The sequence below is a fragment of the Vanellus vanellus genome, assembly GCF_965231255.1.
Source record: "Vanellus vanellus genome assembly, chromosome: 2".
NCBI classification, from domain to species: Eukaryota; Metazoa; Chordata; class Aves; order Charadriiformes; family Charadriidae; genus Vanellus; species Vanellus vanellus.
The window spans coordinates 68,099,430-68,243,608 of NC_138906.1; the positions used below are offsets into that span (position 1 = coordinate 68,099,430).

Consider the following 144,179-nt stretch of genomic DNA (forward strand, 5'->3'; position numbering starts at 1 on the left):
GTAAAGCGATAGCAAGCAGCTGAATAAAGTCTTTAGAGGCCCAGCTATTAGCTATGTAAAGGTTAAATTATGGGAAAAATTCTGCATTGCAATTCTTCAAAGGATTCGTAATGTGCTCCCAGTTTTTGGACAAAGATTTTGCCCACCAGTTCTAGGCTGCTTTAAGTCTAGCAGTGCCCTGGTACGATTTAAGGGATATTTTATTGCAATACACAAAGTGATTGTAACTAGCGTGGCCGTAGGTAAAGACCAACAGTATTTTGGACTAGCACAAGTGTTGAAATGGGTGCATGAGTAAAATATTCAGTGACTTATTCCTATGCCATAGATGTTGCGTGATTGCAAATTAGGCCTAAAATCACCAAAACGGTAGAATCTGGCACAAAATAGCAGATAGCTGACATATCACTACTTGACTGCAGAATGTTGTGAAGGTCATCAGCATTTTTGGTTTTTACACATAAGCATATTTTTAATACAAATTTTCATTTCAGGTTGCAATAGATCAATGTTAACAGAATTAACTCGAGGATGGTAAATGCTTGGTTCTCTCCTTTATCAGTTAGAAGAAAACCAGCAGCAAGTAGAGAAATTTAACTGTTAACCAGTAACAGTGGCATATTTACTTCCCTCACCCGGAAATTGCTTTTTTTGTAATGGTTAACTGCCATGTTGTAACTCACAGCAGGGGGGTAATTTTCCCATCAAAGGAGTTAAGATAAAAGAAAAGAAAAATTCCTTCCATCACATGTGTTGAAATCCATTTGGAAGAACAATCATTGCTTTACACTAAACAATTCCAGGTAGGAAGGTGTAGACCAGTTTTAGTCTTTCGGCAATCAGTGGGGAAAAGGGGCTGTTAAAGGAATTCAATTTGAATTTAAGGCATTTTCTGATTCTCTCAGGTTTTATGGCTTTTTGTACCCAAGGTGTGGCAAAAATCCAGTGGAGTTAAAGCCTCTGTATTTTATTTTGCAGCTTCCTGGAAAGAGCAAAGCAGATAGCATTAAAAAGTATAGCCAAAAGTCATGTCCCAAGCATGCCTCAAGTGTTTTCAAGTAAAAAAAAAACAACTTATCTATTTGTTTGGATACATCAGAGACTCATCTGTTCATTGAATAAGCCCATAAGATGCGTGCTTGATTGATTTTTTACAGTATTTAATAATCTGAGGAGATGAAAAAAAATCTACTATTCTGATAATGCAATATCCAAAGTTACTTCCCAAACATTTGACAGTCTGGAGATGTTTGGCTGAGAATTAGCAAGGAATATGCAGCTTCAAGTTGATAATTTGTTTACAAAGTTTTTAAAATAGTTTAAGATGAAAATGGTATCAGGATGATTTAGTAATCTAATATATTTATCTGTGAAATCTAAGGGAGTCTTTTGATTATGGTAGAGGTTGGATCTGGTCCTTAATATGTATCTTGAATTTTTTTTTTATATATGCTATATCACATCTACTATGTAGAATTATAGAAATTGACTTAGGAAAGAGTGCAACATAAACCCAATTTGACCTTACATTATGTTCTTTGAACCACAAATGGATTATTTTACATTTTTTGTCTATTGTTTTTCTGTTTTAATCTTTTGATGTATGAAACAAAAATAAATTGTGCCCATGGATATTCTTCTGATTTGTGGTGTAATGTATGTTCATGGTGTATTTCGAATTTGAGCTTGGTTTAGTGGGGCAAGTCACCTCTGAGTCTGATTAACTGAAATTATCCAGACAGAATTGCAGGTTTGGGGCACCTCAGCAGAATTATTATTAGCTCTTGTGATAGATCCTGGATTCTTAAGAGAACAAATTATAACAGACTCACTCAACCAAAGAATGATATTGAAAAGCTTTTAAATATTTCAGGAATGCAAATAGCTATCAGACTTACCCAAATACTGGGGGAATGCAGTTTAATTTTGTGTTACTAGCAAATTTTGCCCATTCAGATTGGTAGGATGGGGGGAAAGCACCCAAACAGTGTCCGTAACATTTACGTATCATCTCAAAAGACATTCAGAGGGCATCATGTTAGTAGGCACATGAAAAAAAAACAACAACCAATTACCTGTACATATATGCAATTAATTTGTAAATTAATTAGTCCAAGAGACTAATTTCAACCCCTGTGATAATTTATTTTCCCTGCAAGATCACAGCCCAGCTTTCTTTCTGAATTGCAGCAAATGTAAACAGCAAATAGGCAACCTGGAGCAAAGATCCGTTTTTCAGGTGGGGTTTTTAATAACTGACAAGAAGGAAAGTAAGAACGGAATAAGTAACAGTAGATAGTGGTTTGTTTGTTTCGTACATGGACCATCCTGCAATGGTTAGATGTTAACAATGAACCAAAGGAAAAATCAGGCACCAAGCAACTAAATCTCCAGTGGAGAAAGCATATATCAGAATCAGCAAAGGAATATGGAAAAGAAGCCAGGGCAAAGAGCCTGAACCAGTCACTCATGTTGCAGAAGCTGCTTTTTGGTGACGGCTGTGGCTTGCCCTTGCCTCCACGCTGGGCCACTTGCCTAGCATTTTCGTGACCTTGATCTGGAATGTCTAGTGAAAGTCTGCTTTATTCTCGAGAGGGGAAAACCTGACCAATTTAGTACGAAATCCCAAGAACAGCTGGCCAGATGTGAACGAAATACAGTGTTGTTTCAGCCACCCTTCTCCTGCGCCCGCCCCGGCGGGTCCAGAGGCGGCACAGCGGCGGGGCAGGCGCCAGGCTGCAGCCTGCCACCGCCTCAGGCTCCTGGGCCTTGACGGCGGGGCCGGAGCCCGTCAGGGGACCGACTCGCGGGTGCTTCATCCCGTACTCACCGACGCGCCTGTGAAGGGCGGCCCCTCCGCGGGGGACCGTTACCGGCAGGTAACGGCCGCTCGCCGGCAACCCGCCTCGCGCGGAGCCGCCACGTCACGGCACCTCCACCTGGCCTGGCTTGGCCCGGCCCGGCCCAGCCCGACCGCTGCCTCCTGCCCGCACCGCCGCCCGTGCTCGCTGTGGGAGCGCTGAGCCGGCTCAACGTTTCCCCGCTGCCGCCGCTCCCCTCCTCAGGGCAGCTCAGCCGGCCGGCCCTGCCCTTGTGGCGGGAAGGCGGGGGGCGGGAGCCCTGGCGCGCTGCAAGGCAGAGGCGGCCGTAAGCAGCGCCGCGGCCGCCGGGGAGGAGGAGGCAGAGCGGGGACTTCCTTCCCTCGCTCAGGTGCGGGGCCCACGGTCCGGTTCCCTCTGCCCCCGTGGCCCCCGCGTCCCCCTCATCCTGCCTCTGGTCGCGACGCCTGCTTGTCTGCTTTCCCCCAGCCATCGCCCGGTGAATAACTCAGCCGTGTTCTGTGGTGGCTCTGGGTCTGGCGGGCGCTCGCCGGGCTGGGCAGGGGGGAGGACGAGCACATGCGGGGTAAAGTTCCCCGAGGAAACCAGGGTGGTCGCGGCAAGCCGCCTTCCGTCATGGCAGAGGCAGAGAGGATAAAGGCCTTGGGAGGCCACGGGTCCCCTGCAATCCCTTCTCCTGCTGTGTCGGATCTACTTCCATATAATGTTAGGGGGGTTTTGTTTTGGTTTGGTTTTCTGCCTGGGTTAGTGTGATCCCTGCTAGCCTCCCCAGGCGCCAGGCAGCAGCAAGAGCGGGTTGCCTAGGAGGAGCCGCTCTCGAAGGGCCGGGCAGAGCTGTGCCGCAAGACCCGGGGAGGCTGTAATCCCTCCCCGCGGCGCCGGGCTCCCTCCTCTGCCTCCCTGGAGGTGGGCCCTGGTGCCCAGGGCCCGGCGTGGGTGTGTGTGGGCGCTTCGCCCCTGGCAGGGAGTTGTCAGGGCTGACGAGAGAGGGTTGTGCTGGCAGGAACCTTCTCCTGAGTTAACAGGTGCAGGCAGTGCGTCGGGGTGGCTTGGGCTGCACAGGAGGTCCGAAGCCACTGACCATGACTAGTGCTGGGACGAAGGGGTCGTGGCTCTCGCAGCCGATGGTGAAGAGCGTGCTGGTGTATCGCAACGGGGACCCGTTCTTCCCGGGGCGCCGTATTGTCATCAATGAGAAGAAAGTGTCCAACTTTGAAGTGTTCCTGAAAGAGGTGACAGGCGGGGTGAAGGCACCCTTTGGAGCTGTGCGTAACATCTATACCCCCCGGGGTGGGCATCGTGTCCGGCATCTGGAGGAGCTTCAGAGTGGAGAGCAGTATGTGGCTGGTGGCAGGGAAGCCTTCAAGAAACTCAAGTGAGTGGCTAAAAAGTAACATAAGATTTATATGGAACTTGAATATCAGCATTTGGGGTTTAGCACTGTGGCAATACTTCAGAGGACCCCCCACTCCACACCCTTTATTAAGCATTGTGGAAAGAAGACTTAAAGGCAAAAAGAAAGGTACTACTAACAGATAAAACTGCTAAAGAGCTTTAGAGCCACAGAAAGGCTGCTGTTACCATCAGTCATATAGTGCCATCTCCCTGACATGACAGCAGGAGAGACAGCCCTTTAAGCCAAAGGACATGCAGCAATGGCATGTTGTTGTGATGCGTATGCTTAACTGAGGGGCAATTGTCAATATCCAGTGGTAACAGGGAGAAAGCTGTAGACACGTGGAGTGTTAGCAATCCTGCCGTGAAGTTGGTGAGCCTTGGAATTTAATTCCCAACACTTCCTTTCTTGCTTATTTTTAAAAAGTCTCAAATATTCTACCCAGCTGTCCACCTCTCCATCACTTCTGTTAATTTTGAGTAGGTATATAGCTATGACCAGAATAGCTAAGACCCTCCTATTATTTAAAAGATGACTGTTTGCTTTCATTTCCCTGCCTGGACTCTAAGAATTAAGCCGACAGTTTCTCTGTTTTCTAGGGAATGACTGGGAGAGTATCGTGGAGGAGATCTGGGCTTTTAGATGTGTTTCCCAAGTGGCTCTGCATGCGATCAGTAATGGTTCTTAATTCTGGCAGTGAATTTCATGGTCTCAATTGCCTAATTATATGTTTTGTTCTGACTTTGTGGGCATTTTTGCTACAGTTGAATTAAAAAAAAAAAATCTCAAAATTAACAATCCCTTTCTGGAGATGGTTGGGAATGTATATTCTAAACTACCAGCTTTATAGAACCTCGCTTATCTTGGTTTTGTAGAGTTGAGGACACTACATTTTTCAGGATAGCTCATGTTTCAGGACACAACTCTGTGTAAAGAACAGGATCTCTATCAGCACTCTTACTGTTTTTGTCACTGGCTGCTCTGAAGGTTTATTGAAGTTTCTTGCGCTTCAGTGGCAAAGCTAGAGAGAAAGACGTATGACAGGCTAAATATAAGCCCCTTTCCCTCTGTACTCTCTTCCATGTCAAATGCAATGCTCAACTCTCAAGAAAGATCTACCGCATCTTTTTGGTATTAAATCCTGCGATTCTGTGGACAGCTTAAAGTTGTTAGTTGTCAGCACATCATGTTTCACCTCCCTGAATGTGTTTTATGTTCAACAGACAGGCTAGAAGTAAGCAAGTGTTCGGCATTAGCATGCACTATGTAGAGAATTGGGCACTCCGGATTTATTTTGGGTGGGAAAAAACATTTCTTTTTGTCATTTCATGTGGTCAGAGTTTTATGGTGAGACCTTTTCAGACTTTTGTGGTTGCAAAATGCAACAAGATAGCTAAGAGAACACTTTTAGAAAAACTAACCCAAAGGACTTGGTAAAAGCAGGCTGTTTCATATATCTCTTGATAGTATGCTGTAGTCCTGTGCCATAGGGAGGATGAATGGGATGACTTGCTTTTCCATTTCTGCATTCAGAGTTGGAGTTCTTCACTATTAGTGTTTATTTATATAGTGCTGTAAATGTTGGGAGTGCTTTTACAAGCATTAAGACAGGCTGAAGGGCTTAATGCTGATCTTGGTCTTAACTGGGTTGTAGACAGAATGATAATTAGGGAGGCATCTTAGCCAGAAAAGTCAGAGGAGAGGAGGGGTTAATTGAAAGGCATAGCTTTCTGAAAAGAACTGAAGGAATTAAAGAAAAGAGTGTATGTTTGTGCATGTGTCACAGGCAAAGATAAAGCAGTTGCAGCTGTGGGAGACCAAAGCATCTGCCCTAAAGGATCTGAGACTGGTCTGATAGCAGCACGAAGGTTGTACATTTTTTACCATTTTTTTGCAGTGATGCTAGTTGGACACATTCGTTGCTGGGCCTGATGATGCAGGAATGAACTTCGAAATGGACCCTTGTGGCACTGATGTGTGGGAGCATAATGGAAAGGAGAGAGTATCCAAGGAGAAGCAGAAGCTGAAAGTGTCATTGCACCACTTCAAGCGGTTCATTTGTTTCTTCTCAGATGCCTTATACTGAGAACTGAATCTTTTCCTTCGCTGTCCACAGTGAATTCTAGACTAAACTGTGCTCACCTTTAGCACATGAACCTCTGTCATGCCAAGCCCTGAATCTTAACATCTTGAGATAGATGTTAAGGTATATAGTCGATATAAACTGCTGATATGTTTCATTTTGTAAATAAAAATAATCAGCATTTAAAAATTCTGCTTTTAGAAAAATTTGTAGAATTATTAGCCAATGTTGGGAATTTTCATAATATATGACAAGTTTCCCAGCTTGTTTTGTCATTTACATGTGTGCTAAGTGAAGACATGCTTTTTTTGTGTATATGCAGTGAGGTGTGTTGGTATATTGTAGCTGTTGCAGTGGTGAGTGAGAATACACTTTCAGGCCAGCATCTCTGTGGAGTTCTTCTGTGTCTGTCAGCTTCCTGAAAGAAAACTGTCTACGTTGAAGCTGTTTTCAATTCTTACCTTGTTTTCAGCATATTACTCTACCTTCTTCTTTCCTTTGCCCATTTACTTGTGTTTGTGCACGTTAATTAATGGTAGATTGTCCTCTCTGCAGCTGTGTCTCTTTAAACAACACTGTAGTTTCATCACTAGCTTGGGTAGTCATTGAGTAGAAGTATTTCCGCTTTCTTAGCAAGTGGAAATACTTCTGTGAAGTTTTTGGTCTGGGATTTTTTTGAGTGCCATTGTCCCAAGAAAAGCCTTTGGCCCTATTGAGACCTTTTCAGATTTGTAGATCCCTGAAATTTGAGAACTGAATGCCCAGACCTCTGCATAGTGAATTGAGGCCTTTGACTATATATTTGCTTTTCTTTGTCACTTTTCTTAGTTCTCTTTGGAGTAATTCACAAATGCCCAGAAAACAAGGACCACAGTCAGCAGCTCTTGCTATAGGCCGTTGGAACTATTTTGTCTGAGCAATTTATTTATTTTCAGTCTTGTAGGCTTTAAGACTTTGGCTTTTTGGTTTCAAGAGAGCTCATTCCTTTTTACAAGGATAAGTTTCCAACAGTTGTTTTTATTTGTTTTTAAACATGAGGCTTAGATGCTTTGTTTTTAAACATTGTCCTACATCACTACATTTACCTTCTCCAAAGCATTGGCATGTATTTTCAAGCATTGCCTAGAAGCCTTACTGTGTTTTACTGCCCCCGTGCACTGAAACCTTGAAATCCTTGTGATCGTTCTGTGGTATCTTGATAAACGATTGCCATTCCTTCAAAGAATGAACAATGCTTTTTCTTTCTCTCTCTTTTTTTTTCTTTTTTTTTTTTTTCTTTTTTCTTTCTTGCTTCTATACCTTCATTCAGGTCCCGTGAATTCTCAACTTTGGCCAGGCTGGAAAGTTTCCTCTGGCAAACAAATCTTATCCCAGTCATTAACTACAGAGCATGACATTACTGGAGGGCTGCAGATGCATTGTGAGCTCTGAGGTCTTTTGGTGAGCCTGCACTGATGCTTGCCATCAGGTATACCTGACATTCTCAGATAGGGTGTTCTAGACTTAAAAGCCTGGCAAAGCATCTGTGGTTTCCCAATGAAAGTGGGAATAGGGAGAACCTGTAACAAATGCCCACCATATAATTTGATGGTTTTGTGTTAATGAAATGTTTTTGTGGGAATATGTACTCTGGCTTGTATTTTGTGTATTTGTAAAATAGTTGTGAGGATGCTATTGGTTCATCACAATCGCAAGAAACCAGGATATACAGTGTTCAGATGTGTCCATGTCCCGTTGAAACAGAAGTGGTGTAGATCCTTTTAAACTTTAGCTGATGCCCTGGGTTAAGCTTGGCTATGGAGGAAAGCTTTAAATCTTTCAGAAGCTTACTGTGAGAAACTAAGAGGCAAGATGATGACTTTGAAAACGCTGGTAAGTTGATCCTGTGCTGAGGTTTATTGATCCACCTCACAGTAGTATGTGAGCTTCTTTCTGACAAGGGGTTTATATTGGTCTGTTCTAATCACCAATGACTGGAAGGTAGATGGTTGGTTCTGCCCTGCCTTTTGTATTAACCCAGAGGCCTAGCCTGCAGATTTATATTAACGCTTCTTCATTAAAATCTTGAATTAGTTACTTTTTATGTTATTTTGAAGCATGATAAATTTTAAAAGCTTCATGTATGAAAGAAGTGTAGAAGTATTTGTATTATAAAGTTAGGTGCTTCTGTAAGTAATCAAAAATGTTTTCCTTCCACAGCTATTTGGACATTGGAGAAACGAAGAAAAAAACTGCTGAAGTCAATAACGAGGTAGGATATCTGAAATATTTAAGAAGTAAACCTGCAGTTAGTGACATGCTTGCATTTATGCCTGATTTTTTATATACATTTATTATGTTTAATAATAATACTATTATCTACCATTCTGAACATATTATTTCAGTGATTATTACTTTGCTCTGAGCATGCTGTCTGAGGTGATGGTCTTCTGCTCAGCTTTCTGAATTGCCACATCCAGTTGAAAACTCAGTAAAGAAAATCTCTCATTGTCTTCATTAAATCTGGTCATAAACCTAAGGGAGCTGTTTTATCATGCAGAAAAAGATGGCGGCAATGAAAATTTTGGGAGTCTTGGACCAGCAAATTTTCTTCAAAACTTGGTATTTTCCCTGGAGAAGGGACAATTTTGTTTGAAAAAATCATGCTTAGTTGAAATGCTTTTCCCAGTCACTGCCAGTGTCAGTTGTAAACTTCTAACTAGTTCTAGTCCATAATTCTCCAAGCTCACCTGTTTCTTGTGAACAGTGCTATGCTATAGCCTGAGGAGATAACTGCAGGCTTCAAAAAACACTGTGAATTTTTGTGAGATGCGTGACTGTTTACTGTTTTATTGTATATGGAGATAGCAATGATTTCCAACAAACATTTGAACTGCATCTTCTGCCTGACAAGAAGCATCAGATTACTTGTTTTTCATATCTTTTACCTTGTGCTCTCATGCCACGTTTCCAGCAATTTAATGGCTTGTGTAGCAGGAGTCTTCAGTCAGTAGGACACCTGGTACTAGAAGACCCTCAAAATTGAGGCCTTAGTGCCCTAAAGACATTTACTGTGATACTTGGATACTTCCTATTCAGAGGCTCTGAAATGTGACACATGCATTTTATAATCAATTGTAATTTTGTAACCTGTATTCTTTTCTTTCAAATGTGTACAAGCAACAGGAAGATCAAATTTAAGTTGGAGATTTGATATACTGCTACATGTACCATATTAATTTACTCTGAGTTGTTTTTTTCCCCAGTTTGTTTATTTATGCAATTCACCAGAACATTGCAGAGATAGTTTTGTTGTTTTTGTGTAGCCATTTATGCCTCCCTGTTGTTTGGGTCTTTTTTACAAAGGAATGAGAACAATATTAAGAAATAGGAACAGTTAATTAGACACTGATGAGGCAGCAGAGTTATACTCTGTTGCTGACATATATAAAACTAAGCAATACACCTTCACATATGCACTATTTAAGCTTTCCCATGTCTTTTATTCATAAATTCCATTTTTGACCTCCAGCATTTTCTTATTCCAGTCCTGAGTCTCCTCTGATCAAGTTTTGTGAATCATGCTGAAACTAGTTACTTGCAGGATGCACAGACAGAGAATCAAATAATTCATAATTTTTAATTGTGATCTAAGTAAGAGATTATCATTTTGGGATGGAGTTAAAGTGTTTGTACAGTAGTAGCATTGCACTTGCCTGAACCATAAAACATAGTTCTGAACCAAAAATGCCACCTTTGGATTTATGACCAGTGTTTACAATTTTTTGTGAATGTGTGGATAGCACCATATTTTATGCTAAAACAGTATCTGGATGAAAAAGAAAACCATTCTTACTTATCCCAGACAATAAAAAGAACTTGAGGAAATGTCTTCTGATTATTTCTGAAAATGCAGGGGTTTGCATTTACTATTATGTGTGACTCCCATTACAGTGCGCGCAGTGTGAGTAATTCCATGTACCCTTTGCTGAGAAGGTAGTTGTCTTTGTGGAAGACTCTTAACCAAATCTCCTGATACTGCCAGTTATCAGGAGAACCACAGGCTTGCTACTTTAGGGGAGTTTTAAAGTTGGTAATTTTGATGCAAATCCTTAGAAGATTCTCAATTTAACAGAAATTCTGTGCAGTTGGAGATGTCGTAGAAGTTGTGGGTTTTTTACTTACAGTTGCATGTTTGGTAAGAGAGGCTTCTATTATTTCTTCTGGAATCAGTGCTCATTGTATATTATCTTAACACTTTGAGCCATCTCTCAGGGTTTTGAAGTAAAATGGTATAAACCAACCATTATCTCAGCTTTCTTTCTTCCTATTTGACTTATGTTTGCAATCTCCACAGTCTCTATTGAGAACTTATCTTGCCATGTTGAGTTTAGCTTTATGTGATTGATTTGTTTGAGGAGAGGAGTTGTAAAAATGTGATGAAACCTAGTAATAGTCTACAGATTTTCATCTGGGCTTATGAATACCATAATTGTTTTCATGCCCTAATCATTCAGTTCTAGGAATGCACTTTCAGGGGGCTAGTAACAGAAGTTTTAATGCCTAAATATGTTTATGTTAAAATGATGTGAAGAAGCAAGTTCTGATTTTACTTTTTTTCAAGCATTCACTTAGAAATCAAAATCTTAGATGTGTTCTAGGACCAGGAGGGGCATCAGTATTCTCTTTGATTCTGCAGGATTTGCATCAGCAAACAAAAAAAATCATGTTTTTCCATGGAGCCTTGTAGTAGTTTTTGATCCTAGCCCGCAAAGGTATTTTGCTTTCTTAAGGCATTATTTTATATTGAATCTCAGAATTAAAATCATAGAATCATAGAATCATCTAGGTTGGAAGGGACCTTTAAGACCATTGAGTCTAACCATTAACGCCAAAACCACCACTAAACCATGTCCCTAAGCACCACGTCTCCCCATCTTTTAAATACCTCCAGGGATGGTGATTCAACCACTTCCTTGGGCAGCCTGTTCCAGTGTTTGATAATCCTTTTTGTGAATAATTTTTTCCTAATATCCATCCTAAACCTCCTCTGGCACAACTTGAGGCCATTTCCCCTTGTCCTATCAGTTGTTACCTGGGAGAAGAGACTACCCCCCACCTCGCTACAACCTCCTTTCAAGAAGTTGGAGAGAGGGATAAGGTCTCCCCCAAGCCTTCTCTTTGCCAGGCTAAACAACCCCAGTTCCCTCAGCAGCTCCTCATAAGACCTGTGCTCTAGGCCCCTCACCAGTTTTGTTGCACTTCTCTGGACACGCTCCAGAACCTCAATGTCTTTCTCGTAGTGAAGGGCTCAAAACTGAATACAGTATTTGAGGTGCGGCCTTACCAGTGCTGAGTACAGCAGGACAATCACTTCCCTAGTCCTGCTGGCAACACTATTCCTAATACAGGTCAGGATGCTGTTGGCCGCCTTGGCCACCTGGGCACACTGCTAGCTCATATTCAGCCGGCTGTCGACCAACACCCCCAGGTCCTTTTCTGCCAGGCAGCTTTCCAGCCACTTTTCCCCAGGCCCGTAGCATTGCATGGGGTTGTTGTGGCCCAAGTACAGGACCTGGCACTTGGCCTTGTTGAACCTCATACTACTGGCCTCAGCCCATTGATCCAGCCTGTCCAGATCCCTCTTAAAGCCTTTCCCACCCTCAAGCAGATCAACACCCCTACCCAAGTTGGTGTCATCTGCAAACTGCTGAGGATGCACTCAAGCCCCTTGTCTGGATCATTGACAAAGATATTAAACAGAACAGGCCTGCAAGTGCAACAAGGTGCAATTTGTGAATTGTCTCAATGACTTCAACAGGAAGGTTACCATGGAGTTGTGCATGTACAGAGGAATTTGTGGGTCAGGTCTGTGTTTCTAGTGTTCTGGTAGTCTGTGGTGGGGACAGGAGGAAAGAAATGAATAAAATTATTTGGTTGATTATTTGGCTCGCTGCAGCAGATCAAGGAACAGCGTGCTAGATGTTGAATAAAAAGCTCACTGGTGGCCTCACAGACAACTCCAGGATAACATTAGGGTGTGTTTTCAGACTGATCTTTGTCAGGGCAATTCCTGCTCTCTTTGTCCTGGTGCTGAAATATTAACCTGCTCTCCTTCATTAGCTCCACCTCTTTTTTCTTTCCTTCCTTCCCTTCCTTTCTTTCTTCTCCTCCTCCAAACACCCAAATGTTTTTAGAACATGATTTGTCAAGACTCCTACATTAATGCTCTGAACACCTGCCCATTCTCATGAGCTCAGTAGTGCTGCTGTTAGCCGGAGTCTGGAGACAGCAAAGGACTGTTCTTCAAGCCTGCTCCTGGGAATTGCCTCCCACCTTTTTCACCTGGCAGCTGGCCTTGCTCTGACCACAGCCTTGAGGGTAAGCAATCACAGCAATAAAATGGCCCTGTGTTCCTGAGCGCTGGTGGTGTGTTAGGAATTGGTGCAGGATTTTTTGTTGCCCAAAGGAGATGGTCTTGGAGCTATTAGAACTGGTTTACCCTAGACCAAATTTTAGAAGGACATTGGTGCTGGCCTGGTGGTGATGACAGTTTTTCTGCAGCTGCATAGTACCATATATCAAGGATCTGAAAGCTTTAAAAAGGTAGCACAGAAACAGTGGTTGAGAAATTCGTGTTCAGTGATTAAGGATGATATCACCATGCCTAGGTATAAGGATATGTTGTGATTTTGCGTCAGCCAGCAACAAAGAACCACACAGCCGCTCACTCGACACCCACAGCGTGGGAAAAATCGGCAGAAAAAGGCAAAACTCGTGGGTTGAAACAGTGTAATTTAACAGAACAGCCAAAAGAGGAGAAGAAGAAAGAAAAATAATAACACCGATAAAGGACTATAAGGACGCGATTACAGTACCGCCGCACCGCGCCGCACCCGGACCCGAGCGGCGACTACCTCCGCCACCCCCGGCTAGCTCCTCTTATAGCTGGGCTTGGGTCACGTGGTATGGAATACCTGCCTCCCCTGACGGCTCCTTGGGGAAATTAACCCCATCCTTGCTGGAACCAGGACAGGATATCAATTCTGGTTGTATGAAGCACATTTAATTTGACATTTCCTACCTGATGAGTGTTTCTCGGTGCAGGTTTTTCTCCAGTAAAGCAATGACAAATATCTAGTTCCGATTCTGGTTAGTAAGGAGGGAGCCGAAAGGAAGAAAACTTTATACAGCAGCTGTACATTGTGTATTTGTATGCAGCTGTAGGTTTTCTTTTGTGTTAGTTAAATTGCCAAATGTTTGACATCTGCTTTTGGGAGTTCTTTAATGTTGTTCTTTGAAGGCAGCATCTCAATTACTTTAAATTTGCATGTAACTAGGAAATGCGTGTCAAACAAGAAAAAAATAATGTTCAAGATATGGCGTATGTACAGTGACCTATATTCAGAAAGAATAGATAGTAAGTATAAAGCATTAATTTCTTACTAAAATGTCTTCTCACTTTTGTCATGCAGTGACAAGACAGATTAAGTAGTCCATCAGAAATAGGCTTGTCTTCTTTAGTGAAATCTGTGAATCTGATTTTGTGAGGAAGGTGTTCCAGGGTGGGCATTTTTTTCTTTTTTAAATTAATTAAGGAAAATTGTCCATATCATGGATTCTGAGAATTCATCTAATGAAGTCCTTTAACATCTGTTCATGTAAGGTGCTGAGATTTAATGTTTGAGAGAAGTATTATTTCTCTCTGTTATGCCCTGGTTCAGTTTAACTGGAGCTTCTTAATTACCACAGTCCTGTTGGCCTGTAAGGTGCACCTTGCCTTGCCTGACATGTTTGGAGCTAACAAGGATTTACAGCTAGTAAGCGCCTGTATTTTCTTTGTCCTCTACAACTGACAACAGGAGCTCTGGGGAATGTTTGGTCAAGAAGGTCTTAATGTAGATGTGTTGTTACAATACAGCAATGAACCAGCTGTGTAATGTTGTGTAATTCATTAAGCACTGTCTGTCCATTTAATGTGAGAAGTGGAACAGGCAAATAGATGTGACTGTAAGATGGGTCAGTGTTGGAATAGCTTGGGAGGGTACATTTTCTCCTGTCTAAATAGATAGATCTATAGGTGAGGGTCTATACCACCAAATACCTTATTATAGTATCAGTAGCTGATTTCACCATAGGCTTTGGTGAAAGATGGATAAGATGGAAAGAGTGTATTACATGTTCCCCATCAGTAGTGTCAGCATCCAAAAGCACATAAGCAGAGCAATGCAAGAAAGCTTGTATTTCTACTTTTTTCTTGTGTAACAACTGCACATAGCAGTTTAATTTTAAGGGCTTTTCTTTAAAAAATAAACATTACTTTAAAAATAGTTGAAATATGATGGTAATAGTGATGCTTTTGAAATCTTGCAAAATAACTGTAGTCTTGGCCTGTGAGGTCCAACCATCAGTCAGTGTTGGGTCTTTAAAAAAAATTTATTTAAAAAGCCTATAGTCATTCTACTACTGATACAAATCAGGTTTCAAGGTGTTCTACAATGAAATAATCTCATTATCTGTTAATATTTCTGTTATCAATGATAGATTTCTTTAATCCAGTGTCTAGTTTCTTAAAATCTAGCTGTTTACCAGTCTAAGGCCTCCAAACAACTGAAATAAATGGGCCAAATGCCCAGCTGTTGGAAAACAGCAATTTTTTTTTTCCAATCTACCCCAGATATGGACTTGAACTTATAGCCCCGTTCCTCTGGGTGAAGTATTGTGTATAGACCAGTATCAGTATAGGGTGATGAACGAGGGAGGGTCACTGACATCTTGTTGCAGGATGATACAATTTATGATAGAAGTGCGTGAAAATGATACTGAACATTTATTAAATGTTTCTAAGCAGCAGGAGTTCCAATAGTGTCAGTTCATGTGATGCCTGTAGTTCAGTGATCATTGACTTCAGTAGACTTTGAGCCATACCCAGTGCCAGGAAGGAGATGGGATACTGTTGGTTATGCAAAAATATGAGTGGTAGTTGTGGTACTTTAATAGTCACTGGATTTCAAGGATAGTTAGATGCCTTGATACCATTTTTGCTTTTGGAAGTCCTCCTCAGACTGTCGTACTTATGCATGTGATGAAGGGAATAGTTTAAGAGAAAACTGATAACTGTGCAGAAGAAAGGAAGTTCATAATGGGAGAGGCCTGCAAGATCCTTTTCACTTCAGAACATCAGTCTGCAATTTGTTTAGTTTCACAGTAACATCCAATTTCAGTTCCCTGGTTTCTGATATAATCTTGATGCAGTAACATTTGAGCAATTATCAAGTACATCCTCACAAGTTATCCCCTGCTGCATGCTGCTAGAGCTGGTGGGATTTTAAAGCCACATCTCTGGCTCTTCTCACTTCTGCTGTTATGTGTATTGGGCATTTCCTTGCCTGTTTGTACTTTGCTGTCCTTAGCAATAGCAGCAGCGCAGCAGTTTAGGAAAGCCCCTTAGTTCTCATGCTGCTGTAACACCAGATTGGTGTGCCACTCAGCTGATTTTTCAGTGCTGCAAATTCACTTGACTAGAAGTGTCCATGCTGGTCAGAAGGGTGAACTGTAGGTTATGAAGAGGGAGAAAGAAAAGATCAAATCAGAACTAAAGGCAGTGAATAGCAGTGGTGAAGAGAAGGAGACTGCCTGTATGATCAAATTCGTGTCTGTCTCAGGCCTTTTACTGACATGGCAATATTCTTTCCTTTCTGTTTTGCTGTTTATCCCAGCAGTGTCTCTTGCACTGTAGCATTGTGGTAGTTGCTCTGCATGGAAGGCTGGAGCAAGTTTCCTAGGGAAGTCTGTTTTTTCAATTTCCATTTGATGGCCTCTGCAACAAGCTAATCCCCTATAATTGTAACGTCCCATCTTAGTTTAGACTTTTTGGGGAGAAAGCAGGGGTAGGGAGTAAGTTCAGACTTCTGCCTTCTCCCTCTCTCAACCAGGGACAGCAGTAAGGGTGAAAGAAGATGCTTGTCTCAGAAAGCATGGGAAAATTGTGTGTCAGTCTCAGGACATGGCAGCCAGGCTCTGTCTGAGCCCTCTGTCAGAGCCCTCATGCTATAATAATATGTCTCAAAACGTTTTACAATTATGTTACTGGTAGGGAAAGTAGTAAAAATTTCATCCTGACCCAAGCTAAAGCTTTGATGCAAACTATATCTCAGGTATGTTTCTATCCACTCTTCTCTGAGAGATCCTCTTTGTACTGAAGGTGATCTGCAAGTACAAATGCATTTTAAATGATGTGCTTGAGCAATCTAACAATTAGTCTCTTGAGGAAGTATGGACCAACAGAGTTACCATTTGTTTATTATAAGCTTAATTGTTTATAAAAGGTACTGAACGTTATTTTCCAATTATAATGTGTAAAGTATGGACAGTTATATTTCTCTAGGCACTATCTCTGAGCTAGATGGTCTCTCCCTGGGCACTCAAATAGATGAATTTTACTTGTCATTGGGGCTAGGTAAGCTGCTGAAGAATTAACTGAGATTTTGTATTTGCAAATCCTGTAGACAACTATTTGTTTTAAATTGTGTTACAAAAATGTGTTCAGCCGAAGCCTGCTTTCTTCTTATGGCCAACACGTTTTTGAACACGCTAAAGTAAACAGCCTTTGCAATGTGTTATTGTAAAAGCAAAGAATTGCAGGCACATGAGAAAACCAGATGTATTTTGATATTGAAGAACGAGTCTCTAGCAACTGAAAGTAAAAAAGGAAGGTTATAATGTCTGTATGAAACAGCATCTATCATCAAAAGTTTATACTAGGCCTGCATTAAGCTGCTTTACTGACCATATAGACTTTTCCCTTGGTTGATAGCAGACAGATTTTCTCAGGTTTTTTGTCTGAACTTCACTTTTTCTCCCGGACTTATAGGACAGAGTAACTGTGTTGCAATCTCTGACACAAGTATTGGAGGACTATTTTTAGAATGGAATAATCAATATTTTTACTAAAGATTTTTCAGAGTATTAGTGAAGATTCCTCAAACTTTTCATACATGTATGACCTGCATATTTGTATTGGCATGCAACCCCAGAACACATCTTTGTAGTGAAAACACTTGATAATTACAAGGATTTGAATGAGTGTTTGAACATTTTGAAATTTTTTAATTTATTTTTCTGATCCAGTGCCTGTCAGTCCTCACATTGGTCATATGCTGGATGACATAGACATGTGCTAGGATATGGAGTAGGGTGCTTGCTAAGGAACTTCACAGAGTGTGTCTGTTCTGTGATGAAGCGTGACTGCAGAATGAAACTGTGACTGGCAGAACGTGTCTTCTACTGGTGGTTTCCAGCTGCAGCACATCAGCTTAGTACCACTCCTGCTGTAGGGTCTTGTTGGCCAGACATAGTTAATTGGCAGATCACATCTTAAGTCAGTTGGCCACTGCATTTTTGGTGAGATCCTGGTCCAGGAAAGGTTGCCTAGTTGTCCAGTGCTGACAGAAGAGGTCGGAACCATGACAGGGTGATATGAGGTGGAAAATACAATGTTTGAGACTTGGTAGATCTGAACTTCCCATCAGAATTTTTCAAAAAAACATCTGAGGTGTTGCTGTAAAAGTATGTTGAGGAGCTGCCATTTCTGTTTCCCTCTGTTCCTCCATATTTTACAATTCAATTCTTTTAGTGTCATTTATGGTAATTGTTTCTTCTGCATCCTTTAAGGGCACCTTTGTTGCTGGACAGTGGAGTCACCACTCATCTGTTGGCAGCAGTATGATTGGATTAATGTGTAAAAATTGAATTTTGGAAGTTTATAATGTTGTCTTGATTTCAGAAATTATTTTGTTATATTTATGCTGGATATACCTTGTCCCTAACATACTTGCATATTTTTCCAACCAGAGTCTTATGAACAATCCCAGTATTTATAATTATTGTTTATTTCAAACCTAGCATTTATCATATCTGACAAATAATGTACATGTCTAATCATAAGAAAAAACTTGTCATTTTTCAATGAGTGGGTTCCTGATTCACTTTAACTTTTAACTGTAGATTAGAAATGGTTAATTGATGTTTAATCTGTACAGGAGATAGTTTTGTGAGGGTAAGAGAGTGTGTGAAGAGATATTAGAAATGATCCCAGCATGTGCAAATTACAGCCTTTTGATGTCAAAACAATCTGTCTTCACAGGATATTCTTTCCTAAGAATTAGAAAGAAACAAACATAATTTGTGCTACCCAAAGTTATTGCACACAAAATATTTCTATGTCTGGACATGAATTGTGTATAAAGGTCCACTTCATATTCCTGTGCCAACATGCAAAACTAAACCCTGTTGCTATGCCATATCTGACCAGTTTGATTTCTTCTACTTATGGTGTCACAGACTGAGTAAGGAATTTCTCATTTTCTGATGCTAAATTAATTAAGAATTCTACTGTAAGTGCGTTTTAGGGAATAAGACTATCAAAATGCAAAGAATAAAAAATGTGATATACATCTTTAATCTCCTGAGAAACATTTTTAATAGTTAAATTTTATATGTCATTGTTTGGTATTTAGTATCCTGGTAACGTAATTAGCACAACAAGACATACAAAACAGATACTCTTCCTGAGCATTCATAATCTAATACCAGGAGGAATCAGAGAAGAACTGAACAGACATCCAGTTAAAACATATTTTTTTCTAATTGGGCCTGTGAATTAATAAAATTTCTCTTTATATAGGTCTGTACACCTGAATTGTGTAATTCTGAGTATTTTAATTAACAGCTTGCTTACAAATGGATTTAGGAGCAACAGAAAGTCTTGTAGAGGCTTTGGTTCGTGCCACTGGAGATTTCATGGTCTGTATAGAGTTTGCTATGAAACTTGAAAGTTGGTCTCTTCCTTGATTAATGTGCCTGCCTTGTTCTGTAGGGTGACTGCTCTTTCTGTCTGTGAGGAAGCTAGGAGGAAGGGGAGAGATGCCAGTACTGAAGCTTTTAATGAGGCATGTTAGTCTCATTAAAAACTTGTTGCTGCATACTAAATGGACTTGCTGGAAACATTAACAACTTTTACCTTTGATTAAAAATGATGAAAAAAAAAAAAGATTTTTTGGGGGCTTGCTTTTTGTTCTTCAGCTGTCACTCTTCACAGGTTCAGGCCCTTCTGATCAGCCACAAAGGCCAGATACTACCTTTTTGTTGAAATAAGTCTAAGGAGTTTGGGGAAAATATACAAATTATGAGAGGCAAAAATGGTCAGAATTGGCAGCATTGTGTCAGTGACAGAAATGAGCATCAGGACCTATTTTACCTGAACAAAATCTATGTTATTGATCCTATCATTGTGTGTGTTGCAAGCAGTGTAGAGTATAACATCATGCAAAGAGAGAATAAATAGGAGCTATTCTTCGGATCCAGGAGCAACACAGCTGTGAACACAGGCTAAGTGCCTGGGCAGATAAGGCCATGACATTGTCTGATTTATCCCAGCTGAAGATCTGGCCCTTAATCCAGTGCCCCAAAACTATGACAGATCCCAAGTGAAACATTTTTCTTTCCAAAGCTTAGCTAGTTGGGGTGAGAATTACCCCCAGATGCACAGGAGATACGAACTCTATTTCACTTACTGTGGCTGAAAAGGGAGGTGATTTACCTTGCAGATGAACAGAGCGGCTTCAAATACTTTGGGAATTTTGTAGGAGCCTTGTGGTCTAGAAGGCTCCATGAATCAGTACATGATGGTTTGCTCTGGCATAGTTAATTTCCGGCTCATCTGTGCTTACTGTGGGTTGAGAAGTTTGTGTACTGCTGTGGTGTTGTGACCTATTTATGTAAGCTTGGAAATATGCTCAGTTAATAGCAGTTTGAGTGGTGCTTTGTATCCACACCAGGAGAAAGGCTAGTAGTCTCTCCCTCAAGGCTGTTTTGTACTATCCAGTGTACCATCTAGCAATGCAAAGTAGTCAGGGAAATGTAGATTATCCAGGTTAATTACTCTGTAGGATGACTGAAATAGTTTTGTACGGACCAAACACCTCAGTGAGTTTGACTCTGCATCTTTCGTCAAAGTGTATAAAAACACCCATTTAAAAAGAGTCGTGTTTCTATGAAATAGATAAGATAAGATGTTTCCTATGCTGTAATGGCTTTAGAAAAGTTATCGTTTTAATTTGCTTTTCATCACTGAACCTTGAACATTCCTTTCTTTCACATCAGAGGGTGGTGATGATGTGTATAAATGGGGTTTTGGTTCTTTTGACCCCCGCTCTACCCTTGGGGAATGCAAATATTTGTTCTCAATTTTCCTGGGCACATTGATTATCAAACAGGCCATTGTAACAAACTGGCAAAGCCATGGCTCATTGCATGAGCTGATAAATTTGGAATGTGACATTGTGTTGAAATATTTAAAACTTCAAAAGGTTAGTTATAAAGTGATGTGAGTAATGAGGGAGTCGTTCATAGCACCCAAGACTATATTAATACAGCAATGCAAAAGGCCAGCTCATAAACTTGTGTAAATCAAACCAGCACAGAGCATCTGGTTCAGGGAGGTTACATTTTTTGGTTGTTGTTTTGCTGCTGTTGAGTATGGCTTTATAAATACATGTAAACCTGTAAATCTTGCAGTTGTTCAGTTGCCCCCTTTGATAGGGGCACTTCTGGTAAGAAAAGGAAATAAATCAGGTAGTTGTACCATTTCTTAGCGAAGGATATGTAGCTTGTGTCTTTATGGCAGCCTGTGAAAGTCCTGCCAGACCTCTGTATTTAACATGTCTCTATTTAATGTACATTGGAGGGAAAAGAAAACCTAAGAATGGCATGTTTCCATTTGAAACTGTTCTCAAGTGCATAAAAGTCACCTTTTTAGAAACTAAATATGCAGCATGGTATGTTCAGAGGGCAATTAAAATGCCGTTTAATGAACTGTATACTTTTCTGATATACAAAGATTGATTCTCTGAAGTGTCACATGCCTCTTGCAAGTCCCAAGTAGACAAAAAGAGGTTGGGTAGTTTGCTGGATCTGTCGCACTTTCCAGTCTGTGTTTGAATAATAGGTGTGAAAAGTATAATGTACCATTCATAGGAGCAAAAAGTTTATGTATGGGGATCAGCAAATATGTTCACACCAAACAAAACAAGTACATGTGATTTTGCTACATCTCCATTTTAATGACTAAGTTTTTTACCTTTTACTGGTTAACACATTTCTGAAGAAAGAACTGAAAACTATTCTTTTTTGTCTGTGTATTTCAAACCAATGTGTGGGTTGATCAGAGTCCTTACATGAATAGCCATTCTCAATGATGATTTTGCTGTAATGCCATATCTGTAACATTCTTTTCCCAGTATAATGCTTCTTTGAGTTAGAAGCATTGCATGACCAAGCCCATCCATAGTGTTCTAAAAAGGAGTAACGTGTTTTCAGTTGATCTTCAGTCTTTCATGTGGTAAGCTGAACATAAACATAATAGAAATTGTTGTACAAAAATAAATTGGTGTATATATTTATGCATACACACATATTATATATATGTATACACATGTAGATATGCACACATTAATTCAAAATGGTTTTCTTACAAAAACTGATTTTCATATGTGTACATATGATAGTATACCTGAGGTAATGGTTTGGCTGCTTATCATTTTGTTTTGTTTTTTTTTTTTGCCAACAGTCAACAGTGGAAGATGTAAGTACCTAGAGTAGATTGTGCAATATGTTGTATGTGTTTGTTAAGTGTTTTGCCTGTTTCTTAAATTTTGTGAATATTTAATATATTTTTAGTAGAAGGGAAAAATGTTGTTATAAAGGAACATATAAGGGAATGTTGTTATAAAGCAGCTGTGAGGGTGTGGATTTTTTTACCATGTTTTAGTTAGATGCTGATCTGCATCTTGACTTTATATTTTCAAAGGGCTGTTAGGAGGCAGTCAGCTGCAGCTGACATTCAGCAACACAAATTCAACCACAGTGAATTACAACTGAAGATGAAAGCTGGGCTCTAAGAGACTCTCTGTAGAATGTATTCTGAAATTTGAGCATTTACAGAGATCTCAAACACTGCAGATTGATCCCCACTCCTAGAACCTAGCCTGTCTTGAGTTTAGCTGCTTTGTTTTTCCCAAACTCTGCGAGGTGCTTTGCAAAGTTATTGCACAGATGGTAACTCCTTTCTGAAGCAAGAAAGATCCACACCACTGTTGGTGTAAGAAGCACTGTGGGAAATAACAAATTCTTTGTAGAGTAGAAAAGTAAAAATTATGGTGGCTTTGAGTGTCTGTGATCTCATGGTGTATTTCCAACTGTATTTAGCTCTTGCAAATTGTCATTTGATTGATTGCTTCCAGCTTACTTCGAGTTCCCTCTGAGTTTCAATTGCGATAATGCTTTCTCTTTCCTCCCCTAAATACTTTGTGCTGCTGCTGTGTGTTGTCATGTAATACCTCAGATGAGATCTCATCACAAATTATGAAATGTTGGCCACATATGTCAGCTGCCCTTGAATGGGTATTTTCAAACAAACTGAAAATGTATGAAAAGTAGAGATAAAATCATAATAGGCCCAGACCATTGATTAGTGTCAATCTGCTTACAATTGCTGACGTAAATGGGAAAGTGTTGATTTACATCAGCTTGTGAATGCGGCTGGTGAAATTAAAGAAAAATAAACGGTTTAGGGGGCTAGTGATGCTGGTATCTTAATGTGAACACAAACTTTTCACCCAAGACCACATTGTTGTTAATAAGTAACTCTGCAGTGCCAGAGGGGTCAGGCTATTCTAGACACTGCAACGCTGTGGTACCTCCTACAAGCAAAATAGGAGCCGAACCATGTATTCTTTAATTAAACCTTGGATCAGGTCTTCCGGTGGGGTGGTTTAGCATAACTCCATATACTTAAAAGGAACTAGATTGATTTACAGTGGCTGAGCACTTGGGTCTTTTTTTAATGTATACTTCTGTATATTGAAATTATGTAGCTTGTTTTTCATAACTGTAAATAGTTTAACATTCATCAGACAGGAGTTGTTCTAAACTCTGTGAGGTAGTAGCTTGAAGACAGTACAGTCAGGTTAATTAGAAAAATGGTGTATAGGGTGGGCATTTCTTGGGGTGGTTTTTTTTTGGGGGTGGGTTTTTTTAAAAAGGTGGCTTCAGAGCAGGCTAGGGTTGCTTGTGCTGGATTTTGCACTACTGTACTTGGAGAGCTTGATACACTATGCTGTCACCAGAACATACATTGGGCGTCTGTAAGAGTTATCTCTTGCGCATTGTGGGATACTATGTTATACTATATTGTAGTTGCTTGCCAGTTTCAAAATTAGTGGTGTTGTACACAGCTCATTTGCAGCACCCCTGTGCAGGCACTTCCCTCTGTTTTTATAAATTTTCTTATCACTTATATATTTATTTTCTTCTTTCCTCTCTCTCATTTGCAGCATCAGAATTTCCCTGTGTTCTGGATGAATCTAAAGAGATTATCTTTCTGTTGGCCCCTGAAGCAGATCAGGTGTAAAATGTGCCTTCAGGAGGCAAGCAGTCCCAAAGATGTTAGTTATCCCTTCTTTTCCAGACAAACAACACTAGCCTAAACATCTGCCTAAGAGCATGTGGACCCCAAGAAAAGGTGCAGTCTGCTTGCCCCCGCTATTCATGTCGGGTGTGGCAAAACACTCTGCAGAGAGTCCTGTGCCACTGTGGTCCAATGTCTGATTAATTTAGGCTGGGCTACTCTGTTCCATGCCCTCAGAAACTGAGGTCTTGGTCTATGCACTGTGCTAAATACTTGTGGGTGTTTTAATAGTGTAATAGTTATCTTAGTGTTTCCATGCACTGATTGTTGTGGTGTTACATTAGCAAATGTAATATTGCACTAAGGTATTCTTTTCATCTTTTAATATAGGAGGTACATTTGGTTGAAACATGCTTAGTAAAACAATGCAAGATTGTATTTTGTTCTGGTTTAGGTCATGTTTAGGTAGAAAAGGCAGATATTAAGTCTCTGCCCAAGCTGGTCCCATCTTACAGTCCCCTGCAGCTTGCTTGTTTAAGAACAAGGCTGAGTTGTTACGCCACAGAAGGCTGCCAGAAATATTAACAACTCTGAGAGAGAGTAACTGAAAAGACAGACTTGCAGGCTGATGCCACAGTATCTGTTATTGGCAGAAATACAATCCTTCGAATAATAAATGAGCTCTTAACATCTGTCAGGTTGCTTGTTTTCTCAGGGGCCTGGTGATTGGGCCGCATGCAATAACATGATGGCCTTCTGAGAAGCCTACATCAAAATTAATGGTTTCATCAGCTTGCAAGAACAACTAAATAATTGGGCACACCTGGGACTATCCTAAAGGGCTCCTTTATGCTTAGCGAATGCTTTCTAACTAGTTCCAGTAAAGTGTGGATCACTGAAACCTGAATGTTGCAGACTGGATCAGAGAACTTAGTTTGATGGACTATTTGGAGTTTGTGAGAGCTTGAGTATAGGTATCAACAGCATAAGTGAGCCTCAGGAATGGATGAGGAATCAACTTTTAGAAAAAGCAATATAAGGCTTTACTAGTTATATATTGAATACTTTATAGGGGATTAACCTGGCCACCTAGCAGCCATGCAGAAAGGTGTAAGGGCAGCCAAAGTTAAGTCATTCCTGTTTTGGGTGCAACATATGTTTGGAGCCTAAATATTAGGATCTGATGCTATGGAAATAAGTCAGTATTGCCTTAGTCTTCAGTAGCATACTCTTTAGAAAGTTACCTTATTTTTTCCGTATGCTGAAGCTCTCTATTGGACTGCTTACATTGGGCAAATAACCCTTGCTGGCTGACAGCAGCAATAGAAATTTTTTCAGATGTTGCAGTTTAAGGTGTGGAGTTTTTTTCTTCCTAGAGACTCAGTAAATTTTCATTTCAAATTTTGGTGACATAAAGGACCAGTTAAGCTCTGAAAAATGTGCTTTAAATGTTTCTGCAACAATGGCAGACTCCAAAAATTTCTTTGCCTCTGCTAATGAGCTGTATGATAACAACCTCTTACTCTCTTTCCAAGCCTGTAGCAGTAGGTGTGAATGTTCCACCTGATTCAGAGTAGCTGGAATTAACAGCAAGTCTGTGAATTTCAATTACCTAGGCATTAATGCATAGTTTGTGTACAGTCTAGTACAAAATTTCTCATTGTATGAGGCCAAGACAAATATCTATCTAGAAACTGGATCTTAAGGAGTAAATATACTGCCTAGTAAATTGCTTGTGTAAAGGGAAGGTCCCCAGCCATTCCAGGAGCCTGCTTCCTAGTCTGGTCCACAAGCACTGCTGGCACAATGTGGCGGTAACATCTCTCTTGCTGTCTCTCCTCTTCTAGAAGTCTCGGGCAAAAATATCCCTTTGCACTGAGCTTCAGATCACCATGCCCCTACTGCTGCTGATTGCTTCTGTTTAGTCACTTTGCTAAGTGACTAATTAGCAAAGGCTAATTCTGCCTTCCTCTGTCCATGACCAGTGTAGGCTTTCATGTCCTCTTGAGTCCCAATGGAAGATTGGGAGGGCTGTGCTGCTCACAAGGGGCTTTGAAAAAGGCAAGAAGCTGGAGTGAGTTGAATTTAGAATAGATATGCTTCTTTTTTAGCAGACATTGAGAACAGATTTTGTTCAACAAGTTTACCTGTTGCTGTCTTTCACTTGAAGTGATTGCACATCAAGGAATGCCAGTTTTGCTTTTGTTTTGTTCGTTACTTTTTATCTAAGAGAGCTGTCTTACCTCCAGAATTTATGTGCTTGGTGCAGAACTTGCTGTGTGAAGTTCTTTGGTTTAAGTGGGAATTCAGATTTGATTTTTTTAATAATAACTTTTAGCCATTTTGGAATATCTGATAGGTTAAGCACCTCTCTTGCTTTTTTCATTATGTACAAGAGAAAGGTCTGGAGAGCAGTCCTGTCAGTACTAAATGAATTTGTGTAAAAATCCAAGCAAAGGCTTAAAGGACTGGATCCCAGACCATTTTCCATAAATTAAATGAGAAGTATTGGTTAAGTTAGCACAGAGTATGATAAAACTGCAACACATCACATCATTAGAGTGCCTTACATAGTGACTGGAACATTGCCAGTTTTAATAAGCTTTGTACATATATTTGAAAGCATGTCTCTCTGCCTGCTGGCTATTTAATACTTTAAGTGTTTATGGTCTTTTTTAGAAATGTAACCAACTTTTTAATGCATGTACTATGACTTTTGAATGTTTATTTGGGTTTGACACCTTATTTTGATTTACTAATTAGGGAGAATTAAAAAAAATCTTCCTAATGATTTTGGAGTTTGGGTTTATTCCTTTTTTTTTTTTTAAATTTGAAAGTGTGTTTATAAATGCAATAAGAGCACAGGGAATAATGCTGGGAATTAAGTAGCCTATGTTTTATTCTGAGAGCTAAAAATCTGCAGTTCACCTCACTTTTGAGTCATTGCCCTAAAATGAGCATAGTATTTGACAGCCTTTATAAATCACTGCTGGATTTGAATGTAAAGACTTGTACAAGAGCAGAAGTACTTATTAAATAATAGCAGAGAGACCTAGAAATGGCATTTATTGTAAAAAAGAGAAGATGGTTTAATTGCCTGGACCATGGTTATGAGCAGTAGAGACTAAGAAAGCAAGAGTGTTGGGAGTGTTGCTTTGGGTTTCTAGGAACAACAGCTCCATACTATTCTGACCTCTCAGCGGAAACCATACATTGTGCCATGCTGCACTGTGGTATACTATGCTGTGATTCTTATTCACATGTATATAAACCTACAGCGGTAATTATGCATTCTTTGTAGAATATGGGATAAAATGCATGTTTTAAAAACAGGAACTTCCTTCTGCAGATACACTGGCCCCCTTGCTGGTGGTGGTCAGGGCAAACTCTTTCCCAATATGAAGACTAAATAATTTCTAATTCTTTTTGTCCTTGCAGGTCAAGCCGGTTACTCACAGTAGAATCACTGTGTCGGCACGGTTTCGAAAACCACTCCAGGAGCCCTACACTATTTTGTAAGTAGAATTTTCAGTAAGTGAACTGCCATTTTGCGGGGGAGTGGTAGCGGTGTCTTAACTTCAGGTGAGTTTTGTTTAAAATGCTTCTCCAAATTATTTTACTTTGCTTTATTTCAGCCTGATTGCTAATGGAGACCTTATTAGCCCTGTAGTGCGCCTCCTCATTCCCAGGAGAACACTAAATCACTGGGATCAGATTCTCGAAATGGTTACAGGAAAAGTTACCCTCAGAAGTGGAGCTGTTCACAGGTATCAAGAAGCTGAATATTTGTAAGATACATTTGGTGTGCATAGACATGTTTTTAAAACTCCATAGGTAGATATAATGGATCATTCCTGCTTCATGGGAAATTCCACTATAAGAAAATTAAAATACATCAAAGAGACACAAAATGGAAATACATTGACTCCAAGTAACCTTCAGGTTTCATTTCAACTGCTATTTTAAAATAGAAAAACCTCGATTTGTTTCAACTGTTATTTCTTGATTAAATATTTAGTTACAATAATGCAATATATTTCGAATTAATAATTAAGTCACATGTCAGAATAAAATAAATGAGCACGGTAAAGTTGGTGAAGATGTTTGGAACATGCAATAATAGATGTGATCCACTCTACATTTTAATTTTGATAATTTTGTAAATTCATTGGGGCAAACAATTTCAAAGAAAATACAGGTTCTTTGGATTTTTAAGACCTGGGCTATGACTAGGAAGTGCTTTATACTCAGTCATCTCAGCTTCCTATGAAGGGCCAAGGCCAAAGTTGCAGTTGGGGGTTTGCCAGTTCCAGTGTCTCAGCTGGTCTGAGTTGCTCTGGTATCCCAGGAATAGGAGGTGACCTTCTGTATAGGTAAGTTTCAGTCCCTTAAGGCTTTTACAATGTAAAATAAGCTCTCTAAAATAAGATTTGGTAGTTGCAAGTTTTAGAGCAAAATAATATATGCAGTTTCCATGAGAAACATTGCAGTGTAAGCATGCCGCTGAGGTGCATACTGGCAAATTACTGACATTCCAGTGTTGCCCCATGCAGAGCACATTACAGAAATCTGTTCCTTACATGGGAAAGGGCCTTTTGTGGAAAATGATTCTTCACAGCTTATGCAATGTCTGAGGCTAAGCTTGCAAAATCTTTCTCAAATCAGTGAAGATAAAATAGTCTTTCAGTTACTCTGATTGCTTTCCCAGAGCTGATATAGACGATAAAAAATTAAGGTAATTCTTGTTGACGATTAGCTTTCATCTAATTTTTCCTCTCAGACCTGCATTTCTTTGCTCTTATTACCTGTCTACTTAACACTTCTACTTGTAGTAAAGTAAACTTACATGTGTTGCAACTTTCTGGGTCTGATTCTCAGCAAGTATAACTAGGAAGTGAGCGAAGTAACAGCCATTTACAATGTACCAATTCTTTCTGATCTCAGCTTGTTTAGCAATTTAAAAACCTTTCACATTTTATTCTCATTACTTGGTGTCAATCCTTGGTGAAACTGAATGATGTACATGAAAGCATAAATCATTCCGTACATAGCTAGGATTGCTTTTGAGAATCTCCTTCTAGTGCTTAGTTTTAATGCTTTAAAAATAAGATAATGTACATGACATTTTGAATTATTTAATGTTTTCCTTTTTCTGGTTTTCTATTAACCCAGTTTTCATTTTCCTTTCCTTAAAATGCTAGGAATACATATTAAATACGTTAGTAAAGTGGTCGTTGTTCTTTAATAAGTTACACATTAATTGCTAGGGTTTACTGAAACTGTGTTAGCATTAGGGGAGGTCCTGTAAGACCACTGATGCTGGGAAGATATAATTTCTCATTAAAGAAGTGGAATTATGAGAATCTGTATTATGTATATGGCTGTTTTTCTTTTCCATGTTATTAAAAGTCACACAAAGCTGCCAAGTCTTACGCAGTTTCACATGTGACTTTTTGAAAAGCAGTTATGATCATCCCCATCAGAACAGGGATCTAAGTAAGAAATATGAGAGAGGATACAATGAAAAATAAGCTTTTCTGCTTGCCAGGTTGTGCATGGCGATGGGGTACAGCGACCTGGTGGGCAGGTACCTGGTGCATTGGCAACCGGGAATTTGGGGATATTGGTCCCACAAGTTGTGTCATTGCTGTCTTCTTTGTCAGCCTGTATGCTTGCTTTGTTCTGGCTGCCGCTTTTTGGCTTGGATTCAGGAGGGAAATGGAAGTCCACTGATATCCCACAGGACAAGCCCTAGGTCATCTCCCAATGACAAGAAGAAGTGACAATGAGGACATCTTTGTTGCATAATACTAGCCAGAAAGAACCCGGCTGGTATTTGAATGGTTGTGGCCAGGTGGGTGGGTAGAAGGCTCCAGAAGTGTATGTCACAAAACTTGTGTGATACTTGTTAAGTCAATAGTTATTTATTTGCTTGACATTCCATTTTTTTAAAATGCATTTTTAATTTCACTTTGATCTTCAGTGACTGAATATGTTTGATCCAGTTATTATGGTTATCATTTTCAGGGTGAAAAATACAACCAGAGACTGCCAGATATTTGTCCATAACTTTTGGGCAGTTATATTAAGCTTTTGTGCATTAAATATGATATTAAAACACAAGCAAAGTGAAAGATTGGGAACAAAACCCCACAGTCATGTTTGTATGTACCCCTATATACTTGCAGCACCATAAAAATATATAAACAGTTCTTAAACCGTGGTACACTGATTTGCTGTTTTTTCCCTGAAGTTCCCCAAGCAAAATGTAATCTAGCAAAACACAGTGAAATTAATTCAGAAATAGACTTCTTGCTGATTTTTAGATTGCTTGTTTTCTTTTCATTATTTGTGTGTAACTGATGTCATCTGTGTGGTAGTGAAACATAAATTGATCTTTGAATTGCTGGCATGCCTGTGAAATATTTGCACTAAAAAGTAAATATGAGTAGTACAGAGGGGGTTCAGCATACCTCTTTGCAAGGAAGCAGCAATGTGATCAAGGTTTTAAAAAGCTGCAATTTCACCTTTAAGAATGTTTGGTCTTTGCATTTACAAAATCAAGATACTTCTATATGGCAGGACGCACCTAGAAAATCAAGGTACTTTCATGAGAGGAATATGAAGAAGACATAGACACACTGGATCAAGCGCAGCAAAGGGCCACAAAGTCAAAGAGCTTGAAGATATCAGTCACGTGGGGAGGGCTGGGACTCTGCAGCCTGAGGAAGAGAAGACTCGGGGATCTTCTTAGTGTATATTAATACCTGGTGGGAAGGAGTGAAGAAGTCAGAGCCTGGCTTTTCTCAGTGGTGCCCAGTGACAGAACAAGAGGCGATGGACACAAACTGAAATACAGGAAATTCCACTTGAACAGAACTTGGCTTTTTAGTTAAATATAAATATTGTTGAGTTTTGGAATATGTTTCATAGCAAAGACCTTATTTATTATTGAATGTTTCCTCCTTCCTCACTGTTTTGACCATCCTTAAATAAAATCACAAACTCAACAATGAAGCAATTGGGATAGCATAGAAATAATCACGGAATCACGGAATTTTCAGAGTTGGAAGGGACCTCTAGAGATCATCTAGTCCAACTCCCCTGCTAAAGCAGGATTGCCTAGAGCACATTACTCAGGACTGCATCCAGGCGGGTCTTGAAAATCTCCAGAGAAGGGGACTCCACAACCTCCCTGGGCAGCCTGCGCCAGTGCTCTGTCACCCTCACCGTAAAGAAGTTTTTCCGTGTATTTGAACGGAACTTCCTGTGTTCTAACTTGTGCCCATTACCCCTCGTCCCGTCAATGGGAACCATTGAAAAAAGCCTGGCTCCATCCTCCTTCAACCCACCCTTTAGATACTTGTACGCAATAATAAGGTCTCCCCTCAGCCTTCTCTTCTCCAGGCTAAAGAGTCCCAGCTCTCTCAGCCTTCCTCATAAGGGAGATGCTCCAATCCCTTAATCATCTTAGTTGCCCTTCGCTGGACTCTCTCCAGCAGTTCCCTGTCCCTCTTGAACTGGGGAGCCCAGAACTGGACACAGTATTCCAGTTGTGGCCTCACCAGTGCAGAGTAGAGGGGGAGAATGACCTCCCTCAACCTACTGGCCACACTCTTCCCTATGCAGCCCAGGATTCCATTGGCCTTTTTGGCAACAGGGGCACATTGCTGGGTCATGGATAACTTACTGTCTACTAGGACCCCCAGATCCTTCTCCTCAGAACTACTTCGCAGCAGGTCCGCCCCTAACCTATACTGGTGCTTTGCATTCTTCCTCCCCAGGTGCAGGACCTTGCACTTGCTTTTGTTGAACCTCATTAGGTTCTTCTCTGCCCAGCTCTCCAGCCTGTCCAGGTCACGCTGGATGGCAGCACGGCCCTCTGGGGTGTCAGCCACCCCACCCAGTTTGGTATCATCAGCGAACTTGCTGAGGATACACTCTGTCCCCTCATCCAGGTCATTAATGAATATATTAAACAAAATTGGACCGAGTATTGACCCCTGGGGGACACCACTGGTTACAGGCCTCCAACTAGACTCTGTGCCGCTTATCACAACCCTCTGAGTTCTGTCACACAGCCAGCTCTCAATCCACCTTGCTGTCACCTCATCTAGCCCATACTTCCTCAGCTTCCTAATGAGGATATTATGGGAGACAGTATCAATAGCCTTGCTAAAGTCAAGGTAGATGACATCTACATATATACATACATAATGTGTTGACCATCACCACTCCAACCCCCTCCTCCCCCCCCCAGTCCCTGATGCATTACTTCCTTCTCAGTAAAGTGTACAAATAGAAATTATTGTGGTAAAAATCTACCTGGTATTTTATATATATATATTTTGGTATTTTAATGGTGTTGTAGGTGTCTAAGATATACAGCTTCTTGTTATAATGTATTATTGTATTTCCTGCTACTTCCAACCTTATCCCACCAGGTACAGCCATGTTCCAACCTTCTGATCTATGCAATATAAGTGCATGTCATGGTTTAGGCCAAAATCCACTACTGGGGACCTGAGGGACCCCAGATGGAACTGACAGATGCTCCCCTCTACCCCTCTTCAAAGAGAGAGGCAGAGGAGGAAAAAGAGACTTATGAGTTTAGAAGAACTAAACTACTTTAATGAAATATTAATAATAAAATAAAAAGAAATAATGAAATATATACAAAACCGTATCAAGCTCCCGAGATGACAATCACGTCACCGGCTGGCACTGGGGCAGTCCCAGGCTGGACTCAGTGATGGACGGGAACTGGATTCCAGATCTGGATTCAGGATCGGGATCACAGGCAGACAAACAGAGTCCTCCTCAGACGTCGGCCACTGAAGGAAGAGAGAGTGACACTTTCATCCCTCAGCTTTTATACTGAGCATGAGGCAGATGGGATGGAATACCCTGTTGGTCAGTTTTGGGTCACCTGTCCTGTCCACTCCTCCCTGCAGGTGGGACCCCACTATGCTTTTCCGCTTCCGACCCTCCAACGTGGCAAACAACAAAGTTGGTTGGCCTTGGCTGTTATGGCAATAAGTATAAGCAGGAGCCTCTCTGCATACCATGCCTGGGCATCAGCTATAAACAATTGGCCTTATCACTCTGAGTGAACACTGTCTGCACAATATGCAGTTAATTTCAGTTGTTAGAAGAGGCCCAGCTAAGAATTGAAGTTACTGAACAAAATTGGTTCTGTTTTACCTCAAACCAGGACAGTGCAACATTATCAACTTGGCCTGTCTTAGGTGGACAGGTTCTGGGTTTTGAGTCGTGGGGCCATGAATGTGCTGTTCTTCACAGGTTACTGCATAGTGCCTAGAGCACAGATGGGAGGTAGAACTTGATATGAGAGGGGTCAGGTACTCACGAAATAGATCCCTTCCAAGGTATCAGGGGAAAGGTATTAAAGACCTTCTAAGTACAAATTAATTTGTTTCATATTAGACATTATAAGAGTATTTCATCTGTTATAACGCTTCATAATTCATTAGTTTTATATAAACTGTGATTTAGGTCATTATTTTGCTCTGTCTTTCCTTGTCTTTTTTTATGTAACAAATGATCATTGTGTGGCATGCACTGTACTTTGTTGGGTTTCATATCTGGAAATTCAACATGATTTCATAAGTTTAGATTAATGTAGCTTTCAATGCTCTTAATACACTAAACTGAATGTTAAGTTTTATTTATATTAAGCGTTTTCATATTTTTCAGACTTTACACTTTAGATGGAAAACTTGTTCAGAATGGGTCAGACTTGGAGAATGGGCAAATTTATGTTGCAGTGGGTAGAGAAAAGTTTAAGAAGTTGCCATATGGTGATCTGCTGTTTAGCAAATCTACAATGAGAAGACCACAGGGGTAAGTTCTATAGGTGTGTGATATACTTCTCATGTGCTTGTGTCTGTCAATTTGTTTACAAAGTGCCACCAGTAAAGTTCAAAATCATCATTACAAGAACAAGGGAAGGTGGAATGGATGAATGGATGGATGGGTTAATATGGATGCCAAACTTTATAGACAACTTCCAAGAAAGTAGAGATAACAAAAACAAGAGAAAATGAAAATTCAGCAAATTATTTCTCCTCATAAACATGCCATTGATCACGTATCACAAAATTAATGTCAGAGAAAAGATTATTTTGACTTGGCTTGATTTGGTTTTTTTTTTTGTTTTTTTGTTTTTTTTTCTTGGGATACAAACATGTACAACTGACTGAGCTTAGGTGCAGCTACACCAGTCTAGATCTACTCTTTTTTGGTAATGTTTCATGGAATATGTAGTCCCTTAAGAATGCTTTATGTTTGGGTTGATTTTTTACAGGCTGGAATTATCACATAATAGAGTCCTAAACCAGGTGCCTGTAAGGAGAAACTTGGGCTTTTAGAATCTTTGGAAAACATGAGAGTTGGGAGACATTTCATTGAAATAAATGGAAATAAATGGAAATTTGTCCCACAAATTGGTGTAATTTAGAGAATTTGTCCTATATTCTCCATATAAACTGAGGTGTAATTTATAATTTTTTTTAGTGAGCAATTGTAGACAATGTGAATAACTTGAAAGTATTTTGGGAAAAAACATTTGCAACAGATTAATTTAAGGACAGTGAAAAGCTGTGTTGATCAATTGATGTAAACAGAGTTTTATTGAAATTGCTGGAACCTTTCATTATAGTAGTTGTAAGGATCTTTCACGCAGTAATTCACTGAATACTGCTCTGCTAATTTTCTGTATGTAAAGTATGCATTGTGGGGAAATGTAATGCATTTGTTTGAATAAGTTAATGATTATGCATTTAAATATAGTCTAGTGAACAGAAATGTGTGATTCTTAGTAAAAAAATGTAATGAATAAAGCAATTAATTCTGTTTCCATAGCCAACTTGGGTGTTATATGACTTGGTTATAGATACGTAGTGTCTTTCATAGTGACAGTGTACACAATTCTAAGATATGGCTTATTTCTGCAGTTCCAAAACCTCTGTACTACCTCCGATTGTGGGATCTAGAAAGTCTAAAGGCAGTGTAAGTATCAATTGCCATAATAAAGTTTGTTTCTAATTTTGCTTAGTTCCAGCAGATGGAAAGTCCCTGTCCTTTGGGTTTTAATTAAATCTGAAGAGAAAAAATCCACAGCCACCTGGTGGTGTGCTTATTAAAGCTTGATGAATCTGCAGCTATTTGCAGTGTCAATTAGACAAAAGAAAAATGAGAAAATATTATTGTAATAATGGCTGCTCTATTTTTTATAAAACCTTCCATAGCAAAGATCTACTACTGCCTTGAGGTCTTTTGCATGAATCTTGTCAGCTGTCTTTGTGTGTTTGTTTATTTGTTTCAAATTATACACCTAAAAGAAAAACAGAACCTTTTACAAAGCATCTTGCAGAAAAAGGTTGTTTCTGCATGCTGAGTCTAAATAAACTGAAACAGTTTCCTATCTCGTGTGTTTTGTCCTAGCTAACAATTAAATACAGAGCTCAAGCCTCCACTGCTTTGTATCCTGTATAGCTATGTATATGTGTACTAAATGAGTCCACTGTGGATTTAAAACAGTGCCAAATCAGAATACAAGTATCTGTTTGCACTGATTCTGTATAAGTGCAGTTTACTGTACAAGTACAAGACAGTGGAGAGTCAGACTCACAGTCTGTCATTATAATTGTGGTAGTTGATCATGTCCATTCACTGTTTACAAAGCAAAAAATCCTGGAGCCACTAAACAAAATAAGCAATAAAACATACAAGTCTCTGTTCCATTCTGTTTAAATTCAGTAGAATATAAACCTCAGTAAAGAACATACTTTAAAGTGGTGTTTGTTTTTAAAACATGAGCTTTGCAATTCTAGAATTTGTAAAAATAATTCAGTAACAGTTTTAACTTTTTGCCTTTTCTACTATTACTGAACAACATGTACACAAAATTATTTGATATTCACTTTTATTCTATTGGGATTGTAACACATGCTGATGACAAGTGTCAAAACTTAAGGAGGCAGGAATGTGTACTACTGCTCTTAAATATCTATTGCAACACTTGAACTGATATAAATCATGCAATTGTTTGCTTCAATTTGATATTTATATTTTTTACCATTATTGCTTGGGAGTAACAGTCTCCAGTTTGAATTAGAAGAGACTGAAATATTGCCGTGCCCTCATTTCTCTTTATAGAGAAAGGATAAGTGGTAGATATGAGCGTATTGGTAGATAAATGGTAGAGTAGATGGTAAGAGCTAGACAGTATTTAAGTAAGATATTTTAAACAGAACTGATTTCTACTGATTATGTGAAAACTAGGAAAATCACATAAAAATGTAATAACGTGTGCGGGTTTTTTTAAAGACATGCAGGATTTTGTTCAGGACTTATTTTTCTGAAAGATGTTAGTGTTATATAGTATTACCTTTTAACTTTAGCAATGAAGTGAAGACAATTGTCCATGACCATTGCAGAATGAAAAGCCTTTCTGGTTGCCAAGTTCTAAAATGGCATGAATTGTTCATGCAGCTACACTAAGCAAAACAGTGAAGTAGAATATATTCATCCTCTGTGATTCATCTAAGACTGTGATAAGATGAACAGTTCCAGATACTGATAAGGTTTTCTGTCCTATCTGCTTGAGAGTTTTGTTGTTATATGGAGCGTTTTGACAGAACTGGACTAGGAAGAAACTACATGTGTTGCTAGATTGGCAAAAGTAGGAGGCTGACAGCCTCTAATGAAAGGCAAGAATGAGTGTGTTCATTTGATAAAGTCTTTATGTAGCCTAGAACGATATAAACAGCACCTTAAAGGGCTGCTATATACAGTTCCGGTTTTAACAATGTTGATTGTGAACAGATTTAGACTGAAGAAAAAAGTGTATAAATAATAAAATCTTTGGCTAGTACACCCAGGATCATACATACTTCAAAGCTGTAAAAATAAGGACCAGGTTTCTGGTTCTGTTTCTAGATACACCACAGAGGAACCAGAGGAAGGGGCTGATGTCCTTGGAAGTGATGAAGAGGTGATATGTGGGCAGACCCCTTTCTTAGTGTCCACTTGGCAGTCACAGTGTTACTGCCACATGAAGGCTGTCATCCTCTTCCAGTGTCTTTTGACACTTAGATTAATGCCCATGTCTCATTTACACAGGCAATGAATTATTCACAAGTTATATATGTTACATCTTATGACTTTTCATACATATGTATAGATGAGACATAGCTGTATATCATATGTGTGCATGTATATATTCACCTAGCCATTCTTTTCATTAAATGAAACATTATTTCCTTATAATAAATGTATTCTTTTTTTCTGGGAGTTATTGAGGAGCATTTAATCAGTTGGATCATATAGTAAGTTCATGAGACAGTTTTCTGGATAGTTTAAGATATCCAACCTAAACCATTCTATGATTCTATAATGTCATATAACTGTACTGATTGTAAATTAATATGCTTCTTTAACACCTGATACTAATCTTTAGTATTAAAAGGTTAAAATAATATTGAAATTTAAAAAATAAACTTTGTCATTTTCATCAGTGATAATTGCGTACGTGTGATAATTGCATATGTGTAATAATTGCGTACATGTAATAATTGTGTATGCTTCTCTGCAGGGAAACGATCGGCAATCTAAATCTACTGTTGGATCCAGTGACCCAGGAGAAAACAGTTCCTCACCTCAACTTCCCAAACGGAAAGACAAAAAAAGCCAGAATCCAGAGGATTCCGTGTCCAGACGACACTTTTCTAACAACTCTACAAAAGTAAAACAGGCAGTTGGAGTAACAGCTTCCACAGGAGTCCTTCAAGATAACGGTCAGTACTGAGATAAACACTCTCATAGCATAGTGGCTTTTGATCTTCAGTTAAAACGGTGAAATAGTGGAATAATATGCCTGTATAGTTCTTGTCCATTTACTCTGGCTAACTGTATTTACAAAAGTTCTTTTTGCTTAGGAAATATACCTACAGATAACCACTAAATTCCTGGCTTCATTTACATACCACAGGAGTCTGTATATAATTTTTAGCAAGCCTTGGAAGTTCAATTAATATGGTCCTATTTTTATGCTTTTGATAAAAGCATAATACAAAACATATTTTGACCATTTTTCCACTGTTCCGCCCTGCAAAAAAGTGAAGAAAAGGAGCTGTTCTACGCAAAGGACACCTCACTGTCCCTGATGATCCCTGGTTAGCTGCCTGGTTCTGTATAACAAAATGACTAGACCCTGGGGGAATAAAACAAACACGAACTCCAGTTAGCCAATAGCTGCTGAGACTAATTGTCACTGAGGCACTTTCAGAATTTCTCCCTCACTCTGCTGTGGCAGCAATTTAGAAATTTAGTCGTAAACATCCCCTTTGAGAAACTGTTTTTCGTATCCTATGGTGTAATATTCCCCCTCCCCCCATTTTTTTAATGGCTAGAATAACGTCCCCTCACTACAAATATTGCTCCCATGCTGGGATGGCTGTTTTTTCTCATTAGTAATAGTTCCAAAAGTCATGAATACAGGCCAATTAATATCTGCCAGGAGAAATAAATTATACTTTTCGTGCATTTGACATTTCTTCTCACTGCTGTTTAAGTGTTAATAATTAAGTGTGCAATAACAAATTGTGGTCTAAAACGTCAGTATATGTCATCCAGTTTTGTACCTCTGTCTACAGTCATGAGTTGTAAATTTTATTTGAGTCAGGAGTAGGTTTGTAAATTTGAGTTTTAAGAGGTAAATGAAATCATAGAATCATAGAATCATAGAATGGTTTAGGATGGAAGGGACCTTGAAGATCATCGAGTTCCAACCCCCCTGCCATAGGCAGGGACACCTCTCACTAGACCAGGTTGCCCAAGGCCACGTCCAGCCTGGCCTTGAACACCTGCAGGGATGGGGCCTCAACAACCTCTGGGCAACCTGTTCCAGTGCCTTACCACCCTTAAAGTGAAAACCTTCTTCCTAATGTTTAATCTAAACCTGCCTTCTTCCAGTTTAAAGCCATTCCCCCTCATCCTGTCACTACATGCCCCAGTCAAAAGTCCTTCCCCAGCTCTCCTGTAGGCCCCCTTTAGGTACTGGAAGGCCACAATAAGATCTCCCTGGAGCCTTCTCTTCTCCAGGCTGAACAGCCCCAACTCTTTCAGCCTCTCCTCATAGGAGAGGTGCTCTAGCCCTCAGATCATCTTCGTGGTTCTCCTCTGGACACGCTCCAGCAGGTCCATGTCCTTCTTATGTTGAGGACTCCAGAGCTGGATGCAGTACTCCACGTGGGGTCTCACGAGAGTGGAGTGGAGGGGCAGAATCACCTCCTTTGACCTGCTGGGCACACTTCTTTTGATGCAGCCCAGGATATGGTTGGCCTTCTGGGCTGCGATCGCACATTACTGGCTCATGTTGAGCTTCTCATCAATCAGCACCCCCAGGTCCTTCTCCTCAGGGCTGCTCTCCAGCCATTCCCCGCCGAGTCTGTATTTATGCTTGAGATTGCCCCGACCCAGATGTAAGACCTTGCACTTGGCCTTGTTGAACTTCATGAGGTTGGCTTGGGCCCACCTCTCCAGGCTGTCCAGGTAATACAATTGTCTTTATAAGAGTTAAGTTGTTTAATTTCAGGTTAATGTTAGTCTGGATTCAAATACCATTCTATCCTTTTGCTGGTAAGTGGACATAATTTTAGCCAACTCTTTTTCAGTCAAGTTTTTTTTCTTACTGAAGAACGATGATTGTATTATAATGACAGTGACTGGAAACATTTGTCCTTTATAGCTGATAAAATGACTGAATATATTCTTCTGCTTGAAATCATCATGGTGTATCCCCACTTTTTAGACATTGAGTGGTGCATGCTAAAAACATACGAGGGAGAGACTACCAGAGCTGTCTTCTCAGAGGGGACCTTGCATGCTTGGCTTACCATTTCTAAAGAGTCAGAAACATGTAAGATGCAAAAAATGCAGGGAAAGGCTTTTACATTTAGGCTGTTGTCCACCCTGGATATCTTCAGTAATTGATATGTTTTCTTTTTTTTTGGAAACAGATGCATTGTCTTCTGTTGGGAAAATCTGGTACAGATTTCTTTATACAGAGCTCAAAATCCACATGTTCTGGTCTAATCTACTATTCAGAGTACTGAACTGCTCTGAATGTCTACTTATAAATAAACAGACCTCTTACATTAAGAAGAGCCAAGCCACATTGCTTTTTCTGATCGATATAGTGCCATTATGGTGATTTTCTATATGCCATTTTTTCTGGCCTGCGGGTTTTTGTAAGTAAACTTTCTACAGATGTTTCCTGGAAGCAAACAGACCCCTGTTGCCAAGGTGAGAGAAATTTGTTCTTTGCCCTTGTCAGCCTTGCATTAGGTTATCGGAGGTTTCTTATTGCTTTCTTTCATTTCCCAGTGGAGGGAAGAGCAATAGTTTCTCTGTCCTTTCAGCAGGCACTGACTAAGAGACAAATCTTACTTTGGTAGATAGCAGACAAATGTAGGGAGATATTTATCTCTCCATATTTAGTGCTATTGCTTCTCCACCTGCTGACAGAAATGGTTGGAAATCCACTAAGTTTACTGAAGAAGTGACTGCTTGCCTCTCACTTCAGCTTTTCCATGCTTTGTGAGTCTTGTGTAACTAGGAGAAGCTGTTCAAGGCAACCAGTTCACTGGTTTGAGCAAAAGTGTATGTTGGGAGAAGCTCTCTGTTCTCTGTTTGTCCTCCATGTATGAAAACCTGCTAGCAGAAGTGGGAATGGGCAGTTCGGTGTGTGTGCTGTTCTGCAAGGCTAGATAAACCTAGCTGATCATGCAGGCAGTTACTAAAGGAGATGAATGAAGTCTCTCGGTTAAATTCAGACAACAATATGGGATGAGAAATCCAGAGCCATGTAATGGATTTCTGGTGGGGTGCAATCCCTGCTCTCAGTAGATCTCTGTTCAAGAGGAGATGTATACTAAGTCAGTGAGAACTGTTTTCTTTTGCCAAGCACAGAAAGCAAACTATCTCATACTCCTGTAAGTCTTTAGGCCAACCACAGTGACAACTGCAGACTTGTGAACGTCTACAGACTTACCTTTCCCCAGTTAAATTCCCTAATATTTGTTCAGCCAGATCAAATGAAAAATATTCCAGGAAGCAGTGGCCTTAAGTTTCTCATCACAAGGCTACTATTCAAAGTGATTTTCAGCCCTGCTTGCATTTTAACAAGAGGTGCATCCTTATTATTACATTATTCTAGTTCAGCTTAAATGTATTTCTTTGCCACATGATTCAAACTAAATTTAATGATGTTTTATTATTTATTTATTTTCTCTTTACTTTCTGGTTCCACTTTTTCTCTGGTACTTTTCAGTAAGTATGAATATTTTTTTTTTCTGTTATCAAGAGCAAAATCAGGATGTCCCGTTTCCTGCATTTTGCTTTACAAGCCCTCAATAATAGCACCTAATACCCTATAGTCACCATTTCACATGAGAAACCATGTTTTGAGTCTGTTAGCTCTTAGTGGGGCACTTTTTTGCTATTGCGTTTTTCCAAATAAGTGGTTTATCATTGTGTGGAAAACATTTGAACGGTGCATGGAGCACTGAAGAGAGATCCCACTTGTCCCTTTTCTTTCCCTTTAGTCATTTTGGCTGGAAATTTGTAAGGAAGTGCTCCAGGTCCCTTAAAATCCACAGAGGGCTTTTTTGTTGTGGGTTTTTTTTTTTTTCCTTTCTCTGGAAGAGGTACAGCTACACTTGCTGCAATAGTTTTTGTCATAGTAGCCAAGCAATATATCTGAACCATGTTCTGAAATAGGTTTGAATAGGTTTGTCTCATTGTAAGAAAGCATCTGTACCCAGTTTATTTTCTGAATTGTCTGAGGTCTAACAGACTGGTAGAGGCGCCCAACCTTTTGACAAGAGCTGATGCTGTTGGCAAAATATCTGAGGTTTCTTTTGACTCACTGAGGCAGGTGGCATGTGTCACTGTTTAAAGAGAAGCAGAAACATCCTTCTGGAAGTGGATGACATTTGAGGTGTAGTGTTGTAGAGGAGGCTGAGCAGGACTAAGGAAGAGTGCTAATAGCTGTTACTGCTTCTACTGCAGGAAGCAGGCAAGGCATTCATATCGAATGATATGTTTTTTCATAGTCACCCCGTTAACCCAGCCAAACTTGAAGACTTTACACAGAGTGCAGTTTCTGTTTGCTTTGTTCTGAAGCAAAGTGAATTGGATAACTTACGCATATAATGGCAAAATCTAAAAATTCACAATATTTAATCCAGTTATGACTGTATACAAAAATTTTTTAATGTGCCATTGCTGTGAATGTGGCATAAAAATATAGGAAATTATTTCATACTAAAATAATTAGTTGCCAGAAAAAAGTCATGTATTTCATCATCAACAATAAGCACTAAAATGCACTTATAAGATTGTTAGTTGTACCTAACACCGTTCAATTACTTTGAAATTGAGTGCTTCATTGTACTTAGTATACATTTCCCTAGGATGCAATAATGCCTTTCAGAGAGATAGGAGATGTCTTAATTGATAGCTACAATTGTTTAAATTTACCCTTATCTTTGAGAATCTTGGGAGACAGCATTTCTTTTCTAAAATTTTTTTTTAAATTATTAGTGTGATGATAGTTTTACAGCTGGAACTATTCTTGAGCACTATACTAATAGAAGGTTGTGTGTTATTCAGATAATAACTTTTCTAGGTTTTATACATACAGACAGATATTTTATTTTATTTGTTTTCTATTGGATCCTACAAATGTAAAAGAGGAGCTAACACACCAGGCCATGTTTGGTAACCAAAGTCTATCACTGTATGTTCCTTTTCATTGTTATTTCCCATGTAAATGAACAGCAGGCTTCTCTCTGGAGAGTCAAAAGCTCTAGGAAATAAATATCTCCATGTGGGGTGTGAAGGATTCTTAAATTGCTCTTGCACCTTTTTTACCCATATTTGTCTGCCTGTGAGAGACTGCAGCACTTGCAGGCAAATTTTGGGGAAGGAGGACAACTCTTGAAAAATCACAACAAAGGTCTTTTCGCTCAGGTGTGACCCTGTGTGGGAGCTCCACTGTAGTCAGAACTTAGGTAGCTTGTAGTGAACTTGTTAAAAAAAAATGTATTATACTGACTTCAAACTGTCATCTTCTATGCAGTAGTTGTCTCCTGAGTGTTTTTTCTGGTCCCACCTCAAGATGGAATGACCTGAAGCACAGGCCAGGCAGGCTGTAGGAGCTGCGAGCTGTTAGTGTGGAGTGCTGCAACTTCAGTAACCTCCTGCCAATCCAACCCTCCATGTCAAAGACTGGTCTTGACAGAAAGCCATTTGGACCATAAAAATATAGGGTTGCAGAGGTCAGCATTACACCATATTTCTGTCCTTTATTATTTGAAGGGACTGAACTGCTGCATGATTTGTGATGATGTTAAACTTACTGCCAAAGGGATATTATTTTGTGACTTGGTAGTCTGTTTTGCTAAGTTTGTTTATTTCTCATTAGCTGAATATTTTTCACCTGTGGGACGGTCTGTTGAGTTAAATATAGCACAGCAACTTGATTAAGTATTTCCACCAAATTATCTATCTGCAGGTGGGAAGTGGAAGTTCCTAGCTGGTTAAAGTACACTTTGGAACTGAGGTAGGTGGTGAAGTAGTCCCCTTCAAAAGCTTTCCCTAGAGAGCCTCATCAGTCAAATCAGCTTTATGAGCCCACTGTCTACAACTCTGTCAGTGGGGGATCTGAGAAACAAGTAGATGTGTAAAAGCAAAGCCCAAAACATTCTGCCCTCATCAGCATTGGCGTTGATTTTATGGCATGGCATAGGAGAGTTACCTGGCTCAGTTTTACCTGTGCAGCCCCTTCTCTACCAGAAAAAAAGCTCACGGTGGGGAAGTCTTACTACCGTGTTTCCTTGCTAATGAACGAAACAAACTAGTTTGCCTCTTTCAAGCAGACTAAGCTGCGGCTGGCTTCTCTGCCTGCTTCGTTTGACGTACTAAGGTGACCTTTAGCATACCAATGAAGCAGGGAAGAAAGAAATGTTAAAAATATGCAAACATTGAAAATATTTTCATCCTCATATGACCTAATGTATCTGTATCCTACAGCTTGTTCATGGCTCAGTAGGCTGCTTGGGTTTAACCTGCCTGCCCATCTCTTATTCCCATGGAGTACATCTGAATGTACTTACCACCTTCTTGAAATAAGAACAGAAAGCGTGAGGATCATCATTTGCAGTGTTCTTTGGAAAACATGTGTTCTGGTATGTCATCTGAGGCACCAGATTCATCAGGCAGCCCGTCTGGTGCTATTTCCAGCTTTCTGTATGTCAAGCAACATTGTTCTTGTCTTAGTGTTCCCAAACATAGCTGCTACTGAAGTTGGATTTCAGCCCACTGTTATAAACTTAATTTCTGCACTTTGCAGAAATCAGTATCCTGAGTGGGTGCGTCTTCAAGCAAATCTATAAGCTAAGCCCACTTTTTGTACCTGTGTCCTGCATTGGTCATGGTTTTGTTGCAGGGAAAACTTTCTCACCCAAGCCAGTCTGTCTTTGACAACCTTTCTTCTGATTAACCCCATTAACCTCCTAGTAGAGAAGATGACCTACAGGAAAGTTCCCAACTCCATTTCTACTTGTCTTTTTTTTGTCCCTAGGGGACATCTTGCAGGGAGTCACTGCTGTCTGCTGTTCTTTCCATACTGTTGAGATGGTGCATCAGGGAGAGGCTTACTTCATGCTGATGATTGAAACAGTTGAACTTCAGCAGCTTTCTAGTTTATATCGTAGGCTGCTGTGGCACTTTCATACTTGTGTCATTGCTGATTGCTCATCTGTGAAGCTGAAGCTGTTAATAGTGTATATATACATTTTTTATTTGTCTTTTTTAAAGGAAATTCATAGTGAATAATCTTTTTTTTTGGAGCCTTTCAGATTCTCTTGTTATTGTAGATTTCATTAAGCATGAGGGGAAAATAGGTAGAGAGCATCTAACTTCTTTCTAAGGAAATAAACCTATTTCTGAGGAAATAATTTTTTTTCTCATTGCTAGAATTGTTTGAATGTATCAATATGGCAAAGAAAAATAATAAAGTGCTGAATAAAAGGGTGCTTAGTGAGGGTGCAAGATTTACTGATGAAGAATTCGTTGTATATTCATAGTTTGTAAAAAAAGTCAAAGTTTCTATGCAGAAAGTGACCATCTAGATGATGTGGTATCAAGTTAATGTTGGTAAAACAAAAGCAGTGCAGAATGGTGGGTAAATGTTGAATTCTAATACTTTACAGGTTGCTACTTTAGTGATAAAGGTTTAGAAAAACATTAATGAAGCCAGTTTTGTGAAAATCTCTTCTGATGCTACAGCAGAGATGTTTAAAAAGTCAGAAAGGTGTTGTGATATTTAGAGATAAAGAATAGTGAATATACCATGGTATATAAAATCAATGGTTTGAGCTTATCTGTGATTCTTTGAAATAACATCTCAGAAAGGAGGATTGTAGTTTTAGGAAAACCTCATGAAAAGAAAAAAAAGTGGTTAGGGATCTGAAAAAATACACATGAAACAAAAGAATTTTTTATTGCATCAAAAAGGAAGTATTTTTGTTAAAAAATACTATGTTGGATAAGAATAATGCCCAGCATTATGGTAGATATTCCTAACAAACTGTGGATGTAATATAAAAATTCAAATATCAAATTCCAAACCAGTTGCTAATTAGAAGGACTATTTCAAATCATAACATAGATTAGCTGTCCTCTGGCTACTGTTGTTGGTTTTTTTTTTCTTTATTTATTTAAAAAAAATAGTAATGAGTGTAAATTTTATAAGTTTTGTTTAATCTGGACACAAATGTGAATATATTTATTTATATCATAAGACACATAGCCTTCTAAATTTCCAAATAAGTTGAGTAAATTTCTCCTGCAAGTGTATCTAAAGGGGTAGATGATACTGTGATGTGAGTCACTGCATCAAGATCTGTATTCCTTTGTTTGTCTTCACTTTATTTGGCTTGTGTTTTGAATTAATCCCTGAGTCCCACAGCATGGCTTTCTTCTGTTAACTCATGGCTCGGATAAAGGCTTTGTAACTATCATCAGGTCTGAATTTTGAGACTTCAGTGGTGAAGGATGCTCTGTATGAAAGGTTCTCTCAAGAAGAGGTGTGGGATTCTGCAGGAGATGACATAGAGTCTGAAGTCAAGATGAACCACTACCAAAACAGCCAAATTTCAGAATGTGTTTAAGCATGTATTTATATAGTTTTTTTCCCAATGCTAACATGCATGCTTAACCTTTTTAAGCATACAGTCTAAGTTTCATTTCTTTTAATGAGAATCTGGGACCTGCTTGCTTTAAAGTAAAAGAGCATGTTCCCGAAGAGATCCAGCCAGAAAGTCACATGCTTACTTACCTGTGTCTTTGTTACGGTCACTTATGTGCTTACATTTAAGCATGGACATGTGGATTTGGAAGCTTGAGCCTTTACACATATTTACTCTGAAAGAGGAGCTATTATCCTAAACCTAAAATATATAGATCACCACACAAATCATTGGGAAAACATAGGATTGCTATTATTTAGTATTTAATGGAGTTTTCACACACATGGTGTTCTCAGTATCATCATTAAACAATGTGAATAAAACAGTTCATATTTCATATGACACAATTTATAGTCTCTGTTGCAAGAACACAGCTAAAAGCTAATGATAGAAGCTCAGAGAAGTATATAATTCCTAACTATATGAATTACTAGCAGCTAATACATCTTTCACAGACATATTCCAGGCCAAAAAAATTATTCAGCATATACGCAATCATATGAGTGTATCTGCATTACTATATTAAGTGAAAGAATCTATTAATGTCAGTGATATTGATAAAAAAGATTTAAAAAATAATATATAAGCCAAGCCATATAAAAGCCTCTGATCTCTACAGTGGTCGAGTGTAAACATGTGCCCTTGCACCTTTGTGTTTTATTCTCTTTTTCATTTACCAAGTGATGTTGTTAAGGATGCTTCTGTCCATTGTAAACTGCACAGTTTAAAATATAAAATGTACACACAGTTCAAATGAAACTGCTGTGGAAATATTTGAATATCCTGTCCTTTTAGTGGGGTGGTGTAAGTGTTCCATCAGTTCAGTAGGAGGCTTATTGCATTTATTTTTTTCTTTTGATGGAAAGATTTTTAAGGGACTTTTGGTTAAAACATTGGCATTTAAATAGTTCCTAGCTAATGTTTGAGGACTCTCAGTCTGAATTAGATTTAACGGAGAGGATGGGATTAGTCCAGAGCCAGGATCCTGCTTTTTGTGGGAAGAGGAAAAACATATAATGTGTGTTAGTATGTAGCAGTACTTGTAGCATACTTCTATAATTAAAGTAAGGAATGTAACCAAGCTAGTTTAGGTCAATTTACTTCTTAATGGAACTATCAGTATTTTCCAGGTGCAGCAAAATTGTCAGGTGACCCCAAGTTCGTGACAGATGCATTTCACACCTGCAGTTTCCTCTGTTCCTGATACCATTATAGAAGAAAGCTTCCATAATACACAGCTGTGTCTGTGAAAATTTGTTTCTGTTTGTTTTAATTCCTCCTGTGGCACCCATGATAGCTGTGGCAAGCAAGCTTACCCTAACAATGCTTTCACTGCTTATCAGTCTGGTCCCCCTACACACTCTCCACCTCTTTTGCTTTGCACCCTTCCTCTTCCCCTCTCACCCCTCCCCATCTTTCACTGTTCCTCTCTCTGCTCTTTACACCTCTTTCTTTTCCACTTACTCTCTGATGCTTTTCCTTGGGTCTATGTGGCACTTTATTCATTTTATCTGATTTCATCTGTTTTCTTTCCATGCCATATGTTGGTCTTTCCCCAAGTGATCCTTTCTGTCTGGCACTGATTCACCAGGATCTGGAGGTCTGGGTTCAACCCCTGATTCTGTCTCAGTTTTTCTGTTCAACTTTGGGCAATTGCTTGGGCCTAGATACATTCTGAACTCAGTGAAGCATCTACATGGACAGAATGTGTGTAACAGGAGGCAGTTCAGCCCTCCTAAGCTGTTCCCACCTCTCTGAAACTTCCTCCGTGTGGCTCAAGGGGACGTCAGAGAGCAGCTGTGGAAATGCTTGGTTTGCCAAGGCTCTTGTGGAGTGGCTGCATAGGATCAGAGGTGGTGAATGGGAAGACAAAAACTGTCCTAGCTTCCTTCTCTGCCTGGTTATCACAAGCATTTTCCTTTAATCAGCTTGGGAGCAGAGCGGATGTGCCATTCTTGTTTGACTATTTTTCTCCTCCTTTTGTACACAGACCTGTGTAGCTTTGCAACAGGTGGTGACACGTGCTATTATTTTGAAGAGTAAAATATTAAGTATCTGTCCTGATGCTCTTTAAAATGTTCTTGTGTGTACTTTTGATGTCTGATTTATGGGCTATGACTTTTTAAAGCAAAAGTACTTTTCTGTGCAATTGCAATGTACTTTGTATTAAAATAATGGAAGCGTGATGAGAACTTAACAGAGCAAAGAATATCTTTTTTTGCATTTTAAGTATTCATTACAAGTTAATGTGAATGCTGTGCTACAACTGTGGAAGAAGAATCTTTAATTCAGTTAAAAGGAAAGAAAACCAACAGGCTAAGTCTGGACAAATTTGTTTAAAAACTACAGAACCGTTGTTTAATTTTTAACAAAAAAGGTTCATTGAAATTAACTTCTAAATACTGGGTCTCTGGGTTTCAGAGTACAAATAAGTGACCATGGCTTATACTGGCACCCAGACATGCTGTGTGCATATTTGTACTTATCCTGTGCTTATATGCTTTATTTACATGCATGCTGAGAACTCATCGTGCTCCCCTTTGGGTGTGAAATGAATTCATATTGCTGGGACAGCATGTTAGGATCCAGAGGGCAGATGAAGGGTACACGCCCTTTTCTAAGGGTACTGTTTTTCTTCACCTGTTGTTTTCAGTACTTTTTCATATACCGAAGACCTGCGTTAACATCCAGTCCAATTTGAAAGGGCAGAATATAGGCTGTTGCTCTGTGTATTGGTGCAAGCTCTTCCCCTTCTCCTAGCGTGTATGCTTCTAGTGCTCTGAAATAGCTCCCTGCCAATCGGATCCTTCCCTCACTCTGTCCTGGTTTGTCACCTTGTCTCTGGGTGAGATGGACTCCTGGAGCGGTTGTGACTAGTGCAACTGAAGTGGATGATGAACGTGCCTTAAAAGCTGGTAATAGGGGTGGTTTATTCTGTATTAAGGCACTTCTGTTTCACCTGGTGATGACTGCATGAGATACAGCTTCCCCCTTAGGCAAGCAGCTAGTACCATACAGTCAACTGGCTGTAGTATTTCAGGTAGATTCAGTTAGTTGAACGGAGTATTGCAGCTGTCTTCCCAGCTTGCTTGTGGCTTTTGAAGACTGCTTCAAACATATGTTTGAGGAACAGAAATTGAGAGGGAAGTATGCGAGTGGTGCTTTTGTTCTCTTCCTACCTTTGCCCACAAATGCCAAGCTGTAAGCTCTGCCCTTGCGGCGTGAAGAGGAAAAATAAGAGCAGGCACAAGCACACCAGACTTCTCAGCACATCTGTTGTCTGCATTACTGGCTGTTAGCCAAAGTGCTGCTCAGGCTAAGAGCATTCAAATTCTTCATTGCAAAAACTAGAAGAGGATTATTTGCAAAGACTCCAATTGTAGTGTACTTAGCCTCACCTTTGCCTTGTACAGTCAGAAGGCATGAACAGAAGTTCAGAAAAGGCTGTTTATTTGGAGAGGCTGTTTGTTTCAATCTGTTTCCTCATGGCAACAAGGAAGATGCAGTAAATCGTAAAGGTTTCTTGACTGGTACACTTTCAGATCCCAGTTGCTCCTGGAAACTCATTGAGGGCAGGATTCATCTTTCCTACCTACCATTATATGAGGGTTGAAGGATTAATTCAAGCTGGGCTTCTAGGCTCCACTCATCAAGGAGAGGCAAGTGTGTCTGGAGATGTCCATTCTCTCAGCTGACAGTGAAATTAGAAATCTAGCTTAGATCAGATGCTGAAGCACTGGATGTGTCATGGATGTAATTCCTGCCTTGAACTGTGACATTTTCAGTTTCATTTTAGGGTGAGGAGTCTTATTCTGAAATGGACATGTATTTTTGATGGAGACCTAGAAGCCAACTCCAGGAACACAGTGATAATGATTGCTCCCAAGTACTGTTTTGTTCAGTATAGCTCCACTGTCTACTCTGAAGGCTCATTGCAGTTCCTCAATTGGCTTTGTAGGTTTATTCCAAAGAATTCCTTCAAATTCAAAGGCTTTGGATTGGCTAAGGGAAGCACTTACCATCATCTTATGATTTTTATTTTATTTTTTCCTGATGCACAGTGAAAAAGACTCTTGGCATTTTAGTTGGCTGCATTTGGGTGTCACTGATGTGAGATTAATTTATTTTAACCTGAAACTAATAAACTGCACAGTGAGTTTACACATGAACATTTTGGAGGGTATGGAAATAGATAAAAAGAAAATATTCATAGTAAAAAACGTATCCCATATTCTTTGCTCTCCTTTTTCCTGCCAATTTAGCAGTTATGTGGAATCTTCTGTTTTTTCGTGTCAGACTGTTTTAAAGTGATTGTTTCCTAGGACTTAACATCTGAAGAATTATGCTTGTGTCTTATTTAAAGTTTAACCTAATGTTCCAACAGAGTTTAATTGGGCTAGCAGTGTATTTACTTTGAATTTTTTTTTAATACACTGAGAATTTCAACAGCATGCCATTCATATTACAACTGATCCGTGTCTTAATCCTCTCAAATCAATATGATTAAAGAATTTCTTAGTGTTGAGAGCTCTTTGTGCAAGATTTAAATTCACCACTTCTTAGAGCAAGTCCAGTAGACTGTGAGCTGGTTCATTGGTTTTTGTAAGTGATAAGGCATGCTATTAATGTTATGATTGGACTCTTGTTGCACTGGTAGAAACCTAAAAAATATTGAATATATTACATGTAACAGTAATTGCAACTGGAAATGTGAGGTTTAGAGCTTAGACTAGTGCAGCTGGTTCAGCAGAATTTGGGCTTATGAAAGTGACACCAAAGGCACATTTAATTATCAGCATCTTGTTTTAAGATTTAAAAAAAAACAAACCACAAACCAACCCCACTTATGTTTTGGTTTGCACCACATTCTGTAAAGAGTATACTATAGGAGGTTTAACAGGAAAGCAGCAAATTCAGAAGCGTAGTAGAAAATTCTTGTAAGGGAGCACCCTCATTTTAAAGCCTATTCCATTCAAATACAGTAGTTTAATTGTGGTTGTGTGGCTGCCAAAGTAACACCCCACCCAAGCTGTAAAACAAGTTCTAGAGATAATAGAATGTGATGTTTGAGTTCTTGCTAAGATTTGCAAAAGTACTGTACTGGAGATGGGCTGAGCCACTATACAGTTGTTCAGATCTAGTTTTGAGTATTATGGGGTCTTAGAAGTTAGCAAAAAAAAGGAAGAAAAAGGCCAACCCTTAATTAAAGGGAAAGCGGCACAGAACATTGGATATGGCAGCCACTCCTGCTATCATGCTCTGAATCGCTTTCAATAAAACTATGAACTTGCCAAGGAGCATAAACCTGGACTGATGAATATCAGCTGTGCATTGTGAGCTAAAACTGTTGTTGTCCATGTTTTCCTGCTGACAACTTCTAGGATTAAAAAACTCTCTGCAATTGAAACAAAGACCATGTCACTGCTGTGTTGTCAAAGCAGGCAAAAACTGTGCTGAAGAAAGAAAGATCATCTTGTTTCTTATTCATGGAGATTTTACAGGGCCTGTAGGTTTATTCCTCACATAATAGGACATATAATTGCAATCTATAGCAAAAAATGAGAACCCGTGTTGCTGTTAGTGTGTATTGTTACAGTGCTGAATCATGGTAGCCAGAATATAGCAATTCCAGTGGGGAACTAAGATGATGGTAAACCTTGCAGCCACTTTCTTTGAGCACATGGTGAGTTTCTTTGGGTTTGCTTTTAGTAAAATGAATATATTGCAAACCATGAAACTGGCAAATAGTACTTGGCAGCAGGAGTACCATGTTGCTTAACTCACTGCAGGATGGAGTGAAGGTGTACTGATGCCTATTTTGGAATGACTGGATGTTGTAAAAGGGTGTTCTAGATAGCTTAAAGAACCACTGTCAAAGGTGTTAGCAAAAGTGGCTTTACAAAGACATTGTAAAAGTGTGACTTAACGAAGTTTGATGGCAAGATTCACTCTATTAATCCCCTCTATTAATTACTGCATGGAAAAAACATACAAAGGAAAATTGAGTTACATTTGAGTTAGTATGATTTACAGACAGACTGAGGATGCAAAGAGTAAGGGAGGCCCTTCCATTGAGTCACAAGGTTCAGAATGGACTCCCTTGCTTTCTGAACTCCTTCTCAGGGAGGAGTGTAGGTGTGGCTGGATCCAGACTTAGTCCCAGACTTGGTCAACGGTTTTTTTCTAAAGGTTTATATACGCAAAGTTTATGCAATGTTTCATTAGCATCAAATCAGCATGCAATAAAAGTTACCAAGGCAAAATCAGAGTTATCGTACTACAGAGTTATATGCGATATCGGTCACTTACCAAAGATCTGCCGTTGGTAAACAGTCTCTCTGCCTCAAGGAGCAACCTTGAGAGGCATCCCAGCTCAAGGTGAGATCACCTCCATGCAGCCAGGCAGGCTGCCTAGCAGGGAGAGCTCAAAGAAGGCTCACTTAGGCTGTCATATTTGTGGAATAAAGTAGTTGGCTCGCAGTCAAATTACATGTGATGGAAAAGGTATGCATGAGACTCCTTGTACCCACAACTTTCTTTGTTCCTTGATAAGTGAGTCTTGTAAAAGCCAACCCCTATTCATGTATTAATTGGTGTTCCAAGCTCATATGCTTGGATAGTCACTATGTCACTCTGCTCCTTTGTGGGTTTTCAGGGAACAGATTGAAGCTAGAGGAGTTCATGGCCCAGCTATGGCTCAGGCCTTTACCTCCTTTGGAGCCTGTACCAAACTACTGCTAGTTCGATTAGGGGATCGAATACATCCATCACACTGGACCAGGACAGACATTTCAGGGCTTTTGCATTTGCTTTGTGACAGTTTAGCCCTCAGGACCCAGCTGTACCCAAGAGAAGGCTGAGTTTTGGAACAGGCATGGAATTAAAAAAGATGTGGCTGAACGGAAGCTACTTTATTAATTTCAAAATGCAAATGGCCTTAATGATCTGTCATTTAAATAAATGAATAAATTAGATGCTTAGAAACATGGAGAATAAATTAGGTGAATGACCAAAGTAAGGAGAAGGAAGTAAAAACCTTGTATTATGACACGCAGTCCTTTCTTTTTGTAGCTGTTTATATATAAAGAGGACTGAGCTATTGCAGCTGTATAAGGCAGCTTTTCCTTTGCTCTAGCATTACCACATTTCCTATCAATAGACTGCTGCATACAAGGTCAACGTCTAGAAGCACCTTTTGCAGTTTCTGTTGAGGTAGATGGATGTCAGGAATCTATAATGGTGTGAAATCTTATTAGAAATTCATTATTTTCTAATTGCTTAGAAGCTTGAGGCTGCAATAGTATCAGGTGAAGAAAAATATATATTTTTTAATATTCCCAACAGTTTCATATGTACTGCTGCCAGTTTCTCTTTAATTCCATTACTTTTTGATGACAGAAGTCACAGACACACACAGGCAAACCTGTCACCAAGTCAGTGGCCTTTTTGTTGAAAGTGGGTCTTGTACAACAGTGATACTTTAAAAATAAATAAATAAAAAAACACCCAACAAAAAAAAAAACAAACCAAAACAAAACAGAAATTATGTTGTAGACAGGCATAAATGCACATTCTCCCTATTCCTTGGAGCAATTTAATGAGCCACAGAATTTTTACATTTTGTTTTTAATTTGACTTAATGTTTTTATGAGGCAGCCTCTGTGGTAAGTCACATTATTATTTTTTTATAGTCACATTAAATTCCTTGCTTACATACGGAGCTTGCAGTTAGTAAATGCCTCTGATTTCCATAAAATATTCAGGGCAGGCTATTATTACAATGATTTTTTTTATCCCTACTGCTAACTTCAATCAGTTTAAAATTTGAAATGCATTGATGGCTGTATAATGTTGTAATTTGCGCTGCAATAAATGTTTTACAGTTAATGCTAGTTAGGAAAGGAGCTTATACAAGAGTCATTAATTGCTATGCTTAATTATTTAAAATATATAGATTTCTTATGAGTTAGTTCAATGTATAAGTCAATTACTATTTAATAAAGTCATATAACTTTCTTGTTTATCAAAGTGTACAAAAGGATTCCAGCTGAAATACTAAGTGACATCAGACAGAAAACAACCTTTGCACTTTAGCCAAGATTTGCTCAGTTATACATGCACCAATTCATTGCTGCTTTCTGTACGTACTGAACTGAGTGACTGCACAATACACTGAATACTACTGTCCCCCATACAATTCTCATGGAAAAACTGGCTTCGCACGGCCTGAATGAGCATATGATCCGCTGGCTAACTGGAAGGTCCCAAAGAGTGGTGCTCAATGGATTTAAATCCAGCTGGCAGCCGGTCACAAGTGGTGTGCCTCAGGGCTCAGTGTTGGGACCATTTCTGTTCAACGTTTTTATTGATGATCTTGATAAGGACATAGGGTGTATCGTCAGCAAGTTTGCAGATGACACCAAGTTAAGTAGGAGTGTTGATTTCCTGGAGGATAGGGAAGCTCTACAGAGGGACTTAGATAAACTGGATCATTGGGCCAACATCAATGATATGAGTTTCAACAAGGGCAAGTGCCAGGTCCTGCACTTGGGCCACAATAACCCCATGCAGCGCTACAGGCTTGAGGAAGTGTGGCTGGAAAGCTGCCTGGCAGAAAGAGACCTGGGGGTTCTAATTGACAAGCGGCTGAATATGAGCCGGCAGTGTGCCCAGGCGGCCAAGAAAGTCAATAGCATCCTGGCTTGTATTAGAAATAGCGTGGCCAGCAGAAGTAGGGAGGTGATTGTGCCCCTGTACTCAGCACTGGTGAGGCCACACCTCGAGTATTGTGTCCAGTTTTGGGCACCTCAACACAAGAGAGATATCGAGGTGCTGGAGTGAGTGCAGAGGAGGGCAACGAAACTGGTGAAGGGCCTAGCAGACAAATCATATGAAGAGCGGTTGAAGGAGCTGGGACTGTTTAGTTTGAGGAGGAGGAGGCTGAGGGGAGACCTCATCACTCTATACAACTATTTGAAAGGACACTGTAGAGAGGTTGGTGCTGGTCTCTTCTCACAGGTAATTAATGACAGAACAAGAGGGAATGGCTTCAAGCTACAACAGGGTAGGTTTAGACTGAACATTAGGAAAGAATTTTTCACAGAAAAGTGGTCGGGCATTGGAATAGACTGCCCAGGGAGGTGGTTGAGTCACCATCCCTGGATGTGTTTAAGAGATGTTTAGATGTGGTGTTGGGGGATATGGTGTAGGGGAGAACTTTGTAGAGTAGGGTAGATGGTTGGACTCGATGATCCCAAGGGTCTCTTCCAACCTAGACAATTCTATGATTCTATGATTCTATGAATGTCTGTGTATTGAGAAAACTGGTAACATGTATCAAGTGAAATGTTGTTAGTCAAAATGTTTTGCACATTTATAAATTTGCCATTGCTGATAATTAATCTGTTCTGTACCTACCAGGAGATTAGCCAGAAGTATAAATTATCTAGTAAATTCCCCTGAATGGCCAGTGAACTCCCTTTCACACAAATGAATTCTCAGGGACTACAAAGCCAGCGTAGCTGGCATGAGTAAGGGGACGGGACGGGACAGAGTAGGTAACTCTGAAGATGAAGATCCTTGGCTATTAAGAGCTGTTATGCAAGAAGCATCATTTACAGTGGTCTTAGCACTGTCATAAATTGTATTTGTCCATTTGCAAGAAAGTCACAGAAGTGAAAAAGTATTGTATGAATACAGTACCACCTTTTCTCATCTTTGGTGAAACCAGCTGAGGACCGAGCTGCTTACTTTATGAAATAGACCTTGGGCAAGTACAAAATCAGAAACCCCACACCCTATTTTTCTATCATTATCCTTTATAAGGTTCTGATCCAAACCTGACCACTCTGTCTTTCTCCTAGCCATAGCCTCTGGACCTGATTTCCAAAGAGCTAAACCTTCTGAGAACATCCTCATGTAGTTTCTCCACCTTTTGCTGCTGAAAATGTTCTCTTGCTGTTAGCATTTGTGTGGCTCCATTGCTGAAAGCTGTAGAGGTTAGCCATAAAGTATATGCCAGTGTTTCAACAGCTGTATTATTTGACGTTGTTTAGGGCAAGTTGAGTTGGTTCACTGCTTTTTTGAGACAACTAGCTGCCTCTCTTTGGTCGAGCTGTTATCAGGCTCCAAATGGTCCCTTTCCTGGTAACCCTCACAAGGCTTTGGGGAATTCAGAACTTGAAGCAGTCTGGATCCTGCTAGGATTTCATCAGTGTTTCTCTCTGAGGAATTACAGAGCTGGATAAGAGGTGAGATAGAGCATAACTCTTGAAGAAGCTTGATAGGAAACCACTTGTGGTTGCAGTTTTCATTCATCCCTTCAGCCTAAAGCCAAAAAATGCTGTAAGAATTCTTTCCCCAGACTGTAGACCCACTATCCAGAGTGTTAATAAATATTGTTTGTTGTAGGAATAAATAAGAAATCAAGACTAATACTTGCCTGACAACAATGAGCATTTTTTCATTGTTGCTTTTTGCTGCACCTCTGTCACAAATGAGTATGTGTGGGAGCATTTGAACATAGACATTTGATTGCAGATAGGTATTAGTAAAATGACATTCCTCTTCTCAGGCTTTCCTGAAGTAAGATTCCTTTAAGAAGCTTGAATTGGCATGGGTATCTGCTGGCTTGTTCTTTCCTCCCCTTTCATTCTTTCAAGCTTCTGGTGTTCCGCTGCAAGTAACCCATTTTTTCTGCCTTCCTGCCAGTGTGCTGAACTAAATTTCTTCCCTTAATTTCCACCGGTGTTTTCTCATCTTTCTATTTGCTCTTGTATGGTTCTTCATTCCACACATTCCTTCTAACATTACTGTTCCCTTGTCATCTCCTACTGTGTCCATATCCTCCAGCCTCTGCATATCCTCTCTCTCCAGTTGGCTGCTCCTCTTGAATGCCTTTTCCCTTTTGTGATCTGTTCTTTGCCCTTCTGTGGGTTCTTCTTTCACATTCTTGCCTGAATTGCTGAACATGACTCTGCTTTAAAATAATCAGAAATAATGAGAGATGTTTGTTTATGTTACCTCACTTCTCTCTGTACACGGTGTAAAAAATAGTGGTGATGTTTAGCTCAAGACAGTCTGTTTTCACACAGTGACTGTCAAAACCTGAAAAATTCCAGTCTCTTCTGGTTGTCTGGACACCATAGCAAAATGTGCTCACAAAAGATCAGGAAAGTCTCAATAATATTTTTCTTGGCCTGTTGACTGAAGCAGCACTTACTCTGGCGTGGATAACTGAGAACCTAACTGAAATAAATCCTCTGATTTATACTTGTCAGCAAAGCTGACATTTTGGACCTCAAAATGCCCTCGAATCCTTTGCTGCCATTGTATTCTATTCAACTTCGAGAAAATGGGTAGAGTACGCCACTGCTTGACTGTAAGGCTTGGACCTACCTTTCTTTCTTACCCCCTTTTAGAGCTCTTCTGCCCCAATGTTGCCATGACCTGACTGTGGCCAGTTCTCAATTAGTTTGAGGCACAGAAAGTGAGAACTAGCTCTTGTATGAGGAGCATGTTTAATCTACAATAATTTTTGAACTGTTTGGAGTAGGCATAAATGTTCCACCTAATAGAAGTATTTGGTATTCTTTTTTCAGTAAGATAAACTAATTTCTAACTTCAGTAGAAATTGAAATATAAGCCCATAACAATATAGAATGAAGACTTGCAAAAATGTTTTTTTCATGTAATTTATAGCATTTTCTAAAATGCTTTCTTTGTTTTTCCTCCCTTAGAGATGTGTATAGAAACTGACTAATGATTCAGAGACAGAGATGTGAAATATTGCATCAATAAGAATTTTTTGGTGCCTTTTTTTTCCTAAACCAAAAAGCATTTCTGAAATATTACCTATGAAATATGAGACAAAATTACCCAACCTAACACATTTGTTTGGCAGGTGCTGAGTAACTCACAACACTGATAATAGTGATTAATGTGGTCTGCAAACTCCTGCTGACAAGATCTTGACACAGAATCACATAAACAAGTAATATGTTGGCCTTTCACTCAGCTGCCCTCCTCCAGATATTTGTAAATTTACATGCAAAAAGTGTAAATATTTCTGGCTGAAGTAAAGTAGCAAAACTAGCAATGTTTACATTTTAAGCTATTTTCTTAATGCTCCATTTAATCAAGTTAATTTTTTGTAAATTATTTTACAATTTTGGGTTGGGTTTTTTTTTTTGTTTTTTGTACCAAAAGACAACAGTACATGTCCCGATGTAAGACTAATTTCATTCCTTGCCATTTTCTTTGGATTTTTGTATTTGTTCAAGTGTTACAACTTCCCTATTTTTCAGTTAGTGTCATTTTTTTTCTTCACCTGTTTTGGCATATTTCAGACCTAAGTGTTTTTCTGCCTTCCCTGACTATTAATGGTACACGTGTTTTGGACATTTGTCTTCCATACTCTCCCATTTGTGCAGAGCTAAATAATTAATTTCCCTTTTGTTATCAATTTTCTTCTTTCCTTAGAGAATTTTTTCCTTTCTGAGAACAAATCGTTTCTGCCATCCTTTCAGAAACCAACTGATGATCTTTTGTGTTGTATACATTTGAAATATGCTATTCTTTAACTATTTGTTTTCTTCAAAGAATATAGTTATTCTGAAAATAGGATAATTTCCCATTTGTCTGAAAACACTGTCCTTGAAGTTTTTTTATGACTTCTGTGGTCACTATTCTTTCCCATTGCAACCTGCCATCTAGTTTTGGCACCTTCCACTCTGTGGAAGAGCAGGGATGCTATTTCACTTTAGAGTACTTTCTGTGCAAGACAGTGAACAGTGGTATCCTTGAGAGATGCTGGAAAGTTGTGCAGAGCTCTTTTCACTTAATCTCTTTTCATTTATGACCAGCTTTCTGAGCAGACACCTCTTAGAAAGTGCTTGGAGGAAATCCCATGGGGATTTGGTTTTGCTTATTGCAATCCTCGTGTTACTAGCTTTTTGGGTACACTGTTTTGAATGGGAAAGTTGGTTGCATGACCCAGGTTGAAACTTACTGACTTCTTCCCTCTCCCTCCTGGTTTCATGATTAAGGTTTTTGAAAATACTGCGCATCTGTCTCCTTGTGCTGGGTTATTCAGCATAGCCCTGAGGCTGATCTACTCTTCTAAGGAGAGGTGCTTTAAAATTGAGAATCCTCAACTCTTGAGATTAATTTTGTGGATTTGGCCTCCAGGGCCAACACATGTTCATCTCCCTTGTTCTTCTTCTTTTGCCCTCCCAGATTAAAAACAGGTGAGAATTACTTCTACACCAAAATCCTTTTACCTCTAGAGGCCAGATAATCTCCATTTTAGTTGAAAGGCTTGGGGATCTCGAAGGCAAAGGTATTACTGCAGAATCTAAATGGAATGATGGTGACATTAAATGCAGTTCTCTCTGATGCTGACTTGACTTTTTATAGTTCAGTGAGCCAAAGAATCTAGGACAAGGTTATTTTCTTAGGTACTTAAGGGAAGGCCTTAAATTAGGAGAGTCACAACAGTGGCTTTCAAGGAACACATCACATTTTCCTCTCAGAATATGGTGGTGGTCTATATCACAATTGAATGCCTATGATGAGAGGCAACGATTAAGAGAAACAGAACCTTCTGTCCCTTAGAGACCCCAGAAAAATGGGAAATGTGAAGTGCATTGATTATTTGAAAAAGTACAGGTAGCACCCATTCAGATGCATTTTATTGCTACGCTCCACCGCTCCATGTTTTTATTGCTGAATTTGTCAAAAAAACCTATCTTGCAACGGGGTCTGTAATGAGATATGTACATGTAGACTGTCCAAGATTTATCATACTGCCAGCAAATATTGTATGTCCTTAATTGGTTTCAGTGGAACATACTACAACAGATGCATTATATTTAATAATCCACCAAAAAAAAGGAAATTAAGTAAAGAAAATTATTATTTCCATGCTGAGTGTAAAGATGGGACCTTTTTCAAAATGCGTGAGATGTTTACAATAAGAATCCCACCAATGAAGCTGAGAACCCTGTGATATTTCCAACACTGATTCTTTCAGAGGACGAGTAGTATAGATCTTTTGATGGAGTAGAGAGATTCCAGTGGGACTGATGCTCAGGTACTCAAGCTGCTATGTCCATCAGAAAATCTCTCTCCTAAGATGCAGTCAGCAGTACCACTGAAATATCATTGTGATGTTCCATAGACTTGCCCGTTTCTGCCTCTTCATTTCAAACTATGAGAACGGCTTTCATTTCTGGTGCTCTGGTCAGTGGCCTGTCAGTAGACATCTAAGGCTGTCTGGATGAGCTGGCACCTCCCCTCCAGTTAGCCATTAGCAGTGGTATAGTATGCCTCAGAATTTTGTTCCCAGGGTAAACTCTTTCCTTGGCTCTTGTAGGGATGAGAAAGTAACTGGAAAATTAAACTCCAGAGTACTCAATGAGGTGGAATCCAGATTTCTCTAAGTCTTGGTTTTTCATCTGTTATTTTTCCTCCTTCTCAATGGTGCTAGTTTAGTGCTACACTAGGGCTGTTTATTTAATGATGTCCAGCAATTTAGATCAATTTGCATGGTCAGTTGATATTATCAAGTTCTTTTATTATCCTTTTATGAAGAATTGAGAGGCAGTGCAAAACAGCACAAATATTTTTTTACTTTCTTATTGTAGTTACTTGTTATGTTGGATATGAACACGTCAGCATAGGACCATCTGTCTTTCCTGGATAAATGGAGCGAGAGAGGGAGATGGTTTGGAGTAACCTCTGCTTTTAATTTCTGGGCTGGTTTCAGTTTGGGGGGAAGGGAGAGAGGAATGTGTGTCACTTGGAAACTGTTTGTTTTCTATGTGTACCTGTCTTCACTTTCCTAGTTAGCTGATAATTAAAGATCTGTATTAGAAACTTTGATGATTGTGAGTTATAACTTACACTTGGAGGAAAAAAAATACTCAAACTAAATGGTGTAAAATCTTTGCAAAATTTAATGTTATTGTAACCATTAACCTTGTCAGCTAGGAGTATGTGCTCTTTTAAAGTGGATGTGGAATTTCAGATATAATTCTACTTGCACGTGCCCAAGGATTGGGAATAACATTAATCCCAACAGTTTCTGTTAATCTTTTACTCCTGTCCTAGTTCATCATGTTTGTTGTTGATTCAGGGCCTGAGATTTTTGCTAGATGTGTGTTATAATGCTGTTTACCAGAAGGTACTGTCATTGAGTGTAGAAATAGAAGTAATATATTGTTGTTATAATGTATTAAGTTCAGATTCACTCCTGACCTTTCCCAGAAGTGAAGAAACTTCAGATCCAGGGCTTTGTTCAGTCTCTGTTTCTTTCCCTCTTCCATTCCCCAAATAGTGTAGCATGTAAATATTTGTTATTAAAAAGGTAAGGAAAACAAATTGACAATAATGGGGGATTGAAAACTTCACTAAAAGAACTGTATGGGGAATGATGGGTCAGCTCAGAAACCTGCTCTCAGATACAAAATTGAATGCAGTTCCGTAGTTGTGCCACACAGTGTCACAATTGGACTTCACTTCCTTCCACTCTGTATCTTTCCCATTGCAGGTGAAGATATTTACAAAGCCAGAGAACAGGGGTCTGAAATGTGGGGAGCAGCTGAAGTGCAGGAAGATGAAGATACTCGTGTAGAAGTTCCGCTGGACCAGGTATTGATCGATTAAATCAATGGCTTTTTTTTTTTTTTTCAGGATCACAGGTTGTGTGTTGTTTTTCTTTCTCCAATTTCTTTCAAGTGTACAGCAAAATTCTTTGGGCATGATTGTAACACCTCAGTGATATGGCTTCTTTTATGGGTGCTCTAACAAATCTTCCTTTCTCTGTTAACGTGTCAAATATAAGATACCTTTTCATCAGCTTTGGAACTGCTCTGAGACCCCTTACAGGGGATTAGGGAATCAGGACTCCCTACTGTCACAACCTACCAAATAGATCCACCTGGATCACAGTCCCTTTGTACTGGTGAAGCAGTGTAAAGGGACTGTAGCACAGAATCAAGGTCAGAATTCCTGCAGTCCTGAACCACAAACAGGTGTGAATTTATCTGATTTTTAGTAATGCTGCCAGCATTTTCTTCAGTTGGAACAACATGGTACTTAGTTGGCCAGCTTTTTAATTGTAAGACTTACGTGCAATAAATGGTGAATTGCTCACAAGACAGTCCTTTTTTTCATCTTACGTGTTTGTAGGAATTTGCCAACTTGTTCAACTTTGTGTCCAGTCCACAAGATGTTGTGCTTCTGGTATCTGTTGATAATGGCTTGGGGCCAGCCCCCTAGGCCACAAGCTAATATTTCTGATCCATGCTGCAGTGTAAGGAATCACGGTTTACCCAATAGATTTCTCAGGCAAAAAGTCATCCCAACAACATAAAGGATTCTTGGGCATTTTTCTAACTTCCTGGTGGTCAGCTCAGTGCTGAGGAACAATTGTTAATGTGAGATTGTAAACAAATGGGAGGAAGTTAAAAATAGGTTTGTATATACACCTTAATTACCCAGGGCAACATGATGGAGTGCAAACAATCCAGATTTCTGGAGTGTGTTGGAGACAATTTTTTGATGTAGGTATTGGGATACATGGTAGGAGAGGCATTCTGCTGGATTTGCTACTCATGAATAAAGCAGAACTGGTTGGGGATGTGATAGTGACAGCCTTAGTTGCAGTGGCCATGAGATGATAGGGTTTAAGTCCCTTAAGAAAGTGGGGGTGGCAAATAAGAAAATAAAAGTCCTGGAATTCAGGAGAGTGGACTTTGCCTTGTTTGGGAAACTGGCAGGGAGGATGCTGTGTGAGGCTGCCCTGAAGTGCAGAGGAACGCAGGAGATCTGGTTATCTCCAAGGGCATCTTCCTGAAAGCACAAGAACTATCCTCATACGCAAGAAAACAAGCAGGCATAGCAGGAGACCGGTTTGAAGAGAGGACTCATGACCTTATACTAAAAGAGGTAGAGAGGGGGTGGACTGCTAAGGAGCAGTATAGAGGCGTTGCCTGGGCATGCAGGGATGGAATTGGTAAAGCCAAAGCTTGTCAAAAAATGGAAATTGATGCATGTGACTGGGCATAACCAGTCTGGCCCTGAGTGTAGCTGGCTCCGAGTCTGGTGTCCCTGCCAGGACTTCAGGTTTTGTGATCATGGGTTGGTTTACATGACACCATGCCTGTGGGCAACAGACAGGGTACACCTGTCTCAAAGAGGGGAAAAAGATTTTTGCACAGAAGTTGGCAAGTCTCATCAAAAGAGCTTTAAACTAGATTTGAAAGGGGAAAGGGGTAAAACCAGGCTCGCTAGAGACAAGCCTAGGGGCAGCACATCAATGTTTGTGGGATGGCATGCTAGCAAGGTCCTTCGGTCTGCCATCCCAGTAGAGGGAGGGGATGGAGCGCCATGTGATAGCAAAGACACAAGGGATATTGATGGGCTAGAAATCATGGAACTGCCTGGGAATGGTCAGGTAAAAATTAGGGCTTCTGCCCACAAAAAGGTGATGGGATCAGTAGCACAACTGAAGTGCATCTACACCAATTCAGGCAGCATGGGCAACAAACAGCAGGAGCTGGAAGCCATTGTGCAGCAGGAAAACTATTATATAATTGCCATCACAGAAACATGGTGGGATGATACGCACAACTGGAGTGCTGCACTGGATGGCTATAAACTCTGCAGAAGGGATAGGCCAGGAGGGGAGGTGGTGGAGTGACCCTGTTTGTTAGGGAGTGTTTTGATTGTCTTGAGCTTAATGATAGTGACAATAGGGTTGAGAGTTTATGGGTAGGAATCAGGGGGGAGGCCAACAAGGCAGATATAATGGTGGGAGTCTCTTATAGACTGCCCAACCAGGATGAAGAGGCAGATGAAATATTCTGTAAGAGGCTGGGAGAAGTCTCACCATCATTAGCCCTTCTTCCAAATTTCTGCTGGAAATACAAAACAGCAGAGAGGAAACACCCCAGGAGATTCCTGGAATGTGCGGAAGATAACTTCCCAACACAGCTGGTGAATGAGCCAACTAGGGAAGGCACCCTGATAGACCTGTTTGTGAACAGAGAAGGACTTGTGGGTGATGTGACAGTTGGAGGCAGTCTTGGGCATAGTGATCACAAAATGATAAAGTTTTCAATTCTTGGGCAAGTAAGGAGGGGGGTTAGTAGAACTGCCACCTTGGACATCCAGAGGGCAGAATTTGGCCTGTTTAGGACCCCAGTTGACAAGAGTCTCTTGGGAGGCAGTCCTGAAGAGCAAAAGAGTCCAGGAAGGCTGGACATTCTTCAAGAAGGAAATCTTTAAAATGCAGGAGCAGGCCATCCCCATGTGCCGAAAGATGAGATGGTGGGGAAGAAGACTGGCCTGGCTGAACAGAGAGCTTTGGCTAGAACTCAGGAAAAAAAAAAGAGCATCTATGACCTTTGGAAGAAGGGGCAGGGCACACAGGAGGACCAAAAGGATGTCATGAGGTTATGCAGGGAGAAAATTAGAAGGGCCAAAGCCCAACTAGAACTTAACCTGGCTACTGCCATAAAAGACAATAAAAAATGTTTCTATAACTACATCAACAACAAAAGGAGGGCTAAGGAGAATCTCCATCCTTTATTGGATGCAGGAGCAAACATAGAGACAAAGGATGAGAGGTCTGAGCTACTTAATGCCTTCTTTGCCTCAGTCTTTAATAGTAAGACCACTTTTCTCTGGGTACTCAGCTCCCTGAGTTGGATGACAGGTATGGAGAGCAGAATGAACCCCCCATAATCCAAGTGTAAATGGTTAGTGAGCTACTACTCCACTTAGACACACACAAGTCTATGGGGCCAGATGGCATCCACCCAAGGGTACTGAGGGAGCTGGCTGAAGTGCTCACCAAGCCACTTTCCATCATTTATCAGCAGTCCTGGCTAACCAGGGAGGTCCCAGTTGACTGGAGGTTAGCAAATGTGATGCCCATCTACAAGAAGGGCTGGAAGGAGGATCCAGGGAACTACAGTCCTGTCAGTATGACCTCAGTGCCAGGTAAGGTTATGGAACAGATCATCCTGAGTGCCATTACGTGGCACATGCAGGGCAACTAGGTGATCAGGCCCAGTCAGCATGGATTTATGAAAGGCAGGTCCTGCTTGACAAACCTGATCTCCTTCTATGACAAGATGACCAGTTTAGTGGATGAGGGAAAGGCTGTGGATGCTGTCTATCTAGACTTTAGTAAAGCCTTTGACACCGTTTCCCACAACATTCTCCTGGAGAAACTGGCTGCTCATGGCTTGGATTGATGTACACGTTGCTGGATAAAAAACTGTCTGGATGGCCGGGCCCCAAGAGCTGTGAATGGAGTTAAATCCAGTTGGCAGCCAGTCGCAAGTGGTGTTCCCCAGGGCTCAGTACTGGGGCCTGTTCTCTTTAATATCTTTATCAGTGATCCGGACAAGGGGCTTGAGTGCATCCTCAGCAGTTTGCAGATGACACCAACTTGGGTAGGGGTGTTGATCTGCTTGAGGGTGGGAAGGCTTTAAGAGGGATCTGGAGAGGCTGTATCAATGGGCCGAGGCCAGTAGTATGAGGTTCAACAAGGCCAAGTGCCAGGTCCTGTACTTGGGCCACAACAACCCCATGCAATGCTACAGGCCTGGGGAAAAGTGGCTGGAAAGCTGCCTGGCAGAAAAGGACCTGGGGGTGTTGGTTGACAGCCGGCTGAATATGAGCTAGCAGTGTGCCCAGGTGGCCAAGGCGGCCAAAGCATCCTGGCCTGTATTAGGAATAGTGTTGCCAGCAGGACTAGGGAAGTGATTGTCCTGCTGTACTCAGCACTGGTAAGGCTGCACCTCAAATACTATGTTCAGTTTTGAGCCTCACTGAGGTACTGGAGCGTGTCCAGAGAAGTGCAACAAAACTGGTGAGGGGCCTAGAGCACAGGTCTTATGAGGAGCAGCTGAGGGAACTGGGGTTGTTTAGCCTGGAGAAGTGGAGGCTGAGGGGAGACCTTATCACTCTCTACAGCTACCTGAAAGGAGGTTGTAGTGGGGCGGGGGTTGCTTTCTTCTCCCAAGTAACAAGCAACAGGACAAGAGGAAATGGCCTCAAGTTGCGCCAGGGGAGGTTTAGGATGAATATTAGGAAAAAATTATTCACGGAAAAGGTTATCAAACACTGGAACAGATGGCCCAAGGGAGTGGTTGGGTCGCCATCCCTGGAGTCATTTAAAAGATGTGTAGATGTGGTGCTTAGGGACATGATTTAGTGGTAACTTGGCAGTGCTAGGTTAATGGTTAGACTTGATGATCTTAAAGGTCTCTTCCAACCAAAATGATTCTATGATTCTATGATTTACTGTTTGCCTATGCAAATCATACTTAGCCAGCCTCTTTGCCTTAGTGATGAAATAACTGGCTCTGTGGATGAAAGGAGAGCAGTTATTGTCATTTATTTTGCTTTCAGTGTAGTCTTCCATATTTGTAGGAGAAATTGAAAGAAATGTGGTAGATATGGGGAGGAGGATATCCTTAAGGAAGGTAGGGACTGGATTTGTGGGCTACAAAGTGGATGAAAAACTATCTCATTTGGTGGGACTTAAAAAGTCAATTGGTTGATATTTAAGTGGCATCTGTTTAGAGATGTTAGTCCTCAGGCTTTGATACTAGATCTGATACTTTTTAACATGTTCATTGGTAACGTGGATGATGGCATGGGATGCAGCCTTATCCAGGCCCAGTAGTAAAGCCAAACTGTCATTATCAGGGGATATGCAGGGCTGCCTTTCAGTGTTTGTTTCACCTTAAAGTCTAAGCAAGAGAAGGCAGATCAAACTGCTCTCTTCAGCTACAGACGGAGTAGCAGAGAAGACGGAGCCAGGCTTTTCTCCGTGTTGCACAGCAAAAGGATGAGTCAATGGTCAAAAGTTGCAGCAAGGAAAATTCTAATTGGACATAAGAAAAATGTTTTCTACAGTGAGAACTGTAAGCACTTTCCTGTCCAGAGAGGGTGGGGAATCTTTGTCTTTGGTGATACTTAAAACTAAACCAGATAGTGCCTCAAACAACTTCAAAGTTAGTGCAGCGGGGCACTGGCCTAGATGATCTCTAGACCAGTAGTCTAAAAAGTGGAGTGTGCTCAGCCCAGGGGGTGTGCATGACAATCCATTGGGGTGCAGGAAGAAAATGTTAGAAATTCAGTAGTACATTTATATAATTTATAAATAAATAAATGTACATATATTGGGGTTTTATGCTCAAAAAGTTTTTATGGATAGGGCTGTGCAATCAAAACAGTTTGGAGTCCGTTGCCCTAGAGGTCTCTTCTAACATAACTTTTCTGTGATTCTGTATTTGTTCATCTTTAATTATTTCAGTACTATAATCTACTTTTTTTTTAGTAAGCTTTGCTTTTTTCTGCTTACTATTTATTAGTTGGCTGATGTTTTTTTCAATTTATTTGTGTTGCATAAAAGGATACTAGACGTATATACATTTTGCTTGTGTTATGCCTGAGGGGAAAATAAAAATTTTATCACCTTATACTTTGTGTATCAATTTCTGCCTGCATTACTAATCTGTACATATACAAAAGCCACATATGAAGTTGCTGCTGTAGCTATTTTGAAGAATAGCACCATACCATCTGAAAAAAAATTGGATCTCTCAATTTTATTTTATGCTGCTGTTTCTAAGAAAGGTCATTCTCAATGATTTATTCACTTTAATGGGAAGGAGTTTTGCTCAGTTATTTTATAGACATTGTTCTTGAAGATGCATGAATCAGGTGATTGAAAGAGGCAAGAGCATGACTGTCCTGGTCCCTGATATAAGGAATACTACAGCTGTGCCTTTTCACAGCAAATACCTGCCCTGGCCTCAGAAATTTATGTGCTAAACACCAGTGGGCTCATCAGCCCTGTTAATTGCAGTTGTCCTCGTGAGGTGTTATGATAATTAGGATGTGTTGGGTTGTACCGATAGTATTGACATTGGGGAAGAACATGCTGTCTTAATCTTTGTTTCTTATGACATCCTGAAGTATATCCTGCCCTGGTCTTGACAGTGTAATAATCAAATTGAGAAATGATTAGCCTGTTTACTGGCCTCGGAAGGTCCGTAAAGAATTCCTCTGGGTAGCATAAAGCATTGGACAGTGTAAATTTGTTTGTCACGTCTAGTTTTTAGCCTGACTGCAGTTCATATGAAATCCAAGAGCCCTGGAGATGGCCGCCTTACTTCTCCACGGAGATCCTACAGCGCAGGCAACAGCTTTGCCAATTCTGCTGTGTGTCTCCCCAGTTCACTTCAGCCAGGGGATGGTGACCATCACTAGGGAGGGGAAAATAGTTAACTTTCCATTACCACTTCTGTACTTGTCAGTGGTGGCTGTGGCTGTTGATACATTTGCCAGTGAACATTGGAGGTACTGGCAAGCTTGCAACGCTAGCAGCTTGCTTGGTACCTCTAAGCTCATGTACCAAGGCACATGCATTGTCCTCAGATGGAAATATTTTTCAGTTACTACCAACTGATTTTGCTACCTGGACAAGGAACTGGAAGCAGGTGTGTTGGGGGGGTGGAATTACAAAATCAGCCATGCACACTATTAAAAATCTGATTTTCATATTTTCAGAAAAGCCAAACAAAGCAGCAAAAATTATTGCAACTCAAGCCATGGTTTATTTCTCATTTTAAAACTTCATGTATAGTTTCCTAGGTAATCTGTCAGGAAGCCAGGTCCTGAGTAGCACTGGGTACTTTTTATTCCCAGATAACTGAGGTTACTCAGACCTTGGAAGCATTTGGCATTTTACATGTTCAGGTTCTTATTAATGACCATTTTATATAATTTTAAATTCTGTGATGTAAAGCTTTATAGCTTTTTCTTATCTGATTGCAGTTTCTGTTATTGCTAGAAATATGGAAAAGGACAGTCAGACAGGGTTTGACTATCTTGCATAATGCATAAATATTTACATGCCAGCTTTCACTAGAATGCTGACACTTCTGATATGCTATCATTTCTATCAGCCACATAAATGAGGTGGTGAAGATAGAACTTAGTCTTTTTTCTTTTTATGCACATTCTCTGTCTTGCCATTTGAAGTACATGGTTGAACAAATGCCAGATTAGCCATTAACTAAACTTAGTGTAATTCTGGCAAGACACTTGCTTATATCCTATTCTGTAAAATGCTGTCTGCCAGCTGAGAACATATTAAAGGAATAGGATTTGCCTTACTCCAGACTAGCTGACAGTTGTAATGGAACATCAAGGAGGAAAAATCAGTATTTTGCCTAAAACCAAACCAGACCCTTCTGTTCTATATTCTGCAGCGAGACTTCAGCTTCCAAATACAAAATGGATAGTTTCTTCTTTTGACATGCAGACTCACTCCAAGTTGATTGTTTACATCACTGTCAACATCCGTGGGAATGAATGACAGACTATGAAATCAATTGTGCAAATAGCAAGGGAACAAAGTGGTTTTATTGCAGTTCTTGGTAAGGAGGCAGCAAAACAATACAAGTTTCTCATCTGAGATGATAATTAAGTGTGTTACTTGGAGTTTGCTGATAATAATATAAATGTATTCAAAGTAACTCTTTCTGAGATAGAAAATTTTCTAACTTGTAATGCTTTCAGAACAAACTACAATTTTTCTTTAATTTTATGTAAGTTGTGAAATACAAAAGCAGCAGTTGGTAGTAACAGTATTGAAATAACACTGCAAGTTTGCACTGGTTTATCCATTTCCATAAGCGTGGTTATTCTCCCATGCCGAGCCCTTGGGAGGTGGGGTAAGCATGAGAGTTATGAGATACGAAGTTGTCCAGTGCATGACCTTTACAAGGAATTCAGGCATGTTGTTGTGCCAGCCTACTTTGGTGTGAGGTATATGATACTGGCTATTAAGATGTAAGTGATGTAGAATGAATCTGTTGGGTTTGGGTGTTCCCCACTCCCCCCCCTCCAGATTCATTATCCCCATCTCCCTCTATCTTTCTGTGTTTATTTGTAAAAATCATTGTATGATAAATTCATCTAACAGGCACTGATTTGGGTTTTTTTTGGTAGATGTTCACACTCTTTAGTTCTTTCGCTAGCCATTTGCTTTCCATTATTACAGATGTGTCCACTGATTAATGCAGTCCTGATGCCACTCATTATTCCCCATTTCCTGGGCTGTGATGTGATATGAGATTGTGTAGCTCCCCTAGGTGCTCTCTCTGTAGATGGAGTCTATCATCAGTAGCAGAAAATTTGCACCTTTCATTTGCAGTTTTCATTATGGAGTATACTTTTGCTTTAGAGACCCAAGACTCACCTCAGTGAACAGAATAAAATGTTTATCTTCCCTATTGCTGAAGGCAAAATGTTAAAGCTTACATTGATTCAACATTAAAACAGGCTGACTGCTCGAAGAGACATTCATTGATTAAAAAGTCTAGAACTTTTCACGAGTAAACATTTTGCACTACAGCAGTAAGGTTTTCAAAATGGCACGTGGAAAGAATACATGCAGAACATTTTATGCTCAAATTTCGCTACAAATGATGCAGCTGTAATTTAAGCCTTCTGGATTTTGAGTGCTGACAAGCCAGCAGATAAGATTTTCCCCTGCGTGTTCTTCTTTCAGCTCTGCTGATTTACACTTAATTTTTTTTATTGTTTGTCTGTGTGAGATAGGGAAACTTACTCTGCTTTGTTCCTTGCAGCTCAGAATGAGAAAAGAGATCTTCAGTCAGTTTCTGCATTGGATGACTGATTTCTGAAGCTGTAGCAACAAGGCCTGATCTTTAAAGGCCTGTGTGGCCAACTGTCGGAGGGCCTTCACTTCTTCCAAGTGAGGCCTGCAAACATAGCTCTGTTGTAAAACTGGTGTTGATACCACTTTGAAAAAGGTTTCCTCTCTCTGTGTGCACCTGTCTTGAAAAAATCTAGCAATCCTAGAGCAGACAGTTTCTCAAGTTGCTTAGCTCTCAGATCATTTTTCATTCACTGTAGAAGAGTGTTTTTTCTGGAAAAAAACACATTGCTGTATTTTTGCAGCCTCAGTAGGACTTCGTTTTAAATGCTTATCAATCTTCTCATTGCTTACAGGGAAGCTCAATAGATCATACTGAATTGTAGAGTGTGAAGTTTAGGCAAATTTTAATGTACACGTGGAAAATGCTATGGAAAAACTAGATGTGATTTTCAGTGAAATGGAGAAAAATATTGTTGACTTAGGTACATCTTAGAAAAGTAAAGATCTAATCAGATGTTTTCTTCTCTGCCATGGCCATCTTGTGATTAAGGAATTATGCGTTCTTCCAGATACCACACAATGAAACTGAGGAATGGAGTTTGAAAAGCTGTTTTTTCTACACTTCAGGTTGCATAGTTTCCATTCATTCTGGTTAGACTTCTGGGTGCTATGATCTTAGGAAAAATTAGACTTTGCGGACTCAGATGCTGCATCTGTGGTATAAAAAAGAAAATTGCATACAACTCATAAAAAGGTTGGAGTTTAAATGTTGAGGGGATAAAGACTTTTTTGCCTTCATGGACAACAGCGCATTTACTATGTGGGAAGTGTAAGACTGGTGAACCCTTAACTATTCATTTGCTTGTTTTTAAGAGCCTAGGTTTTGTAAGTGATGTGGAAGAGAAGAGGGCTGCTGTCACTTAGCAACCCTATCTGGTTCGGGAACAAAATGTTTTTCTGTTGGAATCTGTGCAGTGCTGCTACAAAGCATTCCTGACTGGGTAGGAGCAGGGGCAGCTCTGTTCTGGAGAGGTTTAGTGCAATCAAAGTTAAGTGTTCCTGATGCTGCATTTGTGAGATGTATTCATGCTGGTATTTGTGACCGTTAGTTTTTTGTTGTCTACCCCATTGTTTGTCTGTTGTCACCATTAGCCAAGTAAACATTTCCAAATGGCTTCAATAAACCAAAATTATATTTTTGCATTAATGGTACAAAATAATTTCTGCCATAAATGATTTGTGATACTGCGCTTTTCAATATTCTAGTATCAGTCATGTACAAATCTTCTGAGAGGTTACATTAGCATCCCTAGAGGAAAAGAAGCCTCAATGTCTGAAGATTTCCTGACTTATTGCTTTTGAAGGATGATGGCATTTGGTAATGTAGCTCTTAATGAATGATAACATGATGAGTGTAATTAGAATATATCTTTCTTTTTTAAACACACTGTTTTTGCTGAAATTAAAAATACCATCAAGCAATCATACTTTTTGAATGCAAAATGAAATTCACTTTGTTCCTCATCAACCTGCTAGTAAGTCAGGAGGTTTCCAGAAGGCAAGCTGGGTCCATGTTTCTACCATGAAATAGGGAATGACTTCAGTTATTCTCTGTGCCTTTGGTTGAATATGCCTTTCAATACACATATACAAGTCTTTTGTCAGTGAGTCTCTTTATTGCTAGTCCATGACAAGCAAAGAATTGTGCTCGCTTTCATGAAGGTATGGTTTGAAAACTAGTTATATTAACTACTGTACTTTCAACTGGGAAATTGCAAAAGCATCATCTTCACTTAAAAGATGTAGTCAGCAATGCAAGAAAGAAAGTTCTTTCCTATTTTCTTGCACTCATACAAAAGGCAAAATTACAAACCTTACTATGTGTAGTTCTGACTATAGGAGGAATGAGGGTAATCCATCACAGTCACCAGAAAAGTTCCCTGTCCTAGAAGTCGCTTATTTGTCTGTGAAAATTACCTCAAGGAATAAGAATGTAATCACCTCATGCTCCTCCAGTCCTGAATATATTGCTGTCAGGTTCAAATTGTGCTGCTGTGTTTTTGTGATGTGAACTAAAGTAACCCAGGCACGCTTATTCTGTAGTTCGTTACAGTATACATGTTTAGTTACCCTGGGCTACAACTGGCTGGGTGCTTCCAACATGAATTTTTGAAATGCCCTTTGTTCTCTGTTATGATCCTGAAATCTCTCATGTCAGCATGTTTATATTAATATTTGATGCTCATGTTCATTTAGTTGTGTTACAAAGTGGTGAGAGACCTCAGTCACTCAGGCCTGGAGATGTAGTTGGTTCTCTGGACTTGAGATGCCCTGAGCCTTTATGGGAATCCCAAATGTAATGTACTTGTACGACTTTCTGTGAGTGTGCTGGCTGAAAGCCAAACCCTGACTTTTTGGGTGCAAAGAGGAGCAGCCAAGTCCCACATCTGTCCTGGCTATCCAACCAATGCATTCCATATACAAGGCTTCTACTGGGAATATTCTGGTTATTTAAAAGATGACTGATAAAGCTAAAAACTAAGACATGAATTGTCACTGCTTTTTCCTAAGTATACAAGATCATTGCTGACTTCTAGAAATGAGTCTGATAATTTCTCCAAGGACATGTAGGTCTGAATCAGCATACCTGTTTTGCTTTCAGTACATCCATCCTGATTTATTCGGACTGGGAGAACACAGTTTGCAGTAACTTTGATGTATACGTAATAGGCACTTTGTACAGTTGTAGGTGGAGGGATGGCTGGAGTGTATCGAATTCAATGAAAAGGTTCTTATTGACTCCAGGGGACTTTGAATTATACCCTGACCCAGCAAGCACTTTAATGTAGGCTTTGGCTCACTGTTTCAGGTTCACTGAGATCACTGAAACTGTTCCAGAAGGTAAAGTTAAACATGTACAACATTTACATGCTTTGGACCATAAAAACCTCTGGTTTTCTCCCATTTTCTGTTTTCCTCCGTGGATGTATATATGCACATAAACATTCTCTTTCCTTAAATATGAAAAATATAACTTTTGCTAAGTAAATCTCTTGCTCAGTGAAGGTGTACTTAAAATAAAGAACGCTAATTTATGCATAGCTAATAGGTCAATAAGATCTCAGTAGAAAGTATAACACTTTTTATGTAGAGAGCAATGTATGATTTGGTGGGTGATTTTGGCCTTCAGTTCCCTCTCTACAGTCCCGTCTTTGGTCTGATGTATATTCTGAAATGCGTTGTCTGTGGTCATATTCACATTTCAAAGCCTACCTATGACTGTGCATGCATTGGAATCTATACTGCATTTTAGATTACCTCGTGGAAGGTCTTTTCCTCTGGATCAATGTTGATTTTAACTTGTTTGAAATGTCCATTCTAATGTAGTGCAGCCTGAAAGGAGATTAAATGAAGAATGCGTTTTGCTTTCTAATTATTAGCTGTAAACATGTTTTTTTAATTTTTGTCTGTTGTAGTAATATGCTCAGCTATCTTGAAATTTTCAGTTACTATAAAAACATTATACTTGCACTGATGAAATTTTTTTTACTGATCTTGTTTTGTACTATTATTTTTCAGGCAATTTAGCTTCACTGGTCAAGTTAAATTAGTTGAAATTTGAATGTTATTTAATGCCAGTTCCTTGTGAGCTTCCAGTGAGTTTCTGGGTACAGTTCAATAACACTGTGTTTGTCTTCTATGTTACTCAATTTTAACTCTGAAGAAATTTGCATCCACACCTATTTTAGACAGATAAGGTCTAATGAGTCTAGCTAGTGTAGTACCTTAGGAAGTTACTGCCCCTCAGATGTCCATTGTGCTTCTATGTCAAAGACTGCTTCTACAGCAATGAAACCAGTAAAAGCATATGCATTAGGATATGTATGTTTACACCATGGCATAAAGTCTACACACCTTCTTCTGCAGTCCAAAGTGAGCCACCATACTATCGCAGTTCAGGGAAGGGCAGATACCCTCTTCTGACTGTACCACTATTAGGCAGTAACAAAAAGCTGGAAATAATAGTATCTTGGATGACTATAACAAGTAATTGAGAAAGCCTGGGTTTACTTTTCTTCTTTTCTTACCCTCTCTTCATTTGGTGTTTGTAATGTCATAGCGAGCAGGTGTCATTAAGCAAAACCTAAACCTCTTACTTTTAGCTAGCAGTGTCTGGTGCATTTGATTTGTTCTGCCTTCCCCTGTTTCTGGTCAGAATCCAGAGCTGCTAATTTCCTTAGCAGAGTGAGAACAAATTATGTGTAAAACTAGCAGGTAACTTCTGAGGATTTATGCATCTACAGATTCTTTGCTCTCTTTATGTGCTGGAGATTACCAAAGTTGGCTCAAGTTTGCTTTGGATGGTGCTTTCTTTGAAGGTGTCTGCAAAGACTTGGCCCACTCAATGTTTATTTTAGTAGTAATAAGGCCAGTTTGATGTTACCAGATGAAAGTGAGTCAGGAAGGATGAATAAAAACCACAGAGACTACTGTACTTCAAAAATTACTTATGGAGCCATTTTTTATCTGGTCAGATAATCATGTAATATTTCTAGTAATTTGTCATTCTATGGATTATCACAACACAATAACTTGTCCTTTTTGAAGCTGTGCCAATGCAGTATTGTGCACTGACATAATAAAGTTGTTTTACATTGCTGCTTAGATATCAAAGCAAAAGCAAGGTGTTTCATCAAGAGGCTTCAATCACTTGTTGGTATTGCTGAACGGGCTTTTCCAAATATGTTGAAGGTGATGACAGAATTCTTTTGAAATGTTAATATTAGTGAGGGAAAGGGATTTTTAGAAGACATAACTTATAGGTCTGTAGCAGATAGCTGCTTGCATAAAGGAGTTGCTAATGATAGTAAAATTCCAAACACTTTTGATTAAGAGATAGTCTGTTGCTCTCGGCTTGTTTGCTTTAGATTTAGAGTCTGATGAAGCTGTGTGGGAGGCAGACACCCTGTCACTCTTATGGAATTTTCTTCTCTTCATTTGCATTCAAACCTTAGTACAAGTACATACGTCATCTTGGCAGCGGGGGCATGGGTTCACTGAATAGTCAGGTGAACCTTCAAAGCTGAAACTGGAAGACAAATGACAAAAACTAGATAGTATGTGCATCAGTCTTCCAGGTTGTCATGAAATGATGCTGCTAGCAGCTTTATCTATAGTGAGTTTCTGCTTACTGCTCTTCAATATGGGACAAGGTCCGGTTCCTCCTGTCTGCTGGTCCAACTCTGTGTAGGAAAAATTAATTGCTAAATGCCTAGCAAATCCTAACCTTGCCACCATACACAGGGGTCTTTAAGAAGGGGAATGATCTTATGGAAGTGACCAGTAGGTCTGCCTCATCTCTCTTGCTACTTTTCTGTGGATGCAAAGAAGACAGGCTGCGCAAAAGGACTGAGTAGCATGGCGTGGTCTGGTCCATAGGTAAAATGCTTCTTGGGGAACACGTTGTGGGCTAGTGATGTTTTATCGTGTCAGGATTTTATAAACAAGTATGTACTAAATGCTAGAATGTCGGGGAACCTGGAATAGCTGGAACAAAATAGCTGTTGCTATATTAATTAAATCTAGCTCCAGTTGTTTTGAGTATGGTCAAATGGGTTAACCCAGTATAATACATTTAAATCTCACTAACACGTTTTTATGTAGAATAAGAGTGCATTATGGGGTGTTAGTACCACAGCATCATTTTCTGTCCATGTAGACAAACCTCAAATTAGCATACTTACTCCCCAGTAATGATGTAAGTGTGATTTTGATGTCTATCACGTTTCAGAATTGCATGGAGCATTCTGATTAAAAATGCCTCATAATGCTGCTGCTTTTCCTTTCACCAGAGGCCAGCAGAAACTGTAGATGAAGAAGAAAATGCAGAAGAGGAAAATGACAGGGGGGAGGAAGCATATAAAGGAGAGGAAGAATATCCAGAAGTAAATGGAGAGGAAAATGGGGAAAACGTTAAAGAAAGAAGTGAAGTGGAAGAAAACAAGAAGAAATTAAATGAGAATTACGAAGATGAAGCAGAAGAAACAGAGAATGTTGACCAGGCAGAAGAGGAACTTATCCACTTCAATGGCAAGAAAAATGAAAAAAATGGTGAGGGAATGGAGCACTTGAACTACCAAGGTGATCTTCAGCCTGAAGAAGAAATGAAAGAAAAGGATTCTGACAGTCAGAACCATGTGAGTGTTTATTCTTTCAGTTTGTTGATCTTAAGTTATTGTTCCTCATTCATCTCAGCCTTAGGCTTGTCAGCTAGTCTCTGAGTAGCTCACTCCTGATATGGTCCTGAGAGCATTTATGAGAATCTTTTGTTTGTCAGAAAAGCTTTTTTCTGTCTGTATGTGCCAGTTACATCAGTAATTACATTATATGCCCTCCAACTGAGAAAGCAGACCTTTCTTGCTATTTGATGAATCTGCATCTCCTGCTTTGCTGAGTATGCTGAATTTTGAAAAAAAAAAAGTAGTAAAAAAAATTGTTGCAATTTCCAGAAAAGCATAATCATTATATAATTCCACACTGCATTGTCTTTTAGGACAGAGCAGAAGAGTGTGTTCATGAAACCACAGTTCCTCATTATTATGATCAGTTGACTTTCACAGCAGTTGCATTTCATTAAAAGGCTCTTGCCATTGCTTTGTGGAAGTTTCATCTCCTTTTCTTAGAAGTTGGAGAAGACAGTGGAGATGAACAGGATCCTCAAAGCAAGGGGCCTTAGTTGATTTAAAAGCAAATATGCCATTAATGTAGGAGACACAGTAACATGCCATTGCCTTAGATGGAAGCATGCAAACCAGAAAAATAAAGTGGACGACCCTGACTGCCAGATGAACTGACCAGTGAACGGAATGTGGAAAACAAAGTGTTTTGTTTGATGAGGAGAATCCAGATCTGGTAAGAGTGGGATTCTTGAGTGTCAGAACAAGAACAACTTGCTGCATATTTGCTGCCTGTAGGCTGTTGAAAAACAGTCTTCCTCTTCTTCTTGTGACACTGGGAATGGTTTCTTGCACCTTGCAACTGGGTTTTCTTCTGTTTCTGTATGAACATACAAAACCAGTTTTCAATTAAGAGCTGAGTAACGCAGCATTTTCTTGGGCCCTGAATTTATTCTATGCTTGTTATATTGATTTTTTGTTAGTTTTTAGAAAAGCTGAAGTTATTTATGCAAGTGGAGAAAGTGAGTAAGCATTCACTTTAAATGGATATGTGGGTAACTGGATGTTCGATGAAAGAACTTGGGGACAATCTCTAATTTGAGTACTTTCTCCTTTGGAAGGTATATAAGTATAAGGTAAATAAAAATGTTGATGTGATCACACTTGGAAAACATTTTTTCATGTTAAGAATACCTTGTGGATATTTTAGTATGAAGTGCTAACACTGTGTTGAAATGAACTGAAATCTTTATTACTCAATGGAGTTAACAATAACTGTACTTTTTCTCTAGGTTGATTCCCATCTTGAAAAAACATCCACAAATCCAAGGGTGACAATCACCAGCCCACAGGAAAGCGAAAAAAAAAGTGACCAGAGCAATGACTATGCTGCAGTTGCATAGATAGAAAAAGTGTAATGAAAATGACAGATTATAAGACTATTATACAAAGCATGCTATTTTTTGTGATTGATAATTTATAATGGGAAGATAGGCTGAGTACCTACATATCGAGTCTTGAGATGATAATGCTATATGGACTGATATAGAAAACAAACATTAATAGTTACTAGAAGAACATAGAATTATTTTTACAAGGTGACATTTTCTGATAGATTTGAGGCAGGAAATACAAGAGTACTGTATAGTAGTATTAGAAATAAATTAACTATTCTGTGGTATAAGATGGTTACCAGAAATAGAACAATCACAAAAATGACACTGTTCAAGAAAAAAGAAAAAAAACCCACCCAAATCCAATGTCAAAACTTATTTTCAGATTTGTTCAAAAAGAGAAACCATTTTTGACTTTTAATGAGGACATACATATTTTTTCCTTTAAAATTCCACGCGATACATACGATTTCCAGGCATAACCTTAAGATATAATTGGAATGCATTCCTCACTTAATGGACTTATGCCCACAAAAAATAGTGTACTATAATGAGATGTCAGTCATAATGTTACTAAAAAGTGGATTTTCAATATATTAATTAGAATTGTTAGTTTTTACATTCATAAATAGCACTTATTTAGCTCTATAAATATATGTAGACAGCCTGCAATACTGCAGTTTGCTCCCATTTACAGCAAGAAGTTTTGATTCTCCTGTACTGATTCACTAACCAGTGAATTGTTATCGTAGTGAAAAAAAAGTAAAGGAAGACTATGTAGCAGATTAGTGTCAAAAGTTGAGTTTGGATGGATTTGTAATTCAGTCTAGGTCAAATTTGATTTATTAATGAAAAAAAATTAATAGGCCTGTATTCAGACTGAAATTGCCGTGTAACCATGCTGTCAATGGAGCCATTTTAATATGAAACATGTTAGGATGGGCCTGTCAGTTTTCTGTAAAAGTCGGCAACAATTGCTGCATTTATGAATCCTTTACATAGCCTTAATGGTTGGAAGTGTATCATTATCTTTCTGAGCAAGCTGGCTCCTGATAGGCTTTGGCTTAATTTGCAGTAGTAAATAAGACATTGATCCACAGTATTAGTTCTCTTAATGACACCAATTCCATTGCTCTTATCGTTTCTCTGTTAGTAATGGGAATAATTTGTAGTTCATAGAAATACAACCCTGAGAATAATTTCATTAATTATACAAAGGAAATAGTGGGTTTCCTTATCATTAATGCTGGTAAATTATGAGAAACTAAATGTCATTTTTGTTGATTTCATGCCATTAAGGCAAAAATTACATTTATGAAAAAATTGAACTTGAAGCGCTGTTTGAGGAATGTGAAGAGCCACTTGTCATGACTGAAACTCATACAAACATCTTCACTTTTTCTACTAACTATTAAATATATTTTTCCAGTGGAGTAGAAATACGTAGAGAACCTTCAGCGTGTTTCTGAGTATTGGCAATGTAAGTACAAAAACCATAATGTTAAAAACCATAGGAACAGGGTTAGAACAGTTTGCCCTGTGGCATCTTTGAATTGTCTGTGATTCGTGTGTCCTTTGTTGAAGTGTCTGACAAAGATCTAAGGGAATATTACATTTGTGATCAGTTCAAAATAAGCTCTGAATTTAGCCAACCTCTTAAGCAAGTATGTATGCTTCTTTGATACAGCAAATAAGGCTGTGCTCAAACATCTTTGATTTCACTGGGATTTAAGAGGACATTGAAAGTTAAGCAGAAGTAAAAAAAAGCCACCCCCCAACAGAATGAATAAAATAACTCTATGTGCTAGTGAGGAAAACTGACACACAGAGATCCTCTAGGTACCTTTATGGTTAATCCTGCACTGGAATAATATATGCAGTAGCATTAAAAGCCCTCAAACAATACTTAACCAGCCAGAGAAGGCAGCTCTGTCTCTCGGGGAGCTTAGGGGAATTTACCTGCTGAACCTTCTGTGCAAAGCTGACCAAGGAAAATGGCTAATGCTGTGTCTTTGCTCACTTAGAGCTAAATAGCTCATAAGCTTACCAGTAAGCATGGGCTTAAATGAGTTGCTGAATCAAGACAAATGACAGTAATCTCATATTGATGTTACTATGAATGGGCTCTTTGCTAGAAGTTAATGGTGTACCAAATATAGGACTCTACTTGCTGTCACCTTATTGAAAATTAAGACTTGAACAACCTCTGAGATGTTCTTCATCCTCAAAAGTTTGAAGTCAAACTGACACCCAAAAATACCTGATGGAGGTACTCCATTTGGAGCATGTTTGCCTCAAAATGTTGTACCTAGGAAAAATATGTAGAAGAAATTGAGGGATATGTATGGTGATACTTTTCTCCCTTTAGTTTCTATTTAAAGGTTCCATCTGCCAACAGTTTCTGCCATTTCTTCCCTTTTCGCAAATATTCAGTGTCTTCCATGCTTAAAAGACTTACAGATATTGATAAGACCAATTTAAAAGCTTAAACTAAATTCTAGGGAAGTGTAATATGATGATTTTCTTTCATGGGAGCATGAAATCCCTATGAGTGCTACACAGCCTTTAAAATGTTTCGCCTTCTGTTTTCTTGTAAGAAAGACAGGATATATTTCTTTAGAGTAGCAAATAATTCACCTTACAACGCTGACAACATGAATTTTGTATCAGATTCTTTTATATAGAGAAATTAGTTTATGCATAACAAGTAATTCTGATGTTAAAGTTGAAATTAAACAAGAAGCATGCAGGTGGTCTTGCTAATAGCTTTTCTGTCTGGATTTGATGTGTGTGATGGCTTAACTCTGTTTCCATGAGAAATACATTATTTTGTTAAGCTTATATAATGTTATTTTATTAAGCTTATATGCAACAGTTCTGCATTTTTTTTAAGACTTGTTTTCTTGTTTTGGTTTTATTTTGAAAAATAATTTGCTATTAAAGAGAACTACCATACAGATATTCCTGTGTTTTGTCTCATATCAAGTCCTCTTTGATGTTAAGTCTATCTTTGGGTGACTGACTTTATAAACCTGGTGATTTTGCAGCTGATAGGATTCTCCCATAACTAGAACTTAAAAAAAAAAAAAAAATCAGATTTGGTAGTTTTCATATTGCAACTGTGAAAGAAAATATACTGACAGTTTAGCTGTTACATAGTTATAAATCTAAATTACAAATCTAAGAATAACAGCACAGTTAAACTGGCCACTGGTTTTTAATGTCATTGTTTGGGTTAGGACTGGATTATTGATATGTATATACTGTTCAGCTGATAATCAGCAAATAACACGTGTTTTATCTGTTCACTGGTAAAGCTTGAGAAAACTACCAAAACTTCTAGATGTCTCCCTGCTGAAATTCCTAATGTCAGCAAAGCATTAAAGCACATGCTTAAATCCCATAGGACTGCAGTTTTCATTAAACATTATCTAATGCTTCGGTGCTTTGACACATCAGAGCCAAAATAAAGTTAGTTTCTGGAAAGAAATGGGTGAAAATAAGGAAAATATAATCCCCACTCAGTCTGACCAAAAGTAAAGCGAAATAAACCTGCCTGCAGAACAGGAAAAGTGTAAGTGTAAGTACTCTGATTACTTGAAAATATGGGGAAAGGATTGCTGCTTTGGTATTTTGATTGATTATCCCAAAGTTAAATTAAAATAACATTAATAACTGAGTACAAAATGAGTTATCTCAAGGAAGGGTGTATTTATTAAGTGGTAGCAATCAGAATGATTTAATTGGATGTAGCTCAAGGATATATTGTTTTGGGTGGCTGATAGCCTTCAATCTAAGTTTTAATCAAAATAAGCGCTTTAGCCACGGCAATAAACAGTGAAGCCATCGGCCATCTTTAGATTACTCTGCATGTACATATTTGTATGCATTAAGTTATAGGCATGCGTGTGAACACTGTAACTGAATGCATTTGCTGTGTGTTCATACATACTTCACACATACATAATGTGCATATATAATAATCTGATCTTGTTATATAGTTAGCGATGGGAAAAAATATTATTGACTGTAGCTGAAATTTGCTATAATTATACAAGAAAATATAGCTAAATGTAGTAATAACTAGCCTCATAAAAAGGGTGACATATCTTTTGAAGTTCTGTGTATACTTTGGTGCTTTGCTGAGCCAAGCTCAGAATGCTTGAAGCTCTGAAATAAAATGGAAATAGCAGCCTAAAACCAACTGGGAGCTACGTGGGTCATAAGGAAGCGGACAGGATTTGGAAAATTCAAGAAAGTAAGTACAAGTCTTTATTACAACATGTGATACCAAAACTTTCAAAGGTCTTTAGTACTAGCTACAGTGCTGGGAACACCTGATTTAAACAAAGGGGTATTTTGAAACAGTAGGCAGATTTCCAACAACCTATGCGGTTAATAGGAATGCGTTTAAATGTTCATATTTTTCTTGCAGTCTCCTACAGCTGTGATGATATGTGTGACTCTAATATTTGCTATTTGATAAATGAATCCCTAATTAAATTCAATTATACTTTTCCCTTGTCCTCAGTGGGACTGAAATTTAATTCAAAATACAGGTTTTATTAGTTGAAAGCTTCTACCCTCTAATCCTAGAAAGGTTTCAAAATCTCGTTTGGTATAAACTATAAGGAATCTAATTCTCTATAGAATGATTCACAGTTCTGTATATCAGGAACATGTAGACTCATGTTTATGCTTAATAGATTTTTCAAAGGCACTGGTTTTATGCATACTATTTATACTGTGGAGTCTCTGATTAGTGTCCACACATTTCAGTGTAAAAAACAATGTCAGGTCTCTCTTTCTGTAAGAACTGTTTGCCTGGACGCTCAGTCTCACATTCTGTGCCTTTGTGCTGGCACTGATACGCCTGTGCAGCAGGTGGAGTCAAGCTCCTCATCCAAGCTCCCTCTGCAGAATAATTTTTGAAGGCATTTACTTTTTCCATACTCCAAAATAAAACATGAAAAAGTTTTGTCCGAGGCTAAATTCCTCTCCTGAACACCCAAGTTACAACCTTAACACTGGTGATTTCCAGGAGAGTGGTCCTGCGCTATTCCAGGCGTGCAAAAAAGCATCAGCCAGGTCTGCGAACCACCGCACTTAACACATTTGGCCTCAGTGGTTATACTGGCTCCGGTCCTCTAGGCTCTCCAGGTCGTGACCGGAGAAAAATTACCCTCCAGAGGATGATACCAAATATCTGAGATCCTGGCTGAGTCACCCTAAAAGGAAGAGGCAGCTTAAGAATTAGCCTAAAATTGGATGATGTGGAAGGACAGTGTCTACTTGGGATCCGCTTCAAAATCCTTCCCCTTCCTCTCCTACTCTGAAGAAGCTGACTTTCACAGGAAGCAGAAACTTTGGCTGATGCTTGCAAAAGGCAAAACCAGCATGCAATAAAGCATAAATAACATAATACCAAAGCACTGTTGACCCTGTAACAACTTCCAGTGGTGCTGGATGAATGGTGGGCCACGTCCAAAATGTCGTTCCCTCTTCAGCACGGCCTGATTTCCTCCTGTCTGTTGAGAGAGGAAGAAGAGGAACACTAAGAGTTATTCTGTAGCTGCCCTTGCCACAAAGTTAGGCACTTATTTTTTTTTAAACAAGCGTGAAATAAAGTATAGCTTGCAGAGGTAGTATGTAAATCAAAATCTGTACTGTAAAGTGACAGGATGCTTGTTTTAACAAAAGGCATCTATCTATAAAGACAGTCGTGTGCTACTTGTGGTTTGGGGGTTTCTTCTCCTTCAGCCTTTTTCCTGAGGTACTTTCGTCGGGTGAAGCCCCTGAGAGGTGTGGGGAAAAATTAGAAAGGGACTGGGAGGTAATTGGATTGGGTAAGCTCAAATAAAGAGGAAGGTGCGCTAGCACCACCAACCCAAAGTTTTCCACAGTCAGTGGATCGGCCTTCGGGTGTCGGGGCTGCGGGGGCTGCAGTGGTACAAGGAGCATCCTCTGGCAGGCTGCATGCAGGAAGGGAGGCAGAGTCGATGTGCGTGTTACAGATCAAATTGGTGCTTGCATTGTAAGCTGGCAATAAGAGTGACATTTGCCCCTAAGTCTAAAACACTCAAAGCCTCACCATTTGGAGGAAAATCACGTTTTGCCTGTAGTGGGAGACTGTCTTGAGGTGCTGAACAAAAGGTTTTATAAGAAGAGTCTAAAGGAAATTACATTTCTTAAGACTCACTGCATCGCTTTCAAATCTTTTTTGGGCCATTCCTTCTCTCTTCTTTCTCATATTATCTATATCAGAAACCAAAAAAATCCTCATCAGCTTTCAAATATGAAAACGTTTGAGTTTCCTCCTCCTTCAAAAACTGTTTGACTCCACAGAATGAAAAAACATTGCTAGAAGCTCATACTCCAAATCCAGTGCATTATCTGGCAGGATATATCCTGTCAAGATGCTGAAAAACACTAAGATGACATCATTTATTTTTAAGCAAGGTTAAAAAAAAAAGAAAAAAGTTAATCTTACTGAAATTAGTCATTAAGAAAACTGCTCCCAACCCCCCTTTTCTCCTGTAGCTCTGCAAGATTTGCCCACAGGGTGAGTACACCTGCTGCACGCTGGTGGCGGATCCAGCTGCTTCCCAGGTGAGACTTGTGACGTGGTGACTGTCTGTCAGGGATGTGGGGTCGGAACTGGCTCTGGCAGTGTGGCCGGTACCGCTGGCTGCAGTCTGCCCTCCGTCTCTCCCTTCCTTTCCAGGGGAGAAGCAGCCTCCTTCCCCCTGCATTCTTCAACCCTGCTGCAGCCGCACCTCTCGCGGAGCTGTGCCGGCTGGCTGTGCCCCTGACTCCCGGCCTTGGCTCATTTTTCCAGCACAGGAGAATTGTGTGAGCGAGGCTCAACCCCACTGTTTCCCACAGCTGCAGCCTGGGAACTGCGGCTGCTTGGGAGGAGATAAGCAGGTGGGATTCTTTGGGAATCCTGATTGAGAGGCTGGGAACAGCCAGCCCTGGGGGGAGGGATAAGTACCCCAGCCTTCAGCTGAAGCAGCTTCGTGGAAGAACCAATTGAATGTCACAGAGGCAAAGAGCTGGGAATTAAGAGACCACAAAGTCAATGCCTGATGTAGGGGGGAACAGTTATTTTATTTGTGTGTACTTAGGGGATGGGTACCATCCCTTTGCATTTGCCCTCATATAGGTGGGTGGATTCTCCTGCTCTTAAGGGAAGAAAACATCTTCAGACCTCAGTGATATGTAGATCTTTCTGCTTGTCCTAGTTGGGAAAATCTTCTGATTTGACTGATTTAAACTCCTCTGCCTCAGTGATGAAGTGGTGGTGTCAGAGATGAGCAGTAATGCTGCTGCTGCACTTTGGATACCCAGCTCGGTATCCTCATGCAGAAGTTGCCCTTGTTTCCTCTATCGCCACAGGTTGTGGTTTCATTACTGCATACCATCTCTGCATCCTTCTGTTTCTCTGCTGTGTTTGCTTCTTCCAGCTTGGTTATGAGAAATGATATTTCTAAAAAGAATGCCTGTACTCCATGTTAATTCTTAGTTAGGGATTGTTGGTGGCAAAGCTGGCACCCTCAGAGAAGCCTGAGCTTTACACCTTTCCCTGCCATTCTCTTATTTCTCCCACTGCCCCACAGTTAGCACCAAGCAGGAATTGGTAAGCCAAGAGCTAGGACTTGCATCTGCTGTTTAAAAGTAGTCTCTCTCTGCAGAGAAAGAAAAGTGGATGAAGGCTGTTTCTCCTTTTTATGCAATACAAGACCTAATTCAAGATGACCTAAGGACTCATCATTCAGAGCATCCTGACCATGTGGTTATGAGTGGCTTATCCCAGGACAAGGAAAGTAGGGTAGCTAAACCTCTTGGGTGCTTCTGGCTGGGGACCTCACCCTCAAGCTCATCTGATGCTTGCAGATGGACCTGTGCGTGTGAAGGGAGGCAGCCGTCTGCTGCAGCAGCATCACCACATCCGCTCATGGGGATTAGAGCCTTTCCCTGGCGCAGCCTTCTCAAGCGTGAGTTGCTGTGGGCAAACTGAAGTGGAGGGTTTTTTTTTTTTTGCATAAAAGATGTGTGGAGTTTTTTTGGGGGAGGGGTGGGTCATTCATCTCAAAGGCCTTAAGGTTAGTGTTAGGCTTTTTTCACTTACTAACACCTATCCACTCGGATAGGCTGCTGCAGCTCCGCAGCAGGGAGAGCCGCTGCCCTGCGAAGGGCCCCTGAGCTTGGCTGCTGGGAGGTGGGCAGGTGCTCGGCTGGTGGGCGAGGGAAGGAGGTCGTGGCGTGCTGACTGACCTAGTGACGTTTGCCAGGGCTTTCAGACAAATGCCTACTTCTCTGGAAGCCTATTGCTTCCACCAGGAAATGGAAAGGACTACGCATAATGCTTTCCCATTAGGGCCCCTGGACTGAAAGGAGTGATGTATGTGTCAGGCACTCAGCAGCATGAATATCTCTGGGTATTCAGCTCCATCCACCCATGGCTCATTTTCCTGGCACGTGGTGCTCCCAGCAGCTCTGTCCCCTTCACTGCTCACCCCTGCTTACAAGCAACAAGCCTGTGCTGTATTAATTCCCTTACACATGGGATGCGCACCGTGATCTTTGACACCTGTGGTTTCTGTGCTTTGCTGTGCGTGTGCCTGAACACAGGTGTGACACGTGCAGGAGACAGCCAGTGGCCTCCTTGCAGAGCAGATCTGGAGATACTTTGATGACTGCCTTAGGGTTCTTCTAAACCAACATCTGTGTGATCCACAGCTGGGTGTTTTGAAGGCAAGGACTTGGTGGCCTGGTCTCCACTGCTCTTAGAGAGTGGTTTGGAAACTGCCTTCTGTACACCTGCCTGATGGGTTGCTTGCAGACAGCCTGTATGAATAGGCTTGGCAGCATACCAAGGAACCAGAGCCCTCTCAACATGCATGCATCCTCAGAGAGAAGACAATCTGGCTATCGGCTCTGGAGGTACTTTTGAGCTGAGGCCTTTGGTTTATGCCATTGGTTCAGGCAGGTGAACTTCTATGTGATCTGCAGGATGATTTCATGTCACACCTTAGGCTAAGTATGTGTGGTGTCTGGAGAGAAAGAGCAGTTTGTTTCAGAGGGCAATGCTGGGGCGCTCGTCAGAGAGCAGTCCCTGCTGCTGGGGGGACGGTAGTAGGGCAAAAGACCCAAAGAATGCTCCATGTCAGGCAAAGATTTGATGGCAGCGCATGCAGACATACAGTTAAACACAAGACACATTTAAACCAGCTAACTCAACCTATCGCTTTCCACAGTTACATGATTGCCTGGAGGTCAGCACAAGCTACTTGCAGTCCATTCTTTTGTGATTTTGAGCTACACAGGGGCTGCTCACGTGTGCTGCAATCATCTCTCTAACAAGTGTTTGCTCTGAGGCACCAAGCTCCTACCGCAGCCCATGTCACAAGTACTCCAAGAGATGGTGATGTCTTACCGTCGGAGACATCTGAGACGTTGGCTCTCAGGGCATGTGAGATTTCATGTGGCTCCTATGGTGGTTTTGGAAAAATGCTGGAGGTGCCCCTACCCTCAGAATTCAGCTACAGGACAGAGCTGAAAGGAGCTGGCACTGGCTCCAGTGGCTCTACTGGGTACCAGCAACTGCCTCTGCTCTGCTTTGCCCTGATGTTGTGCCTTGCTCTGGGCCAGCTCAGTCACCTCTGCTTTGCAAGGGGAGATGCAGATGAGCCCACTTGGTTGTGGCCTTACAAAGCAGTGAGCCAGAGAGCCAACCAGCCCCTATGTGATGGATACTGGGTAATTCTCTGACAATCTGTGCTTCTCAGAGACAGTGGCAAAGTGTTCAGCAGTCTTTGAAGTAAGTGCTTTTTTTCTTGGCACAAACTTGCTCCAGTTTCAGGAGAAATCCCTTTGCAAGGGGTCAGGTGAGAGCTGAACCCAGTCCGAGCAAGAGCTATCAGAAGATATTTCTTTATTATAGTACATTTAAAGGGAAAACTGTGTTCTCGTGCTGGGGATAACACACTTGTCCGAGAATAAGATCCTCATGCTTGTCTAGCCATCTGTGGCAAACAGAATATTGATATAAAAGTTGGTTGTATTTTTTTTTATAATGTCTACTTCCATGAAGACTTTAGGCACTGTATTTTTGTTGTTCTGGTCACAGATTTTAGACCTGCAGCAAGCTTTTCTGTGCTTTCGATATTCACTGACTATTTCTCCTGATCTTCATTGCCAGATGACCAATATTGATGCTTCTTGAAATGCTGCGTTTTGCCAGATCTCCCCCAGGGATTCGTTCCCACTCGCCTCTCTTTCCCCCTCCATCTCCTTCCTGCTCATGCTGCAGACCTGCCTCCCCTATGCCGCTGATTCAGGCTGGCACGCTGTGCACCCCCCCTCCAAGACATGCCTGGGGCGGGGGTCCCTCTGGCCTCACCCCTGCTGCTGAGCCAAAAATAGATGTGGAGGCTGAGAAAGGAAATATCAGGGCGCGAGGTTCCAGAGGGAGGCAGGGAGAGAAACGGCAGCAGATGCTGAAGTCATTAGGCGAGCAGACGCAGTGAAATAATGACATTCCAGAAAAGCCTCTCGCCAGCTGAACAAGCACCCTCCCAGCCTCCCAGGACCGGGGGGTGCCTTTAACCAGGCAACGGCCTGAAGCTGTAAGTCTTGAGGCTGAAATCACTGGAGCAGCATATCTAGTGCATTGTCAAATTGACCAGCTTATTAGCAGTGTTTAAAAATGATCTCCCATCTTTATTTGCAAATACCCATGAATGGCAAATTATGGAAAAAAGGGGGCCTGCAAAAAAAAAAACCCAAAAACCAAAAAACCAAACAGCTGCAAATGATTACGCAAAACAATAAAACCAGTTACTTGCATGCTGCCCCTTCTGTTTGCGGAGCCGTTAGAAGTATTGGCCTGACTTACTGTTGATATGCAGAGATTATTTTCGTAACAGTCCCTCTGTAAACTATCTGACAGCAGAACTGAGCTTTGCCCTGCTTAATGTATATCAAGTGAACTAATGCAGGAAGCACGCACTGTGTGGTCTGCCACACGTCCAGATAAGAGCGGAAGAAAATCAGGGTGTGGATGGACGGTTTGCCCAGGGATCAGAAAGCTCCAGAAGGAGCGTGTGCGGTCTCTAAATATTGGAAACAGGGGGAGGATACGTGGGTCTCCCCATCTCTGATGATGTTCCTCGGGGACAGACTGTGCCAGGGGGATGATCTGGCAAAACCCAAACATCGCTTCTGTAAGCAGAGCGTGGGCATGAACCCAACGGCCAGCATAGGGGAATGCTCTGTAGAGATGCTGCTTCTTTCGGCAATGGAAGTGGTGGGATGAGGAAGGAGCGAGGCTGTGTCTCCAACAGGTTGCTCTGGGAGCATCGTATTTTTGCGCTGCCCTTGGTGTGCAGTGAGCTGAGAGGGCAGCCTGCTGTGCAATGGCAGGGATGATTGATCAGTGCTGAATTAGCTAAGGTGCTAATTCCTTTATTTTACCAAAATTGTTGCTCTGCTATTAGCCTTTTGATAGAAAGCTGCTGGCAAAGCGCATCCGACTAAGGTTCTTGCAGTGTCTTTTGCTGTCTCACTTGGATTTCACATCCTCAGAGGCTGAACAGCCTCCCCGGTGTGCAGGTTCTGCTGATGCTCTCTCCCTGCCAAACCTCTCTCTATGCTGGCTGCCGGTCAGGATGCTGCAGCCTCCTCACTCTGCTGCCGCCGCCGCTGCTTTTGTAAAGAGCTGTTTGCTTGCACTTGTGCGTGATTAAAGATCTCATACTTGGAAATGACAGGCTGAGGCTGTAGCAGAAACCAGGAATTAAATCTGCTTACAGTCAGCTCGGGAGGAAGGGATGTTTCTGCGCCTCTGCCTTTGCCTGTGATTCACTGTGCACTGGGAACAAATGGAAGATAAAGCGGTCAAGACAGCCTGGAGGGGGGGAGGACAGAACAGGTGCTAAAGAGACACCTTTTCTGCACAGTGTGGTAAGGGAAGAAGACCTAACCTTCAGGAGAGCATGTATTAACAAAACCAAAGTTAGTTATTACCACTCAGGCTGAAAAATGTGATTTCTTTCACCACACTTGCAGAGAAAATGGTGTTGGGCTACAGTTGCGTTGTAATTTTTAAGCCAAATAAGGCTAGAAGAGGTGCAAGAAATAAGGTAGGCATGAAGAAACTGAAAGCCTCTTGAGTGGCGAGGTCAGAGGGTTGGAAAAAGAAAAGCTTGGCTGCTCAAGCCATATTTTATTTGCAGTAGGGAGTCCGTTAATGTGCCCTCTGGAAAGGTGATGGCAGCCCATGCCAGGAGGGGAAGTCCCAGGCAGTCCTGGAGTGGAGCGTGTGCTGCAATTTGGTGGGGATGGGAAAAGGGGAAAAGAAATATGGTAGGGAAACAATATGTGCAGGGACAGATTGCCCTCAGCCTCACTGGGAAGTTCCCAGAGAGCCTGGCTGCCCCTCGCTGCTCCCCAGCTGGAGGCTGCATCACAGGCGTTTTCCATGAGAACAGCAAAAAGCACATCTCCACTGCTCTTTTGCTGATGCCCGAGTTCCTGCACTAAAGGATGAAGATGTTAAAACATTACAAGAAAACAGATCTAGAAAATGTTTCTCACATGTCTTAAACTTTCCAGTATGTGGCTTCTTAATAGTAGCAGAGTAATTTTCTGCTCATTATTTCTACAAAAGCCCTATGTGGCACTGATTCTCTGCTGTGAAGGATTGCAGCCTCTGGAGGTCTCAATTCTGGAAAAGCTCTAAGCAGCTGAAACAAGGGTTTAATGAGGTGAAATGTGTGTGGCAACATTAGCCATGACAGCGTTACCAGCTTTGCTGCTGCTGCTGCTGCTAAATCCCAAATGCATTTCCTATCCCAGCAAGCTTCAGTAAGATCCTCAAGGGTTTTTCTTTTTCCCTAGCACCTGGGTAATGCCACGCATGACTCATCCTCTCTTGTACTGTCAAAGGATGTTCAGTTCTGCAGGAGCGATGCGCAATGTGACCGAATGCCTGGTGTTTGTATCAGCTCTATTCATTACCTGTCGGGTTAGCTGTCTTCTGGACAAAAATTCAGCAACACTTGCATGGGTGTATCTAAATGTGGGGTGTGTTTTAAAGACAACTGTATATCCATATAGCCACTTTGGGTAAACAAGCCCAACCTGTGCTTTCTTTTCCAGCTGGATTTTCAGTCAAACTTCCAGTACAGCGTTAACAAAGAGTAGATGGAGAGAAGGGACTTGGTGATAGCTACAGGACCCCTCACTTGTATCTCCTTTGGTGAACTTCACTTTAAAACTTAAAATGTCACATTTCCTCCATGCACAATTTTTAATTAAAACCTCTCCATTGAAAAGGTCAGGACAGCTTGACTCTCTGCTGCCCATGCGCTGATAGCCCGACAGCAGTGAAAGCTAATAGCAGTAAACAAAATTCCTCCCAACCTGAAGAGAAAGCACCGAGGACCCTCTCTACCTGGAATAACTAACGAACAGCAGCAATGACAGCCTGTCCCTGCGTCCCAATCCTGCCACGTGCCTTGTGAGGAATTGCTACCCATTGCCCCTGTTCTTGCTGCTTTCTGTATAAATAATACACAGCTCCTCACCTTACCAGTCTTCTCATCTTCTGCCCTTTAGCACTGCTTCATCTGCTGCTCCCCCAAGACTACAATCTTATTTTTAAGTGTTGGGTGCAACGTGCTTTTGCACTTCTAATATATGGGTACCAGTGAATTGTCAGATGCACCAAAACCTACTTTGTTTCATACTCTGCAATCGTGTTCATGTGATGAGCTCTTGATTGTTCATCTTTTCAGTGCTAATGTGTTTGGACACTGCAATTGCGTTGCTAAGATAGGCACTTTCTTTGCAGAAGAAAATTTTACTTCCGATGCTGTTGTCAGCCACAATAATTATTGCAGATTCAGCTGAAGCTTCTGAACACATATGTTCTGGTTGATTTAAGTTATGGACATATGAAACAAGTCACAGACCACAAATTTTTTTTATCAGCGAGGGAAAGAGCACAGCTGTTACCACGTACCTATCGTCAGTGTGCTGGAATCTTTTTTATTCAACACCAAAGGGACTTCCTCACCTATGAAAGCTAAAAACGCAGACAGCATTAAGAGGCTGTGAGTTTCAACTGCTGATTTCTCCTTTCAAACTGAAATATTAAATTTATAGAGAAACCTGTTTGACTAGAAAGAGACTTTTCACGAAATCCATGGTTGGCTCACGCCTAGAATTTTATTCATTCCATTCAAAAAATAGACAAAACTATAAGGTGTCACATATTGTCAGAGAGTACAAATGTCACATCTTTCTTTGTACAGTTAAATTTAAATCCATAGATTAAGACAGTGAAATAATTGCCCTGGGTGGGAAAATAATTAAGGGTCTTCCATGAAAGGACAAGTCTTCAGATAAGCATTTACACAAACGTATCTGGTTAAGCATAACTTTTTCTATCCTCTATAAAAATATAAACAGCATTTCAAAATGTCTTTAGATAAGTACGTTAAGGTCATCTAACATGGCATTAATGTACTGACAGAATATGGGGCGTGGGCATGTCAAACCACATTTAATAATCCATACCCAGCCAAAACTAAAACATTTTGTGTGAGCTTCGAACACAATATAATGAAAGAAACAATATCAAACCAAAGATACACAAGTATGATGTTCCTCTGCCAATATGAATTCTTTATTTTGTATTTTTTGTTAATATGGCAATGAATAAGACAAAAGTGGCAGTTTTGCACAGGTTAATTGTAACTGAGGATCAAGTACAACTTGCTTTTCCCACAAAGTAATGTTGCTGGGAAGGGACATGCGCCAGGATCAAATTAAGGGCGCTCACTGTCATATGTTTTACCTGCGCAGTATTACTTTGACACAGACTGTAGCATGTGAGAGGAGGGCAAGTGCAAATCACAAGGGCAGAATCTTGGCTTCCCAGACAGCAGAACCAGGTGGTAAAAGCAAACAATATTTTAAAGGCAAAAAGAAAATTAAACAAAAAGCCAACTCATCTAAACTTTAAGTAGTGGGATGTAGGGTGTTCCTGGTACAGCTGTCATAAACGCACCCTATGTCTTTCAGGGATGCAACCTGATAAGCTAAACACCTATTTGCTGTTGCAAGGACTTACCAGTTCAACACAGATTAAAATGTTTGAATACACTGAATATACTGGTCACAGGTCTAATCACATAATTTCCCTTTTCCCAGTCCTAAATTTGTATTGGAGCAGCTTCCCCATCAGCTGTGTGTTTGTATAGCAGAACACTTGATGTTGTAATTGACTAGCACGTATGCCAACAACAGCTGATATTTTCCAGTTAAAGTGATCTGCAAGTGAGAAACAAAACCTAAGGAAAGGGTCAGGTTTCAGATAAAGGTTGGACATTGTGAACTTTAGACAAAGTGACAGGTATCTTGGATTCTCCTGGTGCTGGCGCTTTTGTGACTGGGTTTGCATGCGCTTTTATATCAGCTATTCTCTCTTTAAATCTTTGCTGAAGATACTTTTCCTCTTTGGAGTAACTTTTAGCAAAAGCAGACATCAGCAGACATGCTGCCACGGTGGACCCTCCAAGACAAAACAAGATTGCTCCTGCCAGCTTGCATATATCAAGGGACCCATTAAACTGAATGGCATGGGTATCCACCACAACAAAATCATCTTTCCCAAGAGCTTCGATTTTCGGTGGCACAAGAAAACCCACTACAAGAACCGTTAAACCTATCAGCATAAAAGCCGTCCCAGAGATGAGTCCGACCTAGAAAACAAACAAAGAAACAAAAAAACCCAATTAATACTTCTTTCTAGTTTTTAGTTTGATAAATGGTCTTAGGATGCATTTAGCTTTCAAGGTCTTGCAGATACAGTTCTCTCTTCTAGGAGAAGGCTGATATTTTTCTTTTAGGTCACATGTGGCCCAGCTAGAACTAGATTATATGAAAAAACTGTCTTTTTACAACACATATTTATATATTTCAGTATTGACACTTCTGGAAACAGTGGAATATGCATATCTACATCTAAATAGCATTTCATGTCCAAAGGATCACAGTTTAACCCCAGTGCTGTGTGACTGATTATTTCTTTAGCTTTAGGTGGTGGTTAGTGCCAACAGTTCAGTCCCTGCTGATAGTCTGTGTCATATCCACCACTTGCTTTTACTCCATGAAATGTCATTCCTTTGCAGGGATTAGAAGGAAGTTATTATTGCTGTGAACACATTGCAGAACATTTCTAGCATGTTTTAAGTGTAAGTACAAAATTTGGTTCACACAGAATGGCCCTACCATCAAAGCACAGGGGTTGGATTAGAAGGCCTCACAGGCCCCTTCCAACCTCTGGTGTTCTACAATTCTGTCAAGTTCCCTGACCTTAATGGAGACCTTGTGGTTTTCTTGATCCCTAGGTCACACAGTGCCAGTGTTACTGCTGTTAACCTACCAGTCCTGTTCCCAATAACCTGGCAGGACTATTGTGGGTGCAGAGACGATGTAACCTACACTTTCAAGCTGTGGGTGGGGTTTCCCACACAAGACTTCGATGCTTCAGTGACACGGCTCCTTGCGATACAGACACTAGAGGATCCAAAGATCCCAGAATTCCCTTGCAAGCTGATGTATCTCAGTAAGAGCACCCTGCTTTCAGACAGATGGTTATTCCATCATCTCAGGGAAGACTGAGCAACAGAAGGCCTTTCTGCATGAATACGTAAAACCATTAGTTACATGGGAAAGTCTTGAAACGGGAGTTTCTCTCTCTGATAAACAGCAATTGGCAATACCTTCCAGAATGTAGAGCTCCACCTGCTAGGCGATCTCTGGATCTGAAAATCATCCTCATACTCCCAAATTGAAGCTGTGCAGTCCTCATAAAACTGATGCAGGTAGGAGCGAACTCCATAGCGTTGGTACCCTCCCTCGGTGCTGCCCTGTGCGTGCTTGGATCCGCAGATGTCAGCATAGGAGCTCATCCTTCCTACCTGCAATGAGAGGTTTCATGCAAAGCAGATCATTATCAATGTGGCAGGAGAGCATGCTGGATACAAACTCTCCAGATGACACAAAGAAAAGCAGCCCAGGAGAGACCTTTCCTTCACTTTTTTCCAAACTAAGAAATAAGCCTGGTAGAGTTGCATGCGATAACTCAGCTCAAGTGAACCCAAGGCACTCAGCATCTTGGTGCAGCACAGCCTAAAGGTGCTGCAGGGAACACTTTCTCCCATACCTAGGGTGCCCGCTCCCCATCTTTCACACTAGCATGCTACTGTGTTTCCATGGAGACTGAGAAAAGCAGAATGTATCAGGAACAAAAGCCAGCATCCTTCAAGGGCTCATGTTGCCTCTCATCCAGATTGCTTCTATCAGTTAGCTATAGAGTTTGCAACCTTAGGAACTTTCCAAACTCCTGGGTAAGGTTTTTTAATGTGTTTGCCTGAGGTTTTGAAATGCAGGACTAAACATTGACATAACATTCATAGCCATGAGAAACAGAGGCAAAATAATTCCTACACAGATTGGAACTGTCTATATCCTGTACTTAAATATGGATGATAACAAATGAAAGAGATGGAATGTCATAACAGCACCAATCTGCTCACTGAAGACAGTAAAATGGAAATACTAAACTTGTGGCAAGTCACTGCTCCTTTGGAGAAGTCAGTGGCCAAGCTCTTGCTGACTTCAATAAAATCAGAATTTTGCCTGCTATGAAAACTACCAACAGTGTTCCCTACTATTTCCACTTCATGGAAGTTTTCCTAACACACAAAATTTGTATTTAACTACACAGATCCCAGGCCTGAACTTCCTAGCACAGGTGCAATGCTACTGAATTCACTGAAGTAACACTAGTCCCTAAAAAACTTGAGCAACAGATCACTGTTACTTAAGCTGACTGACTACTCTTTAAAGAAGTTCAAAAAGTCTTAGTCCAAAGGGAACTGTTAATCAGTACTTGCATCTGAAAGTCACAGCTCAATTTATATCAGCTTCCATCAGTTCATCTGATTGCCACAGCAATTTTACTTAGAGGGAAGGCAGGAGGGTTTGACATGCTCACGGCTGCTAGGACCTCCTAATGTTGCAGCCCTACAGCCCTTTGCCCTTCAGGAATGGATGATCTTGCTGGGTATGAAACACCTGCCTATACAAGAAAAAACTCAAATGCTGCTGCATTTAAATTAAGCAGAAGCCAGAAAGTATCAATAGAGAATGGCAATAGCCTCAATGAAGCTCTTGGCTGGCTCCGAAATCACCGCTGGTATAACAGTGGTCTTTGAGCCTTTCAGAATCTGGTTGCGTTCTTGGCTGAGGGATAAAGAAGGATTTACTTTTTCCTCTTTATAAAACTCAGTAATCTTGGGTTTTATTTATTTTGTATATCTAACATGTATTTAGTTTGGGATTTCACGATCTCAACATCTTGTAATTGCAACTACCTCTCTTGCAACTCATGATGAGGTCTCAAGGCTCTTACAGAAGTCATGACTGAGTGGAGGAGGAGGCCCGTATGACACTGGAGGCCCTAGCAAGGGCCAGAGCTCCCTCCAGGAGATCGGGGGAGGGGGAGAGGGGAGCAGGACAGTGCTAGCAGCTGAGCTTTGCAGAGCAGGAGGAGTAGCGCCAGGCATAGCTTCTGGCAGGAGCCCCTTCTTTGAACCCAGAACTGCCTTTGTATCCCCTGCAGGTTTCCCTTTCCACTTCAGCCACCGTAAAGTATTAGGAAATCAAAGAAATGCTCTCTGACTCTGTGGATGGGCTTGTTTTCTGTACAGCATTAGTGCCCTCCGGAGTGTGTGCTGGCCTTCCCAGGGAAGACAAACAGGCAGGGTGGACGGAGGCCTTGAGACAGCAAGAAACTTTTGAGCAGCACCAGCTGCTCACCAGGTGAGCAGGGAGACCCTGGCACACAGGCCACCCCACATCAAGTTGTAGGTCACTAATACTGACTTTTCCCACTACAGTTAATATATTGAAAAAAATAGTTTGTTGTGCTCTTTTATATCACTATGAGCTTTTGAACACTATTACTTTTTGAAGTACAAAAACTATAGTGGTATGGATGCAAGTATATAATCTGAACTTTTGTGGGGAAACACCAAAAATTATTCCACTTTTGGAGCCCGTTTGTTATTCTGCAAAAGAGCTCACGTGCGTCCCTCCTTCTAAGAGGAAAAGAAGTCTTTTCTCACTACCATCATTTCTTCAACAGCTAGCTGCCATCTTCCACAGGACAAGCACTGAAGAGTTCTCCTAAAACCAGAATTCTTCTCACCTCATAAAAATACCTTAGGGCGAAAGGAGAGGATGAAGCAATGGTATAGCTTACCATAGCTGCCCCAGCTCTCACACAAAGGGTCACACAGGCTGTATCTCAAGCATAAGGACAGTTTGTGTCCATATCCCTCAATGTGTCTTTTGGTTATGAGTAAAGCAGCACTCCATCTCCCACATGAGAAAGAGGAAAATAAAGAGGCCAACCAAAGCTCTGCAGACTCATTCTCTCAGATCCTTACTTAGATCTTTATTCTCACATCAACCCTACCTCTTTGAATAAATTATGCTTAACTCCTTGCCAGCTTAAGTCATTCAGGTAAGCATACTTAGCATCACATAATGAGCAGAAAGGGAGGCCTTTTCTCCAGGTGTAAGTGATTCCATAAGGTCAACACAGGGAAGGACCAGACCTAACATGACCAGATAATGTGGCCTGCTGAAGCTCACTTGCATTACTCAAGCTGCCACCAGGAGACAATTTTAGAGCTGCTTTGGTTTCTCCAGAATTCAGCAAGCAGGCGAAGCACATTGCTGAATCTGAACTAGCAACTGTAGGTTTTCAATTAATTGAAGAAAACCCAGTGTAATGTGACAGAAAGCTGTATAAACACTATCTTGCATTCACTGTACTGTCTGTAGGTTTAGTCAAGAGAGAGAAAGGAAGGCGTGGTGTTTCTAACAGCTCGATGAAGAATTGCCTATAAGAACCACACAGCCTGAAATCACTTATATTACACATAGATTCTTTTTCTTGAGCAATCTAAAATGTTAATAGGTGATTTTGGTCAGGCATATGAGCAAAATGATAAATAAGAGCTGGGGGGTGGAATAGAAAATAAAAGCATGGTTTTTTGCTTGAAAGAGCTGTGATAGCATCAAGTAGTATGACCTTTTAAAATGAAGGGAAAAAAAAAAAAAAAAGACTGCCAGAATCATTAAGCATAAAGAAAATGTTCAGTAAGACTAATGTTATGCAGTGCTTGAAAAGAATTAGACTCTTCCACTTAGGATAAGTAATCTCCTATCTTTTGCAAAATACCTTGTCCCTTAGAGAGAAGAGAAGGCGGCTTCCCAGTCCTATATGACTCATTGAAGCAGCCTGGTAATCTGGCCTAAGACGGTCTCTTTACTCAACTGCAATGTAAACATAATGTTATTGTTCTTGCTACTTACAGATGGGGCAGAGGAACTGCAACAGTCAGAGTATGGTGGGAGAAAAACAGTTCTCTATAAATAAGAGGGAAACGTGTCACAGCATCAATTTACATTGGATGAATAAATACTGCAGTAGCTATGATCTCTTGAGTGTTGATGTGTATTTCCATATCTCACCTTCATGGCTGAGAAACTAAATGCTGAAGTGTTGGGAAACTTTCGCTAAAAAGGGAGTCACTGTTACCCAAATCTGCATTACGCATGAGCTTAGAACGCAAATCCAGGCCACAGGAAGCGGCTTAATCATTAAAAGTCTTTCAGTGCCTAAACACAAGGTGCCTAGGAATACGTGGGATGTATGATCACAGTTTCATAGTGCAACACTGCGTAGTAGCAATCCATCCCCTAGCAACTTTTGTTTCCATGGCAAAAGCTGTCCTGTTTACTTTGAGCTTTACTATTCTCCACTGATCTGGGGAGATGTGACTGAACTGGTGAACAGGCAGATTAAAAGATGAGCATGCTCCAAGAAAAATTACCCAATAAATTTCCCAAGTACTTTGCTTTCTTATTGAAGGGCTAGACACATTAAAAACAAAACAAAACCAAAAAACCCCCAAACCACATAAGAAACTGGCATCTGAAGGGCAGGACAAAGCAAATAAGGATGTGCCATTGCTCCGCAACACCAGACAGCCACCAAATATAAACCACAAACGCCGATGGATTTGCACACGTGAAGTCCCCCTCTCCTTTCTCCAGACTGACACACTTTAACCCTTCAGCTCACAGGACCACCTTCCCAGCCTTTACCTACGGAAGGTGAGACCCTCTGTGAGGAGCGAATACCAGAATAAACCACCCGTCTCTGACGGCAGTCTCCGAGACGGCCCTTTCGATGCCTCAGCTCCCTGTCACGCCAGTGCCCGGGCCAGAGGTTGTGCCGAACAGCGCTCGGCAAGGTGAATGCGAGCCAAGGTGAATGCGAGCCCTCGCAGGGCCACGGCCCCCCGCCCAGCGCCGGGCCCTCACACGGGGCAGGGGCGGCGAGACGGGCAGCTGCTGCCGTTCCCCCGAGGACTCCTGGGCCGCCCCGCTGCTTTCCGGGGCGACTCCTGCGCCCCGGCCGCGCACGGGGGAGCGAGTGGGGCCTTCTCCTGCGCAGGGGTCAAGGCTCGGGCGGGGGGAAGGCAGACACAGGCCGGGGCCTCCCCTCCCGGGGGAGGCGGCCCGGCCCGGCCCGCTCCCCAGCCGCCAGGTCGCGGTCCCTCCGGGACGCCCCGCCGGCCGGGCAGGACGCACTCTCGCTTGCCCGTTCCTCGGGCGATGCGGAAGAACTCCGCAGCGTCCGGCGGAGACCTGGCGGCCCTAATCCCTCTCGGCTCAGCACCTACAGACCCGCGTACCGGAGCCCCGGGGACAAAGCAGAGCCCGGCCCGGCCAACCCCCACTCTGCCCCGTCCCCGCAGCGTCCGGCCGCGGCGCCCCCTACCGCAGCGCGGCGGCGTAACCTCCTCCCGGCGGCGCCGGGGCAGCGCGGCACCAGCCTCCCCTGGGAGGGCCACGACTCGCCCTCTCCCCCCCCGGGCCAGGAGGCGAAGCACGGGACCCCGCTGTACCCCCTCCCCCGCCGGGCGGCCGCTGCCCCACCGCCACCGCGGGCAGCTCTGCGCCCCCCGCCCGCCCCCCGTGAGGGCGCCGACGGTCAGGGGACCCTCGCGGCGGCCCCGGGGCGGTGGGGTTTACCTGTCCCTCCTGCCGCTCCCCTCGGCCGGCTGAGCAGCGGCAGCGACGCTAGCTGCGGCTCTCCCACCCCGGTCCCATCTCCGCTCTGCGCCGCCCCGGCCCCAGACACCACGTATTATGTACGGCCCGGAGCGCCGCTCGCTGCCGCTCCGTGCCTGCGCACTGAGCCGCCGCCGCCGCCGGCGGGCGCGGAGGGGCGCCGGGCCGCGCTCGCCCCGCCGCCCCCGCCCGGAGGTGGCTCTCCAGGCGGCGGGGCGGGGGACGCCGCCGAGGACGCCGCTAGGTCGGGCCCTCCTCTCCCCTCCTCGGCGGCGGTGAGGAGGGTCCCTCCGGCCGCGGCACCGGCAGGGCTGTCCCGCGGGGCGGGCAGGCCCGCAGGTGCACGGAGCGGCGGCCCCGGTGCCCGCCAAAGTGACGGGGGTGTCCTCCCTCCTGGGTGGCGGGAGCAGGAGGGGCCTTGGGCCGCGTCTGTGATCGCTACCCCCGGCCTCCCCCCCCGTTTTAGTCAGCACTGGAAAATGCGAGTGTCGAGGCTCTGGTGTTTGTCCAGTCGAGAGGATGGACGTCAGAAAAGGTGATATATGAGCTACAAAGCACTGAGAGGTGGGGGTTGGGGAAATAAATCGGCCATCAGGACACCCAGGTGGACTTCCAAGAGAAACGGAGTGGGGCGGAGGGCCAAGCATCAGTGGGTCGGGTCTGCTCTGGTAACAACAGGTTGGTGGTGCAGCGGGAAGGGATTTCAAGGGAGCAAGTTTGGGGAATTAAGGGAGGAGGTAAGGGACGAGTCGGAGAGCGTAACGAGGCACTAAGAGCTGGAGATGCTAAAATGTGTCCCACAAAGCGGCAACGTGCAGTTCCTCTGAAAAAAAAAAAATAAGGAGAGTGTAAAGGGCAAGGAATGCTAGAGAGTCATTTCAGTGCTCTGCACTGGAATACGCACAAAAATAGCATATCGTTGCATATGGAAAAAAATGGAAGACCATTAAAGCAAAATGGGGTGGTATTAGCCAAAGGAAAAACAAAGGTCTTTTAAAAGTGCTTAAATGACTATAGTACATGAAGAAGGAGGTGAGATTAGTGGTGGTTTCATTAATAGCAATGCCCAAACTCCTTTGAAAAACCCCTGCATTTGATGACAACAGTAAGTTTGGGCAATTGCATACTAGGAATCATAAAAATAGCTATTAAAAAAGAGCAAGTAAGGGGTTGCATTCAGAGGAAGAAATGCTGGTTTCAGTAGGTTTCATCCTGTCCTTCCAAAGGTGTTATGCTGTTCCCGTTTCAAGTAATGAGTAATGCCAAAAGTGGTTCCCCTGACCTAAGCAAAGCTACTTCCACAGCCGGGTGCTATTCAGTGAGTAGCATTGGCGTACCCCAGCCCTAGACAACTAACAAGGCAATAAACTGAAAATTGTTTGTGAAAAAACAGGAAAATACAGTGAAGTGATAAATGAGTGAAAAGCAGGATGGAGTATCTGTCTTAAAAGATTGTCCTGTAAAACTAACATCAGATTTACATGTGGTTTTACAGTTAGGATTGAATGCTGCTTTATCCCAGATCAGGAAGGTGTCTGCTGTAGAAAAAGCAATTAATCTACATGAGCTGTTCTCTCTCTATTCACAAAACTAGCTTCTTTTGTACTTATCTACTGACAAAGGGAATAAATAAAAGGGACACAAAATACCTGTGGTGGCCCAGTACAATTTTGTTTCCTGACACAGAAGTGATACGCTCAGTGAACCAAGACAAATTAGTATTATAACAATAGGGACATTTGCAGTAATGCTAAAAATGATCTGTGAACTCCAAATTAACAACCCTGAAGATTAACCATTAGTAATATCAGAAGTTGCTTTTAGCGTACTTTTAGTGCATTAGGAAAACTGTAAACTCAGTCAGAGATCAGAGCTGTTCTTGAAGTATAGCTGAGCTTGGTTATGAGAGGCGTTGAACAGAAGAAGAATGTAAATGTCCTGTTTAGCTTTGAAATTGGTAACATCAATGCAAAGATGTTTTAGAATACCAGGACCTTTAGGTCATGGTATGACTCATGATGTGAGCTGCTGTTACATGAAGGAATTTCCAAATTTAAGTTTTCCCTCAGTTCTTAGCTTTCACAACATTTAGACTGTGTTTATCTTGAAGGCTTCAGCTGGGAGTGGTTGGAGAGCAAGTTCTTCAGCGTGGAGAGCAAGTTTAATGTTCTGCCTCAAGCCGTAGATGTTGTTGACTTTTTTTCTTTTTTCCTTGTGGAGAGATAACACAAGCCTAGTGCCTTCACTCTCTTCCACCTGCTGTGCTAAAGGTTTGTGATGGACAGTAGTGAGCATGCCAAGGGAAAAATCCTGTATTGGCAAGAACTTCTGTAGGTGATGGTGTTGGTTGCCATAGAGTTTACAGGCTTTTCTCTTGCTGAGAGGTGAAGTGATTATATCAGCCAGCTTAGCTTCTGGGAGCCTGTGCTGAATAGGAAGAATTACAGCTTCTGGAAAACACAGTTCTCTTGAAGCAAAATGCAGCAATTAGTATGAGACTCATGTTCACTGAGTTGCAGATGTCTGTCCCTTTTTGCTTAACAGCGATGGCAAGCTTCCAGAGGCTCTTCTTCTGTTTCACGTGTTGTGGGAAGCCGTGGCCTGAATAGTTCTGCTGTAGTGACATAATTGACACTGTTGCCTGTCCTTCCCTTCCTAGTGCCTGGCTCACCTTCACCTGGACAGCAAGGCCCGTAACACTCCCACTTCCTGGAAAACCTTCAGTTGATACAGAACCACAAGCAGCATCTTGGGCACCTAAACGGGATCCCACCCATCTTCCAGACCTTAAAGGACAGCAAAAGAGAGATGGGAGAGCTCCTTTCACTGCAGAAGTGGCTGAAGGTCTCCATGAGGAGCAGGAGCTAACAGCTGTCAGCTGCCGGGCTTTTGGCTTCGAGTCTGCTCCAGGAACTGCTGCTGCTATTCAGGTGGTGCCTCTAAGGGGACAGAAACACTGGGAAGGAATGGGAAAAAAAGGCAGAGGTCAGTTCAGGCATGGAGTGCTTTTCTGGTGCTCTTTCTGCTGTCACTATGGCAGTTCAAAACGACTAGAGGATGCTGTGGGGGGAAAGGTGGCAGTTTCTTGTCCCCTCCCACGTGACATTCAGAGAAGATGCTCTGCTTAGGATGCCTGGTGTCAACACTGTTTTCTAATATAGCAGAGTCTGGAGGACAAATCCATAGTTGTCACAAGTGCAGATTCAATGAGCTAACTTAAAAGAGGTGAATACCTTTGCGAACATGTTGGGTTCTTGCCTGCCTTTCTCCTGCGTGAAATTAGATGCATGTCCTCTTCCAGCTACTCTTGGAGAGATATTTGGTGAGACAGGCTGGTTCTGGGGGACACAGCCATTGCCATTTGCTCTGCAGGCTGTCTTGAGTTGAGTAGCCAGAGTTTGTATGCTATAAAGAGTATTTTATTTTTCAAAACTTCTGATACAGGGGGTGGTTTATGAATGGAGGGGGTGTTTTTTTCAGGCCCTAAACAGGTACTGCCAGCTGCTCCATTCCTGTTTTATCTGGGGTGATTTGCCTGTTGATATTGTCTAGAAATCTATGCGTGGTTACTTGTTTTTCAAATATTGCTGTATTTCCCAGTGCTTTTTTCAGAATGTTCTAGCTAGCAAAAATGATAAATTGTGATAAGTTGTCATATTCTGCCATCGCCATCTTTGAATATAGATTTGTCCTTGTCCCCTGAGCCAGAAATACAGAAGATGCTTTTTTGATAATCGAAATCATAAATCTAGGTGCTTTTTCTATCTTACCCTGAAAATATGTGGGCAAGGAATTGCTAGTTCTCTTTTTCATTCTTGTTGGTGCTGGTGAATTTGAATATTAACAATACCAGGGAATATTTAGGAGCTGTCTAATCCAAAATGCATGTAGACAAGTGATTGAAGATGTGGCAACAACAGGGGGTTCGTATGAGGGATCGAACATTTGCCTGCGAGGGGATGCTGGGCAAAGAGGGATAGTCAGGAGGAAATAGAAGTATTCCAGTGATCCATCTTCACTCAGAGACTGCCTCTGTTCATCACGTTTGTGTTTCCAGAGTTCAGGAAGAAACTTGCTTGCTCTTAGGCCTGGTTGTTTCCGAATAAGCTTTGCAGATACAATGTGTCTGTAGGGTTTAGAGGCAAAAAGCCTTAACTTAGATCCAAATGAAATGGCAAAATGTCAAAACCACCATTTTCTAGAGGCGTCAAGCATTGGACAGCAAATGTGTGTGGCAGTGAGTATTTTATTTGCAGCAGCTAATACTACCGCTAGACGGCTGTGTTGTTTTAAAATACACTGCCTATGAAGATCAGTGCCTAGGAGCTTGGGTTAATTTATAAAATTTGGTTTCTCAAGGGAAGCGTAATTCAAAGTCAAGGGCAGGTGGGGGGAAACTATTCAGAATCAACATAAGAAAAGCAGTTTTCTCGAGAGGAGACGTGGTATAAGGTACGTTCAAGTGCTGAGCACCCCTGTCAAGATGAGACTTTGAAGAGTGCTCGGCTCCCAGTGGGACAGTCAGCCAGGGGCCAAGTTTCCAGGAGCGCTGAGCTGTGGCTGCCACGTGTGTGCGTTACTGTGCTTGAGTGGGTTAGGCCACGTCAGATGAGTTTCCCTCTCTGCTGTGTTTCTGCCTCCTGCGCCTGTGATGAAAAATGCGTGAACCAAAACGTCTTTCAGTAACTCTTGCATGCCTGTGCTTTCTGTTCCCATAGGTGAGGTTGCTAAAGATGCTCCACGTACCACCTGCCAAGTTCTTCTGTGTTTTGGTGCCCACATGGAAATAGGAGCATCTGAAAACTCAGCCTCTACTGTGAATGCTGAGGATCATGAGGGTAATGTTAATAACTGCTCTCAAAATGCCCTGGAGTCTTAATGTTTTATCTGGCTGATCGCTATCCCAGAAGTCATTATAGTGCTTCCTATCAGCTTTTGATAAACCGGGTGGCTTTTATAAAGCAGCCATTGTAAGTTTATAATGCAGTTACTCTGTGGTTGGTCTCTGATATACCCTTATGTATAATCCAAATGTTAACACAGCAGCGTGAAGGTAGTACACAAATACAGTGTAATGAATGTTAACAAAGTTTTAAAAGGCATATTTTTGATTATAGGGCCAAAGATGGGAAGGATGACACTGTGATGTTGTTATTGCCCATGTACACTGGCAATGTCTGTGAGTGGCTGTTACCAGGCAGGACCGCATTGTCTGGAGGATGCTGTACAAACCTCTGTGCAAAGGCATCTTCTGGTTCAAAGAGTTATTTATTCTTGTTGTCTAAAACAGTGTAATTGCACTGGATTTGTAATGTAATTAGCCGCTGTATCAAGTACCAATTGCCAGGCTGTCATTGATTGGCTGTTAATCTATATTTCTTGTTCAGAAAACACTGCTGGATTTTAGCGATGAAAGTCTCTCTCCAAACAATTGCTTCTCTGAGAGTGGTGAGAAGGAATATATGAATACCTTCTCAGATTTTGCAACCAACTATATAATTACTTTCAAGAGAAGCTGTATCCAATTGCAACCCAAAGACAGCACCTGTGTTGCTACAAGGCTTTCTGGAACTTTTAGCCTCTATTTAGAAGGAAAATCACCAAACTGAGGAGAGCATGCACTGATTGTTCACATGATTTATAGATGTTATGACAAAATAAATCTGTCAAATCTGTCCAAGGTGTTTGAACAGACACACGAGGGAAGTCTTATTTTGTTTTTAGCCAGTCCAGTAAAAATTCTGTTCCTCCTTTGACCCTGATGCACTTTTGGAGAGCATGGGACCAGTGGGATTACAGGCAGGTAACCTCAAGAGAGCAGAGCACAATCTGTTATTTCTGAACTAAAAAATAATTTAATTTCTGTGGTGACTTTGTCCACCTTAATTAACTGATGATGTTCAAAAATAAATAGGCAACAATCATAGGCAGCCCAGTTCCACTCTCTTGGACACCTGAGAGTGAGAAGAGTAAATCGTGTGCTCTTTGATTTGTAAACCTGCAAGGTTCCAGTGCGAATATCATCCTTTTGCCATTATCCTCAGACTTGCATGTGGGGCATTTAAAACATTGTTGCTTCTGTGAAGTTGTCACAAGGACAAATTGTTTGATGTAAATCTTCTGCTTGTGCCTTTAGAGTTTTAAAGCCCTTCTGATTTCTATAACCATATTTCACTGGGAGTGTGGTGGTCTGCACTTGGTAGAGCTAATTCAGCAGAGGACCTTTTCTAAAGTTGTTTTTTCCATTGCCATCAAAAAAATTTAATTGTTTTTTGTTGCTCCTCAAGGATGAATTACCTGCACTTATCTTGACTAATATTGTTTCACTTACAAAGAGAGCATAATACTCAGTCATTTATTTGAACAGAGTAGAATAACAGTTGTGTACAGACTTTGTGAGGAAATAGTACACGTGTTCCCTAACAAAACCTGTTTCACTGTCTCCTTCCTGCTGTTTGCTTGCTTGGTGCAATATGCTATTATATGTCAGCTGCCTAAAGGTTGTTGAAAGAGGAGTAGTTCCTTTGAAGCCGGTGGTCAGTTAAGAGTACTGGGCAGTCCTGTGTCCCTCTAGCCACCTGTTTCTGATGGTGGCCAGTTGCAGGTGCATGTGGAAAGATTATAAAAGCAGGTCAATCACATCAGGTTCTCTAACCTCCTAGCTTCTGACAGCCTGCAGCCTAGGGACTTAGGGACTAGAGGAAGTCATAGCCACCTCTTTGTGTTTAATAGACATTAATGAACCTTCCCTTGTGAACTTCGGAGTCTCACTGCTTTTTTAATCCACTTTTGCTTTTAGCAGCTGCTGCAGTGGGTTGTGGTCTTAATTCACTGTGAAAAGGAATCACATTCCAGGTATCTTTGCAGAATGAATTTTTAACTGGGGAGTAAGTCACTTTTTCATTCTAAGCCCTGTTTAATAGCAGGCTCAGGACAGCTGCTTGCTCCAGGTGTTTTGTGCAGCAAAGATTGAAGACTAAGGGCCAGATCTTCGCATCTGCTTTGGGATTTACTATTGAGGCAATGGTATGCCACTGAAGAGAGCTAAGCCCTTTGAAACCAATGAGATGTAGTTGCCTAAATAATACATTTGAGTGCTTTTTCTTTATGTATATGAGGAAATTAATATGTGTATTTTTTTTTACCACTTCACACTCTCTACAGTGCATTAATGTCCCAATCATTTATTGCTTGGTGATAAGAGGATCCTGATGTCACTCTGATGATTTGGTGGGTAGTGACATGGCTTGGAACTTTCCCTGGGTCACAGTTATGCCTTTTTGGTTAGCTAGCTTTAGGGATTTTGAATGTAATCCGAATGCTCTACAGCTAGAAGTGGAAAAACTAGTGTCTTCCATTCATGATTGATATACCTGGCATTCAAAGAATTCTCTTTGCTTATGCTATCAATTTCAAGGCTGAAGATACCATTATACTTTGTTATTCAACAGCTCTCATAACCAAGGGCAATAATTCTGTTCTCTAACTTTTGGAATGATTTTTACCTATCACATAAATGAACACATAATTTTATTTTGACAGATTGTAAATTCACAAAAAAAAGAGTTTCTGGAGGGCTGGGAAAAGGAAATATTTTTCTATTTGCTTCAGTGGAGAAAACAAAAAATGGGAGGAGAAAGGAAAGATTTTGAAAAAACATTTTGATAAAGTACTATTCAAAATGAAATATTACAAGTGGCGTTTGAAATGTAAAATTATTTCTATTTTGAAACTTAATCCTTTGATTCTTCCATTTAAAATAGTGGTTTGGTTTTGTTTAATAAATGGACCAAGACTGGGAAAGAAAAGGAGAGACAAAGAAATGGAATAGTCCCAAAATGAAACAAAACTTCACATTTTTTGCCAGTCCAAATTAAATGTTTGCATTTTGCAACCAAACCATCCAGCCCTTTATTTCTCCAGCTATAGTGGCGATAATGACTTTCTTGGTTACTTATTCCAGTGGTTAACTGGTCTTGCTATTGTAAAGATGCATCTTGGTCTTAATCTGGTAAATGGCATTGAACTAGACTATGGCTTTTTTAGGGGAGGCTTTTTAGTTGATTTATAGCATTTTCATTGCTGTAATCAACACTGTGGCTATCGTAGTAGAGGCAGTTTCTGGTAGTTAATAGCTGTAATCTAAGGGAAAATAAGGTATTGTGATAAAGGGGTTCAAAACTAATGCAATGCTAATGCAGGCTAGAAATTAGGAACATTATTCTAACTGTAAGGCTAACTAATTGTTTTAACAATTTGACTGGGAGTTTGCTAGATTCTTCTCTGTTCTGTTTCTTAACCAAGATTTGCAGTCTTTTTGGAAGATGCCTCAGTTCACAAGAAATAACAGGCTTCGATTTCAATGCAATTATGTGTAATAATAGCCTTGTAGCACTCCTCAGTCTCAGATTCCTTCAAGCCCTAGTCCGGGAACATTTTCAAATGCCTCTAGTTCCTACTGTACTAAGCCTCTACTGTGAATGCTAGTACCTACTGTACTAAGGTAGGTTACCATAAAACATTTAGAATTACTACACAGAGGTAAAGTGGTGTGAGGAGGTCTTCTAGACTTTCTTTGGCAGAGATTAGGTAGTTTCTTCAGCCTTTTGTGTTATCCAGTGTATGGTTTTGGTGGTTGTGGTGTGGGTTTTTTTTGTTTGTTTGGTTGGTTTTTTTCCTTTTAATTAAGTTTATGGTAGATAATGAATTAGCATTTCAAAATAAGACTATTTTGTTTCTTCATGATAAATCACAAAGGAGGAATTGCCTCAACAGAAAACCCAATTAAAACTGCTGCCACGGTAGCTCAAGGGCTTCCTGCACGCATGATTAACGCTCTTGTGCCCTTTGACTTCCAGTTAATAGGTATTTAATCTATTACCCTATTTAAACCCAGTTTCAGGAGTGCATTATAATGAGGTTCACCTACATGTGTTGCCAGGGCTATAAGGGAATGAGAAAGTCTGCTTCCTTCCTGGTAAAATCCATAGAAGGACTGTAGACCTACAAAGTGGTGAGTGAGAGATAGAAGGTACTAGCTTTTTCCATTCTTTATTCTGTGGTATGTGTAAGGGCTACTAATTAGTTTCTTAAGCCTTGGCTTAAATTGCATGTTGCAAAGTAAAAGTTACTTTCAGGAACAAGCTTTTTTCCCTGAGAGTTCTGGATCATCCACTGTTGTGAGTTGGCTATAATTTCATGTACTTACACATTGAGCTTGTGCACTTGACAATGGTACCCCTCAAGAGATAATGCTTGCATTGTAAGTTGAACATTAGGTATGCTTAACTTTGAATAAATATTTCTTTAGAAAAGCCGGAGGAGAGATCTGGGTCTTGCCAGCATCTTTAATGTTTACTACTGCCTCCATCCGCTGCTGCTGTGTTTTCCTCTCTTGAGATCCAGTTTGTTTTGACTCCTGTTCCCCTTGTATGTTCGTTACGTTCATGCCGTGCTCTTATTGATGAGGAAAAAGCAGATATAGAAAGGCCAGCAAGGAGCTTGCTTTTTGTTATGTGTATCTGTTTGCTTTAGTAATGTGTGGGCATACTTCTATTATACTTTTTGCATGTTCCTCTGTGATCCTGATCTTGGAAACAATGAGGTAAATTAGGAAAAAAACTAGTGAAATCCATTAGTGCCAAGACAAATTGGATTTTACCATCACTTATTGTTTAATCAGGCCAGATATTTTATAGATGTCTGGTGTCTTCTGTCTCTAGAATGTGTTACCCGTTGGCTTGTATTTTTTGCTTAACAGGCCTTAAATGCATTTTGTGAGAGATACTGGGTGCTGCGCTCTGTGGGGAAAAAAGAACCTATTTTTCTTGGCTTTTGGTCTGATGACTGTTTTGATTGCTTCATTTATTAAGGGCACATTTTTGAGGTAGCAGATTCTCATACCCACTGTTCTTTCATCTGAGAACATCCCGAACTCTGGGTGGCACTGAAGTAATTAATGTACTTCCCAAGAAGGAAGATGTCTTGCCAACAATGCATTCATACCTCACAGTAGACAATTAGCTCAACATACAAGTACAGATAATGTACTCAGTGACTTGGGAGTGCAAACTGGAAAAAGATGCAGCTATGAGGTCTTATTTCTTAGCCTTTTGGGTATCTTAGCACACATCCTTCAAAAATCCATTCCATCCTTCTGCAGCACAATCATTTGGCATACAAATATGCTCAGTGTCTGCTATATTTTGAGTGAGATAAGACTGGAAATGAATAGAAAGGCAGTGATATAAATTGGGCTAAGTGGTCTGATACCCATGGGTTTGGAGGCCTGAATCACTCTATAATTTGCTAAATTATCTGGTTGTTTGCCTTTTGTATACTATAGTGATTTATCATTCCATATTAGTAGCTATACAGCTTTACGGAAAGGTATAAACTTTATCCTAAAGGCATGAGAAACAATGGCCGAAATTGAAGGCTCAAAGCCTTTTGAAATTCATGGAAATATCTCAAGATTTTTATGTCCTTAGACCAGGCAATGAGTTGGGGAGTGGAATATGGCCGACAGCTTCATCAAGGTTATCTGAAGTGGGTGGTTATTGTAGATGGCATGATCTATGTTCAGCATTATGTAGACTTATTAAATTCTGTTCCTAAAATTTAATTCTTTTCTGCTTAGTGCTGACACTGAATGTTACAGGAAATTTTGGTAAACCCCACTTCTACTCAAACTTGTTGCTGTATTCCAGGAAGACACAGCAGTTTATGAAGCATTTGGGGTGTACTTAGAAATGAGTTTCACTTTACACAATGACTTACACAATCTGTCTGGTGTTAATGTTCAAAAAGCAGTTCTACAGTATGTGTTTTAGGGTTTGATGGGTGCATTTTTGTATTCATAAGAATATTCCCTTTCCTGGTATGCAGACACCTTGCGAAAGAGAAAACCACCTATGTTGTATAACTCCTTATACAAAAATTACTCTCAAATATTAGTGAAGGTAATTTAATCTTTGTGTTTTTAATGAGAAATATGTAAGAATACCGAACAAGTTACAAAGATAATCATGTCTCAAAAACTCTATAAGATATGATTTCTGGGCAAATGAAAGAAAAAGAAAATTTGATCCCAGAACCTCTGTAGCTAACTCTTTAAAACATCATGTTTTTTTCATGGATGTTTCATCAGGAAGGACTCCAAAAGTACTAATTTGCATCATATCCCTCTGTGAAGTAAATTGATATAGATCTGCTTGAAGTTGGTAAAACCATGATGAATTTGCATCTTCTGGGACCCGTGGCCGTAAAGCCAGAAATTCTCTGAAATTTGAATCATGTTGCAATACTGTTCATCTTGCAGAGAGGCTCGTGTTTCAAGGTAACTGGATTTTCTGAGTGTTGGTTCAGAAAACGGTGGCAAGGCAGGGACTGGCTTTTGGACGGCTGTGGGATTATTATGTCTCACAACACTGAAATACAGCCAACAGTTAGAACAGACCTGTATTTTTAACAAAATTTTGAGCACGCGGTGTTCGTGCTGAGTGGCATATATAATAATAAGTATCTTGTGTGGAGTGCCTGTCCAAGAAGCCTTTGCCAGGAAAAAATCAAAATGATGCAGAGAAGATGCTTTAGTAAGAGACCTACCTAAAATCAGGTAGAGTGCGACAATACAGGTAGCTACCTATCTGGTCACTGTTTGTTCTTGTCCCAGCTGGGTACCACAAGTAGTCCTAACTGTGTCAGAAAGTTTCCCAACTACCTGTTGTGGAATTCATCTCCTCATCTCATATCAAGCAAAATACTGGGTTTTTTGTTTTTTTTTTTTTTTTTCTCACTGTTGGAATACTTCAGGGAACTTTTAAGGAAGGGCTGGCAGTGAGCAATGCTGTGTGGCTGGTGGGGCTCATCACAAGCAACGTATTGCTGTGATTTGTGCGAGGGAGGAGGCCTGATCAAATTTTCTTCTTGCTGTGTCCTCTGGCGTAAGGCGCTATATTTGGGAACTGCTTTTTCTATCTGCTGACTCATCTGTGTCAAAAATAAAAAGAATGTTAGGCTTTTTTTAGACCAAGGAAACTGTTATAATTTTTATAGTACTTGGCATCTCTTGGAAACAGAAGCAATTGTCTCTGCAATTCCCAATACTTCTATAAGGTACACATCTATAAGTAAATAAAACAGCCCAGGTCCTTTACTGTGGTCTTGAGGGCAACTTGGCCTGGCATGGCTTCTTTCTGTAAGGCTACACGCATGTCTGTCCCCACTTTTCCTCACCATCCATGCTGCATATGATAAGCAAGCTCTGTGACCACGTCCTTGCATTGTCTGGCTGATGTGGGTCAAAACGAGATCAGGCAGCGTGACAAGTGGTGTCACAAGACAGTGCTCATATCTGCACCCTGGCTGGTTCACATGGCCATGGGGGATGGTAACAAAATTCCAGGTTCATACTCCAGAGTCATTTGTGCAGTAACATCTCCTATCTGCTGCTCTGGTGTTGGCATCCAGATCTTCTGTCTGAATCTGAAGGAACTTGATTTTCTCTCAGCTCTGAGCCTAAATAGTCCTCATGGTCAGGGTGTACTGGAAGAAACCTTGAAAGGTTCCAACCCCATTTGTGTTTGAGGCAGTATTGGCTGTATATAGCCAGAGGATGATTTGTCACTTGAGGCCTTTTCATGTTCGACTTCTTTACCAGTTGTGCAGGGAGAGTCACCTTTCCCTCCTTAAGACATTTGCAAAGGGTTCCTGGTCTGACTCAGTAGAGCTGAACACAACTCACTACATAAATTAATAAAATAATTAACTCCTTAATTGACTTACTTTTCAAAAACCTACACTTTTATATTTTCTTCCATGTCACCTGTGCTTGTTAAATTCATTGTTAATTGAGAAATAAATTGCTTAATTGCACCAAGATTCTGCCTGAATCCTGGAAGTATTGAAGCTGTAAATTATCTGGTCCAGGCTGCTGTGAAGTTATAATTGCATTTTAAGTGGATTACTACAGAGATGTCTTCCGTTAGGCATTAACACCTTCCTCAGGTGGTAAGGTCACAATGCGGCATTTCTCATTGCTTTCCTCTGACTTTAGTCTCTGTTCTTAGGTTCTGCACGCTTGAATTTTCAGTGATGTGGGCAAATAGATTTACAGGCCTACTCGCTTATAAATCTTACAGTGACATGCAATAAACGTGGGGTTCTTCTGAAAAAACATGTACTGTGTTGTGTTAATTTTTTTTCTCCCCTAAACACGAGGGGAGAATATATGAAAACTATGGACTAGTGCCCCTTGTATTCGCGTTTTGTGGTATTCAGACATTACTACAGATCTAACCTGGGAGATCCTGTTTCCAATGGCTCACGAGATATCTGCTGGAGAATCTGGGAGCTAAATATTGTAGTGCTTGTACATCAGGAGGAATGTGTAGCCATGGTCACTTAGGACCTAGTTTCACAGCCATGAAGCAGGTGCCAATGAGCTATGGTAGGAACATGGTGGCTTGGTAAGAACATGGAAACTGAGCCAGATAACCAGGGTTAAGTCTGGCTTGAGGACATCTGTATGAGTTGCAATCACATATTGGGATAGCAATGGCGCACCTACCATTGAATAACTCTGTTCTAGGCAGTGGTGGGTGTTAGTTGTTTTTTTTTTTTTTTTATAAGGGTTTTTTTCAAAACCAAGTTCCTTCAGACGGTCACGTGTTCATTCTGGCATGGTCGGAGAGTGAGGCAAAGCAGGTCTGATACCATTATCGTCTATCTTATATGGACTATAAGAGGATGGTTGTCATCTTGGAGAACAGGGAAAGGGTAAGTGTGAGGCCTAATTTTTAAAATTGTTAAAGAATGCTAAAGGGGAAAGGACCTGAAAAAAAGCTAACAGTGACTACAAACATAACTAATCATCAATATGATGCTCTTGCATAGGGGAGATACCATTCCAAAGCTTCTAAACAGGACAGTTGCGTACAAGCTAATGTTACTCTTGGCAATGTTGAGGCATTACTGAATTCTTGTCTTTAGTCTAGAAAAGTCCAGAAAGAGTGTGTTGGAGATTCAGAGGTAGTAAAATTAAAGCTTTCAAAAATATGCCTTTCAAAGGAAGCATGCAGGAATTGTGCTCTGTGTTGTTTTTTTTTTTTTTTTTTTAAAAAAAAAAAAGTAACTGAAGTTGAGGCATAAGATTTCAAGACTGCTGCAAAAACAGGGATAATCAGCTGCCCGCTAACACTGCAGAGAACAAGTCATACTGCACAGCAAGAGTTTGCCTTGAATAATAGGGACTACCTTTTAACTGTGAATTCAGCTGTACAGTTAAATATAGTTGTTCTTAAAACTGTTATTCTGAAGAAATTCCTTAAGATAGACCACCTCTATCAGGTTTTATTCTATAATTAGTCCTGTCCTACTTCTCTTTTTTTACTAACTCCCGCAGGAGCCAATGGGAGAAAGGCATGCTTGAAAATCCCGTTACATGTTGAGTTGCTGATCTGTGAAAGCCCCTGCATGATAATGGAATTTAAATAATTAAAATACCCCTGGGAAACCTAAGTATGAGACCTTCCAAGGTTTTAAAACAATGACTGAAGAGCCCTGAATTTGAAAAAAATTGTTCCTATGTTTTCTGAAAATGGAATTCATAAAGTGCTGAATACCTCAACAGACTGCTCTAGTCCCTTGAGATCCACCTCTGCCTCCTCTGTTACTGCCCTTCCTGTGGTACAGGTGCCTAAATCTATCTGATCTGAGGTTCTCAGTCCCATGTACAGCATGTATAAAAGTTAACATGCATTGATTCTTCACCTCATAGGTGCCACCTTAAAATATTTTTCTCAAGTGCTTCTCGCAGTTGATGTTAGCAGATCTGTGAAGGACACTGCAACTCCTGTTCAAACTGGGCTGGTTTTGAAAATACCCAGTTTGCTGTAAGATGATCATCCTGCTCTGCTGGTTAATCAGTGCTTATAAATATCTCCCCTGTAATGAGATAATTTGTCTGCTCTCTGCAAAGATTTTCTTGAGTTGATTGATATTCAAGCATGTTAATATTTAAAGCTTGTGACCTTTGCTTCTCTTGTTTTTCCATTGCCTCATTAACAGGTATAATCAACATCACCAATGCCCTCCTGGTGCCGTGTACCCTCTGCATTTCAACACATGCACACAGCTTGCTCAGCACTCCTATGTAAAGCTTGCCAACCCTTCCAGCCCCTCTGCATCAGAAAACTACTTATTTCCAATACAGAGTGAACAGTTTCCAGTTCTGCAAACTGCTTGCTTTGGGGAGAGAGCTTGGGTGGAATCTGAAGTTAGCTAGCAAAACTTCTGTCCTTTTTCTCCAATCTTTGCACATGAGACAGGTTGAACTTGATTCCTTCCTTGTACTGATTTCTTACAAGTGCGTAGTCTATTTGGGGGAAGGATTTTTCCAAATGTCTCTGTTCTTCCCTGCCCTTACCTCTGCAGTGTGTGTCTTTGTGTGTCTCCTTCCAGTGAGGTTGGGTAGGATTTGTGATGCAGGAATGAAACTTAAAAATCTGTAGGCTTCTGATTTTGAGCTCAGAAACCTGTAGCGTAAGAAATGAAGTTGCACGCAGCTTCACTGTGTAACATATGAGGCTTTTGGTGCTCACTGGAGCTGGAGAAGGGTGGATGATGTTCTGAGAGCACTCCATGACCTCTTGCACACTGAGCCCCTGTGAAGCAGGGAGTTATACCTTGCTTTGGTCCTTATCTGTGGGACATCTAGAACACTAAATTCAATTTGGAAACAGGCATTGAACAAATACAGTGACAGAAGGCTGTATTCCACCAGTCCCCTCAAGAGCCATGCTTGCTCACCTGCTTTATATGCTATAAGCAACTGGCTTCCCACTTCTCAAACAGATGACAGGGGAAGGACAGGAATTTTGGTAAGTGCAAGTGGATACAGAACTACACCCTTTTTAAAATTTAAGATTGGTGCCGGAATCTGGCAGTGCACTGTCTTGATCACTGTGAGGACAACTTTGAGACAAGCTTTAAAAGTGAAGTGGGAATGTAGTTTTTCTCAGCAAAGGAAATGTAAGGCACTGCTTTTGTGGGCATGCAGGTGTTCAACAGCTAGGATGCCCTTGGGATAAAAGATGCCAGAAATCAAGTGATGGATGTTGCGGTGATGGTAGATGCTACGGGTACTTCATGTTATTCCTGAATGTTGTTCCAAAGGCCATGAAAATAGTAACCACAGCTTAGTCTGCACTGCTTTGGGACTGTGTGTTGCTCCCATACAGCAGTACTCTCACTTTCTGTAGCATAAACCATGCTGTCTCTGTCCCCAGCAGTTTGCAGCATGGTTCAACTGCACTATAAGAAGTGTGCACATCCTCTATCAAAGTCATTTGTGCTGCTAGCCTTGATGTTCTTGGTTATTAATCAGTTCTATGTGTACTTGAGTCAGCCTCAACCTCTGACTGTTTCTATCAAAGATGCTTTTAATGGAAAAGGTGTTAACAGGAAAGGGCAGAAACAGGAAAGGTGTTAACTGGGAATTTTGTATTTTGAAAGTCAAGGGGGCATGTGCTCCTGCTGTATTCACTGGAAATAAAATTAAGAAAGTAACCAAAATCAATTATCCATGTGATAGCTGCTCCTTAGGTTCAAGGTTATGTGGACAACTTTCTAAAATTAAAATAAATGCATGCAGCCTAAACCTGATGAAAGGGCAGATTGCAGGCTACACACGTATATCAAGAACTTGTAATTTACTTGGTTACATAAACTAATATATAAAATCCAAGTCCAGATGGTCAAAAATTGCTATCTAGTTTATGTGTGTGGCTTTTTTACATATATATATATATACAGGCATATAAAAAAATTATATTATTTTAGGAGTTGTATTGAATTCCCATCTGCTTTTGAGAAGGAATATCCAGGAGGAATCTTCCATAACCAGAGTCTCATTCCAAGGATGCTGTTTTTACAGAAACCCAGAGAGAACGGTGCTTTTTCTATATATTTTTGAGATATTTAAATCATTTTAAATTCCATTGCTAGTTTTGAAAAATATAATGATAAGGCCTTCTCCCTCAAGCCCTACAATGACATTCTCAGTTTCCCTTTATTGCTACTTTCTGTTCTTGGGGGTGTTAGTGTACAGAATTAATTTCTGTCTTGATGTTCCAGCTTTGTTACTTAGTGAAAATGTCTCTCATCTGCCTGGCTTGGTTTTGTTCTTCAAAATCCTAAGAGACTAGTTTCTTAGAAAAGCGTGAAAGTGAGAATTTAATTATATCCTTTAAATTGTACTTGGATATTAACCTCCCTTTTAACTCCTGAAGAAATATCATGTTCTTTGAGTCTTTAGGCTACATCAGGCAAATTGCTGCAGTAACATCAAGCTGTGTGAAAAGGTTCAGCTCCATTACCCGGCCAGTAATTAGTGAAGTGCTAGAAACTACAGTTATACCACTTTTTGCAGTTCATTTGCTATTACTGATTCTACAACCATTTCTAGGATGGTGCTGCGTAACTCATTGAGCATTTAGAGGAAACTAGTGTGGTTTATGTTAAGCTTGCAAGTTGAGAGGGTGGTATGGTTAGGACCGCTGTGCTCGGGTTCTGCTTGCTTTCCTCCCACAGTTGCAGTAACAGTGAATGAAGCAGAAGTTGTATTTAGTCCTCTTTAGCGAGTCAGAGGCCATTAGGAATGACTTGGAGGAAAAATACCCGAGAATATTGTTCTTGGTGGGAAATTCAATAGTCCTGTGGTCTTACAGGGGTATAAAGGCTGACTGACTCTGCCACAGGACTAATAATACAAGTGGAAACTACTGTTCTGCTATTGCAGTCCTCTCTGTTGGTTCACTTTCATGCTAAACTCTGCTTGTACATTGGCCTGGAAGGGAGCAGACCACCTTTCTGACATGGTGTGTTAGAGTTTTTCATGCCCAAATTAAATGTGCTGTGGTTTTAAATGTGCTGCAAAAACCACAGTGAGACCGTCAGTTTCTCTTTTGAAGTGAGACAAGATGCTGTGGGTTGCTTAATGGTGGCACCTCACTTTTGTGATGGAAAGTCCCCGATTCCCGCCGCAGCCTGAGCTGCTTTTACAACACTTCTTTAGATACTGTGGTCCTCACCTCTGTTCAGTTCTGCCTATGGATCTTTTTCTTGGCCCCAGGAACCTCAGGGACGGGTCATGAGGCTGATGTGACAAAGTACAGTTTGGAAGCTGGCTACCCCAGCTTAGACAGACTGAGGCTATAAGCCACATAACTGCATACGTGATAGAAGGAATAGGCAGCTTCGGGAGTTCAGAGTGGGACTTGGAAAGAAGTTAATATAAATTTGGTATGTCAGAGTTGAAGGACTGAATCCCTTTCTAAAACAAGTACTGCTGTTTGTCATATATATATAATTCAATAGATGTAGATAGATCCATATGACCCTATGTGAGGATGCTCTGATGGGAAAGGGTTGGCTTCGGTGTGTGTGCACGTGTGCAGCTGTTAAACTGCTATAGTACACCGGTTTAAATTCATACTTTGGATTATACAGGATGCAGTAGATCTTTCACTTGGGGAGCTGAAAATAAAGTCTTGTAATTGTCAATGCTATTATCAATTATGGTAATCACCTCCATGTTCTGGTAAGCAGTCCTGTGTACAGAAATGCTAAAATACAGCCATTAGCAAGTCTTCGTGTAAGAAACTTTTGTGCAAGGCTTGGTGCATCCATGGGCTTATAGCCTGTAAACTGACAGGGATTTGGAAAAGAGAAGCATTTTTACAGGTGACCAAGCATTCCAAGTAATAGTGGAAAGCATTCAGATGAAAATACGTGACCCAAAGGCAAAGGCTGTTGAACAGAAGTGGAGGATCTGAACTTGATTGTTATATAAGGGATGTGAACCTCTGTGCTCTGGGGCATAATGTATCTTAAATTGATTGAAGAAGAGGAAAAACTGAGCAGTTGATCATCACATGGCAGCCAGGCATGGACTTTCTTGTGCCTTTCTCTAAAGTGCATGTAGATACGGACTTGATTTCCACACAGGTCTAGGTGGACCACTTCTCTGCTTCACACTGAAAGTTTTTCTGTCCCTGTGTGGAACCTCCTAACAGCATGCATATCAGTGTTTTATTGCATTCCACATCTTCCAGTCTAAATATAGTTTCTTTGCTTTCCAAATAAGCCTGGGTCTGCTACTTATTTTGATTCACCATTGCAAACTTAATCATTTGATGTTCTAAGTAAACAGACACTCTGGGAGACAACTGGTGATTATTTTAAAAGAAATCACTGCAGGATTCCAGGCTCTCATCATTAATTCTTTGGGATATGATCATGTCACCTGCCATCACAATCTCATAATAAAAGTTACTTAAAGAAATCCAGCCAACCCTGCCATACCCAAAAGCCATATCCCTAACTGGTGAGAATTTTAAATATTCAGTGTGTATCTTCAAAATTTTCCAATGTAAAAGAGTTTCAGTGTTTGTTTCAGCATGAGGCAGACCGTGTGTTGTGTATCTTTATCATAGTAGCATCTCTGACAGCATGGTGACTCAAGTTTCATTTGATGGTTAATGTGAAGGTATCTATTTAGTTGAATTTAAAGTCCTAGAATCTTTGAACATGCCACTAAGGTGCAACCATATGCTTATAAATGTAAAAAGGCCAGACAGGCAGTCCACCATGTTCACGAATTGCTCCAGCTACCACAGTGTGTCAAGAATGTGCAAGAGAGTGTAAGAAGTGCTGGTATGCTTTTTGCTTCTGCGGCACATCTTATTATATTTGTGATAAATGTTGGCAGGTTTTCATGGTTAGGGAGCTGTTCATGGCCACTGTCTAGCCTGCTGCTATTTCTATGGATGTTACCATGGGCACTGATGGAAGGAAATTTGTATTGAACGGAAAACAATCATGGGAAAAAGCAGAAAAGGAGGGACAGCAATAATTGTGTTAGGGTTCGGGATGGTCTTGTAACTCTGGAAGAGCTGTGGAGTTGTACTGGCATTGTATGGTAGAGAAATTTTGGTGTATATATGCTGCAACTATGGAGGGCAGGAGGAAATAATGCTCTCAGCCCAAGACCAAATCTATGGCTGTCACCCTAATCATCTAGGAGCCATGAATCTTAAGCTCATAGTGCTAGAACAAAAAAAAATAAATACATTGTTCTCCATAGATAATACAGAGTAGGTGCCTGTCCCTAACTCACTCCTTTAGGAGCATGCTGCCTATATATATAATTGCATTTGTGTGCAGCATGGAGTGTGTCATCTTGAAGTACCACAACACCCGGGCAGCTTCACTGATGGGAGCAGCTGTCTTGGCTGGTATGAGGACAGCGCATTTGAAGATGTTGATTAACCACCACCCCCCCCGCCCCCCCAAAAAAAAAAAAACCCCCAAAACCCCCCACCCAGATCCCCCAAGCTTCTTGCACATTCCTTTGATCCTGGTGCTTCTGTGCAGTGTTGGCTTACCAATATAATTTAAATCCCACATGGTGCCATAAGGTCCATATACAAATCTTATGGCCTTGGACCTTGGCAATTCTCTTAATCAGAGTGATCCTCATATGAATGTGTATTGAGAGGATCAAGGCCACTGACTAGGGTTTCTTATGTACTCATTTTCAAGGGTAGAAGTTTGCGTTACCAAGTTTTAGTTCCAAACTGCCCCTGCCTTTCATAGCCAGCATCTCTCCTGCCTTCAGCTTTTCAGCTGCTGTCATCTTTGTTTCCTGGCTCAAAAGCAGACTGCTCTTTTGCGACATGCCAGGAATGAAAGCTACCGTTAATGTTTCCTTCTTGAGCACTGTTGAATTGCTGTGAAGAAGATGAGGTATCCAGTGGATATCTGCTGGAAACACCTGCCAGTGTGGGAGGTGTACACGAGGCAAAACTGGGGTGAGATCCAGAGACTATATATTGGGAGGATTTTGAAAAGTGTGTTGTGTGGGAGAGAGATGGCAGATGACGAGCCTTCATCCTTGTGCACTGTTCTTCAGCCGCCTGCCTTTTGTTCACAGTGAAGAAACCTGAATGGTGCCCTGACTCCTGTTTTCCTTCTGAGCAGCTTATAAACCTCACTGCGTGAGCAAAGTGGGCCTTGTTTGTTGTGACTACTTGAGCATTTGACTGTGTCTCCTAGCTTTTCATGAGTGGCAGTTGACCTACTGCCAAAGGCCTGATGAAAGTCTGTGGGGAAAAAAATGATTAAATGATTCACAGTGGTCTATAAGATAATCTTGTAACACTCAGAGTTGAGGTTTTCCAAGCTCTTTCTGGATATGTCAAAAATATTTTTCTAGGTTATCAGTACTTCTCCTTCCCGAGGAAGGGAAGCGCAGAATTGTGAATGTAAGAAAATGAGTAGTACGTCTCTTTGAATATCAAGAAAAAGTGTGTGTGTACAGAGAAGAGAATCTTTTTTAATGTTATAATTAGTATTCCTATCCTTAAACTATCCCTTAAGCATACCATACACACAAGCTTACTTTCTTTCCCCTGCTCTCTTTCCTAAATTAAGCTGCCTTTTGTCCATGGTATGGAATCCCAAATCTGATTATCATGTCACTTGTGTCCAACCTGATTCCTTGTAGTACTTTGGCTTCTATGCAAATCCACATACGATTTTATAATTATGTTTTATATCCATCTTGCGCTTCTGTAACTTAATAAACAAACCCCAGTGCAATAGTGATTTCAGAAGCTTTAATAGAGATACAGTATTTCTGCTTTAAGAAATATTGTTTTAATCTGAAAGTTTAAGGTTTTAATGTGAAATCTCAGAACAACTTTTACACCCTTCAGTGCAAAAGTTTTTTTTTTTATTTGTTTATTTTTTTCCTCTCTTGACAAGAAGTGTTTGTGACATACTGCCCTTAGTGTAATTTCCAATAGCAGGAGCTAGTCGGTGTAGACAAGTGCAATGCTTTCCTGATAAAATCAAGTCACTACTTCCTTTCACAGCTTTTTGTCTAATTTATTTTGAGGAAAGGGACGGGGAGGGAAGATGGCTCTTCTAGTTGGAAACTTTATAGTGGCATCTTAATAGGCCGAAGGAGGTCAAAATAACATTCATGTTTACTTTTCTTGTCTGGGTTTTTGCAAGGCATAAGATTAAGTGCTTCTTTCTGTTAAACATGTAAGTATAGTTCTGTCTGCACATTGGTGTAAAGAAGGCATTTTTTGCTACATTTCAGTCTAAGGGAAATTGGGGAGAGTAAACAATTTTGCCTTGAGGGGTATGAAGTACCACTGTAGCAAGCTTCATGCCTGCTGGTGTAAGATGGAGTAGTTACTCTTAAGATTATTTTCAGGAGAACTGAAGACTTCTCATGTGACCTGTTTCTCTTTGATTTGTCACTTTTACTTCACCTTTTCTTGCTTTATTGCTTCTTGTTTTTCCTATTATATATGCTCGCTATCCCTTGTATAAAAATGAACCTTGAGATCAAGTTGCAGTCCTCAATGGTTATAAAAATGTGTGGAAAGAGAAAAGATACCAGGCGTGTCTGACTGCATGTGCAAGGAGTGAGAAAGTGACATTTTTATGATTCCTTTTCAGACCAAGACACTTACATCTGCAGCTCAGGAAAAGCTGGGGCACTAAATCTTTCCCTTCATGCTGGGAAACCAGCAGATGGAGGATGGAGGCCCAGTGCTCCATGTGGGCAAATGCACTGGGAGTTCATGACCCCTCATTCCCTGTGACGCTTGCTCAAATTAGCCTTTGCCACAGTAGAAACAATGCTATGGAAGGGGCAATGTGATGGGGCAAGAAAATAAAAGAGAAACTGAAGGGAGATAAAACACTGTAGCTGAAAGCAAATGAATGAGGAGTGGGAAAACCTGGAGTTTGCATCAGACAGGTCACTTCTGACCATAGCAAAGGGAGGAAAACTCCCCCAAGAGGTATGCTAGCTGATACTGTTTCTTTGCTGGCTGGGTCTCTCTGAATACCTTTTCAGTTTTTAAGGAGTACAGCAACACCTCCAACAGATACTCCCAGAGAGGGAGACTTCCTTCAATGCTCAGGATGGAGGAACACATCCCGCAGCTGGAGAGAAGCTGATGGTAACTGATGGTCAGATACAAGCCACCTATCTCTGGGGAACCTGGGGTGGTTCTGTCTGTGACTGCTAGGTCAGGAGAGAGGGAAGATAACAGCAGGTGCCAGTGATGTCCCACCCAAAGGGGTGGGTATGGTGGGTATGGTAGGGAGTATGTTCACTGCAGATGAGTCCTTTGGTACTGGTACCCGTACAGCTCTTCTGTATGTTTTACACTATTTGAACTAGCTGTGCCACCTCCTTCACTCTTTATTGTGAATGCTTCCGTGGGCTAGATGGTTATCAGTCAATCTGTGATGTGTGAAGCAATCCCAACTTCTTAGGCCCTGGGCCATGGATATCTGGGAACCCTCAGTGATACTTCTGTTTACTTCTACTTCTTAACTGTACACCCCATTTCCACATTAACTTTGGAGATTAGTCCTGGGGATTTGCAGCTTATTGTGGGAAGCAATAACAGTAAATATATAATCTAAATTATGTATGTTTTCAAAAGAAGTATGCTGCCTGGGGAGGGGCTGCTCTGTCCTTCCAGCTCCCATAAGGACACTTTCTTCTCTGCTGGGGTGAGACTCTGCAACTTGCAATGAATGGAAGGACTTGCTAGGATGACTTTGGGGGAGGGAAAAGTTTTATTGTATAGGCATATTGCTTCCTATACGGCTTTCAGAAACACCCTTTAATGGTAAGGGCCTCTGACAAGTGAGAAACGGAAGAAAATTCTCAGAGGATATGGTTTTAAGCTGATTTAGCTTCCACTTGGTTTGGCCATTTAGAGGAAGGTGTGCCATGCCCCTGATGTCTCTCTGCCCTGTTAGGCAAGTCCAAAGCACTATACAGTAGATCCCTGCTTGTCACGTAGGTGAATAGTGGGAATCTGTGTTTCACCCTGGTCCCTCAATGTTGGGCAGTGTCCCAAAAAGCAATTGTCCAGAGTCTGTACAGGCTTTCTGATTCTTGATTTCCCTATCCTGGCAAAATTGTAGAGTTTTGAAAACTACACTTCCAAAACTTAATCCAGGCCACAGCTGCTTTGAAAGTGCTTTTTTTGTCTTAGTTTATTTACTTATTTAAATGAGGCTTAAACATTAACAACAAGAGGTAGGACTCACTGACCCAAGAAGTAGTTTCCAGACCTGGCTTGCTAGATATGTGAAATCTCATATGTATTTTTTCTTGTTTTGCCGTTATGGAGGACAAATGTGCTGGAATGTTATTGAATCTTTGCATTGAGTTTGGTTAATGAAACAACTCTTGGTACTGTAATCACTGTAGCGATTAACTAGAAATCTATATTCTGAATTATTCTTTTCTTCTATTTGGATTTCTAATGGCCATAGCTGTTTTAACTAGCAATGAATCACACATTTGGCCTGCCTCTGGGTCTAAGATTTCACCTTGTTCAACAACAGAGAATTGTATGTATAACAGATGCTGTCTGTGCCTTTAGGAGAGGTGGTAACTGCTTAGCAAATGTGTTGAGGTGTTCTCTTAGTAGTAGAAATACAACAAGCATGGGTGTTTTGTGTGGTTATTTATTTTTTTGTTTTTTTTTTTTACTGGTTCTGTAACAGTAGAACCATATGTTATCCATTTTCTACCTCTTCTGAATTAATTAGAGCATGACGGTGCTTCCTGACCAATGAGGTAAACACTCTCATTTAGGTTCATATGTGGAAAGGTTTCTATCACTGTACAGACTTTTTACACAGCAGCAATAGCAGTTGCTGCAGTGTGATCGATAAAGAGGCTGTATTAAAGAGGCTGTGAGCAGCCTGAAGACTCTCAAGAAAGATTATAAAGCCCTGGGAGCAGCGGTCAGAGACTTGGGAGCACAGGCAGTTTTTTTGTCAATCCTCCCAGTCAAAGGGAGAGGGGGTTGATAGGGCCAGATGAATCTGGTAAATCAATAGCTGGCTGTAGGACTGCTGCCACAGCCAGGGGTTTGGCTTCTTAGCTCATGGGACTTATTTTAAGAAGCCTGGTCTGCTGGAGCTGGATGGGGCCCACTAGTTAGGGAAAAAAGGGTGAATCTCTTTGGTCAGAGGCTTGCTAACCTTGTGAAGAGGGTTTTAAACTAGAGTTGCCAGGAGAGGGGAACCAGAATCCATTCCGCTCCTACCAATATGATGCTGATATCAGCAGTAGAGTCTTGCAACCTGGAGATGGGTTTCAGGTCAGCAGGAGAGCACCTGGAGTGCAGCACAAAGGAAAAAGAGCCACTCCAGCCAGGGAGCTAGATTCATCAGAGGCCCAACTTAAATGCCTCTATGCAAACACATGTAGCATGCGTAGCAAATGAGGAGTTAGAGATGTACGCATGCCTGCAGGGCTATGATCTAATTGGCATCACAGACATGGTGGGATGGCTCCTATGATTGGAGTGTTGAAATGGATGGATGCAGGCTCTTCAGGAAGGACAGGCAGGGGAGATGAGGAGGGAGTGTTGCCCTCTATGTCAAGGACCAGCTGGAGTGCACGGAGCTCTGCCTGGGGATGGATGAGGAGCTGACTGAGAGCTTATGGATCAAGATTACAGTGAGGGCACAGACAGGTGATATTACAGTGGAGGTCTGCTACAGGCCACCTGACCAGGAAGACTGAGTGGATGAGGCCCTCTATAGACAGATAGGAGCAGACTCACATTTGCAAGCACTGGCCCTCATGGGGTACTTCAACTGCCCCAATATCTGTTGGAAGGACAACACAAGAGGGCATAAGCAATCCAGGCAGTTTGTGATATGCGTTGATGATAACTTCCTTCTCCAAGTGGTAGAGGAACCAACAAGGAGAGGGGCCATGCTGGACCTTGTTCTCGCCAACAAGGAGGGGCTGGTGGGGAATGTCACACTCAAGGGCAGCCTTGGCTGCAGTGACCATGAGATGGTGAATTTTGAGATCCTTAGGGTAGCGAGGAGGGGGCATAGTAAACTTGCTACCCTGGAATTCAGGAGGGCAGACTTTGGTTTCTTCAGGGATCTTCTCACTGCAGTAAAGTGGGATAAAGCCCTGGAAGGAAGAGGGGCCCAGGAAAACTGGCTAATGTTCAAGGACCACCTCCTCCAAGCTCAGGAGCAATGCATACTGACAAAGAGGAAGTCAGGCAAAAATGCCAGGAGGCCTGTGTGGATGAACAAGGAGCTCCTGGACAATCTCAAATACAAAAAGGAAGCCTACAGAGGGTGGAAACAAGGACAGGTAGTCTGGGAGGTATACAGAGAAATTGTCTGAGCAGCCAGGGATCAGGTTAGGAAAGCTAAAGCCCAGATAGAGGTAAATCTGGCCAGGGGCGTAAGGGGCACCAAGAAAGCCTTCTATAGGTATATCAGTGACAAAAGGAAGACTAGGCAAAATGTAGGCCCACTCAGGAAAGAAATGGAAGGCCTGGTCACCTAGGACATAGAGAAGGCTGAGATATTCAATGACTTCTTTGCCTCAGTCTTCACTGGGAAGGGCTCTAACCACACCAAGTTGCAGAAAGCAAAGGCAGGGACTGGGAGAATTAGGTATTACCCACTGTAGGAGACGACCAGGTTTGAGACCATCTGAGGAACCTGAAGGTGCATAAGTCCACGTGACCTGATGAGATTCATCTGCAGGTCCTGAGGGAACTGGGAGATGAAGTTGCCAAGCCACTATCCATCATATTTGAGAGGCTGTGGCAGTCCAGTGAAGTTCCCACTGACTGGAAAAGGGGAGACATAACCCCCATTTTTAAAAAGGGTAAAAAAGAAGACCCGAGGAATTACAAGCTGGTCAGTCTCACCTTCGTGCCTGTCAAGATCATGGAGCAGATCCTCCTGGAAACTCTGCTAAGGCACATGGAAAGTAAGGAGGTGATTGGTGACAGCCAACATGACTTCACCAAGGGCAAATAGTGCCTGATAAATTTGGTGGCCTTCTACAATGGTGTTACAGTGTTGGTGGATAAAGGGAGATCAACAGATGTCATCTACCTGGACTTGTGCAAAGCATTTGACACTGTTCCACATGGCATCCTGGTTTCTAAATTGGAGAGACATGGATTTGACTGATGGACCACTCGGTGGATAAGGAACTGGCTGGATGGTCACACTCAAAGAGTTGCAGTCAGTGGCTCAATGTCCAAGTGGAAACCAGTTATGAGTGGTGTTCCTCAGGGGTCGGTACTGGGACCGGTGCTATTTAACATCTTTGGTAACATGGATGTTGGGACTAAGTGTACCCTCAGCAAGTTTGCTGATGACAGCAAGCTATGTAGAGCGATCAACATGCTGGAGGGGAAATATGCAATCCAGACAGACTTGGACAGGCTTGAGAGGTGGGCCTATGCAAATGTCATGAAGTTCAACAAGGCCAAGCACAAGGTACTGCACGTTGGCCGGGGCAATCCCATGCACAAATACAGGCCAGAGAATGGAGAATGGATTGAGAGCAGCACTGAGGAGAAGGACTTGGGGGTGTTGGTTGATTGACAAGAAGCTCAACATGAGCCAGCAGTGTGTACTTGCAGCCCGGAAGGCCAACCATATCCTGGGCTGCATCAAAAGTGTGGCCAGCAGGTTGAGCAAGGCGATTCTGCCCCTCTACTCTGCTCTTGTGAGACTCCACTTGGAATATTGCATCCAGCTCTGGAGTCCCCAACATAAGAAGGACATCGACCTATTGGAGCAGGTCCAGAGGGGGGCTCCAAAGATGATCAGAGGGCTGGAGCACATCTCTTATGAAGAGAGGCTGAGAGAGTTGGAGTTGTTCAGTCTGGAGAAGAGAAGACTCGAGGAAGACCTTATTGCAGCTTTCCAGTATCTGAAGGGGGCCTACAAGAAGGCTGGAGAGGGACTTTTTATAAGTGCACGTAGTGATAGGATGAGAGGGAATGGCTTTAAACTACAAAAGGGTAGATTTTGAATAGATATGAGGAAAAAAAAATTCACTGTGCGGGTGATGAGGCACTAGCACAGGTTGCCCAGAGACGCTGTTGAGGCCCCATCCCTGGAAGTGTTCAAGGCCAGGTTGGATGAGGCTTTGAGCAACGTGGTCTAGTTGAAGGGTGTCCCTGCCAATGGCAGGAGGGTTGGAACTAGATGACCTTTAAAGGTCCCTTCCAACCTAAACCCTTCTATAATTCTGTGTTTAAGATGAACAATTATGAAGGGTGATAAACAGACCTAATTGAGCATTAGAGGCTTTGTAAACACAGACCCAGTTAGCCAGTGGTGCATTTCTGTTGTTACTGGAATAAGGGTGTTTGTTTTTTTTTTTTTTTTTTTTTTTTTTTTATTGAGATCTTAATGTGTGTGTCTCTACAACTTTGTGTCCAGGATCTTCTTAATATGGGAGGTTCCCAGAGCAAGCCTGATGTACAGACAGACTTAAGACTTGCTGGATTCAGAATGTGGGCTAAAGAGCTTGAAGAAGTACTCAGTTCCTTTACTACCTCCTTTCCAGCAATCTTGAGCTTCTTGGGAAGGGATGCTTTCTTCTCACTTCATAGTCTGAGGTCAGCTGCAGCAGCCCGAGAGCTGGCAGCACAGGGCTGTTCTTAATTGTGATAGACTAATGCTATTTGGTTTGCCAAGACCGTACTGCAGAAACTCTGCTTCATGTTATGCTTAAGGGAGGCAGTGACATAGGCTGCATTTTCACTGGGAGGACCTGTGGCATATTTTGTTTTTTGTTTTGTTTTTTTTTTTTTTTTCCTTTCCCCTCCCCCCTCCTCTGTTCTGCCCAGGACAATAGCCTTAAGAAAATAATGTTGGTGTCTTTTTCTTTTAAATCAGTAAAATTCTCTTTTTAAAATTTCTCTGAAACATTTGGGAGTGCACAGCTTCCTACTGATAGAATTGGCTGAGTATAATCTTTGCATATTCTGTATTGGTATCGGGATCAATATTGGTTCTTTAGTGATATTAATGTTAATTATCTAATCTTATTCTATTAAATCTCTTTATATTTCAACCCCTGGGTTTCCTTGTTTTATCCTGATGCCCCTTCCTGGGTGGGGAGGGGTCATGGGGTGATAGAATGATTGTCTAAATGACAATAAATTGTTATGGGTTTCTCAAACCATAACACCAGTGAAGGCAAATCCCTTGGTGAATAGGTGTGGTGACTATGGGGTCTCTGTGGCTGTGCTGCTCTGACCCTGGGGGATTTGTGTGAGTGATATTGCGTATTTGTGTTGGGAAGTGGATGTCTATACTGGAATATGTAGAGTGTGTGTGTGTGTATATACATACTGTCATCTTGATTTCATCATGAAAGTGTTGGCAGGCACTGTCGCTTGTGTTTCCTTTACCTTCTGTGTTTCTCTTGCTGCATGTTTGTGTGTTGTTGCTCTAAATACTTGATGTTTCTCTTCTGTTCTGTTTTTTCTGCCACGGTGGTTAATCCCTCACCCTGGATGGCTGTTGCCGGTATGTGTGTGTGGTGTGGTGGCACAGAGCAGTTGTCTGTCTCAGTGCATAGCTTGGATTAAATGGGTGAGAATGTGGGTTACAGCCACAGACAGCAGGGCTGTACAGATACACGTGTTTGTATGCGATGAGGAGTGTCTAAGGTCGCCTTATACCTGAGGAGGAAATCTCATGCATGAGTTGTCTAAATGTTAGTCAATTCCTTGAGCTTTGGTAGTGGAAGAAGAACATCAGCTCTGTGCAGTAGCAGAAACCCAGACACAAACCAGAAATTGAAGCTCACAGAGTCAGTCAAAATAGTAGGGCATGAGGCTCGTGGCTTGCCAGGAGATGAGGTTACTTGCAGTTGATGGAATGAATATACAGTAGAGTGCCTGCAGCATCCCTGGGTGCAGGGCAAAGAGTGTTGGCATGGCTTCCTCTTGACTGCCCTTGGAGGCAGAGATTTGAAACTCATACTGATCTTGCCTAATGGTAGCTTGTTGGATTGATTTTTTTTTTTTTTTTTTTTTTTTTTTCTTTCAGAATCCTAAAAAAACACATCAAAATCATAGAATGATTTAGGATGGAAGGGACCTTGAAGATCATCGAGTTCCAACCCCCCTGCCGTAGTCGGGGACACCTCCCACTAGACCAGGTTGCCCAAGGCAACATCCAGCCTGGCCTTAAAACACCTCCAGGCATGGGGCCTCAACAACTTCTCTGGGCAACCTGTTCCAGTGCCTTACCAGCCTCAAAGTGAAAAATTTCTTCCTAATGTTTGATCTAAACCTACCCTCTTCCAGTTTAAAGCCATTCCCCCTCATCCTATCACTACATGCCCTAGTCAAAAGTCCTTCCCCAGCTCTCCTGTAGGCCCCCTTTAGGTACCGGAAGGCCACAATAAGATCTCCCTGGAGCCTTCTCTTCTCCAGGCAGAACAGCCTTAACTCTCTCAGCCTCTCCTCATAGAAGAGGTGCTACAGCCCTTGGATCGTCCTTGTGGCCCTCCTCTGGACATGCTCCAGCAGGTCCATGTCCTTCTTATGTTGAGGACTCCAGAGCTGGATGCAGTACTCAATGTGGGGTCTCACGAGAGTGGAGTGGAGGGGCAGAATCACCTCCTTTGACCTGCTGGGCACACTTCTGATGCAGCCCAGGATACGGTTGGCCTTCTGGGCTGCGATTGCACACTGCTGGCTCATGGTGAGCTTCTCGTCAATCAGCACCCCCAGGTCCTTCTCCTCAGGGCTGCTCTCCAGCCATTGCCTGCCGAGCCTGTATTTGTGCTTGGGATTGCCCCGACCCAGATGTAGGACCTTGCACTTGGCCTTGTTGGAACTGCATGAGGTTGGCTTGGGCCCACCTCTCCAGCCTGTCTAGGTCCCTCTGGATGGCAACCCTTCCCTCCAGCGTGTCTACCTTGCCAAACAGCTTGGTATCATCAGCAAACGTGCTGAGGGTGCACTCAACCCCACTGTCCATATTGCTGACAAAGATGTTGAACAGCACAGGCCCCCGTACTGGCCCCTGAGGAACGCCACTCATCACTGGTCTCCACTTGGACATCAAGCCGTTGACCGCAACTCTTGGAGTGCGAGTGTCCAGCCAGTTCTTTATCCACCGAGTGGTCCATTTGTCAAATCCATGTCTCTCCAATAACCCCAAAACAAACGCATAAAGAAAAGATGTTGGTGGGGAATGCCATTGACCACTCCTTCCAAAGAGGGAGTATAACAAGTGCTGCTATGGCAGAGGACCATTCTGCTATTTCTGTGCCAATGGCCTTCCCAGGGAGCTGTGAGACACTTCTCATTTTGTACCTGGCATCATACATCAGGACACATTGTTTTACCTTAGAGTAATGGCTGCATCTTGCACTCTGTGACTTAGCATACCCTCTTAGCCAAAGTGGTGTTTCACCTGGCTGTGTTTTTTATGGTGTGTCAAGCAGTACCCCTGCTTGCCTCGTCCAGCTTGGGATGAAAGCTTTTGACATCTGTCTTTCAAAAAAGGCAAATGTTCTGTTTTTTTTCCCCTTCTCTTGGCTTGTGTTCTTCACTGTTTATCACTATTTCAGATGTCTCTTTTCTATCTCCTATTTAACTGTTCTTTTCAGCTACCCTCTTAATACTTTAAAAGGGAATAAACCCATCCATATTACAGAAATAAAATTTAAATTTAATATTGCTGACAGATATGCTTGTGCTAGCTTTCTCCTCCAGCCTACCTCACTTGGCACCACCACCAACTGTTGCATGACACTGCTTCCTAGGACAGGCCCTGACTGTACCCTGGAAGCTTTGGATCGAAAAGGAATAATCTGTGGAGGAGAAGTGTGTGAAGTGCTCCTGTGGGATAGTCGCTTGGTGCTGTGTTTCTAGAGGTGCTGACACAGAGCTTCTTTACAGAGACTGAGAAATGTGTCATGGGGCCTATTGGCTGACTGAAACCTTTTCACCTGACAGCAATGAAAAGTACCTGGGCTGTGAGGTGCCATTTGGCTCAGATGTGTCAAAGGAAAATATGGTCAGTGAGCGTCTTTGTATTGCCTTCTGCTGCAAGAAACGGAAAGCAGCTTCCACAGAGGTCTCGTCCTTCCCTGTACCCCTTGGGAGATTAGGATTGTCAAATTGAACAGAAGACTCATAAACTAGTGGAGAATACAGTTAATTGGGAAGATTTATAGGCTTGTTAGCAGGAATGTTTCTTAATTTAAAATGTCAGCGTATTCCCTGAAGGGAGACATTACTTCTTGTTGAAGCCTTAATTGGAGTGGGCTAATTTTCAGTGCTGGGACTAATAATAATAATAAAAAAATCCTTCAGTCTCGACCAGGAAGAGAGATATTTAAATTTCACAAGCTGTAAAAGTGTCAGGAACACTGTTTTTAGCTTTCTCTCCTGAGGCCACAGAGGAGATTGAAAGGTGAACAGCAACACTGGGCAGTAGTGGGAAGGTGTTTTCTTCAAGTGTTTTGCCTAGAGCCAACTTGGAAATGTCATAACTTCCCCCCCCCCCCCTTCACTTAACTGTGATGCTAAGGGTCTCACACTGAAATTGCTTCAAATATGTGTATCTTGATAGGTTGTAGTTCTAATGCTCCCAGGCTGGGTATAATTGAGATATCTTAATGGAATTGCGTGCTGTATGGAGAATAATCACAAGGATTATTCAATTATTTTTTTAATGTTTTGAAATATCACCAGGAGTCAATGTCTGCAACCAGGTCATGCCAGTGGAAGTGCTCTATATGTGATTTTAATGTCCTGTATCTGTTTCAATGATATAATGGGCTCTTGTCCCATATTTCTTTCAATAAGCTTGCTGAATCCTATGTTTTTTAACTTATTTTAGACCCTATCTGCTATATTAGGAAAGAGCAATGTTTTTCATGCATAGGTAGACATATGATTCTGGAGCAGAGAGTCTAGAGTAGAAGCATGGGTGCAACAGGAAAAAAAATTTAAAAGGAATAATTGTTCTCTATTACACAGAAGTTTGCAACTGCAGAGATGATGCAAAAACCATTTAAAGTCCTTCTGATGCTTTGGACTGGGATAATGTGTAGTAAGTACATAGCCAGCCAGCAATGATGGTGTATAGAATAGTCCTCCTGATAGAAAGCAATATTAGGCTGCTCTGTGCCACTTGATCTTGAGTGGTGGGACTGTTGCTTGTGCAGAGCTTCCTGGTGAGCATGTTCAGCCTCTGTAGGCTACAGACAGCAGTGGAGGCTGAAACAGCTTTCCAAGGTTCCCAATATCAGGAAAATGGAAATCTGGAAACACATGAGCCCACTTCTTGAGTAGGCCCATGTGAAACTTATGAGGTTTGATAAAGTGAAGTGCAAGGTCCTGGAAACCCCCAGTATCAATACAGGCAAGGGATGAAGGGATTGAGAGCAGCCCTGCCAAGAAGGGCTTGGGGGTACTGGTAGATGAAAAGCTGGACATGAGCTGAAAACGTGTGCTCGCAGTCGAGAAAGCTAACCATATCCTGGGGTGCATCAAAAGAAGCATGGCCAACAGGTTGAGAGAATTGATCCTGCCTCTCTACTCTGCTCTGGTGAGACCCCCAACTGGAGTACTGCATCCAGCTCTGGAGCCCTCGGTACAGGAAAAATACGGACCTGTTGGAGGGGATCCAGAGGAGGGCCATGAAGATGATCAGAGGGCTGGAGCACCTCTCCTATGAGGACAGGCTGAGGGAGTTGGAGTTGTTCAGCCTGGAGAAGCGAAGGCTTCAGAGAGACCATGCAGCAGCCTTCCAGTACTTAAAAGGGGCCTACAGGAAAGATGGAGAAAGGCTTTTTAGCAGGGCCTATTGCAATAAGACAGTGTAATGTTTTTAAACTAAAAGAGGGTAGATTTAGACTAGATATAAGGAAGACTTTTTTTTTTTTTTTTTTTTTTTTTTAATATTGAGGGTGGTGAAACATTGGAACAAATTGCCCAGAAAGGTGGTAGATGTCTCATCCCTGGAAACATGTGATGTCAGGTTGGACAGGGCTCTGAGCACACTGATCTAGTAGAAAATGTCCCTGCTCACTGCAGGGGGGTTGGACTAGATGACCTTTAAAGGTCCCTTCTGACCCAAACTGTTCTGTGATTCTTCTTCTGTGATTCTTCACTGAGAGGGTGGTTGCTTACTGGAACAGGGTCCCAGGGAAGGGGTCATGGCACCAAGCGTGTCAGAGTTCAAGGAGTGTCTGGACAATGCTCTTAGTCACATGCTGTATTTTCAGGTAGTCCTGCAAGGAGCAGGAAGTTGGACTTGATAATCCTTATGGGCTCCTTGCAACTCAAGATACTATACTTCTGTGTGCTCAGGTGGAGTGTGCACTTCCTGGTCACTTTCAACTTTTTTTTTTTTGTTGGTGTGGTTTTGTGTGCTTGTTTTTTTGTTGTTTTGTTTTGGATATGCCTTATAAGCTCAGTTGCTGAATTGCCTCTATGAATGACTGTCCCATGAGAACAAGCAGCCATAGGATATTGTTTCTCTTTCCTTCTGGGAAGAAATTCTTGTTAACTGGGTAAGAATTCCTACAATCTCACCAGCCCCCATATCTAGCATAGAAGGGTGCTAGTTTCTGGAATTACTTCTGTGTAATACTAAGCAATAAGACACAACTTTAGAGACCTCTGTGTCCATGAGAATGTCAGGTGGCAGAAGACTTTCAGTCAAGTGTCATAAACCTAAAGATTCACTTTCTGGACCTTCTTGTAACTGGAAGTGCCAGGCAGGGTTAAATGTGCTCCAGTCCTGCCAGCAGGTGCTGCGTGCCTGGGACACTGGTACCCACTGAAGCTGTGGCAGGCAGGGATCACAAGGGATGCAAGGGAGGATCTTGGATGGGAGCAAGGCAGAGGTGGTGGTGTGAGATTTCCATGGCAACAAAGTATCTGACTATGGGTCATCTGTGACTCCAGTGCAGAAATAACTACTCAAGCCTTCTGTAAATAAATACGTGCCTGGAGCTTGATCCTTCACTGGTATAAGTTCAGACTTGTGGTTGCTTTTGATGTATGACTCATGCTGTGAACATATAGCTTGTGGAAAAGGAAAAAATAATTTACAGTTCCCCGATGTTTTCTTATGTTTTTAGGAAATCTGTCTCTTTTTAAATGGTAGGTTGGTTGTTTTTTTTTAAATACAAACATAGGTTCCTGAAAACATAATTATTTATAGCATGTAGGTTTGGTTTATGAGATCTGCCACATCTGTTATGAAATTTTTCCCTAACTTACAGTTCATAAGAGCAAAGCTGGAAGCATCTTGGATCAAATGTCTTTGACTTAAAAATCCTAAATTCTGGAGAGCATTCCCAAAGTCAAGTCTGATTTTGCATCATGTGTGATGCTTTAAAAAAGTCTAGACTCCACTGCTTAGAATTAGAACGACTCTGTGTTTAAGCTAACTTCTGTGTTGGGAAACAAAGCTAGAAAAATGACTACAAAGTGATGCTGATAGTCAAACCAGTTGGAGTGCATAAAACTATAACTAGCTTACAAAAAAAAAATGTCAGAGGGAAGAAAAGGAAAAAAATCCTATTGAGTTCTCTTTTCTGTACTAAGATTCAAGGTAGCTTTTAACGAACTTGTGACACTGTGCTTTTCATGTCAAACAATTTTATTTTCCAAGCTTTTCAGTGTCCTAAATAGTATCCATTAGCATCATCCCTTTGGTTTCCTTGGCAACTGAAGCAATCAATTCAATGACAGTTTCAACAGCATGGAAAAGCACCTGCTTCAAGAATTATGGACAGAAGTACAAAAAGCAGGTAGGCTGGAATCTATTTGTCTGCGGACTAGCTTTCTTTCTTTCTCTGGTCCTTTCTACTTTATGAGTTCCAAGCCATGTGATTAAGCACAAATTTCTTCAAACCATGCTGTGCTTGTGCATCAGTGATGCTTGATCCTGACTCTAAACTAACTCAGCCTAGCTATGAGTAGCTTCATATTTGAACCTTACAGCCTGGAAACCTTCATTTTCATATTTTGTATTGGGTGTGTATATGTAGCTTTCTTTTTTTTTGAGTGTTAATTAGAAACTGGCAACATCAAGGTCATACCTTGACTTGTTCCAGTGGGCAGAGGAAAGGGTTCTGTTGCTGGTGCTGCTGCTTCCTACATTCTGTTCTAATACAAAGGGACAATATGCAGTTCGGGTTTTCTCTCACAGAATCATCAGAGTTGGAAGGGACCTCTAGAGATCATCTAGTCCAACTCCCCTGCTAAAGCAGGATTGCCTAGAGCACATTACTCAGGACTGCATCCAGGCGCGTCTTGAAAATCTCCAGGGAAGGGGACTCCACAACCTCCCTGGGCAGCCTCTCACTCACGGTCTGCCTGAAGAAGAAATTCAGAAAGCCAATAGCAGTAGCAAGTGGCTAATGTCCGTAAGTTGTCCTGCAGTCTCCACTTGTGAAGGAAGATGATCTGGCTGGGAGATGTATTCCTTTCAAATGTCTATTATACATATATATATATATATATATATATAAAGATGTGTGTGTATATATACACACATAAGTATTTTTTTCTAGAGGAGCTCCTTTAAAGTCCTTCTGAAGCTTCAGTCCAACCTTGTAAGCATGCTTCTGTGTGCAGAAAGACTACTTCTCTTAATTTGCACTGCACTGTCAGCATCAAAATACCATTAAGGAGGGCAGTAGCGATATAATGCTGAGTTGTCAGAAAAGCTCTATAAAGCTCTATACTATTTACAGGAAAAGGCTTTTTTTTTTTTTTTTCTTCATACAGTTTTTCTTCAGTTCTTCAAGGTCTGACAACTCAATGTACTCTGAAGAAATACAGCATATAAAATAAAAACATGACTCTGTCAACTGCTACACCTGAAGCATAGACAGAACCGTTGTTTTGATGCTTATGCTCATTTAGATCCTTCAAAAAAGGAAAAAATTAGGGGCCTTATATCAAGCCTCTTGAAGTGGGTGTAGGAGGTCCCTCAGGTTCCTGTGGAGACTGACCCAAGCTAACCAGAGAATGTGAAAATTCGTTAAACAATAAATACATTGCATGCTTCACTTAGTTCTGATGACCATTGCCGCAAAACATCAACAATTTCTGTATTAGTTCTAGCAGTCTCTAAGCCCATGAGCATGGCAACGGTGAGTAAGATTTCTTGCAGGTTTCTGAGTTCAGAGTTGGAAAAAAATCAGGTTGACAAGTCAGGCTTGCTCACTGTCATGAGTGCTGGTAATAGTACTCACCCCCCTGAAGTAACAGGACGCTGTAGATGAATCACAGGCTTTTTCGGGACTCTGCTTTCCCCCGGATGCTTCATGATTCAGTTCCTATAGTTGCCTGTGACAGAAGCTCAGACTGATGGCCACGGAGAACTTTAAAATTCCAACATAACTGAGGCTATGAACTCAGTAAGACAGTAAGAGTGTCTTCACTGTTTCACTACTCTAAGTGTTGGAAGCTGTTCAACAGTTTTCCAGCACCATTACTTTAGTTCTGGTGGAACTCCAGTGTGGAACTCCACTGTAGCACTTGCCTGTCAGGATTCATGCAAGCATGTAACCTCATTTGGTCTGAGGTGGAGGAGGAAAAAGGTATGGTCTTTTACAGTTGTTTCTCAATGCCTCATGTGAGTGCTGACATTTTTCAACAGTTTTGGATTGACCCTGGCACAAGGTAGAAGTATTCAGTGTGTATGCAGGTTTTTCTTTTCCCTCTGAGTGTAACAGACCAACTAATTGGATTCATATAGATCACTTGTTGTGACCAAGTCTCCCTCTCATGACTGTGTAAGCACTGTTGTCCTCCACACCTTTTTCCTCCTCCTCCACTTTTTTACCCACCTTGATGTTTTTGGCAGAACTCGGCACAACAGATCTGAGTGCAGCTTCTTTGGTTTTCTCACTCCTTTCTACAGGTCATCACTGAAATGAACAGCTGTTACAGGGAATTGTATTTTATGGATTCAATGTTTGTATGCTCAGTGAGCATGCTGTTAAATGCAATTGCAAACAGACTACTGAGAGCATGAAAGCTTGGATGACAAATACAGGTATCCCTCTACTAATTACCATGCCCAGAATTAGATTTTTTGCATGTGCAAGATCTCAGGACGCATTTGCAAATTTGGTACTTAAAGATTGTTCTCTACTTGACACTTGTACTGTTCACAAGGGGTAGGGGGAGAGCAATTCTGACACTAAATTAATTGGGCTATGAACAGAGCTGTTTTGGATATGTGGGATCATTTGGGAATTTGTTCATGGACAAACTTCCATGTACTTGAAGGGGTGCAAACAATGTTTGGCTGAGACAATTTGTGAAAGTTCTCTCAAAATTCAGGGAAACTGCCAAAACCTAATAATTATTTTGAGATGAGATGTTCTTATCTCCATGTGTCTGGAATGAAGCATAGTAGCCACCACTCACGCTTCAGGTTTCTGCACAGTCCCTCTTCCGTGGTGACAGGGAACTGCAATTTATAGGCACTTTGTGCAACAAGGTGGTATTGACAAAAGCAACCATAAGGTACGTTTTCACTTGACATACAGATACCATAGTGATGGTACAATTCAATGGTTGCTCCGAACAAATAGCTAGGTATGAGTTAAAATGAGTCTTGACCTTCAGTGCAATCCATGTCCTCAATTAGTACTTTCTAATTGCTAATGCAAGTAGAGGGTGAAAGTGTGAGTACCATAACAGCAAGTGACTCATCCTCTATTGACCAAGTGACATGAGGTTGTGTGTGTATATCTTTGTTAAAATAAACGCTGCAGAAAAAACTTACAACCAATTTAATTGAGCTAATATTTTTCATGCTGTTAAAGATTTGGTTCATGAATCGACCATCACCATACACGTGACTTCTGATAATTAGGTCAAAACACACATTATGTTATGTTTAGATACCTAGAGACCTGGAAAAGAATTCAAAGGATCCAAGCAGTAATGAAGTAAAAGGACCTTTATGGCAGGAGAGAGAGGAGATTTTCAGAAGTGGTTGTGGAAATAGCCAGGACAAGTTCAAACTTGATGGCCCCAAGTTCAAACTTGATGGCCCCAAGTTCAAACTTGATGGCCCCAAGTCAAAAACACTACTGGAAAACAGGAGGGAAAAGCTCTGTGCTTGATAGTTGTTCGAACTCTTCCATTTTCATCACTAATGCTTAAAGATATCTTCACTGTAGTAGCTTTGTGTAATCTTTAATTTCTGTACATTGTAATTGTTTATATAATAAGTATTTATATACCGCGTAAAATCAGGACATATGCATTGAACTGGTGATATAAAGTGATTTACCTCCTTCAGGTGGGTTCTCTCCAAGGAAATAAAGTGGAATAATCTTATACCACTGTCCTGGTTTGAGAGACACAGGACTAATTTCTCTTCTAATGCTTGGGAAAACTGCACTTTTAGAAGACTCCAATGTCTGAATTTGTGAAAATATTTACTTTACAGCCAGCTATGGTGTGTGGGTCTCAAGGTCTCAGTGTTTTTGAGCTAGCCAGGTGCAGGGATGAGGAGGAGCGAGACCCGGGCACTTGACCCAAGCTGGCCAACAGGATTATTTCATACCAACAACGTCACACTCATTATAAATTAGAAAGTTTGCTGCGAAGTTCGCTCTCTCCCTTGATAGCTGCCATCCTGAGAACTTCGTGCCCTGGTGTCGGAGCCCTGAGGCCTTCCCTTCCCCTGAAGCTGTAGCGCTCGCAGTGTCCGACGTTTGCTGTCCACTGCTGGGAGTGCACAGCTCCCTACTGATAGAATTGGCTGAGTATAATCTTTGCATATTCTATATTGGTGTCGGGATCAATATCAGTTCTTTAGTGCTGTTAATGTTAATTATCTAATCTTATTCTATTAAATCTGTTTATACTTCAGCTCTCGGGTTTTCTTGTTTTTCCCGATTTCCCTTTCCCAGGTGGGGAGGGGTCATGGGGTGATAGAATGATTGTCTAAATGACAACAAATTGTTATGGGTCTCTCAAACCATAACAACCACACAAATATCACTGGGAATATATTAGGTGTGCAAGGGCCATAAGATTTGGAAGAATACTAGCTAATCTTGTATGTAAAATCTTTACCTAGCAAATTAATATGCAAGCGTAGTTATATTTGCTGTAAATAAAATGCGGTGTGAAAGGACTGTATTTGAGAAATATCCACAGTATCAAGAGATGTAATTGGACTTTCAGAAACAGAAGAATGTTGATATTGGGTTTCATGTCTTGTTCTACTCCACTAAACCTTTGTAAGCCTTCTTTTTTTTTTTTTTTTTTTCCTTAGGAACTATGTTAAATCTCAGGCACTGTATGGCCCTACTTGTGTCAACCACCTCAATATGGATAGATATGGTGTTAGAACAACATCACCCTAAGTGCTTTGACCAGTCATCCTTATAATGAGAGGCTCTTTTAACTATCCTGTGAAATGAGCTTGTTGGAAGCAGACAGCCTGGAATAGAGAATGAGTTAGTTGCCTTCTATCAGCCCTCCTTTGACAGTGTACTGGGATTGAATTCTAGTCTGGCAAAGTGAAATATACAGCTTGCTTGTCTAAAAGTGTTTACAGCCACTGTTTTTAGCAAACAACTCTGCTGGGGAAGAGGTGCCATTAGCAGAGCAATGATCCTGCAAAGAGCTTTCTTCTTGTTTTAGAGAACAACATGGGAGATGCCTTACGTTTTTATTCTAAAAAATTAAATGGGGTGGATTTAAAAATAACAAAAAAGAAAAACTTTTTTTTTTTTCTTTCAGGAAGTCATTACCTGGCAAAAATGGGAGTTATTGCATTCCTACAATTAAGAATCTTAAACATGTTCTGCTGCTGGGCGAGTGAGCTGTGCCCAGGTACCAGCAGCCACATCTTGTTGTTCCTGTGCTCTCTGGGAGTGACTCTTTTGCAGTCCGAGAGTCATTTGATGGGGTGTTACTGCTTTGGCTTCCATGGCTTCCTTTCTATTCACCGTGTGCCTGGGTGAAGATTGCCACCCTGATGTGCTTGGGGAAGGAGCATCTTGTCAGCTCTGCTGCCTCTCTCCTCACTGTGCAGCACAGTATCTGGCATTCTTGTGAGCACAGAAAAACCAGAACCACGATAGTCCCTTGTTTCAACTTGTATTGCTGTCAGGCTGTCAAAGGGGGTTTAAAAATATCCTGTCAATTAGTCTCGTTGAAACTAGTGGTGAAGGTTCAACTAACTAAGGTTCATTTCTGATTTGGAGATAGGTTAGTAGAAGTGGCAGCGGCGAATTGCCTCCCTATCACTGCAAGAGAAAAGGTAAAATTGGGTGATGGCTCATACTGCAAGCTAGGTAGTCTTCTGCTGAAGAAAAACCATGATACTTGAAATTAGTATTTTGACCCTTAAAACCTGTGTGTCATATTCATAGGGTGATTTCATTGCTATCCATCTACAACCTGCTTGGTTGGAGCTGATTATTCAGCACCTATTTGACAGGCAGGAACTGAGCAGGGAGACTTTCCTTATTTAATATTGGTAAAAAAGATTAAATTGATGGAGTATTCAGGCTGCTGATCCAATACTTAGTCATCTCAAGATTCATCAGTTTTGGTTTTTGAGACCCTGGTTTCCTATGGATAGTGCTAAATTTAACATTCAGCTTAATTCCTTTCTCATTCACCTTCATCCCCCAGTGAATTATTATTGCCTTCCTACAGGTTCATTTGACAGCATGAAACAGCAAAACGATCCATTTTCAGAGTAAGTATTTTAATTTTGAATTGCTCATAACTTTAGTGCATTCATGACACGGTGATGTGAAAGTACCTGTGGTCTCCACAAGCTACAGGAACCATCAGTGTTCTGTGAGTTTACCAGAGTGCTAACCTGTTATTTCCACCGGAATTTCCTGTTCGCTTTTTAGAATAGGATTTCAAAGAAGATAGGTACTCATTTTTAGAAACAAGCTTGGCAGCAATTAAAGGGACTATTTGTTGGGGGGAGGAGGGTGGGCAGGGGAGGCTGTCTCTCTCTGGGTCCTAGACCAAGGAGGAATGCTGCAAGTTGTCATTCTCAAGCTGCTTACAGAGCCTGAGAACTCAGACTATGTCTGGGTCCATTCATGTTTGTGAACATCGGGGATGTGGTTTGCAGAGTAACTTGAATCAAATGAAGCTTTTTCCAACAGAGGTTCCTAACAGTCCTTTCTGAAATAAATAGAATGGTTGATGGCTCTCAGAGCTGCAATCGGTGAGACATAGTGCATTTTAGACAACATAATGATATTTTTAACTTTGTTTTCTGTTGCAAAATACTGCCAGCACTGAAATATTTTGTCAAGAAATACTTGACAAGTATCACAAACACTGTTTAATCTCCCTGCCCTCCCAATGAATCTTTTATTTGTTGTGACTGTAGAGACTGGCAATTGTACTGGCTGATGTGTGTAAATGTTTTTAGGTTAGCAGGAGAAACTTGCTTATTGACCATTCTTCAGTAGCTTTTTCCCCACAGAAGCCAAGGCGTTTCTACTTGGAAACATTTTGTGAGGGAATTGTTAGGTACTCCTCAGCAATTGCTTTCTGTAGTGTTTAATTCATTCTCTAACCTCAAGCCAATGTAAAAGCATTTCTCAAGAGCGTTAAACCTTGTAATGTTGGAAGCAATTGCATAAATGTGTCCTTTGAATGATGACATCTGTTGCCATTTGTTTATACGTGCCTGTACATCTGTAGCAACAGAGAGGCAAAGGTGTCTCCTGAGGGCTATCAGACAATGCACTGTCATGGGCACATACAAACAGGATGCACTGGCTGTGCGTTTCCTCTTGGCATTAGACCCAATGCCGGAGTATGAAGAATAAAGACACTTCTGCCAGCGCAAAGTGAGATGATTTTTTTTTTTTTTTTTTTTTTTTTGGTAACAGATGTAGGAGATCATATGGACTCTTCTGTTAGCTTCTAGTATTGTCTTGATATATAACTTTATTCAGTTTCACAGAAATGGTATAAACTTGATCCGAAAAGCTCCAATTCCAGTGTGTCACAAGATTGAGTTACAGTTGCCTTCCACACAATTCTTGTATGTGGTATCTCTATTCATGCACTTGATAGAAAGTTTATAGCCAGGAAAGCAAAACAAGAAAGAATACAACATAATAGTTGGTATAGGGAGTGGCAGTCCCTTGATGCAGGGAGGGGCCAAACCATATCATGTTGGAAAAAACAGTGTATTTCAATGATAATCTCTTTCTCCGTATGGAAGCTGAGGCTAATAGGATTGATCTCTGTTGTTAAGTACTTTGTCTACTGATGAAAGAAATAGGGTAACACATAAGCTGCTATAAAGCTTTAGAGTGAAATTATGCCTCAAAATATAAGCGTTTGATTTGCCTTACTTTTCTGAGTATGTAAGTTCTGCTGAGGCATAAGCATCTTTAAAGGAATAGATGTGATAGATCATTAATTACAAAATTAAATTTCACTGTTCCAAACTTATTTTTCCATTAGCTCAAGCACCTAGTAAATACACAAAATGTATTCTTGAGCAAATGAGTTCTTGGAAATTTTCATGTTGCATTCAAGAGACTTGTACTTTATTTCAGAAAGGAACAGCAAATTGCGTCTCCCCCGGCTAAAAAGAGAAAAGAAACCTTTAATTGCCTTTTTTTCATGATGTAAAAA

General features: G+C 41.2%; 2 protein-coding genes across 2 annotated transcripts; one reads left to right on the forward strand and one right to left on the reverse strand.

The window, feature by feature from the left end:
* Nucleotides 1–3,922: 3,922 nt before the first annotated feature.
* DCDC2 (doublecortin domain containing 2) lies at nt 3,923–78,589 on the forward strand (the record flags this gene model as incomplete). The annotated part of the gene is made up of 11 exons (XM_082479135.1): nt 3,923–4,215; nt 8,519–8,570; nt 21,927–21,941; nt 27,204–27,280; nt 27,401–27,532; nt 33,483–33,629; nt 34,742–34,796; nt 37,384–37,585; nt 61,656–61,756; nt 76,673–77,017; nt 78,289–78,589. 11 exons carry the CDS (start codon nt 3,923–3,925, stop codon nt 78,397–78,399), a joined length of 1,530 nt encoding a protein of 509 aa, XP_082335261.1. The 3' UTR covers nt 78,400–78,589.
* Nucleotides 78,590–92,605: 14,016 nt separating this feature from the next.
* Nucleotides 92,606–100,758, reverse strand: NRSN1 (neurensin 1). Its single transcript, XM_082499472.1, has 3 exons — nt 100,582–100,758; nt 95,187–95,384; nt 92,606–94,163 (listed from the first exon to the last, which is right to left on the reverse strand). The coding sequence occupies exons 2-3, from the start codon at nt 95,373–95,375 to the stop codon at nt 93,765–93,767; spliced, it is 588 nt and encodes a 195-aa protein (XP_082355598.1). The 5' UTR covers nt 95,376–95,384; nt 100,582–100,758; the 3' UTR covers nt 92,606–93,764.
* Nucleotides 100,759–144,179: the final 43,421 nt, after the last annotated feature.

Bases quoted from the DNA above. Each gene is read 5' to 3' on its own strand.
- NRSN1 (XM_082499472.1), bottom strand. From the start codon at position 95,375: ATGAGCTCCTATGCTGACATCTGCGGATCCAAGCACGCACAGGGCAGC. The intron at 94,164-95,186 runs GTATTGCCAATT...TTTGTTTTCTAG, and splicing joins GGAGCTCTACATTCTGGAAG to GTCGGACTCATCTCTGGGAC.